The sequence below is a fragment of the Hibiscus syriacus genome, unplaced genomic scaffold, assembly GCF_006381635.1.
Source record: "Hibiscus syriacus cultivar Baekdansim isolate YM2019G1 unplaced genomic scaffold, ASM638163v2 tig00003398_pilon, whole genome shotgun sequence".
In the NCBI taxonomy this organism is placed as follows: domain Eukaryota; kingdom Viridiplantae; phylum Streptophyta; class Magnoliopsida; order Malvales; family Malvaceae; genus Hibiscus; species Hibiscus syriacus.
This window is the reverse complement of record NW_024061969.1, coordinates 1,765,829-1,910,007: the sequence shown is the minus strand read 5'-3', so window position 1 is coordinate 1,910,007 and position 144,179 is coordinate 1,765,829. Positions and strand designations below refer to the sequence as shown.

Sequence of the window (144,179 nt, the reverse complement as noted above, 5' to 3'; positions counted from 1 at the left end):
ATGTTGTAGGATCACAAGAATTGTCCCTGGAAGTTGGTTAATAACTCTGAAAAGGCATATTGATCCGGTAAAAATTATTGATGTGCTTAAAAATGTTAGTTTTGCCTAGGAAATGCAGATAACCTATTTTTAACCCCAAAAGGGTTTGAGCAAGATGCTAGAAGTCTGTTAAGGAATCATTTCAATATCAAAGAATATTCGGGAAAGCAATTAACCATAGGATCTTTAAATTATAATTATTTTCGTTAGGAGCTAATATCAAAATTATTTGGTTAAGAAATTACGAAAATGCTCTTGAGAGGTAAAATTGTCTGAGTTGACCCTGAATGAGAAAGTACTTTGAGGATTTGTACTTAACTTGATTAAGTACGAATTTAATTGTTAAGATCCTGTCTTTGTACAGAAAAATTCATGATATTCCGTTTGTAAAATCTGAGAAGGCACTTGACCCGAAAATATTCGAGTAATGAGTAAATACCTGAAAAATAATTTATCGGGGGTATTCTGCTGTCAGAATTATTCGAAATGACTGAAATAAATGATATGATTAAATTTAATAGTAAGATCGGACGAAAGAAAATGATTAAAATACACTGAATCTGTAAAATGACCAAGATACCCCTGTAATGGAAATGACCCAAGTATACCACCAAGCTCAGGAATAATGGGATATCCTCGAGCTCTATAATGATTGGAATAAAACTGAACACCAAAATGATCAAATTACCCTTATGGCCTATACTAAGTAAATGTATTGGATTAATTAAGGAATCTAAATAAGCATAGGTATTGGACTACCTTTAAAAGTAATGGAACACAATTTAAGTGCGTATATCAACCCTAAAGCTATATCAAAACCTGAATGACATAGATATTACTGGAATGCGTGTTCGTCTTCTCAAGTTTGGCTCGATGATAAATTTTAGAAGTATTCAGCTCAACTCAACTCTAGATCGTATTCAGTACTGAGAATTGGAAGTTTGTTCGAAAAATCAACTACGAAAACCAAATTGAATGGAACTGAAGTACAATATGTATATGAAATTCAGGAATGTTTGAATTACTCTGGAAAATCTCGAAGTAACTAGAATGGACTTGAATGCTAAATAAATTAAGTAACCTCAATGACTGAGGATTAAATAAGTGATTTGGATGAATCTGAAAATGTTAATGAACATACATAATGTAATGTTCTTATGGATCATGAATTACAAATCAAGCACGTCAGTATTTCATGATATAGTGGAAGTGTAAAAATGAAATAAAGACATTGGAAGATCTATTCAGTGATGATTCCGAAGATGATCTATGAATAAGAATTTTTGGTATTAAAGTGTAAATACCCTAGAAGGACAACGAAATGACCAGTCGATAAGTATTGGTTCTCGGAACTATTCATCTAAGAGTTGTTCGATAATCTGATCAATCAACATAGATTGTAAATGTTCTGAACCTTCAATTCTTTCTTATCAACTCAAGTCTCATTCTGAACAACTGATGATTCCGTCAATTATTGAACTTTTCCAATAGTGATTCTAAATTCTGACATTCTATCGGTATACTGAAGATCTGTGTTTCTCTGCCTGCTAAGATTATCCAGTACCTCTGAATAATATCTGTAAACTCTGGTGTGTTCCCTAATCATATAAATATTTTATCTGATTTCCGACTTGAATTATGTTATGATACATAACATGAATTCAGTTCTGATTTCTGATCTGGATTTTGTTTAGGTATCTTTTCTGAATTTTGTTTTGATTTATGATATCCCCGTTTAATGACGGAAAACATTTTTAATTGGGGGGTATTGTTGAAGGAAGTATTTCTGCAGGTTCCTCGGCTTTGTGCTCAGGGCCTTACAAGGTGTGTGGGTTGGGTGTATGGTTCTGGGGAACCTACATATTTTATTGTGATGGGGGTATATATATATATATATATATATATATATATATATATATATATATATATATATATATATTAAAAGATCTGTATCTTTTTACTGGTTTTACGGGAACACACTAGACAACCTATTCTGATCTCCTCAACTCAATCATTCGAAGTATTTATCTAAACTGAAAGCTCATTGTCCATTAACATCTGAAATATCAGTAGGATCTCCGATCAGTATAAAAATTTGTAGATGTTTGGAAACAATAAGAAAACATATGTTTATTTGTGTCTGCACGTTCTTTAGTATCATCTGGTAGTTCTGTATTACTGAGCTTTCCGAAGCTCACTCTATTACTCAACATTGCAGGTTAAAAGAATTGTACCAGTGCAACTATCGTCATCAGTATGGGAGTTCTTCCAGTGTTGCTTTCAGAGAATGGTACATGTGATTAGGGGGCATGTAATTGTATTTTGGTTTATATATGAGTCTGAAAAACTGTTTTATTTATGCATACTGATAAATGATTTTATAAGTTTACATTTTCTGATAAAAAAGTTTTAAATTTTCCGCTATTTTTTACAGTGGTTCGCTCCGGTGGCCCTAATGTGACAACCCAGATCAGATCGGGTTACCCGTATCGATCTGGGGGTTAAAATCCATCTATATTCTCTAGTCCAGCCGCCCTTCTCGAATTCGTAGAATTTCACATCTAGTTTAACATACATACAAATATTTTTTAAGTTAGTAAGGAGAGACATCTATCATATTCTTTCTATAACCTATCAGTAACCTTGACATCTTAGTGGCATGTAAACTCTTTTTTTATCAAATACACTAGATTTAGGCTGAGAATCAGTTAAACCTATAGCTCTGATACCATTAAATGTAACACCCCAACCCATACCCGACCCGAATACGAGTCCGAGATATCACATTAGCTTTTTAAAACAACGTTCTTTCGAAAAAATAACACATTTGAACTTATATTAGTAAAATACAAGTAAATATTGATGAATTATGTTTGTTATAACAAATTTTAAAAAAAAATACATTTTCATGAACAGTACTATACGTATGAACAATACCATGAACAGTGATGAACAATACTCGTGAACAGTGAACATTGTACCGATGCACTGCTATAGTACGTGAACAGTGCATCGATGCACCAAAATTTTGAATAAAAATGTGTATCGATGCACTTCTACAGTACATCGATGCACTGCTACAGTAACTTCGCCAAACATGTATAAAACTCATAAAAATTTATTCGTGCATCATTATATAGATACCATTTACATAAATACATTTAAATTTATTTAAAACATTTTTTATTAAAATCTATTACATGCCGACTAAAATATAACTAAGACAGTTCATTATGTCATACAGTTACTGATGAGGCAACCTTAATTGAATATCCAAATATCTCCTTACAAGCTGTATTCAACCTATGCGTGAAATAAACACGCGTTAATTATTACATAGTGAGGCATAAATAATCACGAATAACATTTCTACGTACAAGTTATATTCTGATATTTAATCTCCAAGGAATCTTTAATTCCAATGAATATACTACAATCTACATTATCGATGCCATTAACTCATTTATCAATCATTATTGGAATCCATACATTCCATAGGAAATATTAGCATTCTCAATGCTCTATCTGGAAGATAATACACTTAGTATACTTCCCCTTTCATTTTAGCACACAAAGTGCCCTATTCGAAAATCCATACCATTAGTATGATTTTGTTACCATTTTAGCACATAATATGCCCTATCTGGAAATCCATATTTTCAATATGATTTCCTTATCATTTAGCACCCTTAGTGCTTTATCTGGAAACCCATACACTCAGTATGATCCCCCTTGCCATTTTAGCACATAATATGCCCTATCTGGAAATCTATATTTTTAATATGATTTCCTTATCATTTAGCACACTCAGTGCTCCATATAGAAATCTATACAGTCAGAATGATCTCCTTATCATTTTAGCACACAAAGTGCCATTCGGTAATCACTATACATACATCAATAGATTATGCTATTTTAACTATTACCACATTTACGTACATAATTAAATTCACTCACCTGGTTCGCCTTTGCTATTATTTCCAATACGTAATTCTGATTACTTAACTACTTTGTCTTTGCATTTGGTTTTGCTAGACTTGGGAGCTTGATTTGGATCTACTCAAGCATCCATTAAAGACACATCAATATCACTTATTAGTATATTGAAATTTCATTTCTTAAACTAAAAGAAATGTTATTTTCACTTATCTATTTAATGTATGCATCGGTACATTTTATAGTGTATCGATGCATCCTCTCACTGGTGCATCGGTACACAGCCTATGCATCGATGCATTATTTGCATTCGATGTTTATTTATTTAAGTGTGCATCGGTACACTACTTATGCATTGATGCACCTTGCCCAGAATTTACATTTTAAGCACGAAAATCACTTCATTCCAGCTCAAATGCTCCATATTTCAACCCCTTTTATACCCATAACTCAAATACCTTCATTTAAACTCATTTATATGCATTTACCACATCCTTAACCTCAAAATCTTATCTTCTACATGAGATTCAAGAATCATACCCAATTTTCAACATGTTCTAAATCCAATTCTAACACTTCATATTTCTTAATTAACTTGATGACAAGTCAAATCTACCATAAAACATTCATAAACCTTCATATTTCATCATGTCACTCAAAAACCTATTATCTTTAATCTCTAATATCTCATCAATAACTTGGTTTTAATCTCATTTAAACATTCCTTTAGCTTCCATAATATATAAAGCTTCAATCCCCATCAAAAATCAAAGGAAATAACCGTTAAATCGAAAACTTACCTTTGGGCTGAAGGGGAGAGTTTTCCACGGCAAGAAGAGAAGAAAATGAAAGGGTTGACTTCCTATTCCCATTTTCATCTTATCTCTTATCTTAATTCCCCTCTAATTGAATATTAAATTCAATTTAATCCAAATGACCAAAATATTTTTTTTAATCACCCTTTCTTACAATTTAGTCTAAGCTATGAATCATATTCATCCTCGTCTTTCATTATTTAATTTAATAAATCCTTGTATTTTTAAATCATTTCAATTTAATCCTTAAATAAATTTTTGGGGCATTACACTAGCGACTTACATTTAAAATTCTTAAAACATTTTCCAAAAATGTTATTCGATAATTTAAAATCATTTTACAAATAACAATTATATAAGTATAATAAATAATCATACTCGTAAATATAGAACTAAAAATGACTAAGTAAAATAAAATATGTGATACATTTGAAGCAAAGTAAATCGAATACCAGTAGAAAAAGCAGTAAACATTATGAAAAGATAAGTAATTCAAAATAAAGGCACATGTTACCTTAATTGAAAGCAGTTCGGAAGATAGAAACATTACAACAAAATGATATGTACTAAATGTGTCGATCCTCCAAGTGTTTGATACAGAGTGTCTATCCGAGAATATCTTAAACGGGTAAAATAGTTTGGAAAGTGAGATAGGGCTTAGTGTTTCCCAACAGTGCATAATAAAATATACAATTATATTTTTAAAATCAGTTCAGGTCACAATAATTAAAATATCAGTAGAATTTTAGATTAAAATTTTAGGATTGACTCCAACCGAACACCATATTCAGTTCCATATAACTGCATCCATAAGAACTTACCCTAGGCCCGAAGGGCATAAGTGCCAACCTAAGGGAGCACCTTGGGTCTATATGGTCTTACCCTAGCCGAAGCGTAGGTGCCCAACTAAGGGGAGTGTCCTCAGGCCCATAAGGACTTACCCAATGTACACAGTAGAGAAACCACCATAAGGGAGTGCCTTAGGGTCCATAAGGTCTTACCACTAGGCCCATTAGGCCTAGGAGCCCACCCACGAGTCACCTTAGGTCCATAAGGAATTTACCAGTCTATGCTGAACCTATACAAGGAATTATAGCAGTGGTTGAACTTGCCAGAGTCTTCATACCATATCCCATAGTACCCGAAATAAAACATTTTTCAGAAAGTAACCAGTAGTAGACGTAAATCAGAGTTCAGACAGATCATCAATTCAGTAAAACTATAACAAGAGATTATAAGTCAGGCAATCACATTTTAAATTTTAGTTGGTCAGGAATCATGCTTCAAATATGGTAGTTTATACAATACTCAAATCAGATCAAACAATATATTTCAAATCAGAGAAAATAATCATGTGCACATGATATTTCAAACAGATATATTTAACAGTTATATTACACACAAGAAACACACCTCGCAAAATGGATCAGTCAGGGAACTATACTGATCACTGGTTTTGCTATGCTCTTCGACTTAATGCGAACCTGAGCCATATCAGAACAGTGTCATATACAGAATTATATTCTAAATAGAATATCTAACAGGGTTACAAAACTATACGGGTATTCACGACCTCTTGCAAACGAGTGGATCGGAAGGAACCGAGTCAAGCATTCGAACTGTCAGAAGATCCCTAAGTACCTTAAAGATACCATAACAATAATTAGTCCTTGACCCTTCGTTAAATTAATTGAATAAAATCACTTAAATAAATATCCACTTGTTTGGTTTATAGGTCCATTCGGAGGCTTTCAGGTTTGAATTTGGAAAAACATACTTCAAAATTGGGCTTAGGACGTCAAAAAACATAAAATAAGGCTTTTCAAAAATTTAATTTTTTTTGTCAAAGTCAATGGTCAACTCTACCAAATTCAATGGGTTCGACAAGTCAACGGGTCGGGAAAGAGAGTCGGTTTTGCCCGAACCGATTCCATAAATTTCCTAGACCGACCGGAGACCCCCACACGCACTATCAGTGTGTGATGATGCGTCCGGTGACGATAGGGGCCATTTTCACCAGACAATCACTCCCTAAACCACCAAGGTCTCAAATACACCAAAACTAATCAAATATCACACTTAAACCTTACCAAATTACCAAAAAATGATTGGTAACTTACCCACGCCGGTAATCAGTGACGGTGCGTTCACGGTGAACAAAATCAGTCGGGCTTTGAGCGCACGATGATGGTGAATCCAATGGCGCAAGCGGTGAGGCAGGATAACAATGGAGATGGCCAAAATCATCAAAAATTAGAGGCAGTCGAGGTTTTTTGATGAAATTTCCCGGTGAGTTTCATGTCGAATGGCAGCAATACACAACGGGCTAGGGTCGGTTATGATCATCATTCGACAGTGATTCAATAGGTTGTGGTGGCTCGAGCTGGGGTGGTCGGACGATGATTAAATATGGCGGAAAGGGGGGGTCAGCGGGGAATGAAATTGGGGGTTTAGGGATTTTAATTTGGGTTTTTTAATTCGAGTTGCTGATCTGGGGGGTTTATTTTTCATTGGGTAGCAAAAATGGGTTAATTTAGGTTCTAGTCAATGGATTTTCCTATAACTTCTTAAAAATCCTATAAATTCTTGAATCTTACATTTTAGTCCCCAAATTTTAACCAAATTAATTCCTTTATTTAATTTCTAATTTTTTAAAAAAATTTGGGTTGTGACAATATCAACATAAAAAAATTATCATAATAATTTATTTCGACGATTTTAGCAATCAATTTAAATTTCACATGAGATAACTTAAATATTTAATCATATAACTTAAGCATTTTAACTTATACTTATAACCTCAAGCGTGGATAACCTATATAAATGAAAATAATTGAATTGTTTAAAATTGCAACATATTCATTTGACTTTTTATTTTAGTCGAAATTTAATTCAAAAGATACATATAAAAACATTATATATATATATATATATATATAATTCTTTTCTGTCATCAAAATTTTCAATTTTTGTTTGAAGCAAAATAAACAAAAATAATTCTTCATAAATAGAATTCATTTTCAAACATTATTTGTAGATGTGGGGACAAAGTCCTTGGGATAGAAATATGACAATTTCATATGATATTAATTAAAATCTAAACGTCAAATCCTTCAAATTTATTTTCTTCTACTTATTTTTTCACTACACTTGTACTATATTTATTTTTCTTCTCTCTATAAGTCGTTTGCTACGTTATAATAAGTTTTCAAACTTCACACTATTTCTTCTACAAAAATCTTTTGTCTTCTCTGATTTCTCATGATCTTCTACAATTTCCTTTAATAACTGGAGATTATCGTCAAGTTCCTTCGATTTTTTAAGTTATTCTTCAACTTCCTTCAATTTCTTTTCCTCTCGAAGCTTCAAAATAATTGAGCAGTAAACCAACTCATCATGTGAAGATGGGCTTGAATCATTGAAATCGTCGGAGTAGTAGAATCCATATAAACAATTCCTAAAATCATTCGTAAAATTTGTCCATGAATGCATTTTTTCAATCTCAAGACTATATCTATCTACTTTTTCACTTCTCATATAAACATCTAAACAACAATTCCTATTTATACACACACAAAAATTAAAAATAAAAACAAGCAAATATGCCTATTGAAATTTGTTAGGCTTATTGTTGAAACGAACATTTTTAGTCTTCCTATGAATTTATTTTAGGGTAAATTATACCAAAGCTACTATTGTTTCAGTAAGTTTTTATTCCTGCACTGAAATTTCTAAAGTATTGGTCACTAGTGTTATCGATTTGTAACAAAATAGTCACTAACTTTATTATTTTGTAACAAAAATGTTCACTCGACTGTCATCCCATTAAATTCATGACGTGTTAACGTTAATAAAAAGAAATTTAGTTTTACTCCTAAACTACTGCTAAAACATCAAATAGGTCCTTAAAATGATTTTATATCTAATTTATCTCCAAAAGCTTTCTAATTTTTTTCTTAACATCCCACCACCTCAACGTTAACAGAGAAATTTGGCTATTGATTGAACACTTGTTTTAAAATTAATTAATTTATTCGACTGATTCTTTGTGCTCGACTCAAGGATGAGTTGGTGAAGGATAATGTGACAAAGCTCTCTTGTAAATTCTCTTGTAAATACTCTCACAAATGCTGCATGCAAGTACCATGGTGTATATAAATTTTTATATATATCTTATAAACATGGTTTTTTCATTGGCTTATTGTTGTAGCTATTTTTTGTCATTTGCTTATCATTGTAATTATTTTTTTATGCAAATAGAAGCGATTAGTTTTATTTAAAAAAATAATATTCAAAATTATAATAAAAGTATGCAAACATGAACGTAAAGTAGACATATAATTATGGCAAATTCTTATAATCTTTGACATAAAAAACTAGTCACTTAAATCATGCAACAATCGTACGAAGAAAAGATTAAAAACTCATTCAAAAACTCGAATAAAAAATATATATGAATATAACTTATTGCATCCGAAAAAAGAACCATAATAGGGGATAAAACTATTTAAAGACCATCAAAAATTATGAATCAGAGTTTAACGTCGTGAGAAAACCCTGAACGCAAATTGTATATTCAAATCAAATCTAAGGATCCAAATCAAGGAATGTAACACCCTAAAATTTAATTAAAAAAAGTTAAGGATCAAATTGTAAATTTTTAAAAGTTTACAGTTCGGTTTAGGAACCCATAGGCTATTCATGGACTTAGCCAAAAAATTTCCCAATTTTTCCTGATAAGTTAAAACTCGGTTAACCGCCCAAAATCCCCAATTAAAAAACCCTAAATTTCATACCCCATCCTTAGTCGTCGCCTCCCCATAACAATTTGCTCCAGTCCAGCCACCATTATCAAGCTCCGTTGCCACCAGTAGAACCAACATCCTCCGGTGACCTCCACCCAACTATTGGCGACCCCGATTCAGTCGCCTATCATAATAAATCGAGGGAGGAAAACCCATTTTAACACCACCGCATTTTCGACGTGATTTGACCGCTCCATTCACCGGTGAACCTCACGCCAGCCACCATTACATTCCCTCGGAGATTTTTATCAGAACCCGACCGAGCCTATCACCCAGTGTTACGCCATCGTACTCCGTCGTTAGGGGTAAGCTTCCAACATTTTTCGGTTAATTTTTACCATAGTTTTTTCTTGATTTGATGATGAATTAGATCATTTGGTATGTTTTATCTCTCATGGAGTAATTGACAGTCACCCCAGACCTCTTCGTCATTTCCACGTACCACCACGCACCGTCGTGTGCGTGTGAGGCTCTCCCACTCTCTAGAGAGCCTTCTAGACCAGTCCAATCCAGTCGATCTGGATCGGCCCAACATATCCAGAACCAGGTCTGTTTGAACAGAAACCGAGTCAACTCAACCCATCAACTTTGACCTGACCTATTGATTTTGACTCAACCTGATGACTTTGACCCAACCTGTTGACCGTTAACTTTGACTTTGAAAAAAGTTAAATTTTCCAAAAAGTCATATTTTATGTTTTTCGACATCCTGAGTCCAAATCCGAAGTTTGTTTGCCCAAATTCAAACCCGGTAAGTTGTTTTTCAACATTTTTTCTTTCGATTCAATCAATTTTCCATATTTAAGCCCTATTTATGATGTAATTTATGTTTATATGTATTCGAGATATTATTGGATGTTGGATTCAAGATCGAGAGGAATCAACTGAAGTTTAAATGTTCAATCCGTGGAGCATGAAAATCGAGGTAATATTCTACTACCTTTCGTATGCTTTATGATAGTTGGTAAATGCATGGTACACATTTATAGTTGGTAAATGCATGGTACACATTTATAGTTGGTAAATGCATGATACACATTGATAGTTAGTAAATGCATGGTACACATTAACAGTTGGTAAATGCATCAATGAATTCAATTGATCTTATGGATACCGTTGATTGAGGTAAACCTGATATGATTACGATAAGAAGGTAGTAAACTATATAAGACTATAATGACTCACATAAGGAAATCAATGATAGATAAGAAATAAATTCAAGTTCAATGATTAATCAGTAAATCAATTAAATTCAAGATCCTTAAACTTTGAATATTTTCGTTAAAGGTTAAATATCGATATACATGCATAAGAAATTATGAAAATACCCTTAAGTTGTAAAAATTGTATGTATTGACCTTGATAATGGAATTACCCTAAGAATCTGTATTTTGACCCGATAAAATTTATGGTGAACCTGTTAATTCCTTATTTATTTGAAAAGTATCTTATCATCAGTTTTAAACCTCAAAGAAAGCACAAGACATATAAATTATGATTCGTGAATAAACACTTAAAGCCTAATTTATCGGAAGTAATACCACTGACAAAATTGAATGGAATGATGATAATACCCTTAAAGTGTAAAAACGACTACAGATGGCTATGATAATGGAGACGACCTGAGAACTCATTTTTTGATCCACATGAACCTTGGAATCACTAATTAAATTCTAGATCTATTTGAAAACCCCCAAAAAATAAACTTCTAAATTTGGAATTCTTTATACGACGATCTCATTGTTTTTGAATGATCATTTGAAGACAATATTACTTGAAGTGTGACACGTCACTAGAGTATTGAAATAATGGATTATCCTCAAGTTTTGAAATAACTAATGTGCATGGACCCCAAAATAAATAAAATAACCTTGAATATCCAGATGACTTAAATACCTATATGACTTGGATTAAGTGAATATCTTTGGATAGAATATGAAAACACCAATGAACCTAAATGATATAATGCCCCTAAAGGTTATGGAGCACGACATAAGTCGTCGGACATTTTGGATACCATTAAAATATATAATGAAATAAATAATAACGTAATACCTATTCGTCTCCTCAAGAACTGATCAATGATACTTATGATATTGATTAATTCAGGTAGTGCAGAAGTATTAAGAAGTGAATAATAGTGAAGTATCAACACTCGAATGATTGACAAGTATCGCAGTGTTGGGATCTGTAGTTCAACTGGACGTGAAATCCTGATAATTCAATATATAATCTTGAATACCAAAAATCATTACTCTACCCTTATAAAGTTAAATAAGTGAGAATCCTTCAAGAATCAAAATGTTTGAAATACCCTTGTTTGTCTGAATAAAGGAATCACTCCTGTCATACTTGAAATTTTAAATAACTCTGATGAAAAAGATTCTGAATACCTTCCTGATTACTTAGTGTCTCCAAAAATATCCATATACTATATGATCTTGATAAATCACTTCCTGAATTACTGATGATTCTGTTAGCTATCAAACCCCTTTTTATAGGATCTGATTTCTGAATTTAATCAGTTTGTAGAAGTTTTTGTGTTTCCCCACCTGATAAATACCAAGTACCTCCGAAGAATATATGGATCCTTTAGTGTGTTCCTTATGTGACATGTAAATGTTTTACATGTTTTAAAATGTTATTTTTCAAAATCTCAAATTTACTGATGTTTTGGTTTACTTTTAAAAGAACTATGGCTACGTGATATGTGTTCTTTGATTACCTATTTTCACTGGAAAATATAATCGTTCCTGATTTATGGATCAGGGGGATCTACTGGTTACCACTTAAACTGTTTTATTTGGACATTATCTAGGTAGGCTGGAGTATGGAGTTTCAGCTCGGTCAAACTGGCAATTCCTTATATAGGTTCAGACCGATCAAGTTGGTAATTCTTAACGAACCTAAGGTGACCCTTGGGTAGGCTCCGAGGCCTAAGAAGTCTTCCTAGGTAGGCTCGAAGGCTCGAAGGCACTCACTTGGGTAAAGCATGGGACTACATATAGTGTATAGGTGAAGGGTATTCAAGTGTTTTAAATAACTACATGATCATTTTTACTATATACTACTGGATCATGATTTTGATATTATAGGGTACTGCTAAATATAATTTCTATTGGGTATTACATGGGTAGGCTGGAGTATGCAGATTCAACTCGGTCAAACTGGTAATTCCTTATATAGGTTGAGACCGTTCGAGCAGGTAATTCCTTATGGACCTAAGGGGACCCTTGGGTAGGCCTATAGGCCCCAAGGTACTCCCTTAGGGTGGCTCCTTTGTTGTGTGCTTAGGGTAAGTCCTTATGGATATAGTTCTAGGGAAACTGCATAAAGGTATTCGGTTAGATGTATTACTGAGGTTTTAAAATATGTTTTAAACTACTAACATTTTTAAAGGATCTATCTATATTACTCTGTTTTGTTGGAATACACTAGACATCCTATTTTGATATCCTGAACTTGGTCCTCTGAATGTTTCCTTTGAATTAAAATCTTCATGTCTTTTACTCGAAAAAAATATCAGTGGAACCACCACTCATCCTGAAAACTTGTAGATGTCTGAATCGATAAGGAAATTTTTATGCTTGTCAATTATCTGCATGTCCTTCAACATCACTTGGTAGTTCTATATTACTGAGCTTTCCAAAGCTCAATCTTTTACTCTCTATTTCAGGTTAAAAATAATTGATCAGTTCATCTATCAACTTTAATAGTGGGAGTTCCATTCGACTTTACTTGTAGAGTACGTTATAAGTGTAATTAGGGCCATGTAGTTCACATTTGATTTTTATACTGAGCCTGGAACTTGTATGTATTTATAAATTATTTTATGATTTCCATGTTTTAACAAAAAAATTCTTGGATTTTTATTGTGGGTCGCTTCGGTGGCCCTAATGGGACACCTCAAACCGGATCGGGTCACCCGTATCGATATGAGGGTGTTACAAGGAAGATAAGTCGGATAACAAATAAATGACATCTTCATCAGTCGAGACTACATCAAATCTAACTCTAATAAAATTAAACAAAAAGAGCTACCAAACAATCGATAAACAAGATCGAAAACGTGACAAAATGCAAGGAAAAGTATGTCGTAAAGGCAGAATTATTGAAAAATAAAGAAATATTAGAAAAATAAAGATACAATATAAAAAATAAAGAATACCAACTATCAACGATCAACACTAGTATCAGTGTTGACGCATGCCAAACTGTTGTATCTAACTTTTTTTGTCTTTATGTAAACTTGTTTTATGTATAAATTTAGCATTTTTAACATGGTTATATTTTATAATGATTTGAAAATTATTACTTGACTAGAATTTATATAAAACAATATGAGAAAATTTTATCAATATTGGAATCCAATATTTTTTCTTTGCATTTTATTATGCTTAATATGAACAAATAATTAAAATTATATATATTTTTATTTAAGTGTTTAAACTTTTTTGAATCAATTTAAATGTTTAATGTTATCATTTAGGTGTCTCATTCTTTCAGGTCGTTAAAAAGTTCATTATTAATATTTGTCACATTTTTCATATTTAAATGTGATTTAGCAAATAGGGGTTTTGGTAAAAAGATATTTAAATAATGATAAAAGTAATTTAAAGTAAAAATAAAGAAAAGATTTTTAAAGTTGAAAATGAATATGGTAAAAACAGTCTCAAGCTTTGCTTTGACTTAATTTCTTTTAGCTCATCGAATTAGATTTTTCCTTCGGGATTCATGTCGGTTACTTTGTCTACAAGGGCAATCCCTGTGGCTCTACTTGTATACCGAATATCCAAGGAAATCTTTGATTCCGACTTCAGAAACTGATCTAATCAACACCAATTGTTGTAGATCAATTACCGTTTAAGTTTGTGGTGACCGACTCGGATTGTTGCTTCAATAACTGTTAATTCCGATCTCAATTCCCTCTTGGCGAAGCTATCTCGCCAAGTGTGTTCCCAGGAAGTTGAATGTGCTTTCAATAAGCTGATTCTTCCTCCCATACGTTTAATCGCAACAACCTCTTGACTAAAGTCAATCTTTGATTTTGAAAACTATTTTGATTTTGAAAAATAGGCGTAGATATTGTGAGAGATATTCCAAAGTTATTAAGGGCTTGTTTCAATTCTCCCATTGGAATTGAGTTATTGCTTCAGGTCTCAGCTTATGAGAAAATTAGCTAAGCATGACAAAAGTCATACTTAGCATATTTAAAAACAAAGTTAAAAAAATAAAGTAAAAAACTAAAAACTTGAAAATAAAATAAAAGAGAGAATTTTTATACAACTAGAAAGAAGAAGATTGTAATCTGAGTTCTGAGTTTAGGCTTACCCCAAGAGGGTATTTATAGCCTCTAAAAACCTAGATATAAACATAGAAAATAAAATAAAATAATCCTAAAGATAATTAATTTTCCTAAATTCAAACTTTAAATAAGTCTTCAAATGCAACTCTGCTCGTCCATCTTTCAAAAGGCGCGCTGACTAGATCTTCTAGAAACTATCGCTGAATAGACCTTCTAGAAACTATCACGTCAGACCGTGTCATACCCAGAGTCGTGCCCATGTCTCGAGCCGTGACCAAATAATAATAAAAATGCAGAATGCGCCCGTTTTATCACTAATTATGGAAAGTAAGACTCTGCACAAAAACAAGCATAACACGACCAAATCAGCAGCAATAATTCCATTAGATCGAAGAATTAACGAGCAAATACTACCAATTTTGAACACTTATCAAATTCCCCCTCACTTATCTCATGCTTGTCCTCAAGTATGATATAATCAAATAAGTCAAAAATTCCATTTACCTTTGTTTGTCAAGTTTCACATCCAAGGAAGCAAGGTAGAGACCACAATTATTATTCAAGTCAAGACATCAATCAATTGAATATCACCAATTGGAAAACGTTAAATGCAACTGTAACATCTATTCATTTATCAATCTCAATGCTTATAACTCAACACCTTACCGGGATTCACTCAAATCACTCAATGTGTTAGGGGTAAAGAAACGCTCAATGTCAGAACCGACATGATATTACCTTAGGCCTGCAAGTAAATCAAATCTCAACTATTAATGAGAACAAGATGCATAAATCTAAGGATCTTTAATTTGTTGTAACGGGACTTAGGTAAAGGTGGGAAAAAGGCTAAATATATGGCTAAAAAAATTCAGAGAAAGGAACTAATGAATAACAAGTTTAACTCCATCAAAACATTAAGCGCAACAAGATAAAAAGACAAACTATCAGACAACACATTTCTTTTCGAAATCCATTTGATTTTTTCTTCTTTGTTGTTGTTTCGTTTTCCATTTTTTTCTCATGTCTTTTTTTCTTTTTCGTTTGAACATCTTCTTTTTTTCTTTCTTTCAAAATGTTGCTATTCTTTTCTTTTCTTTTCTTTTTCTTTCTTTTTATAAAGCATACATCATATTAATTGTTCACTTACCCTGAAAAGGGTAGAAAAGAGGGATAAAATAAAAAGGCTTGGGTTTATGAATATGGTGAAAACAAAGAAATGGGAATGGCTCAAAAATGGTTAACTATGGGAAAATGCATGGATATGCAATTTAGTGGGGGGAAACATAATGGTTAATTCTAAGGTGCCCAAATCATTTTTAAGCATCATGTTCATGTTTAATCTCGACAATATTTAAAATGTAGGTTCTAGAATACTAATGTCAAATTCGACACAATCAATCAAACAAAATGAGACCAAAATGATATACTCTTAAAGACTCAAATCTAACAAAATTGTTTTCATGTATTGAGCTAAGCACATTTCAACAACCAAAATCATGGAATATCATAAAAATACAAACTTGATCACAATTCATGCTATCCACTATCAAGAACATCCTAACCTAAAAAATCATGTGTTCCAAAACAAGCATAGCATTCCAAAAATATTCAACAAGACAAAGAAATTCAATGAAACTTCCGCAAATCCAACCAACACATACTAGTATCAAAACATAAAGATAAGCAAAGGGAAATTCAACCTACACTCTACTCCCCCTCACTTAAAGTGTTTTGCCTCAAAACGTAAATTAAAAGTACAAGAGAAGGAATAGAGTACTCCCTATATTTAATGTCAACCACGACCACGGCCTCGGTCTCCTTATAAGTGTGCTAAGGAGCGTCGTTGGAAAACAACGGTATCGATACTGTAAAAGGAGTATTGATACTACTATAACAGTAATATTGATACCATTTAATGGTATCGGTACCATTTTGAGGTTCTATTTTCATGGTATCGATAATGTCTTAGTAGTATCGGTACTACATTGCTTGCATGACTTTACACTACTCCTGGGGTCCAAATTTGGAACTGTTCGGATGCTAATTTCGTAAATCTTTGTCGTTTAAGTTTTAAAAAAATATTTGGTTCCTGCAAAATAATAATAAAAATTAAATGAAACATGCTCAATCAAAATTAAAATTAAAATTAAAAATGAAGATGTAACGGAATTAAAAAAAATGGGTTGCCCCTATGAAGCGCTTTTGTTTAACGTCGTTAGCTCGATGACCTGATTCAGACTACATGTTCTTAGAGAAATACTTCATCCACTTCATACTCTTTTTCCAACTAAGCATTTCCTTATGAGAAATTCTACGATCGTATAATTCTTTTATTTTCTCCTTGTAGAATTTGACATTCTCATAGGTTATTCTTCAGACCTTTTCTAGCTTTGAAAGCATATCCAAAATAACCAGCGGAGTAGTATTTTCTCCTAAAAAGGCACTCTTTAAGTTTTTTGACATTTATTTCAGTTCTATCTCAAGTACCTGTAAAACAAAAAGGAGACCTTTAGACTTAGAAAGAATCAAACGTAAATCAGAATGAACAGAAAATAAATTTTCCAACTCCCTGATTTCTTCATTGTGGTCTCCTAACTTCCTGTATAGATCAAAAGATACATTAGTTTCTATAAACTCATTTGCCAAAGAATCAATAATATAAACATAATTTATGCTCACCACTTTGTCTGGGTGTTTTATTGCCTTATACACATCAAACTTAATGACCTCACCATCAAACTCCATGGTTAAAATCCTACTTCTTACGTTAATTTTTTGTGCATTGTACATAGGAAGGGACGTCCCAATAGAATATTCGAAGAAGTACTGGTGCAATCATTCTCCATGTCAATTACATAAAAATCAGCGGGAAATATTAAGTCATTTACCTCCACCAGCACATTTTTTAAGAGTCCTTCCTGGTAAACGACAGATCTGTCGGCAAGCTGAATTGATATTTTTGTATCCTTCAAAGGCTCATTAGTAATAATATTGTAAACACAGAGAGGCATTGCATTAATAGAGGTGTCAAGATCACACATGGCTCGCTTTATCATAACTTTACCTATTTTACAGGGTATTGCGAACATACCTTGGTCTTTCAGTTTTGGTGGCAACTTTCGTTGGAAAACAGCTGAGACAATCTCTCCCAAATTTACCTTCTCGATCCCAGTAAGTTTTCTCTTTATTGTGCAAAGGTCCTTTAAAAACAAAGCATATCATGGAACCTGTCGGATAACATCAATGAGAGGTATATTGATATCCACCTTCTGAAATACGTCTAGTATTTCCTTTTCCTCAGCTTGTTTATCCCTTTTCACTAACCTCGATGGAAAAGGTGGTAGCACATCATAAGGAGATGTTGTTGGATCCGTTTGTTCTTCTTCACTCTTATTTTGAGATCCTGAATCATCAGTCTTCTTCCCTTTTTGGATTGCTTTATCTTTTGGAATAGGTGGTGCCACTAATGTACCACTCGGAAGAGTGATGGCCCTGATATTCTCTCTTGGATTTACCTCAGTTTGATATGGAAGTTACCTTGTGATTCCAAACGTCCTACGGTTTGAGCCAATTGCCTTATCTGATTGTCTATCTCTTGGAAGTGGGCTTCTGTACGAATATGGAATTTTTCTTGGGAAAGTGCTAACCTCTCGACAATTGACTCTAATGATGTCTTTTGTGGTCGTTGTGGAGGTGGTCTCGCTTGATAACCTTGATTCGACCTTGAGTTTTGAGCATAACTGAAATTTGGATGATCCCTCCATACTGGGTTATAAGTATTGCCGTAGGGATTGTAAGTTCTCTGGGGAGGCCCTGGAAAGTTCCCGACTACACTGACTGGAGTTGCTGCTTCATCTTGGATCAGTGGACAGTCGTCTGTTGGATGATCAGGTAATGCACATATTCCAAATAATCTATTTGGTCCTATCTTTCCTACAACAAGAGAGTTGATTACTTCAATTAATTTATCTATCTTATTTTCTAAAGAAGATGAACTTATCTCATGAACCCTTTGAGGAGGTTCATTATTTGTGCGGAATTGTTGGCAATTTGCAGCCATTGTCAAAATTTAGTCCATAGCCTCAGTAGGAGTCATATTCACCAGAGCTCCAACATCAATCATCTTCATTTCTTGGGGAGTTAATCCTTCATAAAAATATTAAAGGAGTGTTTGTTCCATTAACCCATGTTGTGGCCAACTAGCATATAACTTTTTAAACTGCTCCCAGTAGTCGTAAAGTGACTCTCCATCAAGCTGATTGATTCCAAGTATTCTCCTTTTTAGTTTACTTACTTTCGCCACAGGGGAAAACCTATCAAGAAAAAGAAGAGTCATTTGAGCCAATGTAGTAATAGAATTTGAGGGTAGATAAAATAACCACTCCATAGCCGAATCGACTAAGGAAAAAGGAAAAGCTCTAAGTTTGATTTGGTCCTCCGTTACTCCCTGTGGTCTCATGTTAGAGCAGACCATGAGAAATTCTGTGAGATGTTTATGTGGATTCTTGTTTGGCAATCCGCAAAATGTAGGTAGGAGATGAATAAGGCCAATTTTCAACTGGTATGGATTTTCGCCTTGGGGAAAATCAACGCACAAAGGCTCTTGTTCAGTAGGTGTCGCGACTAACTCTCTAATAGTAGGATTGGCCATTAGAATTGGTTCTGTATTAACGGATTCACCTGAATTTGACTCTGATTTTGGATTTGATTGTGGTTTCCTTCTTTCTCAAAATATCTTACGTGAAGTCTCCTAGCTTTGACTTTGATTTCTGGGTCGTACTCCACTAATGCGCTCGAATAAGTTCGGTCATAAATCAAAAGCAAACAAAAATTAGTAACTTTGGCGAAGTCCCGGGCGACGACGCCAATTTGACAACTGTCGTTTTGATGTCAAAATAAATTCCTTTTTCTCAATTAATAAATAAAGAAATATGTAGTAAAGAGAAATAAGGGTCATTCCACATGGACATAGAAAATTCCAATTTTTTATCTGAATTGTTTAAACCATACGTTATTTAGTAAACGGTGGTTTTGGTAAAAATATATTTAAATAATGATAAAAGTGATTTAAAGTAAAAATAAAGAAAAGATTTTTAAAGTTGAAAATGAATATGGTAAAAACAGCCTCAAGCTTCGCTTTGACTCAGTTTCTTTTAGATCATCGAACTAGATTTTTCCTTCGGGATTCACGTTGGTTACTTTCTCTACAAGGGCAATCCCTATGACTATACTTGTATACCGAATACCCAAGGCAATCTTTGATTCCGTCATCGAAAAATGATCTAATGAACATCAATTATCATAGTTCAATTAACATTTAAGTTCATGGCGACTGACTCGGATTGTTGCTTCAATAATCGTTAATTTTGATCTCAATTCCCTCTTGGCGAATCAAACTCGCCAAGTGTGTTCCTAGGAATTCGAATGTGCTTTCAATAAGTCGATCGTTCCTCCTACATGTTTAATCGCAACAACCTCTTGACCAAAGTCAATCTTTAATTTTGAAAACTGTTTTGATTTTGAAAAATAAACGTAGAGATTGAGAGAGATATTCCGAAGTTATTAAGAGCATGTTTCAATTCTCCCGTTGGAATTGAGTCATCGCTTCAGCTCTCGGCTTATGAGAAATTAAAATAAAATAATCCTAAAGATAATTGTTTTTCCTAAATTCAAACTTTAAACAAGTCTCCTAATGCAACTCTGCTCGTCCATCTTCCATAAGGCACGTTGACTAGATCTTCTAGAAATTGCCACTGACTGGACCTTCTAGAAACTACCACGTCAGACCGTTTCATGCCCAGAGTAATGCCCATGTCTCTAGCCATGACCAAATAATAAAAAATACAGAATACACCCGTTTTATCACTAATTCTGGAAAGTAAGACTGTGCACGGAAACAAGCATAACATAGCCAAATCAACAGCAATAATTCCATAAGATCGAAGAATTAACGAGCACATACTACCAATTCTGAACACTCATCATGCCGTCAAAGGGATGACATTGGATGCTAAATTAACGAGAAACATCTTATTTGGCCTCTCAATTGTAACTAAATTTTTATCTTAATATCTTTTTCAATATTTATAAGAAATATTTCGAACAAATTTAAAAAAAATTATAAATTTTAACAAATGAAAATATAGAAAATATATCTAAATATATTTGCATTGTTAATAAATTTTAAATAATAAAGAAAATCACATTTGAAGTATTGCCAGTATATGAGTCTCATATAGTACCGGTGAATCCAATATTTAAATTTAATTGATTAATTCGATTAAAACTGAAGTGTGAACACACATAAACACAATGACTTAAATTTTGAACCCAATGCTAATCAACCTCCTTGAAATATTTTTTTTCCAAAAAAAATTGCTTTTATTATTATTTAATCTCTCATCTTTTTGTTCCACTCAATTTGATCCCTTCATTCAAATCCTTAATAATTTCTTCTACTAATTAAAAACTTGTCCTCATTTAAATCAAATTTCTCCTTGTTTCAAGAATTCACTTTTCTGAATATATTCGGTGTGAAATTTTTATTAAAAAATCTAATACAATATCTATTCGAACTATAAGTCTAATTTTAAATCATTATATTTTATCATTAAGAGTTTGTGTGACGAAACAATATCAACATAAATAAAGATTTATCATAATAATTTCTTTAGACTATTTCAGTTATCAATTTAAATTTCACATGAGATAATTTAAAGATTTAATCATATAACTTAATCATTTTAGCTTATACTTTTAACCTCAATTGTTCATAACCTATATAAGTGACAATAATTGAATTGCTTAAAATTGCAACACATTCATTTGACCTTTCATAGTCGAAATTCAATTCAAAATATGCATATAAAAATAAAACATATAATTCTTTTTTCTCATTAAATTTTTTAATTTTTTGATAAAATAAACAAAAATAATTCGTCAGACATATAATTCATTTTCAAACATTATTTGTAGATACGTGGACAAAGGCCTTGGATAGAAATATGACAATTTCATAAATTAATTAAGACCTAGACGCCATATCCTTCAAATCTATTTTCTTCTGCTTATTCTTTCACTACACCCTGTAATATATTTTTTGCGTACACTTCTCTTTATTTTTTTCACCTCTTTTTATAAGTCGTTTGCTACGTCATAATAATAAATTTTCAAACTTCTTACTATTCCTGTTACAAAATTCTTTCGTCTTCATAGATTTCTCACGATTTTCTACTACTTTATTTGATAATTGAATATTTTCATCAAGTTCCTTTGATTTTTTATACTCTTCTTCAACTTCCTTCAATTTATTTTCCCCTCGAAACTTTGAAATAATTGAGCAATAGACCAACTCATAAACTGGAGATGAGCTTGAATCATCGGAATTGTCACAGTCGTAGAATCCATATAAATCACTCCTAAAATTATTCGCAAATTTTTTCCATGTATGCATTTTTTCAATCTCAACACTATATCTATCTATTTTTCTCCTCTCATATAAACATATAAACAACAACTTCTATTTATACACAAACAAAAAAAATTAAAAAGAACAACCTAATATGTCTGTTGAAATTCGTCAGGTTTATATGTCGAGTTTCAAAATTAAAAAATCTAACGATTCTCATTTAAAAATTTCTAACGGTCTTCAATTTAAAATACATTGGAGCTTGACATGTCAGAATGATAAGTTCCATTATTTATTCCTCATTTTCTTATTGTTGTAACTAACTTTTTTTGTTTTTATGTTATTTGTCATGTGCTTATTGTTGCAACAAATTCTTTTTTTGCCTTTATGTTTTTGTCATGTGCTTATTGTTATAACAAACTCTTTTTTAGTATTTATGTAAATTTATTTTAGGTATACATTTAGCTTTCTTAACAAGATTGTGGTTTATATTAATTTTAAAATTTTATTTGGACATCAATCATATAAAATAATAGGAGAAAGATTTATCAATATTGAAATCCAAGATTTCTCTCTTAAATAATATCGCTTTTCCATTTTTTAGAGCAAGCACCATGTTTAGTATCTGACTATGACTTTTATATTATTTTGATCATTTAATTATTTTTTAAAAGTTATATCCAATATTTAGTTTTGGTTTCATTTTAGTCACACATCGTTAAAAGTATTAATAGTGATGTTGAGTGTCGCCATAAGGTAATATTGTAACACCCATAACCCGTATAATTATACCTATACAGATTATAGATGTTATCCGAATTTCTAAAACTATTTTCCAATTCAAAAGCGATTTAAAATTTATTTTCTTAAAATGGTAAATGATATTATAAAAATATCATATCATATAATTCATGTTTCGTTGTAACCAATTTAATTCAAAATATTTTTTTAAATACTGAACAGTACCCGTGAACAGTGAACATTAACAGTGTACAGCAACAGTGTAAAGTACCCCCGTGAACAGTGGGGAATCGGTACCTTGTAGGGTATCGGTACCCCATAAGTAATCTGGAAATTTTCATAAAACGTGGTTACTGTTCATTGCTACAATACTTCCGAAAATACATATAAAACTTATAAAAATTAATCTTTCAACACTATCAAGTTACCAATTGATTTCCAAATTAATTTAACAAAACAAATTTAACATTATCAAATTACATGCCACTATCTAAATCAAATTCCATCATAGGATGTCTTTCTGATATTGTCATATACTCCTCGATGCTTGATTCACTTTGAACTCTTTATTCCATTACTGACTTTTTACGTACGCGTGAAAATCATGACACGCTAAGTATATACTTAGTGAGGTAATTAAAACAAATAAACAGTGCAATACAATTCATGCATGAATTTAAATTTCAAATCAAATGCCATAAAACCATGCTAATAGCATATCCAATATTTTACCATGATCAAAATATCATAACTGAATATATAAAAATATTCTTTCCAATATACTTGCCATTCATTCATAACTCGTAAGCTTATTTTCATAACTTACCATTTATTAACCAATAAACCATAAACCATAGACAATAGCCCAATATACAACCCTGAGGACTCTGGGTACACGAGTCAAATATAAGAACCGTAATGCTATCCCGAGTATGAAACATAAGGTTGTGTGCACCATCTGTACTAGGTATTCTTAAGTACAGTCCCGAATATGACACATAAGGTCGTGCCCACCATATACACTAGGTATCCTTTATTGTATTCCCAAATATGCAGCCTGCTGCTGGACTCTATGGCATGCCAACTATACCCTGTCCCTCAATGACTTACTTGGGCATACAGTCTATTTTTATTTGATCCATCCATGGCACAGTATATTATCACTATTTAACAATGGGCAGTTCATACCCGAAATAACATTCATGGTAAAATATTACATTTTCCAAAATCAATGCATTATAATTTCATACTATGACATATAAAATGTCATGTCAATTTATAAAAATATGACATAATATCATGCTCATATAAACAATGTAGACTTATCGCAAGTCTTCCTTATGATGTATAAAACATCCACGTATAATTTCATGCATGTATTGCACTCACCTTGACACTTTATAATTTTCCAAAACTGTGCCTCACTACTATCCACAATAAACCCACTTGACTTACTTCAATCGCAAATCAATCATAATCTATATAATTCACAATTTCGTAACGATACATATGTTAGTATTTTACTAACATAAACATATCCCAAAATAACTCCATAGTATATTTGATACTCATGTTGAGTTAATCGATTGACGGAATCGGCCAAGAGGGGGTGAATTGGCAATTAAAATTTTGGTAGAAGCTTTTAAAGAAAATTGAAAGTAATTGCACAACGATTTAGAGTGGTTCGACTTTACCAACCAAAGTCTACGTCCACTACCTTAGCTATCCACACTAAGGATTTTCCAAAAATTCACTAATTTGTCTTTCTTTTGAGGACAAAGAGTAACCTTGCAAACCCTCAAGAATTATACCCCAAATTCTTGAGAACACTCTCTCCCAAAGAGAACAATACAAATTTGCAAACTTACAAGGAAATCCTCACAAGGTAGATTGTTTGCATAATTCTAGAACAAAGAAAAGAACACTTAAAATGAATACAATTGAGCACAATAAGTGTTCTTGAAAGCAAAATGAATATTGAATGAAAAATAGGCTTGAAATGCTCAAACTTGAGGTTTGATGCTTTCTCTTTGATTCTCTCTTGATTCTAGTTGCTTGATGTTTCTTGTTATTGATCAATGGCTCCTAAGCTTGCTTAAATACACCTTGAATCACTTCTGAACGTTGGGAATGATTAGTGAAGATAATATAGCCGTTTTAGTGTGAAATCAATTAATAAAACAGTTTAGAGCGTGGGGGGAATCGGTACCCCTCATAGGGAATCGGTTCCCTAAGTGTAAAATTCAAATATTTCGACCGTTACAAAAGGGGGGAATCGATACGCCTAGGGGGAATTGGTTCCCTCCGAGAACATTGGAATTCTCGGAGCCAAACCATTAAGGGGGGAATCGATTTCCTCTGGACAAACTGTAATTTTTGGCTTTGAAACGGTTCGAAATACTTTGTAAAATTATTTTGAAATTGTTTTAAGATTAAAACTTAATTTTACACTTGAGTAAGGATTAAAAATGACTTATGAAAGATTTGGAGTAATGTTTTGATATTCGAATAATTATATCGAATATACTTAGAAAATCATTTGGAAAATCTTAAAATTCATTTATCTTAATTTGTTATATCGAAATATCAAAATGTATTCAACAATCTCCCCCTTTTTGATATAACAAAACATTTTAGTAATTTTAAGATTTTGAAATCAAGTTTTGAAATTACTCCCCCTTACTTTAACATTTCTCCCCTTTAAAACATTTAACACTTCTCCCCCTTTTTGTTAAATCAAAAATACATTTTTAAAAGAAATTAAACAAGGTTTTGAAATCATTTAGCCAATTGAGTATATAGATTAAGCTACTAAGATCACAATCAAGAGAAACGTTAGCCATTAGTTTCATAATCAATATTCATAATTAATGTGACATGGAAAAATTGGTCATATTGCTAAAATGATGTAAATGATGCAATAAATTTAACTAAACCAAATATATAAATTCAAACATCCAAACAAATCGAAAGTCTAACAATCCACAAAATCAAACATTCCAAAATATTCAAAATGTCGAAACAATAATCTTTTAGTTCAAAGTTCTAAAGCTAAACACAAAATCAAACATCCGGATCGGGGGGAGGAAAACGAGCTCGCATAGCGGCCATATCATGTGAGAGTGCATCAATACATTCATTCATCGAAGCGTTGTTTGTGCACATCTCTCGGAGAATTTCTAATTATTGAGCTCCCATTGTGGATAAATGGGACTCTATAGAAGTAAAGCGCGAATCCATGGTAGCATATCGGAAATCGAATATCTCCATAAAGGATTGAAAATATGGAGGCATTTGATCCGTTTGTTGTGCTTGCTCCTCGGGCTGCTCAGGCTCATCTTCGGCTTCATCGATGTCTCGCATTAATTGTTCAAGCTCGGGATCATCGTCAGCTTCTGGTTGTGCTCGTGAAGAACTAGCTCCCAGAGTATTTTCAGAAGATCGAACCCATTCACCGGTTTCCTTATCCTTTATCCATCCCGCTCTCGTTAAGGAAAGAAGATTAATTTGTTTCTTTAGAGGAAAGGAGGCATTTAGACCAACTATAAGCCCGGCTTTAGAAAATAGATTACTCAAAATGCAACCGTAAACTAGAGATGAATAGAGTTTCTTGTTAGGAACAAGATTTACGGTTTCAACAATTTCAGCAAAAATGATCTGAGGTAGGTTTATTTTAATAATGTTTTCGAAACAATGTAACCACCAAAGATCCAAGGCTCTAATAGAATAACGACCTCCGGATGGTCGAAACCACCAAGAAATCATTAGATGAAGAAAACGTTCATGAAGGTCTAAGACACTCGCACTATCCCTTCTTTTATAACGAGAACCTAAAATTTGTTTTTCATTTGAAATACCATCATTATCTAATCCTAATGCATTAGTTATGTAAGCCGAGTCAATATGTAAGAATTATCCTAGGAGGTAGGAACGAACTCCTATGGTTTCGGTTTGAGCTCGATTTTTGACACAAACGACATTAGAATAAAAGATGCGAACAAGTTGATGATAAATTATAGGTTCAAGGTCACAAAGTTTATCAAATTTCCACTCTTGTAAAAGAGGAAGATATTTAAAATTGATATCTATCATAGCTTGACGAGAAGGAATACGTTCTTCTCTAATTTTGTAAGAGTCAAAATATTGATAATACAAAAACATTGATTTCTAGGACCAGGATGATTGAAGCACGAGTTTTTGATAGTCATATTAGGATCAATGGGATTAGGATTAGGAATTGGAATTTCAGGAATAGGAGGAGGATTTGGAGGTGGGTTGGATTGACGGTTTGAGCGACTAGATGATGACTTAGCACGTTTTGGATTGGACATGGTTTAGGAAATTGGAATAGAATGGATAACCTACAATTTATAAAACAAATGTATGCAATTCAATCAATCCCAAAACTCAATTAAGTCCTCAATATTTCAAGGTTCTCTAAACCAATCCTAATGGGCAAAGTTTTTGAAAACTATTGAAAAATAAGGTTTTGAAAAACAATATATGTATAGTTTTCATAACAACAACATAATTCAATCAAAACTCAATAATTTGAAAAACATTTTTTTTATTTCAAAAATTTCAAAATTTTTGGAAAATTATTGTATTTTTTATGAAATTAGTTGTAATATCTAGTTTCTAATCACTAAATAATCAATGCCCGATCACTATTTATATCTAGAACTAATTAAAACTAGTCCTATGTTCAAAATCAATGAAATAGAGAGTTTAGAAAATTTTACCTTGAAAGATGAAATTGAGTGGATTTTGATGTTGTTTGCACGATTTTAATGATGCTAGCAGGTTTAGGAGATGATATTTGAAGAGAATTCTGATTAAAAACATTGTTTTGAGGCAAAGTGGAGATATGGAGAGAGTAGAGAGGAGAAACGGCGGCAATGAGAGAAGAGGGTTTGAGCAAAATATGTGGTTCTGCCTGATAAAACTAGAACCCCAGGGGGGTATCGATTCCCTTGAGGGGGGAATCAGTTCCCCTTCAAAGGGGGAATCAGTTCCCTCATGAGGGTATCGATTCCCTCTGCACTAAAATGCTAAAATCCGATTTTAAACAGACAAAATGCTAAATTAATTTTCTCTAGTGGTATTGGCAACTCATATATTGAAAATTAATCATGTTCAAACAATCAAATTAATATTTAAACTATATTTGAACATAAAGTTAATTTTCATCAAGAATCATAAACTCCCCCTAACTAATAGCAATGAATGCAATCAAAAATTATTATTCTAAGCATTTTTCATTTAGTCTTAAAAGTGCTAAAATTATTTTAAACACTAAGTGAAGATAGGTTGGTCAAACCTAATTCTCTTCAAAGTGTCCAAAATCTTTCCTTGTCTAAAGGTTTTGTAAAGATATCCGCTAATTGGTGCAAAGTATCAACAAATTCTAGAACTACATCTTCCTTAGTGACATGGTCTCTAATGAAGTGATGTCTTATTTCAATGTGCTTAGTTCTAGAGTGTTGGATGGGATTTTTAGTGAGACAAATAGCACTAGTATTGTCACACTTGATAGGAATAGTACCTACTTCAATTCCATAATCAAAAAGTTGTTGTTTCATCCATAAAACTTGTGCACAATAACTATCGGCTGAAATGTATTCCGCTTCAGTGGTAGATAATACAACACAATTTTGTTTCTTTGAAAACCAAGAAATCAGCATATTTCCAAGGAATTGGCAAGTACCGGAGCTGTTTTTCCTATCTAATTTGCATCCTCCATAATCCACATCAGAAAAGGCATGCAAGCTAAAGCTAGAGTCTCTAGGATACCAAAGTCCTAAACTAGGAGTGTCCTAAGGGTATCTAAAGATTCTCTTAACAGCTAGTAAATGTGATTCCTTAGGACATGATTGAAATCTAGCACATAAGAAAACACTAAACATAATTTCTGGTCTACTTGCAGTTAGATAAAGCAAAGAACCAATTATTGACCTATATAATTTAACAACCACACATTTACCTTCTTCATCCAAGTCAAGCTTTGTATAAGAGCTCATTGGAGTGTCATGAGGTTTCCCATTTTCTAGTCCAAACTTCTTGAGCATATCTTTGACGTACTTAGCTTGATTGATGAAGATGCCATCTTTTCTTTGCTTGATTTGGAGTCCCAAGAAAAATGAGAGCTCCCCCGTCATGCTCATTTTGAATTCACTTTGCATTAGCTTAGAAAATTCTTGGCAAAGAACATCATTAGTAGAACCAAATATTATATCATCAACATAAATTTGAACTACTAATAAATCTTTACCTTTATGCTTTAAAAACAATGTAGTGTCAACCTTCCCTTTTGAAAAACCTTTTTCAATTAAAAAATTTGACAATCTTTCATACCAAGCTCTAGGAGCTTGTTTTAAACCATAAAGAGCTTTTGTCAATTTAAGAACATGATCTGGAAATTTTGAATCTTCAAAACCTGGAGGTTGTTCCACATACACTTCTTCCTTTATAAAACCATTTAAAAATACACTTTTAACATCCATTTGATATAATTTAAATTCATGAAAACATGCAAATGCTAATAACATTATAATTGCTTCCATCCTAGCTACGGGAGCATATGTTTCATCATAGTCTATGCCTTCTTCTTGAGTATACCCTTGAGCAACAAGTCTAGCCTTTGTTTCTCACTATATTACCACTCTCATCAAGCTTATTCCTAAATACCCATCTAGTACCTACAGTAGATTTATTACTAGGCCTTTCAACTAATGTCCATACTTTACTTCTCTCAAATTGATTTAACTCTTCTTTCATAGCCATAATCCAATGTTCATCATTTAATGCTTCTTTAATATTCTTAGGCTCTATGCATGAGATAAATGCAACATAATTACAAATATTTCTAAGAGAAGATCGAGTTGTTACCCCTTTGGATGGATCACCTATAATCTCACCATCCTTGACATAGTTGTACTCTCTTGGATAAGATACTTCCCTTTCTTCAATGGTTGGATTCTCAAGAGGCTCATGAGTTTCCTCATTTTTCGTTTCTTCCTTTGATGATGGTTTCTCCAACGTCATGTCTAACGTCATTTGTATTTATAACACCTACATCATCATTCACACAAGAATCCTTCCTTGGAAGGGGATTATCATCGAAAATAACATGTATAGACTCTTCTACAACTAAAGTTCTTTTATTATATACTCGATAAGCTTTAGAATTTAAGGAATAACCCAGAAAAATTCCATCATCACTTTTAGCATCAAATTTGCCAAGGTTTTCTTTACCGTTGTTTAAAACAAAACATTTACATCCAAAAGGATGAAAACAGCTAATGTTAGGCTTTTTATTTTTGAAAATTTTATATGAAGTTTTCTTTAAAATAGGCCTAATCATTACTCGATTAATAACATAACAAGCGGTATTTGTGGCTTCCGCCCAAAAATATTTTGGCAAATTATTTTCACAAAGCATGGTTCTAGCCATTTCTTCTAAAGTTCAATTTTTCCTCTCAACAACTCCATTTTGTTGAGGGGTTCTATGTGCTGAAAAATTATGGCTAATACCATTAGAATTACAAAACTCAGTAAATCCAAGATTTTCAAATTCAGTGCCATGATCACTCCTAACACTAGTTATAAAGTAACCGTTTTAATTTTGGATTATTTTTGAAAATGTGATGAAATGTTCTAATGCTTCATCTTTAGTACTTAAAAATAGAACCCAAGTATATCTAGAATAGTCATCTACCAAGACAAATGCATATTGTTTTCCACCCAAGCTAGTAGTCCTAGTTGACCCAAAAAGATCTATATGGATCAACTGTAATACTCTACTAGTTGATACGTCATTAATGGATTTAAAAGAAACTCGCTTTTGTTTGTCTTTAGCACAAGCATCACAGATTTTATCATTATCAAATTTAAGCTTAGGCAACCCTCGAACTAAATCACCTTGAATTAGTCGTTGCAAAACACTCATACTAGCATGTCCTAGTCTCCTATGCCATAACCAACTATCATGTTCATTCTTAGCAACTAGACACAAATTAGTCATATCAATAAAATCTAAATGCACCATGTATATGTTTCCTATTCTATGACCAACAAGCATAATCCGATTAGATGTAATGTCAATGACTTTACAACCATTAATATCAAACATGAAATTGAATCCCTTATCACAGAATTGACTAATACTCAATAGATTATGATTTAATCCATTCACATATAAAACATTCTTAATTTGTATGGAAGAGGTATTACCAATAGTACCAATACCTTTAATGTGACCTTTTGAATCATCGCCAAAAGTCACTTCTTGTCCATTTTTGGCGTTAAACTTAATGAACCGGCTTTTGTCTCCGGTCATGTGTCCTGAGCATCCACTATCAAGGTACCATGAGTTTGAGTTTGTTTCCCGTGCCTTGTAGCAATGCTCCTTTTCCTACAAACATAGATTAATTTCTAATTTTTGGTACCCAAATTCTCTTGGGTCCATATTCATTAGTTTCCAAAATCCTAGTCCCCTTAGGTATCTATTTGTGTAGGATATCCTTATCTTTAGTAGTAATGAGCTCTTTAGGAACCCATATACTTCTAACGATTTTTCCATTAGAGGATCTTTGGGTACCTCTATGATTTTAGTTTTTAAAACTTTTTCTAACAAAGTTGGATTTTGAATTTTCTCCACTTTCAAAACGTTTTGTTCCAACTTTATCAAAATAAGCTTTAAGATCATCAATTTTCTTTTGATGATCATCATTGACCTTTGAAAGTAAATTTTAAAAATCCAAATTTTTCTTTTCAAACTCTTCTAATTTGGTTTGCAAATCTTTGATTTTACTTTCAAGATCGTTGTTGGTTTTGGATATGAGTTTATTTTCATTTTTCAATTTTGAAACATCATTTTTATATTTTAAAAACAATTTCTCATAATCTGAAACCAACCCATTATATTCCTCTAATAACTCATCATAGGATAAATCATCAAAATCAGATGAGTTAGAGGTTACCTTAGAATCTTCCCCGAATGCCATCAAGCACAAGTTTACTACTTCTTGTTCCTCTTCATCGGAACCTTGTTCATAGCTCCATGTAGCCACATGAGCCTTGTGCTTATTCTTTGATTGACCCTTCCTCTTCAATTGTGGGCAATCATATTTGGCATGCCCCGGCTTTTTGCATTCATAGCAAATGATCGGGTCCTTCTCTTTTGGTTCATTTTTTAGGCCTTCATTTTGTTTGAATTTTCTCCCTCGGTAAGGTCTCATCATTTTTCTGAACCGTTTGGCAAACAATGCCATTTCCTCGTCATCGTCATCTTCATCCGAATCACTGTCATCTTTTGTGGATTTGAGAGCAACTCCAATGTTTTTCTTCTTCTCTTTCTCCTTTGGTGTCTCTCCAATCTTATCAAGGTCCACCTCATCTTCAAGCATCATTTTATGAGTGAGAAGTGAACCGATTAGCTCTTCAAGAGTTAAGGGCGTTAGGTCCTTAGACTCGATGATTGCCGTCTTCTTTGATTGCCATGATTTTGGGAGGGAGTAGACTAACTTCCTCACAAGATTTTCATTTGAAATGATCTCTCCATATGATTTGAGACCATTGACAATCGTTGAAAATCTATCCGTCATAGCTTTGATATCTTCATTTGGTTTCATCCTGAAATTTTCATAGCTATGCGTTAGAATACTAATTTTAGATTTCTTTACCTCATCGGTACCTTCATGAGTGACTTGAAGTTTGTCCCATATTTCTTTGGCGGTTGTACAAGATGAAACTCTCCCATATTCATCTGGTCCAAGAGCACAAAATATGATATAGATGGCTTTGGAGTTGAGCTGGAACATTTTTGTCTCTCCTTCACTCCACAATCTTGGATGAGTGAGAGGCTTCATGTATCCTTCTTGTACGACATTCCATGCTCCCATGTCACTTGCTTGAATGAAGTACATCATCCTATTTTTCCAATAGGCATAGTTAGCCCCATTGAAGAAAAGAGGCTTGTTGACGGGCATCGAATCGAGACCAGAGTCGAAGTTTGATGTAGTGGCCATTGATGACTTTGATTATCGATGTAACTCTTCCTGAATCGACTCAAGAGGCGATTAAACCTTCAAATGAGTTAGGCTCTGATACCAATTGTTGAGTTAATCGATTGACGGAATTAGCTAAGAGGGGGGTGAATTGGCAATTAAAATTTTGGTGGAAGCTTTTGCAGAAAATTGAAAGTAATTGCACAGCGATTTAGAGTGGTTCGACTTTATCAACCAAAGTCTACGTCCACTACCTTAGCTATCCACACTAAGGATTTTCCACAAATTCACTAATTTGTCTTTCTTTTGAGGACAAAGAGTAACCTTACAAACCCTCAAGAATTATACCCCAAATTCTTGAGAACACTCTCTCCCAAAGAGAACAATACAAATTTGCAAACTTACAAGGAAATCCTCACAAGGTAGATTGTTTGCATAATTCTAGAACAAAGAAAATAACACTAAAAAATGAATACAATTGAGCACAATAAGTGTTCTTGAAAGAAAAATGAATATTGAATGAAAAATAGGCTTGAAATGCTCAAACTTGAGGTTTGATGCTTTCTCTTTGATACTCTCTTGATTCTAGTTGCTTGATGTTTCTTGTTATTGATCAATGGCTCCTAAGCTTGCTTAAATACACCTTGAATCACTTCTGAACGTTGGGGATGATTAGTGAAGAAATATAGCTGTTTTAGTGTGAAATCAATTAATAAAACAGTTTGGAGCGTGGGGGGAATCGGTACCCCTCATAGGGAATCGGTTCCCTAAGTGTAAAATTCAAATATTTCGACCGTTACAAAAGGGGGGAATCGATACCCCTAGGGGGGAATCGGTTCCCTCCGAGAACACTGGAATTCTCGGAGCCAAACCATTAAGGGGGGAATCGATACCCCCATGGGGGGAATCAGTTCCCTTTGAACAAACTGTAATTTTTGGCTTTGAAACGGTTAGAAATACTTTGTAAAATTATTTTGAAATTGTTTTAAGATTAAAACTTAATTTTACACTTGAGTAAGGATTAAAAATGAATTTTGAAAGATTTGGAGTAATGTTTTGATATTCGAATAATTATATCGAATATACGTAGAAAATCATTTGGAAAATCTTAAAATTCATTTATCTTAATTTGTTATATCGAAATATCAAAATGTATTCAACAACTCATTATCTATCAAAATACTTAACTCTTAATAATTCCTTTTAACATTGGAACCAACTTTTCCAATTTACCCAAAATGGTCCTTCACCATTTTATCATTTAGAATTTCAATACCAAAAATTCCAGTATTGAAATTATTATCATTTAGGTACTTAAATGACTAATCTTTTCAAACTTCCAAAATAGTCATATTCACATATAACACACATTTAAAATCCCAATCAACAATTTCCAGCATAATACAACAATTATATAACACTTGCACAATAACCCATCAATTTTCTAGAATTTAGAAATTGATCCCAAACTTTTCAAAAATTACGAAATGGCCACCAATTTTTTTAAAACTTGTAAAATACTTCCTTCATCATTTCCAACCCATATATAATTTTTCCATAATTTTTCTCACTCAAACCATTCATGGCCGAAATTTAAAGAACAAGTTCTAGAAAGATTAAGTATGTTCTAATCATCTTTCATCCTTTAATATGAATCAACTACTTCACAAACATCAAAATCCATCATCAATTTCATGATCCCTTATATGAACACAAACCCTTAAATTTGGGATATTTGAACACCAACAAGATTACCATGCAATATTGGTACCAAAAGATAGCGTTTTTCGCATATAACAATTTCCTTTTTACAACTTACTGAAAATCCTAAGTAAATTGCTTGAAATTTGAGTTGAAGTTTTCTCTCACCTTTGAAGAACACCCACAACATGTTGGAGAAGAATATGAGCTGAAAATCCCCACCATCATTCATATTCTAATGTTAAATGAATCTAACACATGGCTTAATATAATTAAAATGGAATTTTTTATTCAATTCAATAGGAAATTCCATTTTTGCCATTAATGAATCTCCATATTCACCATAAAACCATGACAACTCATCCTTATCATCTTTCAAAGTCAAAGATGAATTTGACTTTGACTCACGAAATTTCCCTTGAATTTTCTAAAATTTCGTTTTAGTCACTAAATTCCACTGTTTCGGTCTAATCTGAAAAAATTGCACATTTCCAAACCAAATTTCTCCGATGCAAAATATTAAAATAATATTTCCAACCATCTTAAAACATCCTTCCAATTTTTGTAAAATTCCAATTCGATCTGAAATACTGATTTCCTTACCGGCTTTAACCCTTTCTAATTTTTTTTTACTAAATTTTCAAATCCAAAAATATGATTTATATAAAGCTTCACTCTCAAGAGTAAACCATCTATTTATAGAGTAAAATTATTTTTAGGAAATTATCACTTAATTCCCTAAACGTTTTCCCAATTTTCTACTTTGACCATCAAACTTTTAAAATTTTCATTTTGGTCACTAACCAAAATTTTCGGGGTATTACAAATACCACGTCCATGAGCAGAACTTCATGGGGACCAAGAGGAGCCTAGGCTCCCGCAAATTTTCTAATTATTAATTAATATTGAATATATATATATATATACATATATATTTCAAAAATAAATAAAGAAGAACCTACCCAACCCCTTAATTAAAAAATTGTATTTTTGAGAGAAAAAATAAATTTAACCCCGCCTTAAAAAAATCATGGTTTCGCCCCTGACCACATCATCATTGAAAAAAATAAAAAGATGTCACGTCAGTAATTCTGTCAGTGGTATATCTAGAAATATTTTTTAGGGTGAGCACACATATGTTAACAACACAAAATTTTTGAACGGGATGAACTCAAATAATATTTCAAGTTGGGCATTATTAGGAAAATAAGTAACTAACCAAATAAAATTCATATTTCATGGTAGGCACTATGTGGCTCTGCCACTGAGTTCTTTTAATATTTTTACAATGGATGATTAAAATAAAATCAAATCGTAACATTAGGTATGATTTTGGAAAAAAATAATTGGGAAACCAAAACAGAACAAAAGTGATAATTGAGATACTAAACATATAGTTTACCCTTTTTTCAATATCAGCCAGGTTAACTCTTGCTTCCTCCAGATCGACTTATTGTTGTAACAAACTTTTTTGTTTTCTTCCTATGAATTTATTTTAGGGTAAACTATACCAATAGTTACTAATGTTTTAGTAAGTTTTAAATTTCTCCACTGAAGTTTCTAGAGTAACAAATTGGTCACTAACATTATCTACTTGTAACAAAATAGTCAATAACATTATTAATTTGAAACAAAATTGTCACTCCATCGTTATCCCATTAAAGTGATGATGTGACAACATTAACAAAAAAGGTTAATATTTAATTTTATAGATTGTTAAATAATCTAAGAGAATAAAATTGTTATATAACAAGATTATAGAAATATAAAATTACTTAAAACAAACATATGTATATAATACACAGATTGCTCAAAGTGGCATGGATTAATGGATATTAGTGGTTAAAGGATTTGTTGTTTTCCCTTAAGATCCCGACTTTGAGCACTGCGTATGCAAAGTTCGTAACGTTCATTGTCAAATGATTCAAGTTTTTTGAACATATAATACCTTGTATTTACCTAAGATCTATAAAAGAAATGTAACCCTCCAGACCCGTCTGTAAGTTAGACCCAAACCTAAATGGTCACATATCCCATTCAGAGTTTTTTTTTTAAACATCTTATAATACATTAGATATAATATAGAACAAAATATTGATAATACAGATATATCCAAAACGATAGCAAATACATGTCACCAAACATAACCGAAAAACATATAGAGATATTTGTTCGTACAAAATAAGTAGTAGATCTCTCCTGATGCCAAATCTTCTAGCTTACGGTCTGCTATTATCTGAAAAGGGGGGAAATTACAGAATGAGCTAAAAAGCTCAATGTGTTCCATACAGTGTATATAAAAACGTACTGATAAAAATATTCCAGTAAAGTCGGTTTATGCAATCATGTCGTTAAAAAAAATATGAACACTACCCCCAGCCCATCACATCAGAATGTGTAGGTTCCCCAGAACCATACACCCAGCCCACACATCAAATAAGGCCCTGAGCACAAAGCCGAGGAACCTGCGGATATACTTTCTTCAACAATACCCCTCCAATGATTGTTTAAGAATGTATTTGAATGAAAATAATGATTAATTCTTTAAAACATAAAAGTGTTCATGCTTAAAAATCATATACAGAAATACGGAAATCAGAAGACAAATCGGTAGTATACAGAATTTCAGATATCGGACAATCAATATTCAAAACATCGGTATAAAATATCGTAACCAGAAATCATATCAGAAATACACGGTAAATCAGATATCGGATACATAATATTCAGATATATATTTTAAAATAGAAATAATTAACACTGTCGAGAAACACACCTGTAACAATCTGAGAAATCAGATAGGGAAGCTTATTACTGGTTTTTTCGATCACGCTCTGCTGCAGCACTAGATCCTACGGGAAAAATCCATATTGGAATCCTAATATAAATAATCTAAATAATATTTAAATAATATAAGGAAACCTACGGGTAATTCTCGTAGTACGCGGTTCAGGCTGATCTAACGAACGGACAACACCGGACCTAATTGATCCTTGATCTGGTGAAACACGAGTACCTTCATAAAATATTTTTATTGAATCAATTCCTTAACCAAATCTCAATTAAATAATCAAAATATTAAAATATTAAGCCTTTTGGGTTTACAAGCTCGATTCGGGAATTTCGAGTCAGAATTTGGCAAAACGGACTTCGGAATCAGATTCAGGACGTCGAAAAACATAAAGTATGACTTTCCGAAAATTTGAATTCTTGGTCAAAATCAAAGTCAACGAGTTTGACTGACGATTCGGAGACTTTCGGGTTTGAATTTTGTGAAACCGACCCCAAAAACAGATTCGGGACGTCCAAAAATATCAGGATAGGTATTCTCGAAAAATATTAACGGTTGTTTAATGGCCGATCAAAGCCGGTCAAAGTTCTGGTCAAAGGAGGTCAACAAACTGTCAACCATTTTACAGACATAGCACCCTTTTTAAAATAATTACTAAAATAGCACCTTTTCGAATTAAATTCCCAAAATAGCACCTTTTTTGAATTAAATTCCCAATATAGCACCTTTTTGAACTAAATTCTCAAAATAGCACCCATTTCGAATTAATAACCAAAATAGCACCAATTTCGAATTAATTCCCAAAATGTCACCCGCTCAACGGTCAACGGGTCGGGTCGGGTCGGTCAACGAGTCGTGTCGAAACCGGTCAAACCGGTCAACGGCGCGTGGGGGCGCGTGAGGTGTCTTCCGGCTGCGTAAAATTCACGGAAAAAATTCTAAAAATTATTTTGAGCGATTTCGAGATACTTACAAAGATCGATTCAAATTTTTGAACGGCGGAGAGCTCGATATCATCAAATCAGAAACTTTGACCGCTTCACCTCCCCACACGCCGCCGTCGATGGATAACACCAGCGGACTCGGAACAGCACAAGGAACACGATGGTGCGGGAGGTGTCGTCAACGGAGCAACGATCGGCGATGAATTTAAGATTTTCTCTACGATTGAGCTAAAAACAACGTCGAGACTTTGATTGGAAATTCCCGGCGTTTGGCAGCGTTTCGCTTCAATTAATTTAAGGGAATTGTTCCTCACTCGATAGCGAACACGATGGTGGTTTCAAAATGACGATCGGAATTTGGACGGCGTCGGGATCGTTGTCAGAAGTTGAGGTTGGGAGAGAGGATTTTGGGAGCATTTTCAGAAACCAATTGCACGTATATATTAACCAAACTTACCAACCTTTCTTGGGTAAATTCATGGCTTGGTCCCTGAATTTTCTTTAACTCTAAAACAAGCTACAAATTTTTAAAATCTTTCAATTTAGTCCCCAAAGTTCACCAAATTACTTAATTAAAACTTCAAATTACAATTATATATCTTTTTTCTTCAAATTTCCGGTTTGTTACAATTCTCCCCCTCTACAAGAAATTTCGTCCTCGAAATTTACCTTATGCAAATAGATAAGGAAATTGAGCCTCCATTGACTTCAATGTCTCCCAAGTAGCTTCTGAGGGACTACGATTACTCCACTGAATTTTGACCATTGGAATACGCCTATTCCAAAGAACTCGTTCATCCCTCTCTAAAACCTGAACAGACTCCTCCTCATATGACAAATCAGGTCTCAGCTCTACCTCATCAACCTGAATGATGTGATCCGGATCTGGACGGTATCGCCTCAACATAGACACATGAAAAACATCATGAATACGACTGAGCTGTGGAGGTAACTCAAGCTGATAAGCAACAGGTCCAACTTTCTTCAAAATACCAGACGGCCCAATAAATCGCGGACTCAGTTTACACTTACGTCCAAATATCAATACCTTCTTCCATGGGGATACCTTGAGAAAAACCTAATCTCCAACCTCAAACTCGATATCCTTACATCGGTTATCTGCGTATGATTTATGCCTATCAAATGCCTCTTTTAAGCGATCACGGATCAATCTGACAGTATCTTCAGTCTCTCGAATCAAGTCTGGACCTAAAGTTTTTCTATCATGCAACTTTGTCCAACATATAGGAGTACGACATCTACGTCCATACAGAGCTTCGTACGGTGCCATGCGAATACTTGCCTGGTAACTATTATTCTAAGCAAACTCATCTAATGGCAAGAAATCTTCCCAACTACTACGAAAATCAATCACACAACCCCGTAACATATCCTCCAACACCTGAATTACTCGCTCAGACTGTCCATCAGTCTGAGAATGAAAAGATGTACTGAAATTCAAACGGGTACCCAGAGCCTCGTGCAAAGCCTTCCAGAACCTGGAAGTGAACCTTGGATCTCGATCAGATATGATAGACAACGGAACACCATGAAGTCTAACGATCTCAGAAATGTACAACTTAGCCAGTTTGCCCAGGGAATAATTAATCCGGATAGGGATAAAGTGCACTGATTTAGTGAGTCGATCAACAATCACCCAAATAGAATCTTTTTTAGAAGGAGACAAAGGAACACCAGTAACGAAGTCCATCGTAATGCGCTCCCATTTCCACTCAGGAATCTTAATTGATTGTAACAATCCAGATGGATGTTGGTGCTCTGCCTTAACCTGCTGACAAGTCAAACACCTCGCCACAAAATCTGAAATATTTTTCTTTATACCAGTCCAAAAGTAGCGTTCTTTGAGATTATTGTACATTTTGTCCCTACCAGGATGCATATCATAAGGACTACTATGAGCCTCCTGAAGAATAACCCGTCTCAACTCATCATCTTTAGGGACGCAGTAACCACCGTGATAACACAAAATACCATCCTGATCCACAGTATACTCTGAACTCGATCCTTGTTTAACTTGCTCAATAATGGAAAGCAATGAGCTATCCAGAAGTTGTTTGGTCTTAATCTCCTCGGCCAAAGTAGGCTTAACCTGCAACTCTGCTAACATACTATTATCATCAAATAAACTCAAGTTGGCGAATAAGGCTCTAAGATCTGATATCGCCTTACGGCTCAAGGCATCTGCCACTACATTAGCCTTCCCTGGATGATATTCTATCTCCAAATCATAGTCCTTTAGAAGCTCCAACCAGCGACGTTGTCTCAAATTCAATTCTTTCTGAGTAAGCAGATATTTCAAACTCTTATGATTAGTATAAATATAACACTTTTCTCTGTATAGGTAGTGTCTCCAGATCTTTAAAGCAAAAACTACGGCAGCTAACTCCAGATCGTGAATAGGATAGTTACGCTCATACGGCTTTAATTGACGCGAAGCATAAGCGACAACCTTCCCATCTTGCATCAAAACACAACCTAATCCAGAGGGAGAAGCATCACTGTAGACAGAAAAATCCTTCCCAGATTCAGGCTGAATCAGTATTGGGGCTTGAGTTAGAACAGTCTTCAGTTTCTCAAAGCTAGCTTGTTGGATCTTAGACCAGACAAATGGAACATCTTTCCTCAATAGTTTCGTCAGAGGAGCTGCAATAAGGGAGAATGTTGAGTTAATCGATTGACGGAATCGGCCAAGAGGGGGGTGAATTGGCAATTAAAATTTTGGTGGAAGCTTTTACAGAAAATTGAAAGAAATTGCACAGTGATTTAGAGTGGTTCGACTTTATCAATCAAAGTCTACGTCCACTACCTTATCTATCCACACTAAGGATTTTCCAACAAATTCACTAATTTGTTCTTTCTTTTTAGGCCAAAGAGATAACCTTACAACTCCCTCAAGAATATACCCCAATTCTTGAGAACACTCTTTTCTCAAAGAGAAGATTACAAATTTGCAAACTTACAAGAAAACCCTCACAAGGTAAGATGTTTGCACAATTCTAGAACAAAGAAAAGAACACTCAAAGATAAATACAATTGAGCACAATAAGTGTTCTTGAAAGCAAAATGAATATTGAATGAAAATAGGCTTGAAATGCTCAAACTTGAGGTTTGATGCTTTCTCTTTGATTCTCTCTTGATTCTAGTTGCTTGATGTTTCTTGTTGTTGATCAATGGCTTCTAAGCTTGCTTAAATACACCTTGAATCACTTCTGAACGTTGGGGATGATTAGAGAAGATATTATAGTCGTTTTAGTGTGAAAACATTTAATAAAACAGCTTGGAGCGTGAGGGGAATCGGTTCCCCCTTGAAGGGAATAGGTTCCTAAGTGTAAAATTCAAATATTTCGACCATTGAACAGGGGGGAATCGGTACCCCCTATGGGGGAATCGGTTCCCTCCGAGCATTCTGGAAATCTCGAAGCCAAACCATTCAGGGGGAATCGGTACCCCCTTGGGGGAGGAATTGGTTCCCTCTGAGCAATCTGGAATTTTTGGCTTTGAAATGGTTCGAAATACTTTGTAAAATTATTTTGAAATTGTTTTATGATTAAAACTTAATTTTACACTTAAGTAAGGATTAAAAAATGATTTTTGAAATATTTGGAGTAATGTTTTGATATTCGAATAGTTATATCGAATATACTTAGAAAATCATTTGGAAAATCTTAAAATCCATTTAACTTAATTTGTTATATCGAAATATCAAAATGTTTCAACAATCTCCCCCTTTTTGATATAACAAAACATTTTAGTAATTTTAAGATTTTTGAAATCAAGTTTTGAAATTACTCCCCCTTACTTTAACACTTCTCCCATTTATCATGTAAAAACATTTACACACCTATTCTTCTCCCCCTTTTTGTTAAATCAAAAAGATATTTTAAAGAATTTAAACAAGGTTAATAAATCATTTAGCCAAGTTTATTATAGTTAAAGCTTCTAAGATCACAATCAAGAGAAACGTTAGCCATTAGTTTCAAAATCAATATTCATAAACAATGTGATATGGCAAAATTGGTCATATTGCTAATAATGATGTAAATGATGCAATAACGAATAAAACACACAAAACATATAAGTTCACACCATCCATAAATTTAAACATTCAAAATGTTAAAACAATAAGTTTGAAGTTCAAAGCAACATATAGAATCAAATATCCGTAGGAGGATCGGGAGGAGGAAATCGAGCTCGCATAGCGGCCATCTCGTGAGTGAGTTCATTAATACGAGCGTTGGTTGCTTCATTCTTTGCACGCATCTCCCGAAGAATCTCTAATTGTTGAGCTCCCATTGTGGATAAATGAGACTCTATGGAGGAAAAGTGCGAATCCATGGTCACATATCGGAAATCAAATGTCTCCATAAAGGATTAAAAATATGGAGGCATTTGAGTCGACTGTTGTCCGTGCTCCTCGGGTTGTTCAGGCTCATCTTCAGCTTCATCGATATCCCTTATTAATTGTTCAAACTCGGGATCTTCGTCAGCTTCGGGTGGAGCTTGTGAAGAACTAGCTCCCGGAGTATTTGCAGAAGATCGAACCCATGCACCGGTTTCCTTATTTTTGACCCATCCCGCTCTTGTTAAAGAAAGAAGATTGATTTTTTTCTTAAGAGGAAATGAGGCATCTAGACCAACTCGGAGTTCGGCTTTAGAAAAGAGATTACTAAGGATACAACCGTAAACTAGTGAAGAACAGAGTTTCTTATTTGGCACTAGGTTAACGGTTTCAACAATCTCAGCAAAGATAATCTCGGAGAGGTTTATTTTTATATTGTTTTCAAAAAAATGCAACCACCAAAGATCTAAAGCTCTAAGAGTTGAATATCGACCCCCGGATGGTCGAAACCACCAAGTGATCATGAGATGAAGAAAACGCTCATGGAGATCCAGAACACTTGCACTATCATTTCGTTTATATCGAGAGCCTAAAACTTGTTTTTCATTTGATAATCCTTCATTATCCAAGCCTAAGGCATTTTCTATGTAAGCCAGATCAAGATGAAAATATTGACCTAAGAGGTAGGAACGTACTCCTATGGTTTTGGTTTTGTCACGATTTTTTATACAAACGGCATTACTATAGAAAATACGAACAAGTTGATGATAGACAACGGGTTCAAGTTCGAAAAGTTTATCAAATTTCCATTCATGCAAGATAGGGAGATATTTGAAGTTAATATCAACCATAGCTTGAAGAGATGGGATACGTTCTTCCCTAATCTTATACGAGTCAAAATATTGGTAAAACCAAAAACGATAATCTTTAGGACGGTTGATTGAAACAAGAATTTTGGATAGTCAAGTTGGGATCACGATTTGGAATAGGATTTTGAGGGATAGGAGGAGGATTTGGTGGTGGATTTGGTTGACGACTAGAACGACTAGATGAAGACCTAGCACGTTTAGGATTTGACATGATGAAGGAAATCGGAATAGATTGAATAACCTTGAAAGATGAAGATTGAGGGAATTTTGATGTTGTTTGCACGATTTTAATGATTCCAACAGGTTTAGAAGATGATATTTGAAGTGAATTTCGATTAATATCGTTGATTTGAGGCAAAAATGGAGATTTGAGAGAGTAGAGGTGAAGAACGGCGGAAGGGAGGGTTTGAGAATTTTGGGGTTTTGGGTGTTCTGCCCGATTTAACAGAACCCCAGGGGGTATCGATTCCCCTGTGGGGGGGATCGGTTCCCCTTCAAATGGGGAATCGGTTCCCTCAGGAGGGGATCGATTCCCCTAAACCAAAATGCTAAAATCCGATTTTTAAGCACACAAAATGATAATTTAATAGGCTATAGTGGTATTGGCAACTCATATATCAAAAAAAAATTAATTATGTTCAATCAATCAAATTAATCTTTAAACTTTATTTGAACATAAAATTAATTTTTCATCAAGAATCATAAACTCCCCCTAACTAGTAGCAATGAATGCAATCAAAAATTACTATTATGAGCATTTTTCAGTATTTATTAAAAGTGCTGAATTATTTTAAACACTAAGTGAAGATAGGTCAGTTAAACCTAATTCTCTCCTAAGTGTCCAAAATCTTTCCTTATCTAAGGGTTTTGTAAAAATATCCGCTAATTGATGCAAAGTATCAACAAATTCTAGAACTACATCTTCCTTAGCGACATGGTCTCTAATGAAGTGATGTCTAATTTCAATGTGTTTAGTTCTAGAGTGTTGGATGGGATTTTTAGTGAGACAAATAGCACTAGTATTGTCACACTTGATAGGAATGGTACCTGCTTCAATTCCATAATCAAAAAGTTGTTGTTTCATCCATAAAATTTGTGCACATCAACTACCAGCTGAAATGTATTCGGCTTCAGTGGTAGATAATGCAACACAATTTTGTTTCTTTGAAAACCAAGAAATCAGCATATTTCCAAGTAATTGGCAAGTACCGGAGGTGCTTTTTCTATCTAATTTGCATCCTCCATAATCCGCATCAGAAAAAGCATGCAAGCTAAAGCTAGAGTCTCTAGGATACCAAAGTCCTAAACTAGGGGTGTCTTTAAGGTATCTAAAGATTCTCTTAACAGCTAGTAAATGTGATTCCTTAGGACATGATTGAAATCTAGCACATAAGCAAACACTAAACATAATGTCCGGTCTACTTGCATTTAGATAAAGCAAAGAGCCAATCATTGACCTATATAATTTAACATCTACACATTTACCTCCTTCATCTAAGTCAAGCTTTGTTGAAGAGCTCATTGGAGTGTCATGAGGTTTCCCATTTTCTAGTCCAAACTTCTTGAGCATATCTTTGACGTACTTAGCTTGATTTATGAAGATGCCATCTTTTCTTTGCTTGATTTGGAGTCCCAAGAAAAATGAGAGCTCCCCCATCATGCTCATCTCAATCTCACTTTGCATTAGCTTAGAAAATTCTTGGCAAAGAACATCATTAGTAGAACCAAATATTTTATCATCAACATAAATTTGAACTACTAATAAATCTTTACCTTTATGCTTTAAAAACAATTTAGTGTCAACCTTTCCTTTTGAAAAACCTTTTTCAATTAAAAAATTTGGTAATCTTTCATACCAAGCTCTAGGAGCTTGTTTTAAACCATAAAGAGCTTTTGTCAATTTAAGAACATGATATGGAAATTTTGAATCTTCAAAACCTGGAGGTTGTTCCACATACACTTCTTCCTTTATAAAACCATTTAAAAATGCACTTTTAACATCCATTTGATATAATTTAAATTCATGAAAACATGCAAATGCTAATAACATTCTAATTGATTCCATCCTAGCTACGGGAGCATATGTTTCATCATAGTCTATGCCCTCTTCTTGAGTATACCCTTGAGCAACAAGTCTAGCCTTGTTTCTCACTATATTACCACTTTTATCAAGCTTATTCCTAAATACCCATCTAGTACCTACAATAGATTTATTACTAGGCCTTTCAACTAATGTCCATACTTTACTTCTCTCAAATTGATTTAATTCTTCTTGCATAGCCATAATCCAATGTTCATCACTTAATGCTTCTTTAATATTCTTAGGCTCTATGCATGAAATAAATGCAACATAATTACAAATATTTCTAAGAGAAGATCGAGTTGTTACCCCTTTGGATGGATCACCTATAATCTCACCACCCTTGACATAGTTGTACTCTCTTGGATAAGATACTTCCCTTTCTTCAATGGTTGGATTCTCAAGAGGATCATGAGTTTCCTCATTTTTTGTTTCTTCCTTTGATGATGGTTCCCCAACTTCATATCTAACGCCATTTGTATTTATAACACCTACATCATCATTCACACAAGAGTCCTTCCTCGGAAGGGGATTATCATCGAAAACAACATGTATAGACTCTTCTACAACTAAATTTCTTTTATTAAATACTCGATAAGCTTTAGAATTTAAGGAATAACCCAGAAAAATTCCTTCATCACTTTTAGCATCAAATTTGCCAAGGTTTTCTTTACCGTTGTTTAAAACAAAACATTTACATCCAAAAGGATGAAAATAGCTAATGTTAGGCTTTTTATTTTTGAGAATTTCATATGGATTTTTCTTTAAAATTGGCCTAATCATTACTCGATTTATAACATAACAAGCGGTATTTTGTGGCTTCCGCCCAAAAATATTTTGGCAAATTATTTTCACAAAGCATGGTTCTAGCCATTTCTTCTAAAGTTTGATTTTTCCTCTCAACAACTCCATTTTGTTGAGGGATTCTAGGTGCTGAAAAATTGTGGCTAATACCATTAGAATTATAAAAATCAATAAATCCAAGATTTTTAAATTCAGTACCATGATCACTCCTAACACTAGTTATAGAGTAACCCTTTTCATTTTGGATTATTTTTGAAAATGTGATGAACTGTTCTAATGCTTCATCTTTAGTACTTAAAAATAGAACCCAAGTATATCTAGAATAGTCATCTACCAAGACAAATGCATATTGTTTTCCACCCAAGCTAGTAGTCCTAGTTGGCCCAAAAAGATCTACATGGATCAATTGTAATACTCTACTAGTTGATACGTCATTAATGGATTTAAAAGAAACACGCTTTTGTTTTCCTTTAGCACAAGCATCACAGATTTTATCATTATCAAATTTAAGCTTAGGCAACCCTCGAACTAAATAACCTTGAATTAGCCGTTGCAAAACACTCATACTAGCATGTCCTAGTCTCCTATGCCATAACCAACTATCATGTTCATCCTTAGCAACTAGGCACAAATTAGTCATATCAATAGAATCTAAATGCACCATGTAAATGTTTCCTATTCTATGACCAACAAGCATAATCCGATTAGATGCAATGTCAATGACTTTACAACCATTAATTTCAAATAAGACATTGAATCCCTTATCGCATAATTGACTAATACTCAATAGATTATGCTTTAATCCATTCACATATAAAACATTTTTAATTTGTATGGAAGAGGTATTACCTATTGTACCAATACCTTCAATGTGACCTTTTGAATTATCACCAAAAGTCACTTCTCCTCCATTTTTGACGTTAAGCTCTATGAACCGGCTTTTGTCTCCGGTCATGTGTCGTGAGCATCCACTATCAAGGTACCATGAATTTGAATTTGTTTCCCGTGCCTTGTAGCAATGCTCCTTTCCCTACAAACATAGATTAATTTTTGATTTTTGGTACCCAAATTCTTTTGGGTCCATATTCATTAGTTTCCAAAATCCTAGTCCCCTTAGGTATCCATTTGTGTAGGATATCTTTATCTTTTGTAGTAATGAGTCCTTTAGGAACCCATATACTTCTAAAGATTTTACCATTTAAGGTTCGTTGAGGATTTCTATGATTGTAGTTTCTAAAATCTTTTCTAACAAAGTTGGATTTTGAATTTTCTCTTTTTTCAAAACGTTTTGTTCCAACTTTATCAAAAGAAGTTTTAAGATCATAAATTTTCTTTTGATGATCATCATTGACCTTTGAAAGTGAATTTTGCAAATCTAAATTTTTCTTTTCAAACTCTTCTAGTTTGATTTGCAAATCTTTGATTTTACTTTCAAGATCATTGTTGGTTTTGGATATGAGTTTATTTTCATTTTTCAATTTTGAAACATCATTTTTATATTTTAAAAACAGTTTCTCATAATCTGAAGCCAACCCATTATATTCCTCTAATAGCTCATCATAAGATAAATCATCAAAAATCAGATGAGTTAGAGGTTACCTTAGAATCTTCCCCGAATGCCATTAAGCACAAGTTTGCTACTTCTTGTTCCTCTTCATCGGAACCTTCTTCATCGCTCCATGTAGCCACATGAGCCTTGTGCTTATTCTTTGATTGACCCTTTCTCTTCAATTATGGGCAATCATATTTGACATGCCCTGGTTTTTTGCATTCATAGCAAATGATCAGGTCTTTCTCTTTTGGTTCATTTTTGAGGCCTTCATTTCGTTTGAATTTTCTTCCTCGGTAAGGTCTCATCATTTTTCTGAACCGTTTGGCAAACAATGCCATTTCCTCGTCATCGTCATCTTCATCCGAATCACTCTCATCTTTTGTGGATTTGAGAGCAACTCCAATGTTTTTCTTCTTCTCCTTCTCCTTCTCCTTTGGTGTCTCTTCAATCTTATCAAGGTCCACCTCATCTTCAAGCATCATTTCATGAGTGAGGAGTGAACCGATCAGCTCTTCAAGAGTTAAGGATGTTAGGTCCTTAGACTCGATGATTGCCGTCTTCTTTGATTGCCATGATTTTGGGAGGGAGTAGACTAACTTCCTCACAAGCTTTTCATTTGAAATGATCTCTCCATATGATTTGAGACCATTGACAATCGTTGAAAATCTATCCGTCATAGCTTTGATATCTTCATTTGGTTTCATCCTGAAATTTTCATAGCTATGCGTTAGAATACTAATTTTAGATTTCTTTACCTCATCGGTACCTTCATGAGTGACTTGAAGTTTGTCCCATATTTCTTTGGCAGTTGTACAAGAAGAAACTCTTCCATACTCTTCTGGTCCAAGAGCACAAAAAATGATATGGATGGCTTTGGAGTTGAGCTGGAACATTTTTGTCTCTCCTTCACTCCACAATCTTGGATGAGTGAGAGGCTTGATGTATCCTTCTACTACGACATTCCATGCTCCCATGTCACTTGATTGAATGAAGTACATCATTCTATTCTTCCAATAGGCATAGTTAGCCCCATTGAAGAAAGGAGGCTTGTTGACGGGCATCGAATCGAGACCGGAGTCGAAGTTTGAAGCAGAGGCCATTGATGACTTTGATTATCGATATAACTCTTCCCGGATCTACTCAAGAGGTGGTTAAACCTTCAAATGAGTCAAGCTCTGATGCCAATTGTTGAGTTAATCGATTGACGGAATCGGCCAAGAGGGGGGTGAATTGGCAATTAAAAGTTTGGTGGAAGCTTTTGCAGAAAATTGAAAGAAATTGCACAGCGATTTAGAGTGGTTTGACTTTATCAACCAAAGTCTACGTCCACTACCTTAGCTATCCACACTAAGGATTTTCCAACAAATTCACTAATTTGTTCTTTCTTTTGAGGCCAAAGAGATAACCTTACAACTCCCTCAAGAATATACCCCAATTCTTGAGAACACTCTTTTCTCAAAGAGAATATTACAAATTTGCAAACTTACAAGAAAACCTCACAAGGTAAGATGTTTGCATAATTCTAGAACAAAGAAAAGAACACTCAAAGATAAATACAATTGAGCACAATAAGTGTTCTTGAAAGCAAAATGAATATTGAATGAAAATAGGCTTGAAATGCTCAAACTTGAGGTTTGATGCTTTCTCTTTGATTCTCTCTTGATTCTAGTTGCTTGATGTTTCTTGTTGTTGATCAATGGCTTCTAAGCTTGCTTAAATACACCTTGAATCAATTCTGAACGTTGGGGATGATTAGAGAAGATATTATAGCCGTTTTAGTGTGAAAACATTTAATAAAACAGCTTGGAGCGTGAGGGGAATCGGTTCCCCCTTGAAGGGAATCGGTTCCTAAGTGTAAAATTCAAATATTTCGACCGTTGAACAGGGGGGCAATCGGTACCCCCTATGGGGGAATCGGTTCCCTCCGAGCATTCTAGAAATCTCAGAGCCAAACCATTCAGGGGGGAATCGGTACCCCCTTGGGGGAGGAATCGGTTCCCTCTGAGCAATCTGGAATTTTTGGCTTTGAAATGGTTCGAAATACTTTGTAAAATTATTTTGAAATTGTTTTATGATTAAAACTTAATTTTACACTTAAGTAAGGATTAAAAAATGATTTTTGAAATATTTGGAGTAATGTTTTGATATTCGAATAGTTATATCGAATATACTTAGAAAATCATTTGGAAAATCTTAAAATCCATTTAACTTAATTTGTTATATCGAAATATCAAAATGTTTCAACAGAGAACCCCTCAACGAAACAACGGTAGTAACCAGCTAAGCCCAAGAAACTATGAATCTCAGACACGTTCCTGGGTTGCTTCCAGTTCAAAATAGCCTCCACTTTGCTTGGATCCACCCGAATACCATCAGCAGAAACGATATGTCCAAGAAAAGTCACTTCGCTGAGCCAAAACTCACATTTGCTCAACATAGCGTATAACTTATTCTCCCTTAAAGTCTGTAGAACAATCCTTAAATGTTCCTCATGTTCTGCTTCACTTCTAGAATACACCAGTATGTCATCGATGAACACAACTACAAACTGGTCCAAATAAGGTCGAAACACCCTATGCATCAGATCCATAAAAGCAGCAGGGGCATTTGTTAACCCGAACGACATCACTAAAAACTCATAATGCCCATACCGAGTTCGAAAAGCAGTCTTCGGAATATCCGAATCTTTCACTTTGAGTTGATAATACCCAGACCTCAAGTCTATTTTTGAGAAGATAGAAGCCCCTCGAAATTGGTCAAATAGATCATCGATTCTGAGCAAAGGATATTTGTTTTTAACCGTGAGCTTGTTCAGTTTCCTATAATCAATACAAAGTCTTAATGTCCCATCTTTCTTGTTGACAAAGAGAACTGGGGCTCCCCACGGTGATACACTGGGTCGGATAAATCCCCTGTCCAACAACTCCTGGAGTTGGACTTTCACTTCTTTAAGCTCCTTTGGGGCCATACGATAAGGAGCCATTGAAACTGGAGTGGAACCAGAATAGATTTCAATCTCAAACTCAACTTCTCTATCCGGAGGTAATCCAGGCAACTCCTCGGGAAAAACACACCTCGGAACCTTTCCTGATCATCTTCTCAGCTACCAAAGCATACACAACATTCGTTAGAAATCTACGGCGTTCCCCAATCATTACAATCTTTCGATTATCTGGGGTGGGTCTTCAGAACAGCTCTCTTAGTCTCAAAATCAATATTTACTCGATGTTTGTCCAACCAATCTACGCCGAGAATCAAATCAAACTCTTCCAAAGGTAAATCCATCAGGTCAGCCAGAAAAATCTCCTCATTGATCTCTATAGGACACTTTCTAAAAATACGATCCAACACAATGGACTTGCCTAAGGGACTTTGAACTATCACCGAATGCTCAGTATTTTCAACAGGAATATTTAGACCCTCAGAAACAGAATGCGATACATAGGAATTGGTAGAGCCACTATCAAACAATGCAAAGTATGGAACTGAATGAATAGTAACAGTACCTGTAGTCACATTAGGCCCATCACGATCTTGTCGAAGTCTGGCAGTGTAAACCAATGCAGGCTGTCTGGCATCATATCTGACTGGACCCCTACTCTGAGATGCTCGGCCTCTACTAGCTGATCCAGATGATCTCTCCTGAGTACGCCCACCAGCAGGAGTCTGAACAGTACTCTGAGTACGAGCGGGAATAAGAGTTGGTGTCTGAACTGCAGTAACTGACATTGGACAATCCTTTATAAAATGGTCACTAGAACCACATTTAAACACAGGTGTTAAATTTTCTCCTGCATTCCCCAAGATGATGTTTCTCACAATAATAACATGTCTGCAAAGATTGTAACCCAAAAGATCCACCATATCTAGAAGGCTGAATAGTTGAAGAACCAGATGCAGCAGGTCTGACACTCACACCGCCTCTCTGAAAGGAATCACCCCTGTCTCTCTTTCTAGGATGTGCAGAAGAATCAACAGAACCAGAAGGCCTCCTGAATCGGGTTTGAGCTCGATCACTATTTCTCTTGTGTTCCATACCCAGACGCTCTATTTCCTCAACAGTCTTGGCTATCTCAACCAAAGCATCAAAATTCCTTTCTCGATGGGTAGCAACTCGACTCCTGATCTCATACCTGAGTCCATCCTCGAACCTCAAGCATCGATCTGTCTCCGTGTCAACAAGTCCAGGAGCATAACGGCTTAATCGGATGAACTCCACCTCGTAATCCATTACAGACATATCACCCTGCTCCAGATTCTGAAACTTCTGGCGTCGCTCCTGCAGATATCTCTCTCCGATGTAGCGACTCCGGAAGCGCGTCTTAAAAAGATCCCATGTTAATTGGTTCCTCGGAATACTACCAGAAATGGATTGCCATCATCTGAAGCTTTCTTTCTTCAACATAGTTAGGCCCCCTTTAACTTTTGCTCAGGTCTGAGGTCCATCTCATCCATAATCCTCTCTGTGTCCTCCAGCCAATACTCAGCGTTTGTCGGAGGTCCACCAGTAATACCCTCGAATGAAACTACACCAGCAGTAACCAGAGAATTTGAAATCTCCACTGCAGTCATGTTACTAGGGGATCTAGCAGCTCTCTAAAACATGCAGAAGATAACACTATTAATGGCGTCTTCATTCATCTCAGTATCCTCATCCTCGGTGACGGGAGGGTCTCTCATAGGAGTAAACTGATCATCTTGAGAAAGAGTCGGATCTACTTGTGGAATAGGAGGATCACGTGATGACATCGGATCGTCTATCGTAACAGAAGGTCGAGCGACTCGCCCTCTACCACGTCAACGTCCTGTCCTACGACCTCTAGCAGCATTCATCGTTGGATCTATAAGGCTCTACAGAAAGAATTTGAAACATATGTCAGATTTGCATCAGGGATCTCGAGAAACTTAAAATCATAAAATAAGGTGACACGTTTTTTTTTCTTCAAAATTTCTTAAAAATTCAAAGTTTAGGACCCATATACAGTCCGAGTGTTTAAAACCGAAAGCTCTGCTACCACCAAATGTAACCCTCCAGACCCGGTCTGTAAGTTAGACCTAAACCTAAATGGTCACATATCTCATTCAGAGTTTTTTTTAAACATCTTATAATACATTATATATAATATAGAACAAAATATTGATAACACAGATATATCCAAAACGATAGCAAATACATGTCACCAAACATAATCGAAAAACATATAGAGATATTTGTTCGTACAAAATAAGTAGTAGATTTCTCCTGATGCCAAATCTGCTAGCTTACGGTCTGCTGTTATCTGAAAAGAGGGAAAACTACAGAATGAGCTAAAAAACTCAGTGTGTTCCATACAGTGTATATAAAAATGTACTGATAAAAATATTCCAGTAAAGTCGGTTTATGCAATCATGTCGTTAAAAAAAATATGAACACTACCCCCAGCCCATCACATCAGAATGTGTAGGTTCCCCAGAACCATACACCCAGCCCACACATCAAATAAGGCCCTGAGTACAATGTCGAGGAACCTGCAGATATACTTCCTTCAACAATACCCCTCCAATGATTGTTCATGAATGTATTTGAATGAAAACAATGATTAATTCTTTAAAACATAAAAGTGTTCATGCTTAAAAATCATATACAGAAATACGGAAATCAGAAGACAAATCAGTAGTATACAGAATTTCAAATATCGGACAATCAATATTCAAAACATCGGTATAAAATATCGTAACCAGAAATCATATCAGAAATACACGGTAAATCAGATATCGGATATATAATATTCAGATATATATTTTAAAACAGAAATAATTAACACTGTTGGGAAACACACCTGTAACAGTCTGAGAAATTATATAGGGAAGCTTATTACTGGTTTTGTCGATCACTTTCTGCTGCAGCGCAAGATCCTACGGGAAAAATCCATATTGGAATCCTAATATAAATAATCTAAATACTATTTAAATAATATAAGGAAACCTACGGGTAATTCTCGTAGTACGCGGTTCAGGCTGATCTAACGAACGGACAACACCTGACCTAATTGATCCTTGCTCAGGTGAAACACGAGTACCTTCATAAAATATTTTTTATTGAATCAATTCCTTAACCAAATCTCAATTAAATAATCAAAATATAAAAATATTAAGCCTTTTGGGTTTACCAGCTCGATTCAGGAATTTCGGGTCAGAATTTGGCAAAAAAAACTTCGGAATCAGATTCAGGACGTCGAAAAACATAAAGTATGACTTTCCGAAAAGTTGAATTCTTGGTCAAAATCAAAGTCAATGGGTTTGACTGACGATTCGGAGACTTTCGGGTTTGAATTTTGTGAAACCGACCCCAAAAACGGATTCGAGACGTCGAAAAATGTCAGGATATGTATTCTCGGAAAATATTAACGGTTGTTTAATGGCCGGTCAAAGCTGGTCAAAGTTCTGGTCAAAGGAGGTCAACAAACTGTCAACCATTTTAAAGAAATAGCACCCTTTTTTAAAATAATTACTAAAATAGCACCTTTTCGAATTAAATTCCTAAAATAGCACTTTTTCGAATTAAATTCCCAATATAGCACCTTTTTCGAATTAAATTCCCAAAATAGCACCCATTTCGAATTAATTCCCAAAATAGCACCCATTTCGAATTAATTCCCCAAAATGTCACCCGGTCAACGGTCAACAGGTCGGGTCGGTCAACGGGTCGGGTCGAAACCGGTCAAACCGGTCATTTCGACCTTCCCCACGCACAGTGGCCGCGCGTGGGGGCGCGTGAGGTGTCTTCCGGCTGCGTAAAATTTACGGAAAAATTTCTAAAAATTATTTTGAGCGATTTCGAGATACTTACAAAGATCGGTTCAAATTTTTGAACGGCGGAGAGCTCGATTTCATCAAATCGAAAACTTTGACCGCTTCACCTCCCCACGCGCCGCGGTCGACGGAGACTGAGGATAACACCGACGGACTCGAAACGGCGCAAGGAACACGATGGTGCGGGAGGTGTCGTCAACGAAGCAACGATCGACGATGAATTTAAGATTTTCTCGGCGATTGAGCTAAAAAAACATCGAGACTTTGACTGGAAATTCTTGACGTTTGGCAGCGTTTCGCTTCAATTAATTTAAGGGAATTGTTCCTCACTCGATAATGAACACGATGGTGGTTTCAAAACGACGATCGAAATTCAGACGGCATCGGGATCGTTGTCGGAAGTTGAGGTTGGGAGAGAGGATTTTGGGAGCAATTGGTTTCTAAAAATCAGAAACCAATTGCACGTATATATTAACCAAACTTATCAACCTTTCTTGGGTAAATTCAGGGCTTGGTCCCTGAATTTCCTTTAACTCTAAAACAAGCTACAAATTTTTAAAATCTTTTAATTTATGCCCCAAAGTTCACCAAATTACTTAATTAAAACTTCAAATTACAATTATATATCTTTTTTTCAAATTTTCGGTTTGTTACAAGAAAATTGTTCCAAGCGAAGATTTTGCATCATAGTCACATATTGCATCCACTTTCTTCATCAGTAAAAGATAAAGTAGTCAATAATGATTCATCAGGTATGCATTGAGAAAGAGAACCAAACCTACGAATTGAATAGGGGTAAATAAAATCACTCTCGATTGTCACATGAAACCTCGTCGCAATCCCTCAGGTAACACAATTCTGAGGGTATGTAAAACTCAAACTCAAAATTCTCCCACAATAAACCATTGGTCTCATTTTGATTAGTCTTACACACGAAGGAACCATCGTCCAGCAAAGATCAGTCAGTTCGTTTCCACTTGCAAGTCTCGAATCAAGAGACTCTATGACATTCCCTCAATAAGGGACATGTGTTATACCGCTTTTGGATCTCCTTCATAAGTCGCAGTTTAATTAGCATTCCTCTTCATACCAAGTCTCAATTGGAACACACATATATATATATATATATTCTCATCCAAATTTTAACTCTTTGATGAAACAAAATAAACAAAACTAATTCTTCATACTGTTTTTAAAATTGAGAGGGGTTGGATAAAAAAATTAAACTTTCTTGAAATATAAATCAATTCAGGGTTCGTATTTAAGGTTATACTCTATTCCATAAATTTTTTTATTATTTTTAATAATTTTTACTTAAAGGAGGAAGAGGATTTTTTTATCCTAATGAGAAAATGGAGGTGTCAACTAAGATGAATATTATTGTAAACAACAACAACAATAATAATAATAATAATAATGGTAAAGTATTATTATTCTGTTAGTCTAGCAATATGTTTAAGTGTTAAATGTCTGCAATACATGGATTAATTTATATATATGTATGCACATGATGGATGGATACTTTATTTATTTATTATTCTAGGGTGGCTTTAAGTTTCTGGTAATTCGGTTCTATTTTTATCAACCTTTGCATCTTCTTCTTCCCTCCTCTTTATCTTCTCTACTTCCTCTGGTATCACTTTGAAGCAACAATCGACTTTTTCCTTTGAAACTGTCTTAACCTCCTGTAGGATATTCCATACTCCTTTTCCATGATTAAGCTCACATATTTTTTTACCCTTTAAACGAAGCCAGTGTCATCCGCCCAAAGAGTGAACCACTTGAAAGGTCTATAAACTTTTTTTCACAATTTTTTCATTCAACGCCACCGGTTTGTGATCAGACAGGCTTCTAGGCAACGTGGTCTGCAATAGTTGGGGAAACTTATTTAAAACTTCTATGGATACAAGAATTCTATCCAATCTGCTTGCATTAGCATCACCACTTCCTCTAAACCATGTGAACTGGCTTTCAATTAGTGGTAGATTAACTAGATTGTTGTTCAAATAAACTCCCCAAAACTATTACATTATTGTGGAAGCTTACCCCGATCCTTTCTGAATATGATTTAACTGTGTTGAAATTCCCTCCGACAATAACGGGGCAACGAATCTCAGCAACTAACTCAATAAGGTTTAAAAAGAAAGACATCCTCTCCCCTGGATTGCTCGGTGCATATACATTCACCATTCCAACTTCTAAATTAACATGAGGAAATAAATCCACTATGACCAGCGTTCTGTTCTGCACAATTTAGCAAGAAAAAAGTTTGTATCCCATAATGAGATTAGCCCCCCGAAGCCCCAATGGATGGTGCGAAGGCTAATTCTCCAAAATATCTTCCCATCAAGCGTCTTGATGTCCAAGGATTAACCGCCGTTTCAACTCGGCTCAACTTGAAAAAATTTGATTCGAATTGACTTCGAGTTGTAATTTCATAAACTCGACTAAAAAAACTTTCAAGTTCAAATCATGTTGTAAAATACAACTCAAATAACTCGAAATTTTTAGTAATTAGTAATTAATTTTAAAGTTTGAGTCAAAGTATGAGTCGAGTACCTCGACTTTGTTCGGTATATGTAAATGACATATGAAAAAATACTAAAAATATATATGTATTATATATAGTTATAAAATAGAATTTAAATCGGAATAAAGTAAAGGCATGATATTGTAAATATTTACAATAAAATTTAAATAGAAACTTGAAAATTTGACTCGACTAGACTCGACTCAAAAAAATTTCAAGGTAACTCCAACTTATAAAATAAGACTCGTCAACTCAAATAACTCGAAATATTTTTACTCGACTTGATCGAACGCTCATCTCTACTAGCACGAACACAAATCGTGCTTTACACGTTGTACACGAATTATAGCCCTTACTTTTTCCTTTTTACCCATCCCTCTTACGTTCCATGGTAAAAGTGAAAAATTCATGTCAAACATTTAGACAAAAACTCATACAAGGAATCAAAATTAACCGCTATAATCATATTCTTTCAGCATCCTCAATTTCCTCGAATCTTCTGATCACCTCACTCCTAGGTACTTTGAATTAAAACCTTAATTAGGTGCCTCATTAAAAACCTCCCTAAACCTAAATGGAGGAAAAGAGTACTCCTACAAAAAACAAAACAACGCTACAAAGTAATCTCCATAAACAATACAATCGTCAGAGTTCACACCAATTCTCCAACAAGAGACCTGACCCGATAATTGAGGGCATAAAACTAACCTAAGAAGTACCACCAAACAACATATTAACCCCGAAATTATGAGAAATAACAGCCCTGGAGATGCTTGACTATAACCACTAGTAGAATAAAATACATAAACTGAGAAAACATTGAGATTCAAGCAATGGAATCATGACAGCTATACGTTTGATCTTAACAATAAGTTATTTTCATTGGGTGATTTCAGTTTCAACTAGTTTGTTTATTCATCATCTGATTCTGAGGAGTTGGATTACATCAACTATTTTCAAGTTTCGGTCGGAAAGAAAAATCTGACTCCAATTAAGAATGTGGTAATTCTAGACCATCAAACTCTCTAATCGTCGAAAGAAGTTGTAAAAGAAATTTGCAAGAAGTTGTTGAAAGAAAATTTAAAAAAACAATAAAACACTTTGACGCAACAATCGACTTATTTTCGTTGCCTAAATGTAAAGGAAAAATATCTATGGAGGCACCATCATATTATCAAAGGAGTCAAATGATAAATAATTAAAAAAAACCTAACCATTAAGTTTATTTTCTTTATAAATTTTTATTGTTAGTATTTTTTCAATATTTTCATTTAAAAAACTAAAGTGAACATGACATTCCAAAATAGGACGAGTTCCTCGACCATTTTTTTTATTTTTTTATTTTTTATTTTTTGCAGTTATGTGATGAATGATACAAGAACTTGACCCACAATATCTCATTTCAGCAAAACCATTAAACCAATGTAAGGATGAGCACCAATCTGTCCAGGCTACTCATAAATGTATGTATCTCGTGTTCGTGCATTTTTGGGATATACGTACGAGCATACGATCTTCTAAGGACCCTCCAACTACATTAAAAAACTATCAGAATATCTCGACACTCACATACGAACACGAAAAACCTAAAACAAGACCTCTGTAAGAATGCAATCCATTTACCTCTAAAATAAATAACTGAGGTCTAGAATGAAAATCATCTCACACAAAAAGGTCTGGAATTCTGACTCTTAAATCGAAAAAGCAAACATGCAAAACCAAGTAAACTCTCTATATGCACACACAGAAGCTCAGGTGCATTATTATATATATGCAGAAGAAATAGAACAATTTCCAGAAATATTCCACAAAGAAAACAAAACCAAACCATTGACGCGGTTTCATTGGATCTAAAGTACAGAGAATAACACATGATCATAACAATACCAACAATAATAGTTCCTAGATTCAACTTCAAATGACATTCAACTATTGGGAACATTAACTTCTATGAAGCAAAGTCAAGTAGAAAATGCACTCCGAGTCTAGCATATATACGCACCTGTAAATCATAATATGCAAGTCAATAGAACTGTACGTAATAGTTAACAACTAAGCAAATCTGTATGGAGTAATTTTGCGCATCCACTGAAACAACAAAAAACAAACAGAAACCTAAACAAGTCAACATTATTTGAGACCATCACAAGACAATATAATTGAGATAAAGTGGATATCAAGAGACCAAATCCCATTAAATCTTTTCTCTTTTGTTGTAGCTCCCCATCCATCGTAATGCTCAAAATCAATTTGATACACCTCCGACTGGCCGACATATTATATGTTCCTCGTACTTTTGTCTTCCATTTATCGGAACCAATCTCTCAACATAAGCAATAATATGTGTTGTTTCCAAATAAGTATGTATACCGAGATTTTTAAACTCCCCTGTGGAGGGGTCAAACAACACCAATTCATGATCAGATCTCTCAAGAAACAATTCGTCGTTTTTCCAAACCCGCAAAGGCCTATGAACTCCAGGAACAAATTCAACACTGAATTGTTTAGTCCATGATCCATTCATAACACATAAATCAAAAGACTTACCAGTCCCCTTGGATAAAAAATAGCACCAAACAATCCATTGAAGTCCAAAAGCTGCAAATAGTATGTGCTAAAGCCTCACCAAATTCAGGCAGTGGTAAAGTCAAAAAATTTTCATTAACCATATCAAACCAAAGAATAAGGTCATCACTCATCAGAATCCCCAACTGCCTCCCTATAACTCAACTTGAATCACTTTTAAGGGAATATAACTCGACTTGGTCGTTCCAATATGCCATCAACCCTTCAACTAGATTCTCTTCAAAGTAATTAGTAACAAATCTTACAACTTTGAAGTCATCAGTTTCAGAATCATACCCAAAACCAAGGAAGCCAAATCTAGTGGAATCTACTGCAAGAGGTTCTACAATTTCTCTTTCAATCCATATATTTTGATTCATGAGAATAGTTTTCAACTTTGTTTTATGTTTTCCCATTAAAGATTCATCAAGAAGTATAAATTAAAGCACTTGCAATGTGATTCTAAGTAACATAAATATCGGATTTGAATATTTTTAGAGAAATACATATCTAAGTAACATGCCAAACCTTCTTTTATTCTGCAGTCATGTGATGTATGATACAAGGCGTATCTCGTTTCAGCAAAACTATTAAACCAATGATAACCAATCTGTTCAAAATCTCAACAGGTATCTTGCAAGGGCTATTCGATTCTATAGTTATCATGTATCATGTGTTCGTACATTTTGGGATATAGGTACGAGAATATGATCCTCTAAAGACCCTCAAGCGACATGAAAATCTATCAAAATACTCATATTCGACACTGACATCCAAGCACGAACACCCTAAAACAAGACCTCTGCAAGACTGCAATCCATTTACCTCTCAAACAAATAATTGAGGTCAATAATGATAATCATCACACACAAAAAGGTCTGGAAAAACAAACATGCAAAACCAAGCTAACTCTTTATATGCACACACAAAAGCTCATGTGAATTATCATATATATGCAGAAAAAAGACAACAATTTCCAGAAATATTACACAAAGGAAACACTTTCAAGAAAGTAGTGCTAACCCATTTACCCCTGCAAATACCCTTAACAATGGCTTCACACAAAACAAGACCAAACCATTGACACTGTTTCATTGGATCTAAAGTACAGATAATAATAACAATAGTTCCTATGTTCAACTTCAAATTACATTTAACTATTGGGGACGTTGAGCTCTCAGAAGCAAATTCAAGTATGAAAAGCTCTCCGTGTGTGGCATATATATGCACCTGCAATCATGATATACAGGTCAATAGAACTGCATATCAGAGTTAACAACTAAGAAAATCTGTAGGACGTAATTTCTTGGATAGATTAAAACAACCAAAAGAAAATAGAAACCTAAACAAGTCAATATCTAGGTCATGTATATACAATTCAAACAATAACAACAATACTTGAGAACATCACTAGACAATATAGTTGACATAAAGTGCATAGGAAGAGACCAAATCCCATTAAATCTTACCTCTTTTGTTGTAGCTCCCCATCTATCTTGTGTTTAACATCAATTTGATTCTCCTCCGACTGGACGTCGTATTATACATTCATCATGCTCTGATCTTCCATTCAATGGAACCAAGCTCTCAATATAAGCAGTAATGTGCATTGTTTCCTGATAAGCGCGAATACCAAGATTTGTAAGCTCTTGTATGGAGGGATCAAATAAAACTAGTTCTTGATCCGAGCTCTCGAGAAACAACTCGCCATTTTTCCAAAACCCCAAAGGCCTCTCAACTCCAAGTATAGAGTCAACACTGAATTGTTTAGTCCATGACCCATTCATAACCCATAAATCAAAAGACTTGTCAGTTCCTTCCCTTGGATAAAAAATAGCACCGAGCAATCCATTGAAGTTCAAAAGTTCCAAATAATATTGTTCTAAACTCCCACCAAATTCAGGCAGTGGTGAAGTTGAAAAATTTTCATTAACCATATCAAACGAAAGAATAAGGTGATCAATTGCAATTGCCTGGCAATAAATAAACCCATTGACATAATTATTAAACAAAGCAGAAGCAAAACCATCAACCCCAGGAAATGAAATTTCCTTCCATGAATCATTTTTAAGCGAATATAACTCAACTTGACTGTTCCAATCTGCCAGCAACCCTTCATCTAGATTCTCTTCATAGTAATTAGTAACAAATCTTACAACTTTGAAGTCATCAGTCTGAGAATCATGCCCAAAACCAAGGGAATTAAAACTAGAGAATTCCAGTGGTCCATGAGGGCGTTGAATTGTGGATTGAGGAAGGATTTTAAACTCTCTAGTAGATGGGTTCCAAAGGGCAACATTTTGTCCAATACCATCCAGATATGCTAAACACAATATACCATTACAAGGGCCATGAATGAAAGTTGCATGCACAAAATTCTCAAAAAATGGTAAGTGAATATTGTGTTTTACTCTAAAGTTTTGGTCTTTCTCGGTCGAAAGTTGAGAGAAATAATGGATGTCATCAAGGGTGCCACCATGAGAACGTTTGAGGATGAGATTAAGGTTATTGTTTTTGAGGTTGTTCTGATGATGTTTAGTAATGAAATTAGGGGTTTCAAAAGATGAAGACCAGAGCTTACAAACGCACCTAAAACGGGTCAACGATTTAACAAGAAGCTTTGAAAGAATCTCCAACACCAACATCTCTGGTAATTCGGTTATAGTTTTGATCAACCCTTGCATTGTCCCTCTTTATCTTCTCTATTTCCTTTGTGGTATTCAATAGATGATTTTGTTTGGGGAAAGACGATGAGAACTAATATAAAAGAAAACAAAGATAGACAAAACTTATAACATGTAACATCAAACGTTTTTCTGTAACAAGAAAACTACAATGGAAACTGATCATTGGTTACACTACTTTGATGGGCTTGCTCGAGCCCTTTTAAAACCCGTTAGCTTATCATGGATAGTGTTTGCACAATATTGACTATATACAATAAGAGATTACTTTTATTAGTATAAATAAGGACGGGCATGGGTTGAATGGGTTGGTTTTTTTACAGTTCCGATCCTGATTTGAAAATATATTATTTATATTTGATCTTATCTCGCTCCTATGATTTTTAATTTTTTCTTGTCCCATATTTATCATAGTTTTTAGGTTAAAATACTAACCTCGACTTTATACAATCTAAAATAGTAATGTAACTCTTAAACTCTATATAAAATATGAATTGACCCCTACATTCAGTAAAAGTGAATGTCTCTACTCTCCACTAATCATCGTCGTCGCCTATCGTCAGTTTTCATCACCAGTCATCGTCTTCGGTTTTCATGTCAACATGCGATGCCATGTAAACATGATACTACATCTTTATATGTTGATTGTTTGTTGACTAATGATTTTCTTCTGTATAGGAACTCTTTTTTCCTAAATGAAATGTTAGAGGTTAAAGTGATTGTCTACATATACAGGGTCCAATTACACAATGTAATATTTTTTAATTTTACATAGATTTAGTAATGTTAGATGACTGAAAATAAAAGACTGAGATTAACAATAGAAAATGAGAAGATATTTAATGAAAAAAATAAAGAAATAATCTCATTCAGCTATCTCTACTCATCCAATAATCCTAAATCTGTATATAACTAAAAATGATTTACACTTAATAAATGGATCTTCAAATCCCTTCAACTGAAATCAATAACAATATTGGTCAACAATTTAATTCTCAATCCTAGACAAAAATTTAAGAAAACGATACCAATCATCATCAATTACAATTTAATATTCATATCAAATGAGACAATCATGCATATTTGAGCGAGCTCAAATTTTATTTTATTACAATTAAATAAGTATGTAAATGAACTAAATGAACACGAACAAAAATATGTTAATGTTTGTTCGTTTAACTTTAACCGAACATTAACAAATAAATAAATATAATTTTTTATTAAATCTCATATTCAAATATGATCTGACCTATTCACTTTTGTTAATAATAAATTTTATTAAATCTATAAATGCATTTAAGATTTTTATTATTGTTACATATTCTATTAATTTTGTTCATGAAATTTAAGGGAGAAAACATAATATATATAAGACAAAAGCCCATAATTGCATCATTTTCCTCTTTCCAAGCCTTCTATGGTCAAGTTGACCCACGTGAATTGCTTTGTCACAAAGATCCACGGGTTTTATATGTTCCATTAATATTCAATTTGATGACTAGGATGATGGAAGGACTTAATTGAAACAATATTAGTACTTTGAGAAGTAAATTAGAACAATTAAAATTTGGGGATGAATTCAAAATAGGATACATAATTTAGGGATGTTTAATGCAAATAACATAAGTACTAATTTTACAATTTCTACTCATTCTCAATTTCTAACATTGAGGTTATTTTTTATATAATTATTAAAGTAACAAATTTTACTTTCATTTTATAGAGTCTAAATTAACATGAGATTCAATCAAAACAATATTTTATTCAAAGATTTATTAAATTATCTTCTAATTTGATAAGATAAATTTATTATAAAAGCCTTGATTATCTTTAGAAAATACTTTATAAAAGTAGGTCTCCTAATTTCAGGTTGATTAAGATTAAATTAACATAAGAAAGAATATGTCATTATCAACAAGTAGCTTAATCACATTATTTTTCTTTGACTTCCTATTCTTTGAGGTTAATGTTTTTTTTCATTAGTGCATGTTGATGAAGATACATGAAGAAAATTAAATAAAAATATCAAGGAATGGGTTTGATTTAAATCGATATATTATTTTATTATTTATTATTTTTATAATTTAAACACTTTTATATTTTTAAAGTTAATTTTATTATTTATTACAAATATCATAACTTTGAAGGTTTACTGCAACCTTTATTCAAAGTTTTTATATAGAAAAAACTACAAAATCTTTCAACAATTTGCAGGAGCCTGTAGTTTTACCATTTTTAAATGGCAATTTATGTGGGCAATTTTGAATCTTTTTAATCATTTGGTAAGACAAAATAGGTCGAGCATAACACAAACGAATCTCCCTCAGTTGCAGTCCTCCAGTTTTGTTTCTGTTACAAGCAATTTCTGGTGAAGTTTTTGTAAGGCCCTGAATTATTTTTATAACATCTTGAACCATATAAATGTTTCCTGGTATAAGTCTCATAACTAAATCAATCAAAGTAAGTTAGAAACTGTATTAGGAAGATGAATTATCAACTATTTAATCTTAACAATTGTTGTATATATATAATAACACTAATAATAATATGATAATGAAACCCATAGAAATTACATCATTACAACTTTTCAGCCATCTTATACGTAAACTGTAACACCCATAACCCTTATAATTATACATATACAGATTATAGATGTCACCCGTATTTTTTAAAACCATTATGAAATTTGAGAACGATTTAAAATTTATTATATTAAAATGGTAATTGATATTATAAAAATATCATGTCATATAAATCATGTTTCGTTGTAACCAATTTAATTAAAAAGATTTATTTTATATGAATAGTAAATAGTACCCGTGAACAGTAACCGTGAATAGTGGGGGAATCAATTCCCTGTAGCAGGGGAATCGGTACCCTTTTTCATACTGGAAAAATTTGCTTAAAACGGAGTTACTGTTCATGCTACAGTAACTTTCGAAAAGTTCATATAAATCTCATAAAAATTAACCTTTCATCACTATAACAATTTCCAAAATTTATTCAACAAAATAAATTTAACATTATCAAATTACATGCCACTATCTAAATCAAATTCCTTCATAGGATGTCTCACTGATATTGAAATATACCTCTCGATGCTTGATGGCGTTCTGAACTCTTTATTCTTATTCTTTGCTTTTTACCTAAGCGTGAAAATCAGCACACGCTAAGTATAAACTTAGTGAGGCAATTAAAACAATATATAGTGCAATACAATTCATGCATGATTTCCAATATCAAAAATCAAATTTCCATAAAATCATTTTACTAACATATCCAATATTTTACCATGATCAAAATAATATAAAATCTCTTACCATTTATCCCATAAGCTCGTAAGCTTATTTTACCAAAATACTTACCGTTTAAAATTCCATAAGCTCGTAAGCTTATATTTTTTCCAATATACTTGCCATTATTCATAACCATATACCATAGACAATAGCCCAATATACAACCCTGAGGACCCTGGGTACACGAGTCAAATATAAGCACCATAGTGCTAATCCGTATGACACATAAGGTTGTGTCCACCATAATCCGTATGACACATAAGGTCGTGTCCACCATCTGTACTAAGTATCCTTAAGTACAGTCCCGTATGGCACATAAGGTCGTACCCACCATATACACTAGGTATCCTTTAGTGTATCTCGTATGCAGCCTACTGCTGGACTCTATGGCATGCCAACTATACCCTGTCCCTCAATAACTGACTTGGGCATACAATCTATTTTATTTGATCCATCCATGGCAAAGTATATTTTCAATATTTAACAATGGGGCAGTTCATACTCGAAATAACATTCATGGTAAAAATCATATATGTTCATGATAACATCATATGCAAAAATCAGTGATCAATGCATTTTAATTTCATACTCTGACATATCAATGTCAATTTATAAAAAATGATATAAAATCATGCCGATTTAAACAATGTCGACTTATCGCAAGTCTTTCTTATGATGTATAAAACATCCATGTATAATTTCATGCATGTATTGCACTCACCTTGACACTTTATAATTTTCCAAAATATGAGCCTCACTATTGTTCCATAGTATACCCTTTTTTTATTTGATTTGCTTCGATCACAATCAAACACGATCTGTATAAATCGCAAATTCATAATAATCCATATGTTAGTATTTTACTAACATAAATACATTCCACCATATCTCCATACTATATTTGAAATTCATCATCTAACAAAATATTCAACTCTAATAATTCCTTATAACATTGGAACCAACTTTTCCAATTTACTCAAAATGGTCTTCACCATTTTACCACTTAAATTCTTAATACCAATAATTCCAACATTGAAATTATTTCCATTCAAATGCTTTTACAAAAGCATAAATACATTTAAGTACCCCAACTATGCAATTGTTATACTTAAATCACCAATCATTTCAATCTTCCCAAAATAATCAATTTCACATCTAACACTCATTTCAATTCTCAAACAACAATTTCCAACATAGTACATCAATTATACAACTCTTTACACAACAACCCATTAATTTTCCAGAATTCAGACAACTCGCACTACCCTTAAAGAATCATTATTCTGTATTGATATAGACACTGGAATTCAATTCCGTTTATTCCGTTAAAAACTAGACTCGAATACGAATCTATCCATATAAATAACTCCTTCTAATTCATTCTGTAAAATTTATGGTGAATTTTCAAAGTTCGCCAACAGAATCTATTTTGTACAGAATTCTGCTGTCCGACTTTTCTGACATTTCCTCAGTTAAAAATTCATATATATTTGTATACAACTTGAAATTGATCCCCGTTTATTTTAAACAAAACTAGATCCATATATAAAACACAATATATAAAAATAACCTCCAAATTATTTTTATAGATTTTCTGATGAATTTTCGAACCTACTGCCAGAATCAAAATCCAAATTGTTTTCTTTAACTTCATCCTTTGGTTCTTCATCAATTCTTACAACCTCAAATCATCAATAATCATCATCAATTTCAACAACCATAGTATAAACCCAAATTTCCAGATTTGGGGATATTTGAAATCAAGCTATATTATCATGCAATATTGGTATCAAATGATAGCGTTTTTCCCATATAACAATTTTCTATCTTTAGCATACCCAAAATCCTAAGGAAATTGCTTGAAAATGAAATTAAAGATTGATCTTACCTTAGAAGAAGCTCACGTCTGGTTTTGGAGAAGAAGATGAGCAAATTTGGTTGAAATGTAGAGACATCTCATCTTAATTTACCTTAAATTCCACTTAAATGAATAAAATATTCATTTAATTGGGATAAGACCAAATCACCTTTAATGAATCTTCTTAATTACCATAAAACCATGACAACTCATCCTTATCATATTTTAAAGTCAAAGCTGATTATTTTTACTATTAATTCCGAAATTCCCCTTGAATTTTCAAAATTTGCGTTTTAGTCACTAAATTCCACTGTTTCGATTAAATCTGAAAATTTGCATATTTTCAAACCAAATTTCTCTGATCCAAAATATTAAAATAATATTTCCAACCATTTTATAGCATCCTTCAAATTTTTGTAAAATTCCAATTCGATCTGAAATTACCGATTCCTTACCGGCTTTAACCATTTCAAGTTTTTCTTTACTAAAACTCCAAATCCAAAAATATGATTTCTATAAAACTCCACTCTCAAGAGTAGACCATCTATTTATGGAATAAAATTCTTTTTAGGAAATTATCACTTAATTCCCTAAACTTTTTTCCCAAATTTCTACTTTGACCATCAAACTTTCAAAATTTACATTTTGGTCATTATCTAAATTTTTTGGGGGTATTACATAAACTCAATAATAAAAGATATAAAAGCAAGTACAAAGGAAACATACTCACCTAGATTTGTTAAGCCTTGTCTAAGCGTTAAAGCAGATTTGAAGTATTCAACAGGGTTATTAGGGTAATCAGAACATGTTCCATGCTTTAACTATTTACTCTCCCAAAAGCCAGTACCCGGTTTACTAGGATTCTTCATGTCCGGCCATAATGGTGTTAAGTTGCTTCGAATTGGAGTTGATGCTTTCTAAATTAGATAAATATATGTTAGATCATATATATAAATTTAAATACAAATAAAAAAGTAAATTAAAAAGTTGATGAGATGCTTACCTTAAGAACTGCTCGGGAAATAATGGGTGCCATGGAGTAACAGGGACTAGTAGCTGAGTTGTAAGGGGGAATCGGAATGTCGTTGGCATCTTGAGGCCATATACCATGGATGGTTAACACAGGCGGGATGGTAGTACCACATGTCATGCCACCGGAATTACACACTGCAGGAGGCCATTGGAGACTGAGTTTATAAAAATGTATGGGGGTTGAGTTGTAACTAGAACTAAGAAACAAATCACCAAAACAACCACCAACTTATAATTCAACAACACTGTTACAATCAATACTCTCACAGTCAACATTCACTATGTGTATAATATTTACAATAATCAGTCCCTTTTTATATTGCAAATGTAGCATCAAACTTGTTTATGTTTCTATTTCTATTTCAGTCTGTTATATTGAAAATGTTGCATCAAACGTGTTTATGTTTCAGTCTGTTTTAAGTGGGATACGCCTGTGTTTCAGTTTATCCAGTCTGTTTGTAGTGGTGGCATACACATGGTTTTCAGTTCGAAAGTTAGGCAACAATAATTTCTAGCCCTTAAAATCCAAACATAACATGTAATTTAATAACATATAAGATTTAATTATTACATGTTATGCAGTTTGGCAACAGCTGTGATTAATCACACATTTTTAAACCATTGGATCAAATTAAAGTCCATTTACGAAAACCAAAATTTACAAAACTAAAAACCCATTTACAAATCTAAACCCAAACATATTAAACCCATCAACCAGGCCCACACATCAAGACCCATCAACCAGGCCCACACATCAAGACCCATCAAATTAAGGTTTCCTTATATTCCAGTAGACGCCTCAACCGTTGGATCAACCTAGATCCAATGACCCATATTAAAAATAAAACTAGAGTTTTATTACTAACCCTAATTGCTTCCAACCACCGCAAGCTTCTCTACCATTGGATCAAATCTGATGCAATGGCCCAAGATGAGCCCTCGTCGTTTCCCCATGCAACCCCGCCATCGTCATCGTCACTGCCGCCGCATCTCTCACATGTCACTGCAGAGGAAAATACGAATGCCTCGGGGTAAATTTTTTTACCACATCCTTTGATGCCATCACAGCAGTCGAACCCAGGCGTTGTCCCCGCCGGTGTGTCCTCATCGTCAGGTCAAAGAGCCCCAAAATGTGGAAAATGAGGTATTTTCTCCATATATAACATGCAAGAAGATTCGAAGAAGGGATGAGTTTTTGAGAGCAAGAAAAAACAAGAAAAGAAATGTGCAACCCAATCACCATCTTCGAACAAGGGAGAAAATCAAAAAGAGAAACACCATTTTTGAACCAGATACAAAACCACAAAAAAGGAGAAGAAAACCCAAAAAATAATACCTTTGAGGGAGGGATGTCGTCGCTTCTTCGTTGTTCCCAAGGCTAAAACCTCACTTTTAGGATATTGAGGCTTGTGTGGGTAGTTTAGGGGTCTCAAAAAGGGGGTGTTTTTAGGGTTTGGGGTATTTGAAAATATGTTTTAGGCTTCGAATCTTTGAGTTTTTGGTTCAAAGAAAGGCTAGATGAGATTTGGGTTTCATGTTTTAGGAATGTTTTCCACTGCTAACACCGATTTACGGTGGCAGTCGCAGTGGTCGGCTTCTTCTCGATAGAAGAGAATATGAGATGGAGAGAGCATGGGATTTTTTGTTTTAGGAAAAAGATACAAAATGTTTCTTAGCCATTTAGGGCATAAGTTTAGCTTAAATTTAAGAAACCAAACGAAGTCGTCTTGATAGGTAGAGACCATGAGTTTAGAGCATGTGTTATTCAGGCGGGAAGGGTCTCAACATTTGCAATCCACAATTTTAGTCACTAAATGAAGCTTTAATCATTGTATTTCAAGCATGTTATTTATTCTGCAATTTATTTTAGTCCCTTATATATGGCTTCAGAGTGTCGGATTTCAGCCGATTGAACTCACTGAGTTGCTCGAGCTGCTAACACAATCAAACAATACAGTGTTATGTTATAAATTCAATATAACATAACATGAAGACATTGCACGTTAATTATAGGTATAATATTGTATGATGTTCTACATTCGAAATGGAATTCAGAAACATATGAGGATATAAACAGTGCAAAAATTGAATTAATTACCTTTAGCCGATGGTTCATCCTGAGGTTTCATTACTGGGAAGAGAAGAAGCTCCTTTTCAAACATAGCATGCAACAGGTTATGGGTGTCGATAAAAGGTCGATTGAATCTCATTTGTGAGTGGTGTATATAAAGATACACAAACTGATTGTCGACTGGTATCCAATCCCCAACCACCTTTTGGTGGCAATCCATATTCAAGTTAAATAATGTTTCATCCAAAGCCATTGCTTCATCATCACATGATTGTCGATCCTGACATTAAAAAATATTCACCTGATTGCTTCATAGTGGAATGGAATTTAGCGAATTCAGCTTCATCCAAGCATGACTTTCAATGTCCCATAAACCAGCATTACCATGAATGTACCAACAAGAGAAATTTTGAGGACATAAATAAGAAAACACATATTATGATGAAAATGGTCATATACCTCACATCAGTCATAACTTGCACTTTAGCACCGCCACCATGCAAGTCATAAAAGAACAACTTTTAACTAGATGCTCTTTTGCTCATAAATCACCCTAACATAAAATAAACAAAATAGAGTCATTTCAAAATAAATAAATGAACACAACCATGATACATTAGATGGTATATGATGGGAGTGGGAGGGCCTCGTTAAATACCATCCAAAGAGATTGTAACATCCTCAATATGTTCCCCATTGCCTAAGCTTCCATATTCATCTATATATTCGACTATAGACATTGATGTGAAGAATTTATGAGGATGTGGATTTTTTTTTTGCTTCTGCCTTTTGAGCTGCAAGAAATTTCATCCTATTCTCATGGAGTTGCTGATAAGAAAAATTTAACATTTTTCCAAGAGCTAATTTAAATTTTTATGAATTTTGCATTGTGATTTGTGAAAAACATCACTATAGAAAACATTAAACAATACCGTGGGATCCATGTCTTCATCATCAGCGGCTGCAGATTTTTAAATTTGTGAGCTTGCCTTGGTTGCTGCCTGAAGAGAAATATAATTTAGTTATCATAGATATCATAATGAAATCGTAGGATTTGAGCAATCTTAAATAACACAATGAAAAAGATAATATTGGTCATGCACTTCCAATATTTAAAATTAATTAAAACGCCACGAATATTATGGATTCCATTTTGCATCTGCCAATTTAGTTATTAGTACAATGTACAACCATAGATATTTTGCTTTGTGTATAAAACACTGCATTTGAATGCATCAATATATCATTACATACACACTGCATTGGATGCACTTAACTTCCTCTTACCATCATAACAGAGAAGAAAGATGCAGAGATATGTTTTCTTTTCTACAAATTTATCAAGTAAAATTTTTCACAAAACATTTCCTCTTAGAACTAAACTGCAATCTTCCATATCTAATATAATAAATCATTATTTCTGAGTAAAAATATGGCTTCATTCAGTTGTTACTATCATTAATTGTATTTTGAACCCTTTTCCTATTATTTCCTAAAATATGGATAAAAGGAAAAGAAGAGTAAAAATCTAAAATATAACTTTAGGGAACAATCGAAATTCTTGTTATATTTTTACAAATTTTTAAAAATTATGCTTATCATGATTTTGCTAAATATGAAAACACATTATTGTGTTAGAAAGAAATAGCTAGATGTAACATGAAATTAAATAATTGATTATTTATAAAAAAACTAAATTCGTATTTGTATATTCAAAAGGAAAATATTTTTCATTAATTTCTAGCATTTAAATATCTACTTCGTTTTCTTATCGAAGTTCACATTTCGCTTAATGAATAAGATAAAGATAAGATCTAAAAAAATGTAGTACACCTGCTTGGTTATCTTTTCGTCCTCCTTACGGTGACGCTCATCTTCCCTCTAGTTATTTTAAAGTTCCTTTTTATGAGCACTGGCAACACATTCAATGTAAGTAAAAAGAAGTTATATTGATAATCAAATTACCCGATATTTTTTGTTCTCTTTCGATTTCCAAGTTTATTTTCTCATGAAACAAACAAGTAGAGACAGAGAGAGGAAAGAAAATGTACTTTTTGCTCTGTGTTTCACCTGGAATAGACGAATACAATGCTAAATGAGAAACAACTTTCAACGTTTCTTCGACGGAGCCTTCCATGTTGACAGTAACCAGCAAAGAGAGTGTGGCGTCTAGATAAAGCGAAATGTTAAAGAAAGATGACCTGAGCCAGGGTTTTAAAACAAAGTGTTTACCGTTTTTTGATGAAGTATAAAAATGGTCCCTCAATTATATGGTGTTACTTTGTTGAGTCTATCGGTTATTAAAATTATAAAATGTTCTTTCAAGTATATGGTATTGTTTTATTGAGTCTCTCGACTATTAAAGGTTACAAAATAATCATTTGATTGTTCATATGTTAGAAACTAGTCATTTTTCTTTAAAAAATGATAGTCGTCTAATCGTTAGCCTGTTGATTGAGGGTCGATCCACAAAAAAGAGCTAAAGTGGTTGTGTGATAAGATTTTATCGTATGTTATTCAACAATTTAACATCTAGCTCAGACGATCGTCAATGTTTTAACAAAAAATGATGAGCTCGAAACATATGAATAATCAGATGATCATTTTATCTTTTAATAATGAGATGACTAGTATGAATAACTATTACGAATAAAATCTCACTTTTCCCTCCCTCATGATAGAATTTGACATTTCACTTTTGTTTGCAATCATATGTTGGAAAATTTAGAAGCACATGTGTAATATGCTTTTCCAAGAGAATTTTGTAGAGTATGACGACATACTGGTGCAATATATTAAGACTAAAAAATAATATAGTAGCGAGTGAGGCTGTTGGGTTGCGAAAAAATGGTGTTGTTCGAGTTGCTGAACAATGGTGTAGGCCTGCCATGAATTGGACTAAGGCTAACACGGATGGAGTCGTTGGGGTTTGATGAAGAGCTGCTGCAAGGGGAGTACTGCGAGATGATCAAGGTGGATGGATCTTTGGGTTTGCTCGAAGCTTGTGTATATGTTCGGTTTTTAAGGCAGAGTTTTGGGCTATTCATGAATCATTAAGTCATGAGTAGCGAATGGGATTCAGGAGAATTGAGGTCAAAACAGATTGTGCAAAGGCTGTAGAGACTCTCAACAACAACATCAAAGTTGTGGTGGGTGGTGCGGTTGTGAGCTTGATCTGGGAAATCCTTCAATGTGACTGGGAAATAAGGATTAAACATGTTCATCGAGAGGAAAACCTTGTTGCTGATATGTTGGCTGCATTGGCAAGAGGCAATAGGATAGGGACTGTTCTTTATCATTCCTCACCTAGTGGGATCGATGCACTAGTGGTTATGGAGAGCAATCCATAGCCTAGTTCTGGTTTTTCAATGTACTATCAAAATAATAATAATTTTTTGTTAGCGTTTGCTCATTAAATAATATAATTTATTTGTGTTCGTTCACTAAAATGATAAATGATAACTCCGTTAAAAGGACATATTTGGGACAATAAAACTTAAGTTATTGATTGTCTAAGAACCCATTTAGGATCATATAGATGCATTTAGGAGCATATAGTTGCATGTGGTGGAATTATGTTAGTATCTACATTTTATTTTGTAAATTGTGATGCATTATGGGGAAGGTGTTTTGTTTGATGATGTGCAGGATTTAGGAGGAAGGATAAACAAAAGGGAATTGTCATGACATGATGAGACTACTGAGCAAAATGAGATTGTCGCGACAACTTGGATGACATTTCTGGGCAAAAATGATAAAGAAGATATTTTTAGTAAGAGCTAGATCTCACTGGCTATATGTGATTTCTGCAATCAGTCACATAGGAGGGGCCCATGACCACCTCTACACCATTTCTCACGTAAAAGGAATGAACTTTAGGGTACTATGGTAATTTTAACACAAAACTCTAGGTTTATTCTCCCCTATAAATAGAAGATGAAGCCATAATGAGAGGGGAACTTTTAGACACGGCATTTTGAGCTTAAATTCATAAAGAAAAAGGTATCTCCTTTTTCCGTCAATCATTTTTACCGTGGCATTCCTCCGTTGACAAGCTAGAGGGAGTGGCGATCTAGGCATCCAAGAGGAGCTAGCTCGCTGGGACAATTCGTGGTGGCCGAGGGAAGTTCCGGCAGTGCACGTCGAAGGCTTTTCCTCCTTCCCTTTTCTCTTTGCTTTCATTTATATCATTTGGGTTGTATGGATCGAATTAATGTCTTGCTTTATTGCTTGCAACATTCGAACCCCACCATGAACTAGTCTTATTTGGTGGGAGTTCCTTATGGATATTTGATTTTGCTTTAATGAATTGTTGTTTTGTATGTTGTTATATGTTTTGTTTATGAAGATTAATGCCTTAAGGTTATAGGAGCTATGAGAGTAGTCATTCCTTAGGTGATTACTTAGTGTTCGAGAGAATGTCTAAGTAGCGCATCCTTAGTGTTCGAGAGAAGCTAGGGAGGAACCACATAAGCAAGGGGTCTAGATAGTAACTAAGCCTAATCCACCTTAGAGATAAGGTTAGGATTTCAGTTGACTAAAAGGAGTAGTGCGTGATCGAGAGGTTAGATGTTAATGTTGCCGCAAAAAGGTATTGTCGTGACATATCCTATTATATGGGATCCCTACAGTAGCTAACGCTAATCGGTTTGCCAAGGCATCTTCAACTTGTCGAGTCCCTTAACTAGAGATAGCATAGGGCACCCTTAGTAAACTCCGTCGAGCAGATAAAGCATAGAAGTAAGACCATCTTGAGAAGTAGACTTAAATTTCCGAAGTGACTCCTATCATTCATTCCCATAGTAGTTTGCCGTGTGAGGAGTCTAAAGTCCTTATAAGCAAATCCAGTATTTACAGTTTATTTTGCCTTTACATTTTCATTTGATTGCACCACACACAATCCAATTTGCCATAACATCTCAATTTACTACCATATTACCATCAGGCAATTTCCACAACATCCATTTCATTTTGCCACAACATTTTCATTTGCAAATAACATCACTAACTTTACTTAGGTGACATAGTAAAGAGCTTTGATTGAATTTATCAATTTCCTCCAATTCTTGTGGATACTATACTCACTCATCACTATATTACTTGTTCGATTGTGTATACTTGCACATATTTTCGCGATCATATATAGTAGTCACAACAATCGGACAATAAACGAATGCAAACAAACATAAATGATTGTACATAAAATGTAACTTTCTTTTAAATCAAGCAAAAATTCTTAAAATAATATAAATAAATAAAGATAAATATATATTTAACTAAACGAACGAATTACCAAATATAAATGAACATAAATGAACGAATTATCAAACATTCATGAATATAAATGAATGAATGAGTCATTTGTTTGTGTTCATTCATTTTAAACGAGCAGAAAATTTTGTTCATGTTCATTTATTTAATTAAACGAACAGAAAACCTTATTCATGAACTTCCCACCAAATGGTTAATGTACAGTCCACTTAACATTCAGTTCGTTTATATCCTAGAGTCAAATATTTTCAGAGTAAAGCTTTTGTTTAGGCTCTAAGTTTTTAGAGTACAAAACAAGTTTTTTTTACTATAAATAATCATATCTTTTAACGTTATCAATTTATTATATTTACATATTTTAAAAATTATTAAAAATCAATATTTATTAATACAGTTTGTTAACATTATAGTATTATAGAATTAATTTGATATATAAAATCAAATGTTTTGAAAATTTAATATTTAATATATTTTTAAAGTAATTTTTAATTTTAAATATATTTTGAAAGCTAGTTAAAATTTTACGTACAACTAATAGTATAAACCAACAAGCTAAAGAAGAAAATGACTGAAATTCTGCGTTTACACACTAAAAAAGTGCTCTCTCAATTTGCAATGTACACAAAATATTTATAAAATTACTAAAAAGTGCATCGGTGTTTTTGTCAATTCAAACGCTTATTTCCATCCATTGCTCAGACGAATGTAGCTTAAGCAATTCTCATTAATCAAAGGTAATTCACATTAGTAAATAATTTAACGATACCAAAAAAAAAACTATAAGTATCTTCTCAGAAAATAACCAAAACTAAATCTCACCATTGATTTATGATAAACATGTCCGATCAAGGCAAAGTTTCGGGCAGGTCGAACTCACTGAGTTGTTGAAGCTGTTAACACAACCAAACAATCTAGTTGGTAGAAGGTACATTATTGTATGATGTTCTACATTCGAAATGGGACTCAGGAACAGATGAGGAAATAAACAATGCAAATATTGAATTAATTACCTTTAGTTGATGGTTCATCCTGAGGTTTCATTGTTGGGAATAGAACCTCCTGTTCAAACATAGCATGCAACAGGTTATGAGTGCCTACAAAAAGTCGACTAAATCTCATTTGTGAGTGATTTATATGCAGATACACAAAACAGATTAGAGAGAACCTTGATATTCTGTGAATCCATTAATAACATAGCTAGCCGATCGATACCAAATCCCCAACCACCTGTTGGTGGCAATCCATACTCAAGTGCAGTACAGAATGTTTCATCCAAAGCCATTGCTTCATCATCACCTGATTGTCGATCCTGACATTCCAAATTCTTCATTAGAAAAAGACCCTTACATAATCTAATTAACATTACCTCAACCGCAAAACAGTCATAACTATGTTTGATACGTTCAGTTGTTCAGTCAACCCTGGTTTTGACCTATGCCATTTTGCCAAAGGACTCATTATTTCAGGATGGTTGATGATGAAAGAAGGATTCTGATGAGTGTTCAGAATCATTAATCTTTGCTTGTTATTTCTTCGATTTTGTGGAATTATTGCTGCTAAATTGGTCGTGTTATACTTGTTTCTGTACAGGTCCCTGCTTTCCAGAATTTGTAAGAAAATGGGCGAATTCTGCATTTTTTTTATTATTTGGTCACGGCTGGAGACATGGGCATGACTCTGGGCACGACGCGGTGTGACGTTGCAGTTTCTAGAAGGTCCAGTCAGCGACGGTTTCTAGAAGACTTCATCTGCACACATTCTGGAAGATTGACGAGCAGAGTTGCATTAGGAGACTAGTTTAAGTTTGAATTTAAAACAATTATCTTTTAGAATTAATTAATTTAATTTATTTATTTATCTCTTAGGCTTTGAGAGGCTATAAATACCCACTTGGGGTAAGCCTAAACATATCATTCAGATTACAATTCATTTTTCTCTCTAGTTTTTATAAAAGCTTTTCTTTTTACTTTTCAAGTTTTGTTTCTTCTTTATTTTTCAAGTTTTGCTTTTTATGCTAAGTATGACTTTTGTCATGCTTAGCTAAACTTTTCATAAGTCGAGAGCTGTCGCGATGATTCAATTCCAACGGGAGAATTGAAACGGTCCCTTAATATCTTCGGAATATCTCTCTCAATTTCTGCGCTTATTTTTCAAAATCAAAACAGTTTTCAAAATCAAAGATTGACTTTGGTCAAGAGGTTGTTGCGATTAAATGTGTGGGAGGAAGATTCGGCTTATAGAAAGCAATTCGACTTCCTGGGATCGCACTTGGCGAGATAGCTTTGCCAAAACGGATTTGAGATCGGAATTGACTGTTATAGAAGCAACAATCCGAGTTGGACACCACGAACTTAAACGGTAATTGATCTATGACAATTGATGTTGTTTGAATCAATTATCGAAACCGGAATCAAAGATTGCCTTGGGTATTAGGTATACAAGATAGAGTCATGGGGATAGCCCTTGTAGACAAAGTAACCGACGTGAATCTCGAAGAGAAAATCTTATTCGATGATCTACGGAAATTGAGTTAAAGCAAGGCTTGAGGCTATTTTTATAGTATTTATTCACAATCTTCATCTTCTTATTTTTACTTTAATTACTTTTATTTATTTAATCGCTTTTATTATCTTTCTACCAAAACCCCCTTTTTTACTCTCACGTCTGGTTTAAAACCATTCAAACATAAATTTGTGCTTTTCTAAGTCCCTGTGGATTCGACCCTTACTTCTCTTTATGACGTATTTCCTTTATTTATTGACTGACAATAAGGAATTTATTTGACATCCAAAACGACAGTTGTCAAATTGGCGTCGTTGTCGGGGACTTCGCCAAAGCTAGGAGACTCCACGCACAAACAATTCGGGAAAGAATGAGACAACAATCAGATCCAAAAGAAGAATCAAACTCAGGTGAATTCGCTAATACAATTCCGATGGTCGATCCTACTATCCAGGAGTTAGCCGCGGCACCCACTGAACAAGAGCCTTTTTGCTTTGATTTTCCCCAAGGTGAAACTCCGTACCAGTTGAAAACTGGTCTTATTCATCTCCCTCCTACATTCCGCGGATTGCCAAACGAGTATCCACACAAACATCTCAAGGAATTTCACATGGTTTGCTCCAGCATAAGACCACAGGGAGTAACCGAGGACCAAATAAAACTTAGAGCTTTTCCTTTTTCCTTAGCCGATTCGGTTAAGGAGTGGTTATTTTATCTTCCTCTTAATTCTGTTAATACATGGGCTCAAATGACTCGTCTTTTTCTTGACAGGTTTTTCCCTAAGACAAAAGTAAGTGAACTACGAAGGAGAATACTTGGAATCAAGCAGCTTGATGGAGAGTCACTTTACGACTACTGGGAGTGGTTTAAGAAGTTATGTTCTAGTTGCCCACAACATGGGTTAACCGAACAAACACTCCTTCAATACTTTTATGAAGGATTATCTCCCCTGGAAATGAAGATGATTCATGCTGCCAGCGGTGGAGCCTTGGTGAATATGACTTCTACTGAGGCTATAGACTTAATATCGACGATGGCCGTAAATTCCCAACAATTTCGCACAAACAATGAACCTTCTCAAAGGGTTCATGAGATAAGTTCATCTTCCTAGGAAAATAAAATAGATAAGTTAACTGAAGTCGTAAACTCTCTTGTTACAAGAAAGACAGGATAAAATCGAGTATGTGGAATATGTGCATTGCATGATCATCCGACAGACGGTTGTCCACTGATCCAAGATGACGCAGCTGCTCAAGTAAACGTAGTCGGGAATTTTTCGGGACCTCCCCAAAGAGCATACAATCCCTTCGGCAATACATACAACCCAGGATGGGGGGATTATCCGAATTTCAGCTATGCTCAGAGCTCAAGACCAAATCAAGGCTATCAGGCGAGGCCACCTCCACCACAACAACAACAGCCGCAGAAGACATCACTAGAATCGATTGTCGAGAGGTTAGCACTCTCCCAAGAAAAGTTTCAAAGTCGTATCGAAGCCCACTTACAAGAGTTAGAAAAGCAGATGAGTTAACTGACTCAAGTCCTGGGGAGATTAGAGTCACATAGGAGGTTATCATCACAAACTGATCCGAATTCAATAGAGAATGTTAGCGCCATCACCCTCTAAAGTGGTACAATTTTTGAACAATCAGACCCAAGGGAAGTAACCGTAAGATCCCAAGAAGAAAATTCAAACACCCAAAGGGAAGAAGAAGCAGTTGACGTAGGATCCCAGAAAGAGAATGATGAAGAACAAATGGACGATCTAACGCCATCTCCCTATGACGTGCCACCACCTTTTACATCAAGGTTAGTTAAAAAGGATAAAAAAAACTGAGGAAAAGGAAATATTATACGTACTTCAGAAGGTGGAAGTTAATATACCTCTCCTTAAGGTTATCCGTAAAGTTCCAAGGTATTGCCGATTTTTGAAGGATCTCTGTACGACTAAAAGGAAGCTTACCGGGGTCGAGAGAGTGAATTTAGGCGCGAATGTCTCAACAGTTTTCCAACGCCTGCTTCCGCCGAAGTATAAAGACCAAGGTATATTTTCAATACCTTGTAAAATTGGTAAGGTTAAAATCAAGCGAGCTATGTGCAATCTAGTTGCCTCTATCAATGTAATGCCTCTCTCTGTCTATAATTTAATTTTCACCAAGCCTTTGAAGGAGACGAGAGTTACACTTCAGTTAGCCGACAAATCAATTATTTATCCTGAAGGACTCATAGAGAATGTTCTAGTAGAGGTAGAAGATTTAATTTTCCCTGCTGATTTTTAAGTGATTGATATGGAAAATGATCGTAGCAACATTGGTTCTGAAATACTCCATGGTCGTCCCTTTCTGACCACGGCAAATGCAAAAATTGATGTTCGAAGCGGTATTCTTACTATGGAGTTCGTCGCTGAAATCTTAAAATTTGATGTTTATAAAGCAATGAGAAATCCGGATAACGTTCATAGTATTAATTTTGTTGGCATTTTTGAACTTGTTGATGATAAATCTAACTTGGTTGATGATTTATGCAAGGAATCAGATGATAAAAAAGACGATATAAGGGAATTGAAAAATATTTCAGTTGTTGATTCAAATTTGATCTTAACTCCTTTAAAAACTAAAGATTTATGTTCCTTTTTGCATGCACCAAAATTAAGTTGAAATCATCAAGGAGCCGTTTAAAGAAATCATTTTTTGGTAAAAAAGATGTTTTGACGGCCATTCTTCTGGACAAGATTTTAAAATTGGGAAATATCCGAAGAAATCTTTGTGAGAATTTTCAAATTTCTCATAAGGAATTTCTTAGTTGGAAAAGTGAATGAAGTGGAAGTGTTTGTCACGAAACCTATAGTCTAAACTAGGTCGTCAAGCTAACGACGATAAATAAAGCGCTTCATGGGAGGCAACCCATTGTTTTCAATTCCGTTACATTTATATTTTTATTTTTACTTTTTGTTTCTGTTTTATTTTTATTCGATCGAGCATGTTTTATTTAATTTATATTTTTATTCTGCAGGAACCAAATATTTTTATTCAGACTTAAACGACGAAGAATTGCGGCAAATTCAGTCGAATAATGCGAATTTCAGAACCCCAAGAACAATGGTAAAAAAAACAGAACAGTGGAACAAGGAAAGACCCGTGCGCACCGTTTCATTAAACGGCGCACGTTAGCACAACCCTTTGAAGGTCAGCGCATGTTAGCAAAACCCATAAGAAAATTCTTTCCCCCTTTTGGTTATCTTTCTGCCGCCCACCACTCCCCAATTATCTCTTCTCTTTCAAATGGACCCCACCATCCCTATCTCTATCACCTTTTAATTTTTAAACTCCCTATTATCCTATTAAAAAATCAAAATCCAATTCACTACCAACTCTAACACCCCCCTACGGTAGAAAACAAAAATCACCAAACCTTTTCAAAACACTTCTTTCCTTCCTCATAAACACCATTGTTTCTTCCTTTTCTCACTGTCGCTGGCCTTACCAAACCACTACGCTCATGCTAACGTGCTTCAAACTGTCCACTGCACAATGGTGTGAAACCAATTGGGCAACGCCGCAACTCCTCCACCCGGATCTAGCACTGTTCGTTATCCATCTTTGTCGTGCTCTCCATCACTATCCTTCTAGTCCACGCCAACCGTGGTCACTACTTTTTTTCCCACAACTATCAATGCATTCGGCGACATCAGAAAATACTACGGAGGTAAATTCTGATCATATTTTCATTCAACTATTACTAATGTACCATCCGGTTTACGGTTTTACAGAGGATTTCAAAGTTGATTTTCCATCGATGATACAACCTGACCATGCTTCAGCTCACGGTATCAAACCCGAGCCATCCACTTCTTCGCCTCCCACCATGGTCGTGGTCGACACTAGATCCAGGGACTACTGTATTCCTTCTCTTGCACTTTAATTTTTTCGTTTTGAGGCAAAATGCTTTAAGTGAGTGGGAGTAGAGTGTAGGATTCAATTTCCTTTCGCTTATCTTTATGCTTTGAATCTAGTATGTGTTGGTTGAATTGGTCGGAAATTTCGTTGATTGTCTTTGTCTTGTTGAATATTGTTTGGAATGCTATGCTTGTTTGGGAACACATGATTGTTTAAGTTAGGATGTTCTTGATAGCGAATAGCATGAATTGTGATAAGTTGGTATTTTTGTTATATTTCATGACTTCGTTGGTTGAAATGTGATTAGCTCAATGTATGAAACAATTTGGTGAGATTTGAGCCTTTACGAGCATATTATTTTCGCTCACATTTTGTTTGATTGAGTGTGTCGAATTTGGCATTGATATTCTAGAACCTGCATGTTGAATACTGTCAAGATTACACATGAACATGATGCTTAAAAATGATTAGGGCACCTTATGATTAACCATCTCGTTTCCCCACTAAATAGCCTACCCATGCATTTTTTCCCCTTAGTTAAACACTTTTGAGCTTATTCCCGCTTCTTTGTTATCACCATATTCATAAACCCGAGCTTTTTTTTTATCCCTCTTTTCTACCTTTTTCAGGGCAAGTGAATAATTTAACCATTGTATGCTCCATCAAAAAAAACTGTTTGAAAGAAAAAGAGAAGACATAAAAGAAAAAATGTAAAACAATAAAAGCGTGAAAAAGAAGAAATGCATTTCAAAAAGAAATTTGTTATTTGATATGTCATCTTTTATATTGTTGTGCTTAATGTTTTGATGGAGTTGAAATTACTATTTGTTAGTTCCTTGCCTTGAATATTTAGCCTTTTTCCCCACCTTTACATAAGCCCCGTTACAAGCAATAAAAGACCCTTTGATTTATGCATCTTGTTCTTATTAGTAGTGGAGATTTGATTTACTTGTAGGCTTATGGTAATATCGTGTCGATTCTGACATTGAGCGTTTCATTACCCCAAACACATTGAGTGATTTGAGTGAATCCCGGTAAGGCGTTGAGTTATGAGCATTGAGATTAATGAATGAATGGATATTACAATTGCACTTGACTTGTTCCAATTGATGATGTTCAATTGACTGATTTCTTAACTTGAATAGTTATTGTGGTCTCTACCTTGCTTCCTTGAATGTGAAACTTGACAAAGAACGATAAATGAAATTTTTGACTAGTTTGTTTAATCATACTTGAGGAAAAGCATGAGATAAGTGAGGGGGAATTTAATGAGTGTTCAGAATCATTAATCTTTGCTTGTTATTTCTTCGATTTTGTGGAATTATTGCTACTGAATTGGTCGTGTTATACTTGTTTCTGTACATGTCCTTGTTTTCCAAAATTTGGAAAAAATGGGTAAATTCTGCATTTTTTTATTATTTGGTCACGGCTAGAGAAATGGGCATGACTCTGGGCACGACGCGGTGTGACATTGCAGTTTCTAGAAGGTCCAGTCAGCGACGGTTTCTAGAAGACTTCATCCGCACGCCTTCTGGAAGATTGACGAGCAGAGTTATATTAGGAGACTAGTTTAAGTTTGAATTTAAAACAATTATCTTTTAGAATTATTTTATTTATTTTCTTTATTTATCTCTTAGGCTTTGAGAGGCTATAAATACCCACTTGAGGTAAGCCTAAACTTATCATTCAGATTACAATTCTTTTTTCTCTATAGTTTTTATAAAAGCTTTTCTTTTTTACTTTTCAAGTTTTGTTTCTTCTTTATTTTTCAAGCTTTGCTTTTATGCTAAGTATGACTTTTTCCATGCTTAGCTAAACTTTTCATAAGCCGAGAGCTATCGCGATGATTCAATTCCAATGAGAGAATTGAAGCGGTCCCTTAATATCTTCGGAATATCTCTCTCAATCTCTGTGCTTATTTTTCAAAATCAAAACAGTTTTCAAAATCAAAGATTGACTTTGGTCAAGAGGTTGTTGCGATTAAACGTGTGGGAGGAAGATTCGGCTTATAGAAAGCAATTCGACTTCCTGGGAACACACTTGGCGATATAGCTTCGCCAAGAGGGATTTGAGATCGGAATTGACTGTTATAGAAGCAACAATCCGAGTCGGACGCGACGAACTTAAACGGTGATTGATCTATGATAATTGATGTTGTTAGAATCAATTATCAAAGCCAGAATCAAGATTGCCTTGGGTATTTGGTATACAAGATAGAGTCACGGGATAGCCCTTGTAGACAAAGTAACCGACGTGAATCCCGAAGAGAAAATCTTATTCGATGATCTACATAAAATGAATCAAAGCGAAGCTTGAGGCTATTTTTACAGTATTTATTCATAATCTTCATCTTCTTATTTTTACTTTAATTACTTTTATTTATTTAATCGTTTTTATTATCTTTCTTCCAAAACCCCCCATTTTTTACTCTCACGCCTTGTTTAAAACAATTCAAACATAAATTTGTGATTTTCTAAGTCCCTGTGGATTCGACCCTTACTTCTCTTTACTATGTATTTCCTTTTTTATTGATTGAGAATAAGGAATTTATTTGACATCAAAAACGACAGTTGTCAAATTGGCGTCGTTGCCGGGAACTTCGCCAAAATTACTAATTTTTGTTTGCTTTCGATTTATGACTAGGACTAATCCGGGCGCATTAGTGGAGTATGTCCCGGAGATCGAAGCCAGAGCTAGGAGACTCCACACACAGACACTTCGGGAAAGAAGGAGACAACAATCAGATCCAGAAGAAGAATCAAACTCAGGTGAATTCGCTAATACAATTCCGATAGCCGATCCTACTATCCAGGAGTTAGCCGAGGCACCCACTGAACAAGAGCTTTTTTGCTTTGATTTTCCCCAAGGCGAAACTCCGTACCAGTTGAAAACTGGTCTAATTCATCTCCTTCCTATATTCCGCGGATTGCAAAACGAGAATCCCCAAAAACATCTCAAGGAATTTCACATGGTCTGCTCTAGCATGAGACCACAGGGAGTAACCGAGGACCAATTAAAACTTAGAACTTTTCCTTTTTCCTTAGTCGAATCGGCTAAGGAGTGGTTATTTTATCTTCCTCTTAATTCTGTTACTACATGGGCTTAAATGACTCGTCTTTTTCTTGACAGGTTTTTCCCTGAGACAAAAGTAAGTGAACTACGAAGGAGAATACTTTGAATAAAGAAGCTTGATGGAGAGTCACTTTACGACTACTGGGACCGTTTTAAGAAGTTATGTTCTAGTTGCCCACAACATGGGTTAACCGAACAAACACCCCTTCAATACTTTTATGAAGGATTATCTCCCCTGGAAATGAAGATGATTGATGCTGTCAGCGGTGGAGCCTTGGTTAATATGACTCCTACTGAGGCTAGAGACTTAATATCGACGATGGCCGTAAATTCCCAACAATTTCGCACAAACAATGAACCTTCTCGAAGGGTTCATGAGATAAGTTCATCTTCCTAGGAAAATAAAATAGATAAGTTAACTGAAGTCGTAAACTCTCTTGTTACAAGAGAGACAGGATAAAATCGAGTATGTGGAATATGTGCATTGCATGATCATCCGACAGACGGTTGTCCACTGATCCAAGATGACGCAGCTGCTCAAGTAAACGTAGTCGGGAATTTTCCGGGACCTCCCCAAAGAGCTTATAATCCCTTCGACAATACAAACAACCCAGGATGGGGGGATATTCCGAATTTCAGCTATGCTCAGAGCTCAACACTAAATCAAGGCTATTAGGCGAGGCCACCTCCACCACAACAACAACAGCCGCAGAAGACATCACTATAATCGATTGTCGAGAGGTTAGCACTCTCCCAGGAAAAGTTTCAGAGTCGTACTGAAGCCCACTTACAAGAGTTAGACAAGAAGATGAGTCAACTGAATCAAGTCGTGGGGAGACTAGAGTCACAAAGGAGGTTATCATCACAAACTGAGCCGAATTCAATAGAGAATATTAGCGCCATCACCCTCCGAAGCGATACAATTGTTGAACAACCAGACCCAAGGGAAGTAAGCATAAGATCCCAGGAAGAAAATTCGAACACCCAAAGGGAAGAAAAAGCAGTTTACGTAGGATCCCAGAAAGAGAATGATGAAGAATAAATGGACGATATAATGCCATCTCCCTATGACGTGCCACCACCTTTTCCATCAAGGTTAGTTAAAAAGGATAAAAAAACTGAGGAAAATGAAATATTACACGTACTTCAGGTGGAAGTTAATATACCTCTCCTTGAGGTTATCCGGAAAGTTCCAAGGTATTGCTGATTTTTGAAGGATCTCTGTACGACTAAAAGGAAGCTTACCGGGGTCGAGAAAGTGGATTTAGGCACGAACGTCTCAACAGTTTTCCAACGCCTGCTTCCACAGAAGTATAAAGACCAAGGTATATTTTCAATACCTTGTAAAATTGGTAAGGTTAAAATCAAGTGAGCTATGTGCGATCTAGGTGCCTCTATCAATGTAATGCCTCTCTCCGTCTATAATTTAATTTCCACCAAGCCTTTGAAGGAGACGAGAGTTACACTTCAGCTAGCCGACAAATCAATTATTTATCCTGAAGGACTCATAGAGAATGTTCTAATAGAGGTAGAAGATTTAATTTTCCCTGCTGATTTTTATGTGATTGATATGGAAAATGGTCGTAGCAACATTGGTTCTGAAATACTCCTCGGTCGTCCCTTTCTGAGCACGGTAAATGCAAAAGTTGATGTTCGAAGCGGTATTCTTACTATGGAGTTCGACGGTGAGATCTTAAAATTTGATGTTTATAAAGCAATGAGATATCCGGATAACGTTCATAGTATTAATTTTGTTGGAATTTTTGAACTTGTTGATGATAAATCTAACTTGGTTGATGATTTATGCAAGGAATCGGATGATAAAAAAGACAACATAAGGGAGTTCAAAAATATTTCAGTTGTTGATTCAAATTTGATCTTAACTCCTTTAAAAACTAAAGATTTATCTTCCTTTTTGCAGGCACCAAAATTAAGTCGAAATCATCAAGGAGTCGTTTGAAGAAATCATTTTTTGGTAAAAACGATGTTTTGACGGCCATTCTTTTGGACAAGATTTTAAAATTGGGAAATATCCAAAGAAATCTTTGTGAGAATTTTCAAATTTCTCATAAAGAATTTTTTAGTTGGAAAAAGCGAATGAAGTGGAAGTGTTTGTCACGAAACCTATAGTCTGAACCAGGTCGTCAAGCTAACGACGATAAATAAAGCGCTTCATGGGAGGCAACCCATTGTTTTCAATTCCGTTACTTTTATATTTATATTTTTACTTTTCGTTTATGTTTTATTTTTATTCGGTCATGCATGTTTTATTTAATTTCTATTTTTATTCCGTAAGAACCAAATATTTTTATTCAGACTTAAACGACGAAGAATTACGGCAAATTCAGTCGAATAATGCGAATTTTAGAACCCTAAGAACAGTGGTAAAAAAAGCAGAACAGTGGAACAAGGAAAAACCCATGCGCACCGTTTCATTAAACGGCGCACGTTAGCACAACCCTTTGAAGGTCAGCGCATGTTAGCAAAACCCATATGAAAGTTCTTTCCCCCCTTTTGGTTATCTTTCTGCCGACCACCACTCCCCAATTATCTCTTCTCTTTCAAATGGACCCCACTATCCCTATCTCTATCACCTTTTAATTTTTAAACTCCCTTTTATCCTATTAAAAAATCAAAATCCAATTCACCTCCAACTCTAACACCCCCTTACGACAGAAAAAAAAATCACCAAACCTTTTCAAAACACTTCTTTCCTTCCTCAAAAACACCATTGTTTCTTCCTTTTCTCACCGTCGCTGACCTTACCAAACCACTACGCTCATGCTAACGTGCTTCAACCTGTCCTCTCCACAATGGTACGAAACTTATTGGGCAACACCGCAGCTCCGCCACCCGGATCTAGCACTAATCATTATCCATATTTGTCGCGCTCTCCATCACTATCCTTTTAGTCCGCGCCAACTGTGGTCACTACTTCTTTTTTCCACAACTATCAATGCATTCGGCGACATCGGAAAATACTCCGGAGGTAAATTCTGATCATATTTTCATTCAACTATTACTAATGTACCATCCGGTTTACGGTTTTACAGAGGATTTCAAAGTTGATTTTCCACCGACGATACAACCTGACCATGCTTCAACTCTCGGTATCAAACCCAAGCCATCCACTTCTTCGCCTCCCACCATGGACGTGGTCGATACTAGATCCAGGGAGTACTCTATTCCTTCTCTTGCACTTTAATTTTTTCGTTTTGAGGCAAAATGCTTTAAGTGAGGGGGAGTGGAGTGTAGGATTGAATTTCCTTTCTCTTATCTTTATGCTTTGAATCTAGTATGTGGGTTGAATTGGTCGGAAATTTCATTGATTGTCTTTGTCTTGTTAAATATTGTTTGGAATGATATGCTTGTTTGGGAACACATGATTGTTTAAGTTAGGATGCTCTTGATAGCGAATAGCATGAATTGTGATAAGTTGGTATTTTTGTTGTATTTCATGACTTTGTTGTGAAGATACTATTTTTTTTATCCATTTTATTATCATTATTATTAATATTATTATTATCATTATTAATATTATTATCATTATTATTTTTATTATTATTATTATTATTTTTTTTATTATTATTAAATATATTAAATACAAACCAATTACAATTAAACCGGCTCAGTTACAAACCAACTGAAACCGGTCCAAATCCAACCGGAAACCCTAAATATTTGGGTTTCCAGTTAGGGTTTCCTAACCCTAATCATCCTCAGCCGCCTCATCACAGCCGTTGGATCTGGCACGATCCAACGGTCCACATGGCTCCAGAGAGGAACCCTAGGGTTTGATACCCTAGGGCCACGCGGCGCCGCTCCAGCTTCCACGCGGCTGCCGACAGACCTCACCGCCTCCGCCGCTGCCACGTCCCAGCCGAAGACTCCAGAAGCTAGAACACCGGCCGTCCACGCCAAGGCTACGGGGTGAGTCACCACTGGTAGTCCGGTGACTCACCGAAGCCCCCTCTTCGGACCGGTCCGAGACGAACACCGGTGGTGGCTATAAAAGCCACCACCCACCTGAAAAAAAAAAGGGAGACAAAGACAGAGAAAAAAAGACAGAACTTATAAGAATTTTGGTCACTAAACTGAACTTATAAGAATTTTAATTCGGTCTTTGAATTTTAATTTTATTCATTTTAGTCTTTTTAATTAAAATAATATATTTAGGATAAATGATAGATTTAATCCCTTAACTTTAATAAATAATTTTTTAGTCCCTAGTTCATACTTTTAATTTATTTTATTATAAAATTTGAATTTTAGATAAGTTTATTTTGGTCATTAAATTATTAAATAAAAAAAAATATATTTAAACCATATAATTTCAATTAATTAATAATTAGTAATTAGTTTTATTTTTTATAATTTAGTTATTAATTTTATATGTCTTTATTTATTTTATTGTTTTTAAATATATTGTTTAATAGAATTATTATTTTATTATATTGTTAAATATTTTGATATATATTCATAAATATATATAATAAATATTAACTTTTAAATATTTATTTTTAATATCGAAAAAAAGGACAGTCTTAATACAACTGGATGTCCTATTCTGATGTTTTAAAATTAAACAATATTATTTAAATTAATATTTATCAATATCAAAGAAAAGAGCTGTCTTAAGGCACCTAGAAGTTCTTTTCGGATATTTTTAAATAAATATTTTTTTTTACAATTTTGAAATTATAAGATTATAAATTAAATATATTTTTGAATTTTTAAATTTTTAATAATAGAGACAATTTATAATTAAAAAGTACCAATTTTGGGCGTTGTAGGGGTGCTAATCCTTCCCTAAACGTAACCGACCACGAATCCCTTTTTATTATTAAAAAGAATGAATTTTTGGTTATAAAACGCAGATCAGTTCAATTTTTTAATTGATGTTTTCTTAAAACTCTTTTAAAAAAATAATTTTTAGGTATTCGACCTACCTGATCCAAAAAGGCCGATGGCGACTCACAAATTATTTTCAAAATTATTTATTAATATTAATTTCCCCGCCAAATTTAAATATATTCGTGCCCGGACGAAAACCGGTTACGACAGCTTGGCGACTCTGCTGGGGACTGGTCAAACTTTTAAAAATTAATTATAAATTGTCTCTATTAGTTAAAAATTAAAAATTTATATATTTAATTTTTAATTCTTTCTTTTCAAAAATTTTTATTTTTATTTATTTATTATTTTTATAATATTTATATGTTTTATTTGCAAGTATTTTATTTCAGTATTTATTTTTATGTCAAAAGTTTAACATTTCTCCTCACACACACAACACTTGCATTGCATTACATAAAGCTCTATAATTGAGTTGTCCCTTTTAAGTGGGAGTGAAAGCGACGTCTTCGTGAGAATTTATTCTCCGTGTCAGACCTAGCAAGTAACTTTCGGGGTTCATATGCTCTATGTCTTCGTGAGAATTTATTCTCCGTGTCAGGCATAGAGAAATGTATCCCCTCGAATTGAACTCGATCCACTTTAGTCTGTAATGGACTAGGATTGAGGGTTAGCAACCCAAGGGGGCACTAACAAGGACAATTCGGGTACCTTTATTCCTAGATCTGAAACCTTGCATATAAAAAAACCTTAGAAACTCTTCTAATCAGAAGTCATGCCGAAATTTTGTCCAAAATAGGTGTATACACAGGAGAAATGAATTCTGTCTTTCCTGTTAATTTATTTATTGTTTAAATTACATGTTTATTTAAATTATTTAAATTCAGAAGAACATGTTTAAATAAAGAATATTTATTTTATTATTAAATTCCTTTATTATGTAAACTAATTTATTTTCTTTTTTGTGTGTTATTTATTTTTCTGTTTGCATTGCATCATACAGGATAAAAGACATTGATCCTTGTGTTAATTGTCTCATTGGAAAGCCTTCATCTATGGATAAAAAGTGTTCAAATCAAATAATTCTGAACTCAGAAGTAAGACAGTGGGCTGAGGATTTACAAAGACAAGAAGGAGATAGTCTGCAGGATGATTATGTATCTTACTTGGCCAGTTATGCTTCAGTTTCACTAAAAAGAAATGATATGCAAGATTTGCGGAGCATTTGGGAAAGTTGGGATTCAAACAAAAAATTGCAGTTTTATCAGACTTACGGAGACATCCCATATTTGCTCTATGTTGAAGTTGATGATGAATTATTCAGAGCCCTAGTTCAATTCTGGAATCCAGGGTACAATTGCTTCACTTTCAATAAGGAGGACTTGGTCCCTACTATTGAAGAATATACAACTTTGTTACATCTTGAAGGTGCTTTGGAGAGTCGAATATATTCAAAGTCAATTAAAACTCAGCCCTTTCGAGTTAAATTAGCAAAGATTGCTGGGGTACGAGAAGAATGGGTAGCATCCCGTACAAAACAAAAAGGCGAAAGCGAAGGCATTGCTTGGACCAACATCAAGGAACTTATTCAGAGTCATCCAGACGCTAAAGTACGATTCGATCTATTTGCTCTGGGTATATATGGTATGGTCATCTTCCCAAAAGTATTGGGATATATTGAAGCTGCAGTGGTAGACTTGTTTGAACAACTACCAAAGAAGATTAATCCTGTTTCTGCCATCCTAGCAGAGACCTTCAGATCATTAAATGCTTGCAGAAGGCTAGGAGGTGGACGATTCTCAGGGTGTACTCAGTTATTATATGTTTGGATCCGTAGTCATTTCTGGAGAACAGAAAAGGTTTCATACCGACGCTTTAATACGGATTATTCACCATTAAAGGAATTTCTGGAGCAGGAATGGCCGAAAGAAATTAAGAAAGATATGTGGATTAATGCCTTTCGAAATTTGCAAAGCAATGACGTTGTTTGGCGAGCCCCGTGGCAAATACAAAGGGAATTCATTTACAGATGTGGGGATTACAACTGGATAATGCTGCTCGGATTATGGGGAGGAATTGGATATGCACCACTTCTGGTTATAAGACAGTATGAAGGTCGTCAATTTGTACCTATCACTACTGGATTACAGTCATCTGAGTTTGCATTCCACAGCAAAAATTATAAAAGAAACATCATGGAAGCCGTTACAGCTTGGAAAACAACTTTTTGTATTCGAGCTAAAGCAGCAAAGGAAATGCTAACTCCTGATTATGAAGAATGGAGATCTGTCAGAAAAACGAAAATATTCCTCTACCAGATCAAAATGAGGATATTCCTATGGAAGATCACATTAAGGTGGTTCCATCAGAGATTGAAATCCTGAGAGCTGAGTTTGAAGCAAAAAGAGAAGGTTGGTCGAAAGAGTTAGATCAAATGAGACAAGATAAAGCTATGTTGGGGGTTGACATTGACTTTCATTCATCACAATGTGCAATGTTGAGAAAAGATAAAGAAAAAGGTGAGGATGAGTACAGAGCCTTACAGAAAGATTACCAAGAGTTATACAAATCTCGAAAAGCATCAGGACCCAGCCAATCGACGGTACAGATGACCAGAGAATTGAACATTGAGAAAAGACGAGTTGAAGATCTGAAAGGAAAGAATAGCCGTCTACTCAAAAGCCTAGAAAAAGGAAAGCAAAAAATGGAAGATTTCGAGGTCGACAGAAGAGAGCGAATTATAAAACACAAGGCTGAACACCGTGAGATCATGAATGAAATGCAAAGAGAAAGAGATCGAGCTAAAGATTTAGAAGAGATGAAGAATGACATCTTTGTTAAATTTGAAGGCGAGAAAAATAGCATGTTCAAGGGATTTGAATCTGAAATGAACCAGTTGATTGCTGAACTTGAAGTCAGAGGCCAAAAGATGGAAGAATCCAATGTTGAAAAAGAAAAATGGGAATTAGAAAGAAAAAATTTCAATACCAGACTTGAGGTAGAGCAAGAGGTGGCTAGCAATTGGATGCAAAGATGCAGAAACAAAGATGTTCAAATCCAGAAGCTTAATCAAAGAACGCAAGAAGCACGAACAAAATTTGAAGAGGATTTGGATCAGTCTAGAAACAAAAATTCAGAGTTTAATGCTTACATTTTGCAACTGGAAGAATCATTGTTTCAAGAAAAGGTTCGTCTAGGACCTAATGATCTCAAAGAAAGTAATGAGGAAAATGCTTCATTGCGAAGACGCATTAGAGATCTTGAAAAAATTCTGCACAATTGCCAAGTCAGAATCACTGAGTTAGAGCAAACTCTTGAAGGAACGAATGAGCAATGGCAAAAGTCAACCGAGTTCTATGTGGAAAGAAGTGAAGAAAGAAGCAATATGGTGTTCGAGGCCATGGTACAGATGAGTGAAGTTGCTAGATATGTTGGGGAACTAGCTGTTGAAGCCAAAATAATTGAGCATCAAGTTGATCCAGTTTCTAGATGTGGAAAGAAGGTGTCATGGTTAATGAAAGAAATTATAGAGCTTAATAGGAAAGCTATGCCTTATCTGTAGTTATGAAATATTATAAAGAAACTTTTGTATGCCGATGAAAGTTGTTCTATGACAGTTAACTTTTGGGATCAATGTTTTTACATACATGCATTTTTCATACATTCATCATTCATTTCATAATTTTCACTATGAATTATTTTATTAAGTTAAAATTCATTAATTAAAATTTGAAAAAATAATATAAAAGATTTTTCAATCGCAGTTACTCTGGCCAAAAGAGAAATACTACATCACTACGGTACTAGACAAGCTACTAAAAGAATTATGGAGGATAAAATACAGCGTATTGAGGAACAGCATCATAAAGAACAAGAAGAAATGAGAATGAAGTTGGAAAAAATTGAAGCCAGCATTGCAAATTCACAAGACAGTATGATGAAGAAGATAGAGGACATGTTTAAAAGGCAGGCTATCAGTGGAAAAATGCATGAAAATCCTGTATCTTTTGACCAAGAACCCATATATCCTCTAGGTTTTCCACCAGAACCAATTTATCACTCTGGTACTACCCCTATACAAATCAATGCTCGTACATCTGCATTACAAGAAGTCAAATCACATGAAGATCAACAAGTGGATCCTGCATCTTCAAGCAAAAATCCACTTATATCTGATGTGAAAATAGGGGATCTTAATACTGATCAGTTGATCCCAGATTTAAATGAGCTGAATGAGAAACAAAAAGCAAATGAAGAACTGACCAAACAGATCAAGAGCTTAGAAGAACGAATGAAATCCGTGGAAATAACTGAATCATTCTATGGATTTGATGCTAGTGAGTTGAGTTTGGTTCCAGACCTAATCCTCCCTATCAAGTTCAAAGCTCCCGAATTTGATAAATATAACGGTACTACATGCCCTTCATCCCACATTACTATGTTTTGTCGAAGAATGGCAGGATATGTGAAGGACGAGAAATTGTTAATTCACTGCTTCCAGGATAGTTTGACAGGACCGGCTTTAAAATGGTATACTCAATTGACCAAAGCCAACATTAGATCCTGGAAAGATTTGGCTAAAGCATTTTTAGAGCAGTATCGCCATGTGACAGACATGGTCCCTGATAGATGGACTCTCCAAAATTTGGAGAAAAAGAATAATGAAACATTCAGACAGTATGCTCAGAGATGGCGTGACACTGCGGCTCAAGTTCAACCACCTTTGTCAGAAAAAGAGGCCACAGTAATGTTTGTCCATACATTGAAGGCTCCTTATCTAAACCATCTAATGGGGAATGCAACCAGAAATTTTGCAGATTTGGTCATTTCTGGAGAATTAATTGAAAATGTCTTGAAAAGTGGCAAGATTGAATCAAATGATGGGTCTAGTTCCAAAAGACCTACATATCGGAAAAAGGAGAATGAGGTCAACAATGCCAATTCTTACAGCAAAGATTCATCGAAAAGTGTTACAATAACCCAGCCAAGGGTTAAGAAAGAGGAAACAAACACTAATCGAGCAGATTCCAGAGGATCTCGAAAGGAAAATGAAAGGTTGTCTTTTACACCTTTACCAGTACCATATGCAGAGATCTATGATTCGCTGTTAAAAGCAGATGTTATAAGGCCCTATCCCTTGGTTCCCATGCAACCACCATTCCCTCCTTGGTATGATACAAAGGCACACTGTGTTTACCATGAAGGAATTACAGGACATTCTATTGAAAACTGTTTAGCATTCAAAAGGGTGGTTCAAAATTTGATCAACACTGGGAAGTTGGAATTCAATACACCATCCGCATCAAGTCATCCATTGCCAAATCATGGAGATAAAAATGTGAATGCAATTAATGAAGAGAACAGAAAGAAAGCAAAGACTGACATTTCTGAAATTAAATCTCCATTTGTTTGGATATTCCAACAGCTTTCTTTAGCCGGTATAATTCCACAACAATTCAAGCCAAAGCAGAATGAAGGCAAGAATTATTGTGAATATCATCAGGAGAAAGGGCATAAAATTCAACTATGTCCTGAGTTCAGGGATTTGGTGCAGAAATTGATGAACAATAGAGAAATAGAATTCTTTGAAGAAGAACCAGGGGAAAAAGAAGATGATGTTTGTTCATCAGAGGATTCTAAACCAAGTCAAAGAATAAATGATCCTGTGGTCATTAATGTGAAATCATCCACGGTGATTCCTGCACCAATAAAGCCAAAGGTAGTTATTACCACTCCTCTACCATTTCCATACAAAGATACCCGCAGGGTACCTTGGAATTATACTACCAATGTTTCAATGGTAGGAGGATCTGTTTCTCTAGATAAAACAGAAGAGAAAATACAGAGTTTGGGTACCACATTGACATCTGAAGCAGTGAGCGAGGTCGGTTTCTTTACAAGAAGTGGGAGATGTTATTCTCCCGAAACATCCAATGCTTCAGAACAAGTGAAAGCAAAAGGAAAAGCCATGGCAATACCTCAGAAGGTATTTGAGGATGAATCCCTTCCAGCATTCAATGAACCTGTGACAGAAAAACAAGCTCAAGAATTTTTGAAATTCTTGAAACATAGTGAGTATAGTGTGGTTGAACAACTACACAAACAACAAGCGAGAATTTCTATTCTTGATCTATTGATGAATTCAGAAGCGCATAGGAATGCTTTGATGAAAATTCTTAATCAAACATTTATCCCCGAAGATATATCCCTCAATAAACTTGACAGAATTGTGGGACATATAGCCGCTGACAATTATATAACATTCACAGATGATGAAATACCGGAAGGCGGAATGGGGTCAGTCAAAGCTTTGAACATCACGACACATTGTCATGGTCATGTGTTGCCAGGAGTATTGATTGACAATGGGTCTGCCCTCAATTTGATGCCTCTAGTTACACTTCAAAGAATGCCTCTGGATCAATCACACATGAAGAGTTATCAGAATGTGGTACGAGCCTTTGATGGTACCCAAAAAGAAGTGCTTGGGAAAATGGAAATACCTTTGTTAATTGGCCCAGTCGTGTACAATATTGACTTTGTGGTGATGGACATCCACCCCACATATAATTGTCTCTTAGGGAGGCCATGGATTCATTCAGCAGGAGCCGTTCCTTCTTCATTACATCAGAAATTGAAATTTGTTGTTGATGGACAACTAATATGTGTCAATGCTGAAGAAGAAATCATTGCGTCTGTAACAAGCGATGTTCCATATATCGACACCAGTGATGAAGCTCTTGAATGCTCTTTTCGAGCTCTTGAATTTGTAAATACAACCTTTGTTGCAGAAGGAAGGAAAATTCCATATCCCAGATTGTCTGATTGCACCAAGATGACGGTACAACAAACTTTAGGCATCGGAGCTAAAGCTGGGTAAGGTCTAGGAAAGAGTCTTCAAGGGATTTCAGTCCCTATCAATATAAAGATGAAAAAAGACTGTTTTGGGCTGGGATTTAAGCCCAATCTTCAGCAAAAGAACAAAGAGATGAAAAGAAGATGTGAAGACAGAAAGGCAAAATTGAAAGGAGGAGAAATCCTTTGGAAACACATGTCTTTCCCACAGTTGAGGACAACATTCAGATCAGGGGGAACAATTAATGTGGAACAGCAGCTTGTTGAAGCCTTTAAAGAAGAAAAGTTGACGAAAGATCAAGACATAGTTGAAGAAGCTATGAATGGATTATTTATCAACATGATCACGAATAACAACAAGACTGGCAAGTACTTGGATATGATTCGACCATGCCTTCCTGGAGAAACACTCTCCAATTGGACCACTGAAGATCTTCCTATAGTTTTTAATATTAATGCAGAGTAATATTCAGAACTAATCTTTATGTTTAGATCAAAAATATGAAAACTTTTTGTTATCTTGTAAAAGAAATTATGTTAAATATAAGGAACTTTCTTTAAAATTTTCAGATGACAATCATTCTTTACATTTTCTTACATTTTTACATTTATTTATTTTCATAAATTTACTATATTCTTTCGGAAATGTTCCGACTTAAATTTGCAGGTGTCACCGTGTTAATAGCATGTTTATTCCTAGATTTAATCCAGTGATAAATTTAGAGCAGCCTATATGTCTGGAAGAAATCAATGGTTGTGAAGATGAACTAGAATGTGATGTTCCTACTGAACTATTAAGATTGGTAGAAAAAGAAGACAAACAAATTCTACCCCACAAGGAAGAGGTTAAGACTGTGAATTTGGGAACAGATGAAGAAAGAAAAGAGGTGAAAATTGGTACTACTCTGACAATCCAGATAAAACAAGAATTGATAAATCTCCTTCAAGAGTTCAAAGATATATTTGCATGGTCTTATCAAGATATGCCTGGTTTGAGCACATATATAGTGATACATAAGCTTCCAATCAATCCAGAATATAAACCAGTCCAACAAAAGCTTAGAAGAATGAGGCCAGAAATGTTGTTGCAAATCAAAGAAGAAGTGATGAAACAAATCAATGCAGGTTTCCTACAAGCATCTAAATACCCAGAATGGGTAGCCAACATTGTTCCCGTACCAAAGAAAAATGGAAAAGTTCGAATGTGCGTGGATTACAGAGATCTCAACAAAGCTAGTCCGAAAGATAGTTTTCCATTACCCCACATAGATACATTGGTGGACAATACTGCAGGGCATGCATGGTTTTCATTTATGGATGGATTTTCAGGATATAATCAGATAAAAATGAATCCTGAAGACATGGAGAAAACAACATTTATAACCATGTGGGGCACATTCTGCTATAAAGTGATGCCATTTGGATTGAAAAATGCAGGGGCAACATATCAAAGAGCCATGGTAACTTTGTTTCATGACATGATGCACAAAGAGATTGAAGTATATGTAGATGACATGATTGCCAAATCCAGAATGGAAGAAGAACATATTCAAAATCTGAGGAAGCTTTTCCATAGATTGAGGAAGTATCAATTAAAGCTCAACCCCGCAAAATGCACTTTTGGGGTAACTTCCGGGAAGCTTTTGGGATTTGTAGTCAGCAAAAAAGGAATCGAGATTGATCCAGATAAAGTAAAAGCAATTCAAGATCTTCCACCACCCAACACAAAAAAAGAAGTTCGAGGCTTTTTGGGGAGATTAAATTATATATCTCGGTTCATTTCTCAATTGACTGACAAATGTGATCCAGTGTTCAAATTACTTCGAAAGAACAATCCTGAAGTCTGGAATGAAGAATGTCAGGAAACTTTGGATATTATTAAGAAATATTTATCCAATGCCCCAATTTTAGTATCACCAATGCCTGATAGACCATTAATTCTCTATTTGACGGTCTTCGAAAATTCGATGGGATGTGTACTAGGACAGCATGATGAATCAGGAAGGAAAGAAAAAGCTATTTATTATCTGAGCAAGAAATTTACCGATTGTGAAGTTCGATATCCACCAATACAAAAATTATGTTGTGCTTTGGTGTGGACTACTCGAAGACTCAGACAATATATGTTATACCATACTACTTGGTTGATATCAAAACTTGATCCTTTGAAATTCTTAATGGAATCACCAGCTTTGACAGGCAGAATAGCTAGATGGCAGATGTTATTATCTGAGTTTGATATTATCTATGTCAACCAAAAAGCGATAAAAGGAAGTGTCATAGCTGATTTTCTCGCCAGTCGTGTATCAAATGATTATCAGCCTTTGAATTTCAATTTTCCCGATGAAGATTTGTTGTGCATATCCATGAATGAAGAAGTCAGAATAAATGATGAATTTGCAACTTGGAAGCTTTATTTTGATGGAGCATCTAATGCTTTGGGACGAGGAATCGGGGCAGTGTTGATTTCTCCAGAAAATGTTTATTATCCCTTTACAAGCAGACTGGAGTTCTTTGTACCAATAATATGGCGGAATATGAAGCTTGTGTCATGGGGTTAAAAGCAGCTATAGAAAGAAAAATCAAATTTCTCAAGATATATGGAGATTCATCGTTAGTGGTGTATCAATTACGAGGAGAATGGGAAACAAAAGATCCCAAATTATTGGAATACCGAAATTTTACACTCAAATTAGTGAAAGAATTTGAGAGAGTTACCTTCAATTATCTCCCTCGAGAAGAAAATCAAATGGCAGATGCTTTGGCTACATTAGCTGCTATGTTTCAAGCAACTAAGAAGGTTGATATGATGCCAATCAAAATGCAAGTATATGAAATTCCTGCACATTGTTATAGTGTGGAAGAAGAGGTAGATGGTAAACCATGGTATCATGATATCCTGCAATATATCAAAAATCAAAGTTATCCACCAAATGCATCAGAAATTGATAAAAGAACCTTGAGAAGAATGGCTGCTGGATATTTTCTTGATGGAGAGATTATGTATAGAAGAAGCAGTGATCAAATGCTGTTGAGATGTTTAAATACCAGTGAAGCTCGAAATGTCATTGAAGAAGTACACAGTGGAATATGTGGAACACATGCAAATGGTCTTTCTATGGCCAGAAAAATAATGAGATATGGATACTATTGGGCTACCATGTACACAGATTGCATTGATTACGCAAGGAAATGTCATAAATGCCAGATATATGCAGACAAGATTCATGTACCCCCATCTCCTTTACATGTAATGACAGCACCCTGGCCATTTTCTATGTGGGGAATAGATGTCATTGGGGCAATCACACCAAAAGCATCAAATGGACATTGCTTCATCCTTGTGGCAATTGATTATTTTACTAAATGGGTTGAAGCTGCGTCATATACCAATATTAAGAGGTCCACAGTCTGCAAATTCATAAAGAAAGAGATAGTTTGCCGGTATGGCCTACCAGAAAGGATCATTACAGATAATGCTCTGAACCTGAACAACAAAATGATGACCGAACTTTGTGCACAGTTTAAGATCAAACATGCAAATTCAGTGGCATACCGTCCAAAGATGAATGGGGCAGTTGAAGCAGCAAATAAGAACATCAAGAGAATCATTACAAAGACTACTGAAAATTACAAAGATTGGCACGAGAAGTTACCTTTTGCTCTATATGCATACCGAACTACTGTTCGAACATCTACTGGGGCAACGCCTTTTTCTTTAGTCTACGGGATGGAAGCAGTCTTACCAATTAAAGTTGAGATTCCATCACTTCGAATATTGAGAGAAACAAAATTGGATGAATCTGAATGGATCCAAGCTAGAGTTGATCAATTGAACCTTATTGAGGAGAAAAGATTGAAAGCTATTTGCCATGGACAGATGTATCAGAAACGGATGATGAAGTCTCATGACAAAAAGTACATCCAAGAGAATTCCAAGAGGGTGATCTAGTATTAAAAAGATCTTGCCTATACATAAGGATTTCCGTGGGAAATGGATGCCTAATTGGGAAGGGCCATACGTTGTGAAAAAAGCCTTTTCCGGAGGAGCGTTGATCTTGGCAGAAATGGATGGAAAAATTATGAGAAATCCAATAAACTCGGATTCTGTCAAGAAATATTATGCTTGAAGAAAAAGAAAAGAAAAAGAAAAGAAAAAATAGAAAATAGAAAAAAGAGAAGAAAAAGAAAGGGGGTCAAGGTGAAAACCCGCAAAGGGCATCTTGTAACCAAATGAAGGATTTGAGTTGAAAACCTGAAAAGGCGGCTCAAAGGCAGGTTGATATTAGGCATCCGGCAATTGAATTCTCTTAAGATTTTGGTAGTTTGGAAGAAACTTCACATCTACAAGCATTTCAACAACGTTTGAGATCTTCCAGACAAAAGCTTACATCATCTCTAAATTGTGTCAACTTGATTAATTTAGAAATACTTATGCTTGTAATTTGTTGAGACATTTGAATTTTTATTCTTATGCTTGCCATAACTTTGAATACAATTATATCTATTTCAAGTTCAATTTATTTGAGATTCAATTTATTTTTGGAAATTCAATTTATTCTTTTCTATTGAATTAACATAATTTTGAAATAAATTAAAGATTTCTGAATATCACTTTATGTTAATACTTTTAAATACATGGAATACAAAATAAGCAAATCATCACCATCTTGAACAATAAGGGTGTTATGCTAGATATAACCAACAACAAGGTCGAATCCGCCAAATCTACTCATCAATTGCTCCAACCGATCACCATTCAGTTCTTGCACATCTGTTTTCAAAGATATACTAAAACAGTAGAAGATGATCTTTGCAGTACTGATTCCATCAAAAAGAAACAAGACATTGATATCACTAGGAAACATGTTTCTATACAGATCCTTGTATATGGTTTTTAAGGAAACCTAGAAGCATTTCCACCTCATCAGGTGCAAATGGAGCAACTTTATTCCTTCCAACCCATACTAGATTCCATTTTCAGCACTCATCAAGAACATACTTCTGAACGCTCGAAGTTGGCTCATTATCATAAGCTTCAAAAGCCTTACAGATCCTTTCTGTCAATTTGGCACTTCCTGTACATGTTTATAAACAATTCGACTTTGTTCTTGGATCCCACGAAAGCCATCATTTCTTTGTCAATGGAAAAGCATCAGCACATGGAGGAAGCAGAATAAGAGAAACTCTGTTCTTAATTAATAAAATTATGAATATAGCCTTTTCAGTATAGTAGCATGGAAATGCTTCGAATTTACAAATTTTGGCTCTACATCAAATGAGCACTGAGATATCTTAGTCCAAACATTAATTGAAAGAGACTAATAGCATCTTCTGGAAGTGTTCTTTGAGTTATCTGATCTGGTTAGACAGAATAGCATCTTCTGGAAGTGTTCTTTGAGTTATCTGATCTGGTTAGACGGAATAGCATCTTCTGGAAGTGTTCTTTGAGTTATCTGATCTGGTTAGACAGAATAGCATCTTCTGGAAGTGTTCTTTGAGTTATCTGATCTGGTTAGACAGAATAGCATCTTCTGGAAGTGTTCTTTGAGTTATCTGATCTGGTTAGACAGAATAGCATCTTCTGGAAGTGTTCTTTGAGTTATCTGATCTGGTTAGACAGAATAGCATCTTCTGGAAGTGTTCTTTGAGTTATCTGATCTGGTTAGACAGAATAGCATCTTCTGGAAGTGTTCTTTGAGTTATCTGATCTGGTTAGACAGAATAGCATCTTCTGGAAGTGTTCTTTGAGTTATCTGATCTGGTTTGACAGAATAGTATCTTCTGGAAGTGTTCTTTGAGTTATCTGATCTGGTTAGACAGAATAGCATCTTCTGGAAGTGTTCTTTGAGTTATCTGATCTGGTTAGACAGAATAGCATCTTCTGGAAGTGTTCTTTGAGTTATCTGATCTGTTTTGGTAAGAACTACAGAACCAATAATTAGAATTAAAAGATGAACTGCATGATCTTCTTCATTAAAAAGTTTCTTTTCAAGCTTCTTTTGCTTATTCCTTTCCCAAAAATCATAGCACAAGTTTCGCCTTTGCTTGTAACTGGGATCATCACATAATGGCTTCCCGTCTTTTACCGGAAGAAAGCTATTTGAAGTTTCAGCTTCTGAGAATCACATTTTTGTCAAGTATAACAGTTTATTCTCCTCATCAGAATCAGAATTCAAGATTTCTCGGTATTAGAAGAACAATCGATATCTGTGAAATCATCCTGAAAGGTTACTTCATAATCAGATGAGTTGTTATCAGAATCAACATGTTGCCTGAATGCAAGCTTTTCAAGAGCCTATACTATTGAATTTTATTCTCAAGAGATTTTTGTGACATTATATCTACATTTGTCAAAGATGATAGATTTCTTTCATTTGAAGAAGAAAAATCTATTGGGTTTTTACAATTGAAGAAATACTCAATTCACCAATCTGAAATCAAATAACTCAACATTCATGCATCATATTTTAAGTGTTTACAAAAATAGGTGCATTTTCATTCATTTTCATCTATGTTGAATTTTTAACAGGAATTTCAAAGATTTTAGCAAAGATTTGAATCCATCACTTGATGGATCAATCTTTTCCAGAGAAAGAGTTCATAATGAGAAGAACTCGTCATCTGAAGAAGGAAGAAGAAGTTCATAATGAGAAGAACTTGTTCAATCTTTTGCTTGAATTCATCAAATTGATGGATCATCTTTTCCAGAGAAAGAGTTCATAATGAGAAGAACTCGTCATCTGAAGAAGGAAGAAGAAGTTCATAATGAGAAGAACTTGTTCAACCTTTTGCTTGAATTCATCAAATTGATGGATCATCATTTCCAGAGGAAGAGTTCATAATGAGAAGAACTCGTCATCTGAAGAAGGAAGAAGAAGTTCATAATGAGAAGAATTTGTTCAACCTTTTGCTTGAATTCATCAGTTGATGGATCAACATTTCCAGGTAAAGTTCATAATGAGAAGAACTCATCTGAAGAAGGAAGAAAAAGTTCATAATGAGAAGAACTCATCAAGAGCTTATTCAACCTTTTGAATGACTCTATCACAAAAAGGAGGTCATCATCATCCCCAGCAGAAAGTTCATAATAAGAAGAGCTTATTTGGAGAAAAAGAAGAATTTATTCAATATCTCCATAATGATCAAAGTAAAGTCAAATGGATAAAAAATTTTATTATCTTTTCATCTTTGCCCTATTCTTGTTAACACAAGAATGAGCAAAGAGGGGCAGCTGAAGATACTATTTTTTATCCATTTTATTATCATTATTATTAATATTATTATTATCATTATTAATATATTATCATTATTATTTTTATTATTATTATTATTATTATTTTTTTTATTATTAAATATATTAAATACAAACCAATTACAATTAAACCGGCTCAGTTACAAACCAACTGAAACCGGTCCAAATCCAACCGGAAACCCTAAATATTTGGGTTTCCAGTTAGGGTTTCCTAACCCTAATCATCCTCAGCCGCCTCATCACAGCCGTTGGATCTGGCACAATCCAACGGTCCACATGGCTCCAGAGAGGAACCCTAGGGTTTGATACCCTAGGGCCACGCGGCGCCGCTCCAGCTTCCACGCGGCTGCCGACAGCCCTCACCGCCTCCGCCGCTGCCACGTCCCAGCCGAAGACTCCAGAAGCTAGAACACCGGCCGTCCACGCCAAGGCTACGGGGTGAGTCACCACTGGTAGTCCGGTGACTCACCGAAGCCCCCTCTTCGGACCGGTCCGAGACGAACACCGGTGGTGGCTATAAAAGCCACCACCCACCTGAAAAAAAAAAAGGGAGACAAAGACAGAGAAAAAAAGACAGAACCGGAGAGAAAGAAAAAAAAAAGACAAAGAAAAGAAAAATAAACAAACTATACCAACGATCTCAGCAGCAAAGAACCAGAAGAAAAAAAAAGAAAAAGGAAGAAGAGGCTTACCAAGGAAACCTTGACCGTCGCCGGAAACACTGAACATCGCCGGAGAACCAAAAATACCGAAGGTACTTTTGTAGATTTGCTCCGATTGGGAGCCTTTTAGGAAGAAATAACACCGGAACCGTCCTTAGGACGGTCCGATCTATATATTAGTGTAAAGAAAAATTTTTCCGGCCACCGGATGCGGTGGCCGGCGGTGATAAACACGGCGGCACACGGTGGCCGACCGATGACCGGCTTCCCTCCGGTGAGGGAAGCTAGAGAGAGGCGAGAGAGTTTTAAACTCTCTCGGTTTAGAGAGAGAGAAGGAAATGAGGAATGAAATGGTTGGCCCTTCGGGCCAACCGGTTTGGGACTTTTATAGTCCTTCCCGAACGACGTCGTTTCGGGAAGGACTATGCGCGTAATTACAAAAATAGTTAAATCCCTTCCGCAGTCCTTCATATTTGTAAACTTTACATTTTGGTCACTAAACTGAACTTATAAGAATTTTAATTCGGTCTTTGAATTTTAATTTTATTCATTTTAGTCTTTTTAATTAAAATAATATATTTAGGATAAATGATAGATTTAATCCCTTAACTTTAATAAATAATTTTTTAGTCCCTAGTTCATACTTTTAATTTATTTTATTATAAAATTTGAATTTTAGATAAGTTTATTTTGGTCATTAAATTATTAAATAAAAAAAATATATTTAAACCATATAATTTCAATTAATTAATAATTAGTAATTAGTTTTATTTTATAATTTAGTTATTAATTTATATGTCTTTATTTTTATTGTTTTTAATATATTGTTTAATAGAATTATTATTTTATTATATTGTTAAATATTTTGATATATATTCATAAATATATATAATAAATATTAACTTTTAAATATTTATTTTTAATATCGAAAAAAAGGACAGTCTTAATACAACTGGATGTCCTATTCTGATGTTTTAAAATTAAACAATATTATTTAAATTAATATTTATCAATATCAAAGAAAAGAGCTGTCTTAAGGCACCTAGAAGTTCTTTTCGGATATTTTTAAATAAATATTTTTTTTACAATTTTGAAATTATAAGATTATAAATTAAATATATTTTTGAATTTTTAAATTTTAATAATAGAGACAATTTATAATTAAAAAGTACCAATTTTGGGCGTTGTAGGGGTGCTAATCCTTCCCTAAACGTAACCGACCACGAATCCCTTTTTATTATTAAAAAGAATGAATTTTTGGTTATAAAACGCAGATCAGTTCAATTTTTTAATTGATGTTTTCTTAAAACTCTTTTAAAAAATAATTTTTAGGTATTCGACCTACCTGATCCAAAAAGGCCGATGGCGACTCACAAATTATTTTCAAAATTATTTATTAATATTAATTTCCCCGCCAAATTTAAATATATTCGTGCCCGGACGAAAACCGGTTACGACATGTTGGTTGAAATGTGATTAGCTCAATGTATGAAACAATTTAGTGAGATTTGAGCCTTTACGAGCATATTATTTTCGCTCTCATTTTGTTTGATTGATTGTGTCGAATTTGGCATTGATATTCTAAAACCTGCATGTTGAATTCTGTCGAGTTTACACATGAACATGATACTTAAAAATGATTAGGGCACCTATGGATTAACCATCTCGTTTCCCCACTAAATAGCCTACCCATGCATTTTTCCCCTTATTTAAACACTTTTGAGCTTATTCCCACTTCTTTGTTTTCACCATATTCATAAACCCAAGCTATTTTTATTTTATCCCTCTTTTCTACCTTTTTCAGGACAAGTGAATAATTTAACCATTGTATGCTCCATAAAAAAACTGTTCGAAAGAAAAAGAGAAGACATGAAAGAAAAAATGGAAAACAATAAAAGTGTGAAAAAGAAGAAATGCATTTCAAAAAGAAATTTGTTATTTGATATGCCGTCTTTTATATTGTTGTGCTTAATGTTTTGATGGAGTTGAAATTACTATTTGTTAGTTGCTGACCTTGAATATTTACCCTTTTTCCCCACCTTTACCTAAGCCCCGTTACAACCAATAAAAGACCCTTTGATTTATGCATCTTGTTCTTATTAGTAGTGGAGATTTGATTTACTTGCAGGCTTATGGTAATATTGTGTCGATTCTGACATTGAGTGTTTCTTTACCCCAAACACATTGAGTGATTTAAGTGAATCCCGGTAAGGCGTTGAGTTATGAGCATTGAGATTAATGAATGAATGGATATTAAAATTGCACTTGACTTGTTCCAATTGATGATCTTCAATTGATTGATTTCTTAACTTGAATAGTTATTGTGGTCTCTACCTTGCTTCCTTGAATGTGAAACTTGACAAAGAACAATAAATGAAATTTTTGACTAGTTTGTTTAATCATACTTGAGGACAATCATGAGATAAGTGAGGGGGAATTTGATGAGTGTTCAGAATCGTTAATCTTTGCTTGTTATTTCTTCGATTTTATGGAATTATTGTTGTTGAATTGGTCGTGTTATACTTGTTTCTGTACAGGTCCTTGTTTTCCAGAATTTGTGACAAAACGGGCGATTTCTGTATTTTTTTATTATTTGGTCACGACTAGAGACATGAGCACGACTCTGGGCACGACTCGGTGTGACGTTGTAGTTTCTAGAAGGTCCAGTCAGCGACGATTTCTAGAAGACTTCATCCGCACGCCTTCTGGAAGATTGACGAGCAGAGTTGCATTAGGAGACTAGTTTAAGTTTGAATTTAAAACAATTATATTTTAGAATTATTTTATTTATTTATTTTATTTATTTATCTCTTAGGCTTTGAGAGTTTATAAATACCCACTTGGGGTAAGCCTAAACTTATCATTCAGATTACAATTCTCTTTTCTCTCTAGTTTTTATGAAAGCTTTTTTTTTTACTTTTCAAGTTTTGTTTCTTCTTTATTTTTCAAGTTTTACTTTTATACTGAGTATGACTTTTGCCATGCTTAGCTAAACTTTTCATAAGCCGAGAGCTGTCGCGATGATTCAATTCCAATGAGAGAATTGAAGCGGTCCCTTAATATCTTCGGAATATCTCTCTCAATCTCTGTGCTTATTTTTCAAAATCAAAACAGTTTTCAAAATCAAAGATTGACTTTGGTGAAGAGGTTGTTGCGATTAAACGTGTGGGAGGAAGATTCGGCTTATAGAAAGCAATTCGACTTCCTGGGAACACACTTGGATAGATAGCTTCGCCAAGAGGGATTTGAGATCGGAATTGACTGTTATAGAAGCAACAATCCGAGTCGGACGCGACGAACTTAAACGGTAATTGATCTACGATAATTGATGTTGTTAGAATCAATTATCGAAGCCAGAACGACATTTGTCAGATTCACACACGTCTCTTCTAGAAAATGCCCCACAAGTTGCATTAAAAAAATAAAAAATGAATAAAACATTTATTAAAAAAACTCAAGCATTCATACATAGGAAGAGGGGGGACTGAATTTTGGACCATGGACTTCCTCAAAGAGGGAAATTTCATGGTGTGTAGTACCCACTGGATTGCATTAAGTTTATTACTAAATGAGAAGTTTTTATAATTCCTTGATTAACATAAATATTCAAAGAGGAAGAGGAGAGACAGAAGACATACTTTATCCAACAATCATGTTGTTATTTGAGGATGAGAGCATTTTTTGCACATGCATCTGCCAAATACTTGTTAGCTTCATCACTGGAAAAGTCTTTGGGTATGTTGACAACAACAACAACAACAAAACCCTATTCCCATATGTACTGGGGTAAGGGGGAGGTAGGGTAGTAGGCTGCCCCCAACGCTGAGGTTGAGAGAAGCTTCCGTGTATGTCCTCCGGCATTAAGAAAATTTAAAAATAAAAATAAAAATAATAAAAATAATAAATGTAAAAATGTAAAAAAATAAAAAAATACAAAATTACAAAATTAAAAATACAATGCATGTATAAATAAATAAATACATAGGTGAACAGTCTTCATATGCTGAAAAGGATACACAGAAGTCAGCGATAGCAAGCTACGAGAAGGACTAAAGTCAAATGGGTTTAAAACCTAAACTAAGGCAACACTACTCAACTACCTTAGTTCAAAGCCTTTTAAAACTCCAATGACAAAAATGTATAAAAAGTAGAGGTCAATGGAAATATCTACAAAGGCAATTAAAAAGAAGACAGAGATGCTACACCTTATGACTGTGACCCATCACTACTCGGCTACCCTAGTCTTAAGTCTCCATACTTTCCTATCAGAGGTCATGTCCTCAGTAAGAGCTAAATCCTTCAAATCAGATCTCAAGCAGTCTACTCACTTATTCCTTGGTCGTCCTCTCCTTCTGGCACCGTCGACTGTAATCGACTCTACCCTCCTGACCGCATTCGACAGTTGTCACCTAAGGACATGACCAAACCATCGTAGTCTTCCCTCCCTCAATTTTTCAGATACATGTACCACCCCCAAGGACTTCCGAATTATAGAGTTTGGTGTCATGTCCCACAGAGTCCGACCACATACCCATCAAAGCATTCTCATTTCTGATGCCTCCATTCTCCTTACGTGATACTTCTTGATTGCCCAACATTCTGATCCATACAGCAGCGCTGGTCTTATTGCCATTCTATAAACTTTTCCCTTAAGTTTTAGAGACACCTTCTTCTCACACAAAACTCCAGTAGCAGTCCTCCACTTTAGTCATCCCGCCTTTATGCGGTGTGAAACGTCATCATCTACACCCCCATCTTTATGTATCATAGACCCTAGGTACTTGAAATAATCCTTTAGGGGGAGAACGTGTCCTTCGATGCATACTTCTACATCTTCATCGTTTTGGTTTCCACTGTAGTTTGAACATAAATACTCTGTCTTTTCAATATTAAACCTTAGACCTTTTTCTTCTAAAGAAGTCTTCCAAGTAGTCAGTCTACTATTCAGCTCATTTTTTGTTTCAGCAACTAGGACAATGTCGTCAACGAAAAGCATACACTATGGAACACCGTCTGGTGTCGCCCAATAGATGTCGTCCATAATCAAGGCAAAGATGTAAGGGCTAAGAGCTGACCCCTGGTGGAGTCTGATTTCCACCGGGAATGTCTCAGTGTTTCCTACTGTAGTCCTGACGTATGTAGTAGATCTACAATACATATCACGAATCGCCCAGATATAAGCAGTTGGGAATGTTTTTGGGTATGTTGAGGTTAGCCGTATTCTCTAATTCTTCTACCATAGAAGTTAGTGTCAAATTTATTAGCGAAAGAAATTTCCAAGGCTGCTTTCTGCTTTGATCACATCATAAGTAAAGAATATGTATAAACCTGAAAGGTGGAGTGAAATCTATATCAATTGGATCATTATCTAGGCCATTTGCGTGATATTTAATTTTGTAGCCACCAGTAAGGTCCTGGACCATCCCTGTTTCGGTTTAATCAAGTCGAAGGAAGTCAAAATATGAAAATGATAAAATATCAACAAACAGAAGGCATTTCCCAATGTACAACCATTCTTCTTACTTACCACTCAACATTTTCTCAGTGAGCTCCATCAGGTCATTTTAGTCTGCAAAAGCCATATAGAACTCACGGGTAGTGAATTTTGTAATGTAAGTTAAATCAATGCCCTCATTTCTAAATTTTTTTCCAATTTCATAGACATGATCAAGTCCACCAACTACACTCCTTAAGATATAACTCAGGTACAATGCGCATATAGAGCCTTATATTAATTCATTGCGATGGGTTACAAAGGGACGGGCAGCTTCACCTCCAACAATCATATTCATCATCGGAGCCTCATATTTAGTCCCTTGTATATGGCTTCATAGTGTCGGATTTCAGCAGGTCGAACTCACTGAGTTGCTCGAGCTGTTAACACAACCAAACAATTCAGTGTTATGCTATAAATTCAATATAAGATAACATGAAGACATTGCACGTTTATTATGGGTACAATATTGTATGTTTTTCTGCATTCAAAATGGAATTCGAAAACATAGGAGGAGATAAACAGTGAAAAAATTGAATTAATTATCTTTAGCCGATGGTTCATCCTGAGGTTTCATTGCTGGGAAGAAAAGAACCACATGTTCAAACATAGAATGCAACAGGTTATGGGTGCCGATAAAAACTCGATTGAATCTCATTTATGAGTAATATATATACAGATACACAAACAGATTAGAGAGAACCTTGATATGCTATGAATCCGTTAATAATATAGCTAACCGACTGATACTCAATCCCCAACCACCTGTTGGTGGCAATCCATACTCATGTGCAGTAAAGAATGTTTCATCCAAAGCCATTGCTTCATCATCACCTAATTCACGATCCTGATATTCCAAAAATCTTCACTTGATTGCTTCATCACCACGCTTCACATTGGAATGGAATTTAGCGAATTCAGCTTTATCCAAGCTTGACTTTGAATTTCCCATAAACCGACATTACCTAGAATGTCCCAACAAGTGAAATTTGGAGGATATAAATAAGAAAACACATCTTATGATGAAAATGGCCATATACCTCGTATCAGCCATAACTTGCACTTTGGCACCGCCACCATGCAAGTCATAGAAGAACAACTTTGAACTGGATGCTCTTTTGTTCATAAATCACCCTAGCATAAAATAAACACAATAGATTCATTTCAAAATAAATAAATGAACATAACCATGATACATTGGATGGTATATGATATGAGTAGGAGGGCCTCGTTAAATACCAGCCAAAAACACTGCAACATCCTCAATATGTTCCTCATTGCCTAAGCTTCCATATTCATCTATATATTCGACTATATACATTTATGTGAAGAATTTATGCGAATATGGATTTTTTTCCATATGCCTTTTGAGCTGCAAGAAATTTCAGCCTATTCTCATGGAATTGCTGATAAGAAAAGTTCAACATTTTACCAAGAGCTCACTTAAATCTTTTTGAATTATTCATTGTGATTTGTGAAAAGCATCATTATATCAAACATTAAATTATACCGTGGGATCCATATCTTCATCATCAGTGGCTGTAGATTTCTGACTTTGTAATCTTGCCTTGGCTACTGCCTGAAGAAAAATATAATTTAGTTATCATAGATATCATAACAAAATCGTAGGAGTTTAGAAATTATAAATAACGTAATGAGAAAGATAATATTGGTCATGCACATCCAATATTTAAAATTAATTAAAATCGCACAATTATTATGGATTCCATTTTGCATCTGCCAATTTAGTGATCATTACAATGTACAACCATAAATGTTTTGCTTTGTGTATAGAACATTGCATTTGAATGCGTCAATATATCAGTACATACACACTGCATTGGATGTATTTAACTTCCTCATACCATCATAACAGAGAAGAAAAGTGCAAAGATGTGTTTTCTTTTCTACAAATTTATCAAGTAAATTTTTTCACAAAACATTTCCTCCCAGAACCAGACTGCAATCTTTCATATCCAATATAATAAATCATTCATTTCTGAGTAAAAATATGGTTTCAATCAGTTGTTACTATCACTGCTTGTATTTTGAACCCTTTTCCTTTTATTTCCTAAAATATTGATAAAAGGAAAAAAACTGTAAAAATCTAAAATATAACTTTTGGGAACAACAAATTTGTTTTTTTATCGAAATACTTGTTATATTTTTACAAATGTTTTTAAAAAAATCTTATCATGATTTTGCTAAATATGAAAGCACATTATTGTGTTAGAAAACAATATCTAGAAGCAACTTGAAGTTAAATAATTGATCATTTATCAAAACTAAATATGTATTTGTATATTTAAAAGGAAAATAATTTTCATTAATTTCTAGCATTCAAATATCTACTTCGCTTTCATATCGAATGTAACAACCCATAAATTTTGAAAAGAAAAAAATTGTAATTAAGCAATTTGGCGAAATTTGAGGATTAAATTAAAAAATTTCAAAACTTATAGCGTGTTTTAGAGTTAAAGAAAATTCAGGGACGAAGCCCTAAATTTACCCTAGAAGTGTCGGCAGGTTTTTGGGTTTATATACGTGCAATTGGTTTCTATAAAACAGAAACCAATTGCTCATAATTTGCTTCCCCTAACGTCAACTTCCAAACACGATTCAGACGACGTTCGAATTCCGATAGTCGTTTTGAAACCACCATCGTGTTCGTCGTCGAGCTATAAACAAACCCCTTAAATTAATTAAAGTGAAACGCTGCCAAACGCCGTGAATTTCAAGTCAAAGTCTCGACGTTTTTTTAACACCACCGCTGAGAAAATCCTAAATTCATCGTCGATCGTTACTTCATTTTCGACACCTCCCGCACCATCGTGTTCCTTGTGCCATTTCGAGTCCGTCGGTGTCATCCTTTAATGTCAAGGATAAAGTAAATCTGCATTACCTTTAATGTCCCATAAACCTTCACATAAGAAGGATATAAATAAGAAAAAACATCTTATGATGAAAATGGTCATATACCTCGCATCAGCCATTACTTGCACTTTGGCAATGCCACCATGCAAGTCATAGACGAACAGCTTTGAACTGGATGCTCTTTTTCTTATAATTCACCCTAGCATAAAATAAACACAATACAGTCATTTCAAAATAAATAAATGAACACAACCATGATACATTAGATCGTATATGATGGGAGTAGGAAGGCCTCGTAAATACCAGCCAAAGACACTGCAACATCCTCAATATGTTCCCCATTACCTAAACTTCCATATTCATCTATATATTCGACTCTAGACATTGATGTTAAGAATTTATGTGGATATGGATTTTTTCCTTCTGCCTTTTGAGGTGTAAGAAATTTCAGCCTATTCTCATGAAATTGCTAATAAGATAAGGTTAAGTTTAACATTTTCCAATATCTCACTTAAAACATTATGAATTTTGCATTGTGATTTGTGAAAAGCATACTATAGCAAACATTAAACTATATTGTGGGACTCATATATTCATCATCAGCGGATGCAGATTTCTGACTTTGGGAGCTTGCCTTGGCTACTGCCTGAAGAAAAATATAATTTAGTTATCCAAGATATAATAATGAAATCATAGGATTTGAGCAATCACAAATATCGCAATGAGAAAGATAATACTAGTCATGCGCTTCCAATATTTAAAATTAATTAAAACCCCACAATTATTATAGATTCCATTTTGCATCTGCCAATTTAGTGATCAGTACAATGTACAACCATAGATGTTTTGCTTTGTGTATAGAACACTGGATTTGAGTGCATCCATATATCAGTACATACACATTGCATTGGATGCATTTAACTTCTTCTTACCATCATAACAGAGAACAAAAGCGCAAAGATGTGTTTTCTTTTCTACAAATTTATCAAGTAATTTTTTTCACAAAACATTTCTTCACATAACTAGACTGCAACCTTCCATATCCAATATAATAAATCATTCATTTCTGAGTAAAAATATTGCTTCATTCAGCTGTTACTATAATTGCTTGTAATTTGAACCCTTTTCCTTTTATTTCCTAAAATATGGATAAAATGGAAAAACAGTAAAAATCTAAAATATAACTTTAGGAAACAACAAATTTACTTTTTTTTTTATCAAAATACTTCTTATATTTTTACAATTTTTTAAAAATTCTACTTATCATGATTTTGCTAAATATGAAAGCACATTATTGTGTTAGAAAGCAATAGCTAGAAGTAACTTGAAATTAAATAATTGATCAATTATCAAAATTAAAACTGTATTTGTATATTCAAAAGGAAAATATTTATCATTAATTTCTAGCATTCAAATATATACTTCGCTTTCGTATTGAAGTTCACATTTCGCTTAATGAATAGGATGAAGATAAGATCTAAAAAATAAAATGTAGTACACGTTTTGGCTGCCTTTTCCTCCTCCTTACGGCGATGCTCCTCTTCCCTATGTTTATTTTAAGTTCTTTTTTACGAGCGCTGGAAACACATTCAATGTAAGTAAAAAGAAGTTAGATTGATAATCAAATTAACCTATACTTTTTATTTTCTTTCGATTTCTAAGTTTATTTTCTCATGAAACAAACAAGTAGAGGGGGAGAGAGGAAAGGAAATGTACTTTTTGCTCTGAGTTTCATTGGGTGAAGACGAATCCAATGCTAAATCGGAAACAACTTTCACTGTTTCTTCGACGGAGCCTTCCATGTTGACAGTATGTAACAAAGAGAGTGTGGCGCCCAGATAAAGCGAAATGTTAAAGAAAAGACGACCTGGCTAGGGTTTTAAAACAAAGTGTTGACTTTTTTTGGTAAAGTATACAAATGGTCTCTCAATTATATGGTGTTACTTTGTTGAGTCCCTTGGTTACTAAAAGTTATAAAATGGTCCTTCAACTATATGGTGTTGTTTGTTGAGTCTCCCTGCTATTAAAAGATACAAAATGATCATTCGACTACTCATATGTTAGAAACTCATCTTTTTTTGGTTAAAAATTAATGGTCATCTAATCTAGATGTTAGCCTGATTATTGAGGGTCGATCCACAAAATAAAGCTAAAGTAGTTTTGTGATCAGATTTTATCATATGTTATTCAAAAGGTTAACGTCTAGCTCAGATGGTCGTCAATTTTTAACAGAAAATTGAATTCGAAACATATGAATAACTAGATGATCATTTTGTAACTTTTAATAGTTAATGATACTCTAGAATAGATCCATTTTGTACTAGTTTTAATATCTATCGAATATCCATTCTTGTACTTTTTCTTTTTTCAATATAACAGTAAATCCATATAATAATGCAAGTTTTTACTATATGAAAATAGTAATGATTATCAATAATCTTTAGTAAAGTGATTAAAAGTTTTTATTTGACATTTCATTTTTCTCCTAAATTATAAGTTCAATAACTATTATGAATAAAATCTCACTTATCTTTGCCTTTAGGTAGGTTTTGTTCAACAAAAAAAGGGAAAAAAAGAAAAAATGATAATGATTTGATGAACCTGGGGATGGAGCTCCCTTAGTGCCTAAAGGGGTTCAACCCCTATAAAAAATTTTATATTCGACAAATTTTAGGCTATTATTATTTTGGTTCATGTAAAAATAAATATTTAAATTAAAAAATCTAATAATTTATTAAATATTTAATTAAACAGAGACTGTACCAAAGATGGATAATTTCATGTTCTCAAAATGTTTTGGTCTAATAACAATTTAGGTTATTGTAAGTTTAAATATTAGACAAATAAGCATTGTATTCTGAATTTTGAGTTTAAATACCTACTAAGTCATTATATTTTTCTTAAAAAATTCAACATTTCGACCCCTACCAATATTTAATCCTGATTTTGTTCCTAGATGAACCCATCAAATATTCATTAATGATAAAGGAGAATGTTATTGTTCTCTTTAAAGATTTTGGATTCAAGAAACTATGTATAGATGATGTTGTCAATTTATTAAGAAAAATCTACATAGATACTATTTTTAGTCACCTTTTTATATTGATAATATTTAAAGTTAAAAACGATTATCATTTTATTTATTTTATTGGGTAAATAACCGGTTTAAAATGTTAGGATTCATATGTTACATTTTAATTTAATAAGAAAATCTCAGGTGTTTTTAAGTTAACGGTTGGTTGGTGTTCAACTCATTAAGTGAATTTAAAGATAAAAGAGAATGTTAGTCTTTTTAGAGGTCTTAGGTTTGAGCAGTTGCGTTTTTAAAGTGTGTGTGTTGTTAATGAATTAAGAAAATTCTGGACATATATTATCTTGTAAACGTTCCAAACTATTAAAAATGATTAATCAGTGTTTATATAATATTAAGTTTTAATGAATTGAGATCGTAAGTAGGATGATAAAAGTTGTGTATAACAATGTGTTCAAATCTTGAGTAATTATTTCTGTAAAATCCTAATACTACACATAAATTTTAGTAAAATATGTAATATATCATATATAAACTTCAATTTTATGTATTTTTATACATTGACTTTTGATTTGATTAAATTTTTCAAAAAACACTAATAATTTTATCAATGTATCATCTCAAGTTTACATATTGCACACACAATAATTATACTCATTCAATATTAAAATAAATAAATATATTTAATATCTTAAAATTGTTTAATTGAATTAAACTCAAATTTTCAACCTTAATATATCAAATTAACATTAGATCAAAATTTATGCATAAATATTTATCTATATTATTGAATTAAATGTCAGTTGACTTGTGACACACGAGCTCAATAATAACTTTCGTATTTGAAATAATTTTTTTAACAGTTAGTTATAATGATACAAATAATATTTTTTCAGTTTATACGATAGAAACATCAAATGAAATGTATACATTTATTTTTAACAAATACAAGGGTAAAATTATTATAATATGTTAATTGAATGGTATTTGAGTTACTTAATTTTTTTTCATAAAAAATTAATATGAACCGTTTTTTTATTCAATATAGTCTTTAAATTAAGAAGAAGAAAATCAAATTGACATTTGATCAAAGAATCAAATGTTATATGTGCTAACATGACAATTCACGACACTAGTGTGACAGCCCACGATATTGACATGATGATTAATGATTTAACGCATTAATTTATGATGTTAATGGAAAATTCACAGTGGTTGATGTATCCTCAAACGTTTCTAAAAAAGCAAATGTAACTCCTGTTTTTTTTTTTTTTAATTTTGCACTCAATATGACCTTAAATTGAGGAAAAAACTAAATTGGCCTTTTGACAAACAGAATCAAATGTTGACCATTACGGTGCTGATGTATCAGTTCACAATGCGGGCATTTGATTCCGTTAGTTAAATAGTCAAATTATTTTTTCTTAGTTTAATGGTCATATAGAATGTGAAAAAAATTTAGGGGTCACATTGATCTTTTAGAAAAAAAGTTTGAGGGCGTAAGATATCATTAATCCTAAATTTTTAATGAACGGGCCTAGAAACAAAAAGTCCCATCAATGGAGGTTTTTGGGCAATCGGGTACTCTATGAATAGCCCTGGCCTCCGCAACCAATTCTCTTCTACTTAATACAATTATTTTTTTATAAAAAAAATCACACACACATATATATATATATATATGTTTTAATTTCGTTTAATTTCCCTCTTTTGTTAACCATCAAACCAAAGTTTTGTTTCTTTTCTCCAATCCATTTACCTCCCAGTTCAATCCCCAAAGCCCTTAAAGAACTCCCATGGGTTTAGGGTAGGTTAAGTTGTTCTGGGTTTTCTTCGATTTGCAGAAAGAGAGAAATATGGGTCACTCTAGCTTCCAAGGTATTCAATTTCACATGTATTTATCGTTTCTTTAACTTAAAATCCCCTTTCTTGGATTGAATTGCAAAGCCTCTTTTGTTGTTTTTCGTTGGAGCAGACGAAGACGACAATGAAGAAGAATAAGGGAGTAAGCTGGTGGGAGTAATCGGCTTCTGGGTTTTATGTTTGGGAATGTCGATAACTCTGGTGATCTTGATGCTGATTATCTTGATGAGGTACGTTTTCGACAATAATTTATCCCATTTTCTTCTTGGAGCTTAAATTCTTGGTAATTTAGGCGTGAACCTAACGAGAACATTTCTATACTATCGTTGGTGTTTATGTAAACCGTTCAAAGCTCGCTATTTTCTTACTTTGCATGTAAAGAACTCGGTGGAATCTCAAGTTCTTGATGGGCTTGGGATGTGTAACACTTCGCCTTTTGGTGGAGCTGGTTTTGGATGAGGGCATAGGGTAAATTGAAGCTGGTGTGAGGAAGGAAAGTGTAATACTTTACTTTTGCGGGAAAGTATTTTGAATCTACATAAGTTTAGTGTTCTAGGAGAAATTATGGTTTAGGCTTATATTAACTTGGATTTTGCACCTCAAGAGTGGTGGAACAGAAGCATCTTGATGCTGCCGTGAATTATTTCTAGTTGAGTTCAGAATAAAGTACTTGTTGTTTGGAAGAGACCATTTGATTTGAAGAATTGCTAAATGTAATTTAAATACAGAGAATAACCAATCACACAATTACATGTTTTTTTAAGACTCATTTGTTCCTGAAACTCACATCAAATTCTACTCTACTAAGTTCGAGTCATGTATAATGAAATTCTTACAAGTTTGGAGAAATAAACTTGCCAATCTTTGTTAGTTCCATCATGAGACTCAAGCCATATAAAACAAATCCTACAGGAAAGAAGATTTGATAACTAAATTAGGGTCAAAATAAGGCCAGTGAACCCATGAAAATCAAAAGCACTCATTTGGACCTGAAGGAGTTTGCTGCTCTTGAAGGACCCCATGATTTCTCCTCATATTTCTTCCGGAACTTGAAAAACCCTTGCGGGGGATAACATTCTAATTTGACTCGCACTATCTATTTAAGCTGTTAGTTTGGTGCTTTGCTTAACTACTTCAGTAAAGATGACAAATTTTATCTCTTCCAGAATGTAAAGGAACATCATGCAGCTGTAGCAGACAAGTTGGGTCCATCTCTTACGGATATAGATGTAAGCTGTTCTGTTATGTGTTCTCTCGGTTCTCTCTTCCCCGCTAAATTACTGATTCATAATAAACAAATCTAATGCAGGCTATCTTCTCTGGTGTTTTATATTTATTTTTAAGTGGGGGCTTGTTTTGCTAATGACACTGTTTGATTATCAGTTGTCAGATAAATCACCACACACTCCAGCTGATGCTGCTGACCAAGCTGATGGTGCAGAGTATGTCCCTCCAACAAAGTGACATAGAGGGGGAAAGGTAATGGCGATTTTCCTTCATTGCTTTCATTTGCCATGGTTGATATTTTCATTTTTTTTCTTGTAAAATTTCATTGAAAAGGAAAATGTCAGTTGTATTATTGTGCGACAGAACACAAGTTTTAAATAGGTTGTCTTTACATAAACTAGAATCCTAAGACTACTAGGTTTTTAGTTTTCTAAGATTCTATCTCCTAAGAGAGTTCTAATTAAAATAACTTGTTCTAAAAACATTAGAGAAAAGAAAACATCTAGAGGCTGTCCATAGGGTGTTGAGATACTTGAAGGGAACCCCGGGTAGGGCCTATACTTCAAGAAAACAAATAACCGATATGTAGACATCTACACAGATGCTGATTGGGCAGGTTCGGTGAATGATAGAAGGTCTACAAGCGGTTACTGCAGTTACGTGTGGGGTAACCTTGTGACGTGGAGAAGTAAAAAACAATCTGTTGGTAGCCCGCAGTAGTGCTGAAGTTGAATATCGAGCTGTGTCACATGGTATATGCGAGGGAATTTGGATACAACGACTAATGATCGTACCATGATCGTACCAAACATGTAGAAATAGATCGCCATTTTATCAAAGAAAATATTGAATCAGGGGAAGTATGCATAACCTACCTACCAACTAAACAACAAATTGCAGACTTGTTTACCAAGAGCCTAAACAAGAACATGTTTGAAGATCTCACTAGCAAGCTGGGTTTGATGAACATCTATACACCAGCTTGAGGGGTAGTGTTGGAATTCCTAGAATCAAGGAACAATATCTTTTTTTCTTAATTCTAGGAGTTTGCCATATGTAAATAGTCAACTAATCTAATTCCCTGATCTTAGGAATTATTTCCTAACTTAGAGTAGTTCTTCCTTATAAATTGTAATTTACGTTTAGAGCAATATAGTAAGAATTTCATTTCTTCTCACATTTGTTCAGAAGGCATGCGAAATGAGGGTGACCAAGGTGAAAATGCCATAACATGTCTTCTCCCAAAAGTGTTCAGGTACAAGATTGGTGAACACGAGTGATATAACTATTTCCAGTAGGTGTATTTTTCTCTCTCGTCTATCCTATCTGCTGATGCGTATTAACATAATAACTCATATGAATAATCCCTTTTTCTTTGAAATAAGAACCCAAGGTTTATGAAAATTACTGAGTTCCATTATATGTTTTGAGAATCTGGATCTTGCTTTTGAATTTGGTATGAACCATGGAATGAAAGGATTTGAAGATTTCCCCGAATTTGGATTTTTCTTCTATGAGGAATGTCCATGTTGTTCTAGTGTGGTCACCTATGAAGGATATGAACCAACTAGTCTCATTAAGATTTTTCACACGTGAAGGTCCCCAAATTTCACCATGAGTTATAGAGAATGGATGTGAAAGTTTATATTGGATGCTAGGATAGACATGTCGTGTGTGTTTTGCAAGTTGACATATCTGACAATGAAAGAGCTTAGAACTTTCTTTGATGAATAGGTGAGGAAACAATTTTTCATGGTATGCACAATTTTTGTGACCAAGGCAAAAATGCATAACATGTCGATTTGAAATAAAATTATAATTAGAAGAGGACTTGAGTGAACAAATTTCGAAACACAACTTGAGTGAACTTGTCCTTGTAGAGGAGAGTTCCCTTTGAGCAAATAGAGGCTACCAGATATCTCAACACTGCTAATCACCTTCCCAAATATTGTCTGGTTGATTAAAGTTTAGTCACAGTTCAATTCACGAGTGAGTTTACTAATGAAAATCAGATTACAATCTAATTTTGAAACTTAAAGAACAAATCGAGAAGGTCCTTCTCTCAATTTGATTGATCCGATTCCTTCTCTTCTTGAGAGTGATCCATATGCTATTCGGACTGGAGAGGCTTGATTGTGGGTTGAACTTGTGAAAAATATTAGTCTCCAATGATGTGATCTGAGGTTCTAAAATCAACTATCCAAGGCTTTACTTTGCTGGTTTTTGCAATATTTACAACATAAAAATTACTTTGATTTGCCAGCGTGTGGGTGTGTTGTTCGGTGGAGGTTGTCATCTACTCAAGTAGTTTCTGCAATGTTTCAATTTGCTCCGTTCAGTGCTGGTGTTGGAGGCATTACCGAATTTGCATGGCTTCTCTAACTTACCATGTTCAGCTAGGTCTCCAATCAATAGGTTTTTCATGTAGTTTCCAGCTTCACTCTCTCTCAAGTGGCCAGGTTTCTTGCAATGTTCACACCATGACATCCCTTTTATTTGCTTGTTATCCTAAGATGAGTTGTGCGTGTCAGGGATTTAAATAGCGGTCCGGTTGCGGTGTCCTCTGCAACCGTTATTATATGACCACGACACCCGCGACCGTGATATAGCAGTAGCGGTAGCAGTGTCCTCCGCGACCGTTATTATATGACCGCGCATAGCGGTAAATGCGAGGCGACCATTATTATATGACCACACATAGCGGTAAATGCGAGGAGACCGAAAATGGACTGTGACCCCAATTTGAATCCCTTGTGCTTGTACGAGGCTAAACCTTCAGCAACTGTGGAATTGACGTTTTCTGTCATCATCAATTTCTTCCTTCTTTCTTCTCTTCTAACTTCAACAAATACCTCTAGGATGGAAGGCAAAGGTTTGTTGTCTTCTATCCTTTCATCCAAATCTTTATTGAGACCAAGAGAAATTTGAATGTTCTCTTTTGGGGACTTTTATGCAGGGGTGCATCATCAGGAAATTTCCAGGGATGTATTTCAAACATATCAAGTTGCTGCAAATACCTGGTGATTGTGTTCTAATATTGAGTGATAGTCATCTATCTTTGTTGAAAACCATGAAGTTGAGTCTCGATCTCAAAGAGTTCAAAGGTGTTTTCTGAGTTGAAGTAAATCTCTTTTGCGGCCTCCCAAATTTCCTTGATTGCTTTGTAGAGAGGAAAATTTTCTCCAATCTCCATGATCATTGAATTTGTGGTTTTCAATCTTCCGCATGCAATACTTAGGATCAACTGTTTCTGGGATAGAAACCTTCTCAGTGAGATCATCATCCTTGCCCCTACCAGCTATATACATAAGAAAAGATTGGGACCACTGAAGTTAATTTTGGCCATTGAATTTGTGACTTGTGATAGGTATGGGTTGGTTAATGAATTGTGCTTGAATCCGGAATTAACTTCCGAAGAGGTGTTGTGTCTCCATGCTATACTAGGGTTTAGAACCTAGCTCTCACACCATGTAGAAATTCGGTGAAAAGGAAAATTTCACTTGAATTATTTTGCGGCAGAGCACGCCTCTGAATACGTTGTGTGTTTAATAAACTAGAATCTTAAGACTACTAGGTTTCTTGTTTCCTAAGACTCTTATCTCCTAATAAATAGAGTTATAATTAAAATAAAACTTATCCTAAGAAACAGCAGAAAAGAAAACAACTCCTAATGAAACTTTAAATTAAAACAGGCAGGAAAGAGAGTCCTAATCGGCTTCTTTCTATATTTCTCTCTTGTACAACTCGTGTTGGTACCTGTGTCAACTCTGCTGGTATAATTGAAATTGAGTCTAGGCTCAGATGCTGATCATGGGGAATTATAATGGGAGTTTTGTTCTTTAAGGTTGCTTTAACTAAATCTCGTCATTATTTTTATATGCTTTATTTTGTGGCTTTGGTCCATGGATGTGTATAAAGTATGATGGACTATAAATTATTGAATTGGCATAATATCTTTATAATCGCAATGCTATTTTTATAAGGCAGATGATCTGAACCCAAAATATTATGATGGTTCATTTATTTATTTGATTTGAAAGGTAGATTCTATGAAATGTTGTAATACATATCTGAGCTTAACTCGATTGAACCCTAATAAGTGTAATAATTGATAGATAGTTTAGAAGGCTAGGTTCTAAATTTGATGCAAATTTGTTTTCATATGTTTGAATGGACACTGAAGATATTTACATTTGTCGATGAACTGTAAATCTCTCATTGTAGACAAAAGGGGGGGAAGGAAAGTTGTGTGAATTTGAAAAGTATTATGCATTTTGTGTGAATTTTCTGTATGTTATGTCTGTAACAAGATGAACAAGTATAGCCACATGCGATTTGTGGAAGATTGACATCTTTCATGATAAACGTTCTAATGAGATGTGCCCTGAGAAATTTTACTCATCTCATAAAAAAAGGAATATGAAATGAGAAGGCTATGAAGGAGTAAGATTATGTGATGAGAGATCTAAATAGTTTTTACTTAAGTTCGATGCATGTAAATCCGCTTCTTTATAAGCCTTTCCTGCTTAATGTATTCTTCAATTGATCGCCCTGCAGGTTGGTTTGTCCAACATCTTAGAGTGGATTGTTGAAACTCTAAGAGATAATACCGAAGTGTCCTATCTGTTCTTAAAACCAGTGTCCAAGGAGGCGCCCAACTACCTGAACATTGTAAAGCATCCAATGGATTTGTCCACAATAAGGAACAAGGTTAGGTTGATGGAATACAAAGATCGAGAAGACTTAGACATGATGTGTGGTAGATTGCCTACAATGCTCATATTTACAATGATGGTCGTAATCCTGGCATTCCTCCTTTCTCCGATCAGTTTTTGGAGCTCTGTGACTACTTGCTGCACGAGTATGCTCATAGCTTGGATGAAGCTGAAGCAGGTATAGGGAAATCTTAATCAGATCAAACTTTTGAAATCATTCATTTGAAAGCGAGAATTACCTTAGAGAAGAACTGCTGCTTCTCTAGGTTTTAGGGGTGTCCAGGTTTTGAAGAACCATGGCAATAGAGCTTTGAATATGTGTACTCAAAACCTCAGGTGCTTGAGTTGTTTCAGGCATCAAAAGAAACTAGTTCACATAGGTGGGTAAGAAAAAGGATGGTGATAACCTAGGTGATGTAGATGAACGGTAAGTGATGGTTTGGAGATGAAAGCTTGTTGAGAACCAGATCCTTGTTGGAACCGTAGGCATTCTCATAGCTGTTATCATGGCAGGCATTGAGAAGAATACATACTGTTGGCCAAGAGACGAAGCATTCCCGTCTAGAATATGAAGAACAGTCTCATAGCTGTTATCATGGCAGGCATTCTCGTAGGTAGGACTATAAATGAGATGAGATAAATCGTAAGTTATTCGAGATCGATTTGGTCAGAGCCTAGTTAACTCTCGAATCAAATGGACTCGACTCGAGTTTGGACTCGACTTGAGTTTGAATGACTCAAATTCTTAACGAGTTAAAATGTACTATTTGTTATCCGACTTGAAAAGCTTGCGAGCCATTCGAAAAAAAATAATATATTAAATTTTTAGGTTTTTAAAATTAATTTACTAGTAATATTAAAAATTTTATGTTCTTGTTTCAAAAGTGCAATATAAGGTTCTCATGTACTTAAGGTTCATGTTCGAACTTCAAATTGAGCTTTAATCGAGTTATGTATGAGAATGTTTTAAGGTTCTCGAGTTTTCAAACTCAAGTCGTGTTTTAATTTTTTATTTCGAGTTGAGTTTGAAAATTTTAAGTTCGCGAGCATGAGAGTCGAGTCAAGTCGAGACGAGTTTTAATTTTTTTATATTCAGTTCGAGTCAAGCTTGACAATTTCAATCTTATGAGTTTTCAAATCAAATCACGCTCAATTTTATATTTTTCGAGTTGAGTCGAGCTCAGCAATACTTGAACTCAACTCCGTTCATTTACAGCCCTGCTCGTAGGAGTCATGCTTGGAATGATGGTGGAGCCTCAGTGTGGCAAAAGATTAATGCTGCAGTAAATTCGGGTATTGTGTTATTCTAGAGGAGCTTTTATTGATGCTCTCGGTTCACAAGGTTCGGCTCCGTTGAAGAGCTCAGGCGTCAGATTGCCGCTTTCTTGGCCCATGCCAGCCATGAAACATGCATCTCTCAGCGTATAGTTCTATCTTTAGCGTGTATGCGCGTTGTCAATAGTTAACCTAATAATCACTCAGGCTTTTATAAAAACAATACTGAAACATATATCATACAAGATGACAAATTTAAAACAAAAATCTTACAAAAGTGCAACTAAAACATTCACGAGACAAGATAAAAACTCAACCAAAACTTATTCTTATGATCGAACAAATGTATGGGATTCGTTACATTATGAAATAACTTAACATTGAAAGTGAAGAATGCGAGCTTAAAATTAAGTCAAATACTAACTAACAAAAATAAATCAAAGAATCATGTTTATCATCATTTGCATTTGCGTCGTACAAATTCTTCCTAGCTAGTAAAGAAACTTGCATAATACATCTTAACCCAAAACTAAAAGAATGATCAACAAAAACAAATGTTGGCAGTGTCTATATATATTGCACTTTGTTCAACTTCCATGGGGAATGGCCTAGTGACCAGGTCCTCGAGGACTAGGTCCCAAAGCTAACCAATGGAGCCAACACGACATGGTGAACTTTGCCTTGTGGTAAACCGTTGAGTAAGTATCGATGGTGGCGAAATCTTCCAGTAAAACTCTGGCCACTTCGACCTGGCTCAACACTGCCATTGAGATGACAAAGATGATCAAAAGGGTACTTAGTTTTCTGCTATTCATCTTCCCAAACAGTAACCTTCAGACCAGAAAAAAGGCTACAAATCTTTGAAGATTATGTATTGAATATGCAGTAATTAAGAGATCCTTGATGTTGTGAATGAGGAAGAACTGGAACTGAATGGTTAATATATAGGGGAAAAAACAAGGGTTTACAAAATATAGTAAAAACAGCTGAAAATATCAAGCAAAGGAGATTGAGTTTTGAGTTTGAGGTTTTGTGTATGCTAAAAATTCCCGCTAGGAGATTCACCTACCAAAATCTAGTATGCGATGCAAGTCAATCTGGATTAGTCATGACAAAACCTAGAATCGGGAGAAAAAAAAAGAACAGCTGAAAATATCGAAATATTGAGGAAATGTGGACTTTTAACGTGTTGACCAAGAAATTGTAACAGCTCGTTGCTGCTGGGAAAGCAGAAACACTATGTTAATTGAACTTGTCAATGGATGCTACACTGTACATATGAAAATTACTGGTTTAACCTTTCTGTTTAATTGCTTGGGTTCAAGAACCGACGAAGGTTGCTTTTGTTATTTTGAGAGGAATGGAGATTCAGTTGAGTAATTTAATGGAGGTCCAAGAGTTTGAAATATTGAATTTGACCAAGATTTTGGCTTTCTGGTTGGTTGGTCTGCCTGTGCTTGATTGAGTAAGATGACAACAGCAACAAATTAGTGTGTGTTTATATATCGTATGAGAAGTGTTGAACATTACTAATACTATTTAATTGTTTAATTTTGACCGTTGAATCAATTCAGTTATTTTCAAATAATTAAATTGATAAAAGGGGTGTTTTACGAGATAGATTTTTTCATCCAATTATTTTTTTTTCAAAACTATATATCGTTTTGGTCACTCGGCGTTAAAAAAATAATAATAATGTTAACATTTCATCATAAGATAATGTTACGATATTATTAAAAAATAAAAGTTACCACATCAATAGTTCTGTTTATTTTTAACGATAGGTGACCAAAATGGAATCAAAATGTAACATTAGATATGATTTAAAAAAATAGTTCGGTGGCCAAAACAAAACTGCAAACATAAGTGGTGACTAAATATATAGTTTATCCTAAAAAATTCCGAGATTGAAAGATACTAATTAAATGAAATAACTCGGTTCAGTTTGATTAGTTAATTAGATTTAACCTAATAGCGAACCCTAATTAAACGTCTAACTCAAACTAGAGTTAGCAATAATTAAACTTTAGCTTTGAAGGGTTTGTAATATGTGTTATATGTTTATATTCATATTAACAAACTAGATGTTTAAAATAATTAGGGTAAATATATATTTTAGTACCTAAAATTTGTTTTAAAGTATAATTTGGTGTCTAAACTTTTTTTAATTAAATTAAATACTTGAACTTAACTTTAAGGTTTAATGCTATATTTGCAGCATAAAAAAGGGAAAAAACTAAGGGTTCATTCCTTTCACTGAAAACGTTTTTTAGAAAATATTTTTCGTAAAATGAATTACATTTTCTGAAAAAATATTTTCTTGAAAAACATTTTACGATATTTGTAAGATATTGTTTAAACCCCTTTTCCACTAGTTGATGATTTTTTTAAAATTTATTTAATACACATATTAAATACAATAAATAATATTATTCATCATAAAATTTAATATTATTATTTTGAAATATTAAAATAATTTATTTATTATTAAAATATTGTTTTTATAATTTTATTAATAAAAATATTAATATTGGTATATTTTATTGAAATAAAAATATTATAAATTATATTAATTATTTATTAAAGTAATAGTGTTATATTATATTTTAAAAATATTAATTAGTATATTTTAAATATCTTTATTAAAATATTATTATATTAATATTAATATTAATATTAATATTAAATATATAAATAATATTATTCATTATTAATAATTTAATAATATTATTTCTATGAAATTAATAAATAATATAAATTTATTAATAATTTAATTATATATTATTAAAATAAAAAATATAATATCTTATATTATTATAATATAGTTAATTATTTTATTATAATATTAAAAATATAATATTATATTATTAAAAAATACTTTGAATATTTTAATAATTAATATTTTGATTAAAATGATATTAAAATAATTTTTTAATATTAAATTCATAAAATAAAATTATTTTGAGTATTTATTCTTTGAAGTCAAAAGTTCAGAAATTGACTTACAGAAAATCAGACCATAAGTCATTTTCCATAAAATACAAATGAAATTCTGTTGACCAGAAAAATGTTTTACGTTGACCAACCAGTTTTCCTCCAACCAAACATTGAAAAATGAGTAAAGCATTTTCCAGAAAAACATTTTACATGAAACAAACAAACCCTAAGTAAAAATGGCATTTGAAAATGGGGTTTAGGGTTTTGAATGTGTCAGAAGCACGAGTTGTTTGGACACTTAATTCATACTGCATGCATGCAAGGACAGATGTAGGGTTTTGTACAGGGTGGATATTGAAATTCAATTTTTTTATGTTAGTAATTTATTTTATTGAATGTGTCTATCTTGAAATTTTATTTGTGTCCAGTTCATACGAAAAATTTATATTATTAGTACAAATGTACTCACTTTCAAAACTATTTTTAGATCTAACACTGCGTACATGTAATACCCTTTTCAACAAGGAAGAAAATAGGGTTCTGTCGTGTTTAAGATCTATACATAAATCACATTAGTCAACAATTAGGAAGTCTAAGTTACAATTTAAATAGTTGCAATCGATTGTAGTGACGGATCCATAAATATTTTTTAGAGGTAAAGAAGAGAAAAATAGTGGGTAAGTGTGTAATAAAATAATTGTATTAATAAAATTGTTCTCTCCTCTTAAGTTTTCCGGCTAAGTATTAGTTTATTTTATGTTTTTCGGGACTATTCTTAAGCTTTTATTAGGTAGAGAGCAATCCGACTTAATTTTAAAGATCATGTTTGGAAAAATATATAAATTTGGTGTTGCAATCGATCTTTGGGTTTGATAGGCCAAACACCTAAAAATATATTTTAAAATATTTTTAAGAAAATTCATTTTTAAAGATAAAAATATTATCTTTAATGAATAAAATCTACCCTAACATGTTGTCTATACAAATACAAGAAGAAGAAGAAACAAAGCAGAAAATGAGTTCGTATCAATGAGTGTTAGGTATAACTCATAAATATATCAGTAAAGAGGATAGAGGATGGAGCGGATCCCACAGTACGGTACATGATTATTTTTGTAAATATGTACCAGGGTTTATTTATTATAAAAGGAGATGTAACCAAAACCTATGAGACATTGAATGACAAATCTAGCACCGCCTACGGCACCGAGGACGTAAGCACATTGCTGAACCTCGTTAAAATTCTTGTGTTCTTTCCGTTTTCTTTACACGATTTTTTTACAATTGGTATCAGATGTCATGAGCCAAATTTGAAGTTGCGAAATTCGATGGTCAGGGTAACTTCGAATTATGGCAAACAAGGGTGAAGGATCTTTTGGTGCAGCAAGGGATCCTGAAGGCTTTGCGGCCTACAAAGTTAGCGTCGATGGAGGAGGAAGTTTGGGAAGAATTGCAACACCGAGCTGCAGGAACCATACGACTATGTTTGGAGGATGAGGTCATGTATCACGTCATGTATCTGTCATCTCCAGATGAAATTTGGAAGAAGTTGGAAAGTCAGTTTATGTACAAATCCTTAACGACTAAACTGTATCTAAAGCAACGACTGTATGGGCTGAAGATGCAAGATGATCATGATTTGGCGCAACACGTGAATGTCTTCAATCAAATTGTTTCTGATTTGGCTCGGCTTGATGTGAAAATTAAGGATGAAGACAAAGCGATGATTCTATTGTGTTCGTTGCCTCCCTCTTACGAACATATGGTGAATACTCTTACATATAGGAACGAGACTATCAGAGTTGAGGAGATTACTGCAGCCTTATTGGCTCACAACCATCGGAAGTAGAATGCAGGGGAAAGCTCTCAAGCTGATAGCTTATATGTCAAGAGTAATTGAAATCGTGGAAGGAAGCTAGAGAAGGCAGGGTCTGGGAAGCGGAATTTCATATCCAAATCTATAGATAAGAAGGCAATTCACTGTTACAAGTGTAAAGAGGCGGGACATATAAATCGAGACTGTCTGAAGATGAAAAAACAGACTATGAGAAGCGTGATGACTCATCAATTGTACGGGTTGAAACAGTCTCCGAGACAATGGTACAAACGGTTTGACTCCTATATGATCAAGATTGGCTACAAGCGATGTGAGTATGATTGTTGTGTCTAGGTTAAGAGCCTTAATGATGGTTCTTTTATTTTTTTGTTATTGTATGTTGATGATATGTTAATTGCTGTGAAGAACATGGATGATGTTATCGGTTTGAAAACTTTATTGAGTCAGGAATTTGATATGAAAGATTTAGGTACTGTAAAGAAAATTCTTGGAATGAAAATTTACAGGGACAGAGACTCAAGGAAACTGTGGCTATATCAACGGGGTTATGTTGAGAAAATGCTAGAAAGGTTTGTGATGAGCAGCACAAAACCAGTGCTCACTCTATTGGAAAATAACTTTAAGCTTTCATCAGAACAGTGCCCTAAGACAAATAAGGAAGCTGAAGATATGGCAAAGGTTTCGTATTCTAATGTTGTTGGCTGCTTGATGTATGCAATGGTATGTACTCGTCCTGATTTAGCTCATGTTGTTTGTTAAGTTTGTAAGTACATGTCTAAACCTGGTAAGCAACATTGGGAAGCAATCAAGTGGATCTTTAGGTACTTAAAGGGTATTGTGGGACATGGAATTGTTTTTGGTAGTCAGCGGGATAATCCTTTGGTTGTAGGATATGTGGATTCAGACTATGCGAGTGACTTGGATAATAGAAGATCTACGAAAGGGTATGTCTTTACTCTTGGTGGAGGGCCTATTTGTTGGAAGTCTACTGTTCAAGCTATTGTGGCATTATCTACAACTGAAGTTGAACACATGGCAGCGGCTGAAGTTGCAAAACAAGCTTTATGGCTTACTGGTTTAGTGAAGGAGTTGGGTGTTCAACAAGGTGGAGTTCAGTTGCTTTGTGACAATCAAAGTACTATTCACTTGGCTAAGAAGCAGGTATATCGTGCTAGAACTAAGCATATTGATGCAAGGTTTCACAAGATCAGAGAGTTGGTTGCATCTAAAGATATTTTGTTTCAGAAGGTACATACTGATGAGAATGTCGCTGATATGTTCACCAAGCCAGTTACGACAAACAAGTTCATGCATTGCTTGGACTTGTTGAATGTTTCAAGTTGTTAAAGATGTAAGGTAACCCAACCCACATTGAATGTTTCCTAAGGGGCAGAATATTCGCCAAGGTGGAGATTTATTAAGTATGGCTCATAAATATACCAGTAAAGAGGACAGATGATGGAGCATAGTGAGCGAAGCGAACATCATCTGTCCTTAAAAAAGTCTCATAGTGGGGGTTACGATTATGTGGGTTGGGGGTGCGGGGGCACAAGCCCTGCGGTACGGTACATAGTTTTTTTTGTAAATATGTACCAGAGTTTATTTATTATAAAAGGAGATGTAACCAAAACCTATGAGACATTGAATGTCAAATCTAGCACCGCCTAGGGCACTGAGGACGTAAGCACATTGCTGAACCTCGTTAAAATTCTTGTGTTCTTTCCGTTTTCTTTACCTGATTTTTCAACAATGAGATAATCAATAAAGTAGTAAGAACTATCTTTAATCAATAAAATCTACTCTCACATGTTGTCTATCCAAACATGGTTTAATAGGTCATATCCAAACACGATTTTTACCACATTATTTCTCGTTCATAGTTTAAGAACTTAAAAGAAACAAGATGGGAAATAGTTTAGGGCATTTTTTTTAGTTTAAACCTAAAAATATTAATCATGAGTCGCCTAATATATATAGAGACATTTGAACGCTCAACCATTTGTTAGATTTATAATTTTTTTTAATACCACATAAAGATCAAAGCCTTTTACTATCCCACACCGAAGAGTTATGGCTTCCGATGAATACATGATGAAGGTTTCTCCAAGTTTTCAGTTCCTAGCAACTCACAATGAACTGATTACATTTACCTCTCAAATAATCAAAAGGTAAACCATTACCTTGTCGTGACTCAGAGAAGCAAAAGGTGAGCTATTATCTTGCCATGATTACATCCACGACTGCAAAATATATGTTGACGAATATAAGGAGCCGTGGAAAATTTTTAGTTAGGCCACGTCCGAAACCTTTTATGTATTCACCAAGTTGAAGAAGAAGCGCAAGGAAAAAGATTGATTGAGTTGCCAATTCGGGTATTTGGAAAGGTTAAAGAACATATCATGTTATGAATTCAAATAATAATCAAGTTGGGAATAAGAAACTTTTTAGTTCTCAAGTTAAAACATTCCTATGATATCGAAAATTGACATTGGATCATGAATGAGTTTTCTCTTCTAAACGATGATCAATTACATTGTTTACATGATATTGTTGTTTTACTTTGTTAACAAAGATTATTAGTGTTTACACTAAGTTATTTTTTCTATGTGGTTTGTTGATTTTGGTTTATAGGTTGAACAGTTGAAAGTTGGGTGTTATGTTGAATCTACAAGAAAAAGAAAGGAAAAAAACCCTCCGACCATTATGAAGATTTCTCCATTGTTAACCCTCTCAAAAGGACCCTCCCATCGGTTTACTATGCCGACGACGAAACTAGAGAGCTTTCAACGAGCAAGAGATTCTACAATGTGCTTACAAAATGTCGTTGCGCATAGTTATCTACCGTCAACCCTTTCATTACATCTACAACAGCAGCAACGAAACATACTAGGGTCAATGGGAGACGAGGTTTTTCATCCTCATCCTCAATATCATCTTCCAGGGCTCAACTGTGTCGAAGACGAACCTGCAGTGCGTTGGACGAAATCATCAACATCCCAGGGTCATGGCTTGTATTGAGCAGATAATGTAATGGTTTTTTAGTATTAATAAATTATTTGGACACTATTTTTCGCCTTCCGTTGTTCGAGTAGTAGCTTCTGAACTTTGATATAAGGGACGATTTTAACGAGGCTTCTATTTTCCCAAAAAGAACCTTGTTTTAATTTATCCACATTCCATAGATATTCTTAAAATCTTTAGTAATTTTATTGTAATTATAACATTTTCTGGTAATATTTTAATAACCAAGCTTGTTCGTTAATAAAAATGAATTCGTTTAACCATATTTTAATTCAATCAGATAATTTTATTAATAGAATAAACAACTATTAGCAGTAAAATACAAAGAGTTTAAACTCCAACACCAACTAAAACGTCTCACACCCAAGTCTCCAGTTGAAAAGCAAGGCTTAGAATCGATTTATACTACTAGATCCAGCTGAAACTCACACAAAACATAAATTCTGCAAAACGCCTCCAATTCAAACTAGTTGCATCAACATAGTTTAAAGAAATTATCATCTTGGATGGCTTTGGCCTCCCACAATCAAGGGCTGGTAGCTTTCTAGCTAGAAATTTTAAGAGAGTTGTCAATGACCACATGCTGCAATTGGCTAAGTGAGAACCAAGCCTAATTCAGCGACCGGTGTTGATGAGGTTTGTACCAGTTTATTGGCTCTGTCAATCAACCGTCCATTGCAGTCTCTCACCAAAGCTCTAATTCCTGCTACCTTCATCATCTCGTCAAAGGATGCATTAAATTTGACTTAAGTAAATTCTGCGGTGGACAGCTCTAATTCCTGCTACCTTCATATTCTAATATTTTTTTCTTCTGGAATTATAATTCATGTTGATGTCATATTGCGTTCAAAGTTAAAGGATCTGGTTTTTAATAAAGAAGACACCTTCATATTCTAATCTTTTTTTCTTCTGGAATTATAATTCATGTTGATGTCATATTGCGTTCAAAGTTAAAGGATCTGGTTTTTAATAAAGAAGACACTCAACCAGCTTTCATTTAATCTCAAATCTGAACCTGAATGCACAACTTGTTTACAGTTTTCCTACTAGCTAAACAACTGCAGTCCAGTACAAAATTGCAATGAAAGAAATTTGTCATACATGGATTACTGCTACTAGCAAAAGCAATGCTTTTCACCATTATGCTGATTCTTTCAGCAGCTAAGACTAGGAATTTACTTAGGATCATCCCACTGCATATGCTGATCCAATGGCTCTGGACTAGCTGCAAAAGAGTAGAATTTCCTTGACAACATATGTTTTGGAGGAGATGGTTCTTTGATGAGCATCGCAGTCATCTTGTTCCTTTCGGCATACCTTGGGGGACTCATAGGCTGTGACATAATTAAAACCAGTATTCTTAAGAGAATGCATATGCTAAAGTTACGAGACAGCTAAAATGATTTGAATGTTTTACCTCCAATATATTTGACAATGAATATTCCTTTGCAGATGCTGAATGTTTGGAGAAATCTGAACAAAAAGAATGCATACAAAGGTCTGAGTATTCAGTCATCAAATACTTGCGCAAAGTAAACATATGAATGCCTAGCAAATTTCTTTACCATCTAATCCAAGCAATGCTTTTCACCATTATGCTGATTCTTTCAGCAGCTTAAAACTGGGAATGTACTTAGGATCATCCCACTGCATATTTTGATCCAATGGCTCTGGACTAGCTGCAAAAGAGTAGAATTTCCTTGACAACATATGTTTTGGAGGAGATGGTTCTTTTGATGAGCATCGCAGTCATCTTGTTCGTTTCGGCATACCTTGGGGGACTCATAGGCTGTAACATAATTAAAACAAGTATTCTTAAGAGAATGCATATGCTAAAGCTACGAGACAGCTAAAATGATTTGAATGTTTTACCTCCAATATATTTGACAATGAATATTCCTTTGCAGATGCTGAATGTTTGGAGAAATCTGAACAAAAAGAATGCATACAAAGGTGTGAGTATTCAGTCACCAAATACTTACGCAAAGTAAACATATGAATGCCTAGCAAATTTCTTTACCATCTAATCCAAGAATCCGCAAAAAATCATTAGTGCTTATAGCTCTTTTCTGTGTTTTGATGCAATCTTCATGATTGTGCAGACACCCTTCCCCTGCAATATCTTCGAGTTGACATAGATCCTCTTCCGGATTACCCAACTTTGCCTTTTGGTTCTTCTTTGATGTTCCTTGCGAGTATGGCTTACCTGAGTTGGAAATGTCAGAGAGAGCTCTCCTGCCAGTTGCTTGCACTTTCTCAGCTTTATAGACACTCTTTGTTTTGCTTGAATCATGTGTGGGATGAAAGATACCGGTCTATTTCTCAATGAATGGAATGCTTTTAGCATTCTCCTTCTTTGATGACTGGTTTGGGGTTGATTTCACTGAATTGGATAGATCACCAAGTGGTTTTCTTCCACCAATACCAGCTTTCCTCTGTGCTTTAGAGACATTGGTAATGCCTGACAGGAAGCATTTTCCATTATCAAACTCAACTTGAGAAACAAAATTAACAAAACCAACAACAGATCAGAAAGTGTTGAGAATAGTACCATTGAACCGAGCATTTAAATTCTGATTTTGAATCAAACCAACAGTACGTGTTACCATTTTGGAAATTTGCTGATACAATCCACCAAACCAACAGTACCTGTGAGGTTCCAATACATAGGGAATCATTCATATACGTGGGAAAATCAAATCAAACAAGCAATATTGGAGAAAGCATGCTAAATCCTGCAGAAAAATCTGAAGTATCTTTGAAAGGCTCCTTTTACATTAAAGCTTCATCTGAAGCACATGAATCAAGAGTATTACTTAGTTCAAAATGAAAAATGAAATTAAAATCCAAACTCAATTTGCAAAACCCAAAAATCTTTCGGTATCTAAGACAAATGTGGTGAACAGGATTGGAGAAAAACCGAACTAACATGATAATCACAAAGGAAAAGACAAACAAAGAAGCTAGAATAATCATGTTCATACAATTTAAAATGATCCATTTAGTCCTTTCTGTTCTAATGATGATACAGTCGAGGATTTCTTTAAGTTAGTAATTATATTTCCTCTCCGTGTTTTTCATTCACTAAAAGCCCCAAGATCATCAAATCAGCCCCACAAAAGTAAACCCAGAAAGGGAGAAAAGAAACATAGGATACAACAAACTTACAGATCATTCTTGGAAATTTTTTTATTTCCTTTTTTCCATTCGTTTCTCAACAACCACACAGATATTCCTGTTTTCATGTTTTTTCCATGACAAATACTTTAAATCGCCTTTGCATTCTCAGACTAAGTTTGGAAAACATAAAAAGATATAATACTTTGATAAATTTTCTTTCTGATAATACAGATCTTACTTATCTGTTTTCTTCCATTAAAACAAACGAAACATTTCATGAAAAATAACTTCATCAAGAAATTAAACACAAACAAAAACCCGTAAAAAGGGTAAAGATAAGAAACTCACAATGGGTTTTTGCCGAGTCGATGCTTCTTTCTTTTGAATTACTGATTCAGGCGCTTTGCTTTGCCTTTTGGATTTGTTTGTAATCTTTGAAATATATTTCGAAAGAGAGGAATTCCATATCTGCTTATTAGAAGAGTATTTGCAACGGTAACTTTTCCGCTTTTACAAAAATACCCCTCGGTGGGCTTACAATTAAATAAGCTTCGGGTTTCTCAATTGGACCAAATCGCTTTTGCAGAAAAATAAAGATACTTATACCGTTGTTTCGGCTTTTGCCATAGTGATAAATTTAATCCATAATGTTTATTATTTATTTAATTTGACCCTTATTTTTTATCTATTGTGACCTCAGTGGTAAAGAAATTATTGTTATTTATTGAGATATTGGGTTCGAGCACTAAGAATGCTAGGGTTGTGAGTGTTTAATGTCAAATGGTTGAGAGTTATCTTTGAATAGATAATATATTATATTTCCTCTCAGATTAATAAAAAAAAATCCCCACCTAAACATGGGTGTAAATATATAGTTCTAAGCATGCTCTTCTCCTGTATGGGTTTATGTAGAGTACAATGATAGTGGCCAAAAATATAGTTTCATATCTTATTCTTTGAAGTATCTAAAATTTTATATTCTCTAACCAATTATGATTTTTATGTGATCATCGATATCTTCACATGATCTACTAACTTTGACAATTAAGTCTTCATCTTGTTTATAGATAATCGTTATGACTTTACATTTGACACTGATATTAAGAATCAATATAAAATCATTTTGTTAAGATTGAGAGAAAGATTTGGATTCTCCCTTTTTATTCATTTCTCTTATATTCCCTTGCGAACAAAAAACTTTAACACCAATTAATTATCATCTGACTATCGATTGTGATTCTCCATTTCAACTAGAAGAGATGAATCGCTTAAAACCATCGTGACTCATTTGTTCTTATTCAAAGAAGCATCACTCATAACCAACTTTTTTTGGCATTTCCCGGGATTCATGTTGCAAGTAGTTAACGAATATATCAAAAGCGTTCACCTAGTATTGTTCTCCACCACCAACCCGTTTGGGAATCTTATTCTTTCGTAACTATAATTAGTGACGAATGTATGTGTTTTTCTAGGATAGATCTACTTTAAATATGAATTTCTTTAGGTTAGTTATTTATTTTACTGATAGTGTCCGAAAAAGTTATATTATTAATACATACATATTCATCCTAAAAATATTTATTAGTATAAACACGAAGGCATTGCACCTCCTTGAGCATTTATTTTCAAACTAAGGAATACAATAAGAAATAATCAGAATATTTTTATATGTTGATAATATATATACACTTTATAAATGTAAATGTAACTATTTGAATTTAAAATCTCTTAAGAAAATAGTATTTTTTAATACAAAATTTTAAGTTAAAATTTATTATTTAAATTTCATTATTATATGATTCAAAAAGTTTATAATGCAACTAGCTTAGTCAGAGAACTCTCATGATATAATAAAATTTAGGGTAAAGTATAGCAATGATCACTGAACTTTTCTAAATCTTTCATTTAGGTCCCCAACTTTTAAAAAATTACAATACAATCCCCCAATATTTAGTCCGTTTATAATATGGTCCCCCAACATTTAGTCCGTTTGCAATATGGTCCCCGACGTAACTGTTGGGGAACCATATTGCAAACGGACTAAATGTTGGGGACTATATTGCAAGTTTTAAAGTTGGGGGACCTAAATGAAAGCTTTAGAAAAGTTCAATGACCATTACTATACTTTACCCAAATAATAATTATATATGCCAAAATTAACAATTTCGGTTAAGTTGAAGAGGATTAAAGAAGAGTTATAGTTACAATTACAACCACTTTTCGAATATTAAAATGGCAAAATATCAGGATAAAATCATACATCCTTTGCCACGTTGGAGAAGGGAAAAAACACAATGTCCTAACTATAACATAGATTGATCTTCGTTCCCCTTATAGAATGCTCCCGAGATTAGTGATGAAGAGCAGTAGAAGTAAAGCTGCCCACCATCTTCCTACCAATGGGTTTAAACCATTTGCTTTGTTCTTGCAAACCAGCTTGTGATCATGGTAACTGTATACTGCTTGATTCCTGAAATCATCAACAACAAAGCCTTGAATTCACAATTGATCAATCAAAAGGAGATTACACACTACAATATTCAACCACGTAAGTTTATCTCAATATAACTTCGAAAAAGGGTTGTTGAACGGAATAATGATTTCATTGACTTCATTCTCCAAATTATAGGTAAGTTTCGATATAAATTCCGGGAAAAATAACGAACCGAGTTGAGCAGAAGGTGATGACATAATCTGCTCCAGAACAGGTGAAAATACTGGTGGGATCATCATATGCATAACTATAAGAAGTAGGGCATGCAGACTTGAACGTCTTGGAATAATACATAGGTTGACAAGTGGAAGGGTTTCCATGGGTTCCTCTGCAACAATATTCATCTGTGTTGAAGACATCGCATGCGCTTCGGCAAGCGATAACCTTCCCGTTGGCCTTGACAGCGAGCTCAGAAGGGCAATTTCGCCTCAGGTCGGAGTTGCATCCAACAGTGGAGCAATTTCCCTTACCGTTTAACGGTGTGACAGATACGGGCACATTAAATCCATCGACGAGACTGACATCGTAAAAATCAAGAGTAGCGAGCGTAAACTCAGCGAGTGATGCCGGGGTTTTACCGGCAGCTCCGCACTTAAGGGTTTCGCCACAGTCCCTTGTCTGGCATGGACCATTTCCATTGCTGTCGAACTTGCAACTGCTTCGATCCCATATGCTGGAGCGTAAACTCCAGCCAGCCGGGGCGTTGAAGACAACAGATTGGTGTGGTTTCAATTCAATACCTCCACCATTAAAGCTTTCACCGGGGATAATCCCAGGCCAGATAGTTTCCTTGCAGTTGTTTATTATGTTGAAGGTTCTTGCACATTTATAGAGTTGTATCCCTGCCGAAAAGCACTATTGAAATCCGAAAGAACACTTAAATGTAGCCATGTATCATCTAAATAAGAGGGGAGAAATTATGAATTACCTGATGAAAGCAACAGCAGTGTGAATAGAAGAGGTGAAAGCAGATCCATTGGTTAGAAAATTGAGATTACAGTGAGTAGGGAGGAAAGGTAATTCCATGATAAGAGGCTACACGATTATTTTCCTAATCCTTTCCCGCAAGTTTATACAGCTTCCAATCCTTATTGCCACGATATCCGCATCTACGGTCTAGGCTACTCATCATTACATTTTCCATCATTATAAAAATAAGGGTAAAGTATAGTAATGGTCACTGAACTTTTCTAAATCTTTCATTTAGGTCCCTCAACTTTTAAAACTTGCAATATAGTCTCCCAGCATTTAGTCCGTTTTTAATATGGTCCCCGACGTAACTGTTGGGGGACTATATTGCAAACGGACTAAATGTTGGGGGACTGTATTACAAATTTCAAAAGTTGAGTGACCTAAATGAAAGCTTTAGAAAAGTTTAGTGACCATTACTATACTTTACCCTAAAATTTAACTAAATTAAAGTTTACGTGCCTGTATAATTATATATTTGTAATTATGATTTTAAATACCTTTGTGAAATTATCTTGCATTTGTCCCTCGCACAAAAAGGTTTCTCCTCATTTACTCGTTATTTTTATCGTTTAAGATTTTTCTTATAAAATTTATATGTTTTGTTTATAATTTTTTAATCTCCAATTAATATACCGAACCACTATCAATATATAGAGATTACTTGATTCCATCGAAATAATGATAATATTGAAATATGATATTTCATTGTTAGATCACAACACTAGGTCAAACGCTTACTTTTAATCGTCTTTTCTTTTCCGCAACCAGATAATCCTACTCTAAATTGTTGTTTTGGTAAATGCCATGCTCTCGTTTAACCTACTTGTCTACCACTTCAACGAGTGTTGGCTCATAATCACTAGGAGTTACAAAGCCATGAAGGTTCATCACAGTTGCAGCCACGTTGGCGAGTCCACCGTCCAGAACATCGCTCCGAAACCTAACACCGGCTGCCAATCCCCGACCTCCTACTGCAATAGGCACCTAATTCACAATTTCCAAAATATGCATCACCAAATTTAATTCAACATTACACCCACAGAACAAGAAGAAAGATGTTGGAACTTACAGGGTGACAAGTATGAGAGGCGAGTATTTGGAGCTCCCCATTTTTATCATATAGAGGTTCCTCGAACTTACTCCTCTTCACCATGTCCTCCGCGTTGCCATGGTCAGCGGTTACCACAAATATTCCACCAACTCGCTCTATGGCATCAAGGATCATCTGCAGCCCAACAGAGTAAGAAAAACTCTATTAAAAGTTCCGAGTAACTATGAAAGATTGAACTAGAGTCATCACACCTTGACAGCTTCATCAGCAGCCTTGCATCCCACAATTGTAGCCTGGATATCTCCTGTATGTCCCGCCATGTCACCATTTGGTATGTTCACACGTACATGATCGAATTTGCGCCTCAAAATCGCATCTCTAGCCTTCTCCGCGATCTCCAATGCCTTCATCTTTGGTTGAACGTTGAATGTAACGCCAATATCACTAGGAATTTCCACATATTCTTCCAATTCAGGGTTGAAATAGCCAGAGCGATTTCCATTCCACAAGAAAGTGACATTACCAAATTTGGCAGTCTCACTGTTGGTACAGGAACACTTCTTTGTTAAAGTAAGAAACATCAGAGTCATGGATTATAATGACTTGCTCTAAACATACCTGCAGGCGAAAATTCGGATACCGTTGTGCACCAAATATTCACCGGATGTTCTATCAATAAAGGGAGGAGAAACAAGGTAGTGACTTGGAAGCTTCAACTCGCCATCGTACTGAAGCATACCCGCATATCAGATTTTAGGGCATCGTACACGATTGAATTTGTCAAAATCTTGGTATTCGAGTTCCTTAGCCAGCATAACAATTCGATCTGCACGGAAGTTGAAAGTAACAACAGCATCACCATCTACAATTGGACCGACGGCCTTGTTGTTCTCATCAACAAGAACAAAGGGAGGCAAGTACTGATCATTTGCATTTTTCCTCAGTTTCTTTACAGCTTCAACAGCATTTGTGAACTTGTGTGGGGCTTCACCCAGAACTTGACCATCCCATCCTCTTTTCACAACATCCCAATCAATCTGCAAAAGATCATCTCACAAGAGCGAATAAACACCTGGAGTCAAGGGGCCAAAAAAGGTGAATAAAACACCGATTTCTCACCTCGTAAAGGTCCATTGTGACATACATGCGGCCCCCACCAGAATCAATCCGAGCATCAACACCTTTCTCACGTAAATTTGCAAGGTCATTCTCAAGAGTCTCCACAAAGCCTAAACTCGAACCATCTGCAACATCACGACCATCCGTGAGAATGTGAACTCGAATCCTTTTACCACCATGCTCACTAGCTCCCTTCAGTAGCAACTGCATACATTTTGGAAATGAATTATCATGAACATCCAAAAGGTAGGAGCCTTTCCTGAATCACCAAAATTACCTGCAACTGATCATGTCCGGAGTGAACACCGCCATCGCTAAGTAATCCGATCAGGTGCAGAGTTCCCTTTTCAAAAGATTCACTTGTATACTTAAATCCTTCTCCCTCGTAAATTTTACCAGAGGCAAGAGCAAGATCAACAAGCTTGGCCCTGCAGTTACAAATGAATACTATTTGCATTAATAGGGACAGTGTCGGTTCGCACGTACGTACACTCACGCAAAAAAGGTGAGTAAAATCGAGAAAGGAATCATACCCTTGAGCGAAAATGCGTCCAGCACCAAGCGCATTGTGACCAACTTCACTGTTTCCCAATTCATCGTCCGTTGGAAGCCCTACATCGGTTCCATGAGCCCTGATTAATCTCCATTTCTCGGGGGCACCCTGCCAACATGATCAGTTCCATTCAAATTATGGCATACATGATTCTTTTATGAAACAAAAACACTGTAATAACGTCCAAATGGTAATCTACATTCCTCTGCAGCACGTACATACGATGTCAATTGTTAATAAAGATTCTAAGTAAATACTATTTTATAATCACTCTAGACTAATAAAAAAATTCAAAGATATATATAAGATTCTTACATAATGGCATTATGGCATACATGATTCTTTTATGAAACAAAAACAATGTATCCTAAGTTCCCAACCCATATATATATATATATATATATATATATATGAACGCTAATAATATTTATTTATCTTAGTAAAATATATAAAAAATAATTTAATTAAAATTATTAGTATACCAATAAAACTAAATTACTATTATAACCTTATGAATCTATAATTTTATTTTATACTTTAATTTGATTACTTTCTCAATTGAGTTAAATAACACCATATTGAATTAGACACCTCAAAAATATAAAATTCTATCATACTCAATTTAGAAGTAAAAATACGTACATTAGTAAAATTTATTAAAATTTAAAATAATCATATATTAATAATATAAAATAAATTAGTATCGTTATAATCTTGTTTAAAAACTATTATTAGAATATAAATAATAAAATAATTCTAAAATTATTAGTAATAAATATAAATATTATTAAAATATAAATAATAAATTAGTTTTAAATTTTTCATAAAAAAGTTGAGTTTTTAATAGGGATGGATTGACGAGAACGAACACCTTAAAAATTTGAAATTCATTATTTTCTATCGGTAATCTATTTTCATCCCCTTTCCATTCTCAATCTAAAATTTTAGAAGTTCATCCCATAATATAAAATTTGAGGTTAGCGTTAATATAGAAAAATGAATGATTAGAACGTTAATACTTTCTTTGCCCCAATAAAACTGTCATTTATTGACTTTTCAGAAGTCAAATTTACCAAAAATTCTTCAATTTTGTTCATCAATGCAGAACTTTAGAGGGAAAACACCTTGTTAAAACTTGGACCAAATCCTTGCTCTTCGATCCACTTGGGTAGCAATTCTTAATATTGAAACTTCACTTATAAGGTTTGGCTACGAGCTTATCATCACAGAATGTTTAAGGAGTA

General features: G+C 34.3%; 2 protein-coding genes, 2 long non-coding RNA genes and 1 pseudogene across 4 annotated transcripts; 1 reads left to right on the top strand and 4 right to left on the bottom strand.

Annotated features, from left to right (window-relative positions):
- Positions 1–61,552: 61,552 nt before the first annotated feature.
- Positions 61,553–62,728, bottom strand: LOC120176195 (F-box/kelch-repeat protein At3g06240-like). The gene has a single exon (XM_039182671.1). It carries the CDS (start codon positions 62,726–62,728, stop codon positions 61,553–61,555), a length of 1,176 nt encoding a protein of 391 aa, XP_039038602.1.
- Positions 62,729–77,129: 14,401 nt separating this feature from the next.
- On the bottom strand, positions 77,130–115,522 carry LOC120176183 (annotated as a pseudogene).
- Positions 115,523–121,664: 6,142 nt separating this feature from the next.
- LOC120176339 lies at positions 121,665–135,353 on the top strand. The gene is made up of 3 exons (XR_005521316.1): positions 121,665–121,676; positions 125,517–125,519; positions 135,205–135,353. It is a non-coding gene; the product is annotated as an uncharacterized LOC120176339 (long non-coding RNA).
- A 3,695-nt stretch (positions 135,354–139,048) lies between these two features.
- LOC120176323 (pathogenesis-related thaumatin-like protein 3.5) lies at positions 139,049–140,217 on the bottom strand. Its single transcript, XM_039182769.1, has 3 exons — positions 140,169–140,217; positions 139,413–140,082; positions 139,049–139,216 (listed from the first exon to the last, which is right to left on the bottom strand). The coding sequence occupies exons 1-3, from the start codon at positions 140,215–140,217 to the stop codon at positions 139,078–139,080; spliced, it is 858 nt and encodes a 285-aa protein (XP_039038700.1). The 3' UTR covers positions 139,049–139,077.
- Positions 140,218–142,731: 2,514 nt separating this feature from the next.
- LOC120176332 lies at positions 142,732–143,016 on the bottom strand. Its single transcript, XR_005521315.1, has 2 exons — positions 142,916–143,016; positions 142,732–142,810 (listed from the first exon to the last, which is right to left on the bottom strand). It is a non-coding gene; the product is annotated as an uncharacterized LOC120176332 (long non-coding RNA).
- Positions 143,017–144,179: the final 1,163 nt, after the last annotated feature.

Coding starts and splice junctions, on each gene's coding strand:
- LOC120176195 (XM_039182671.1), bottom strand. CDS start 62,728: ATGCAAGGGTTGATCAAAACTATAACCGAATTACCAGAGATGTTGGTG.
- LOC120176323 (XM_039182769.1), bottom strand. CDS start 140,217: ATGGATCTGCTTTCACCTCTTCTATTCACACTGCTGTTGCTTTCATCA. Junction 140,083..140,168: donor ACTGCTGTTGCTTTCATCAG/GTAATTCATAAT, acceptor GCTTTTCGGCAG/GGATACAACTCTATAAATGT. Junction 139,217..139,412: donor ATCACCTTCTGCTCAACTCG/GTTCGTTATTTT, acceptor TGATGATTTCAG/GAATCAAGCAGTATACAGTT.